This window comes from Oryctolagus cuniculus, chromosome 7 (assembly GCF_051225735.1).
Source record: "Oryctolagus cuniculus isolate XC-2025 breed Fujian yellow rabbit chromosome 7, ASM5122573v1, whole genome shotgun sequence".
NCBI lineage: Eukaryota > Metazoa > Chordata > Mammalia > Lagomorpha > Leporidae > Oryctolagus > Oryctolagus cuniculus.
The window spans coordinates 15,853,682-15,995,956 of record NC_142873.1 but is presented as its reverse complement, the minus strand read 5'-3'; the positions used below and the strand labels follow the sequence as shown (position 1 = coordinate 15,995,956).

Genomic DNA, 142,275 nt, shown 5'->3' with positions numbered 1-142,275 from the left:
ATTTATTATTTTTTAAAAGGCAGAGTTACAGAGATAGAGGGAGACATACACACTCATGGGGTGGTAGAGAAAGAGAGAGAGAGAGAGAGAGAGAGAGAGAGAGAGAGAGAGAGAGAGAGAGAGAAACTGAGAGAAAGGAGAGAGAGATCATCCATCCATTGATTCAGCAATCAATGACTACATCAGCTGGAGCTGAGTCTATCAGAAGCCAGGAGCCAGGAGCTTCTTCTGGGTCTCCCGAGTGGGTGCACGGGTCCAAGAACTTTGACCACCTGTCACTGCTTTCTCAGTGCATTAGCAGGGAGATGGATAGAAAGTGGCACATCTGGAATCGGAACTGGCCTATGGGATACCAGCACTGCAGGCGGTGGCTTTACCCACTACACAAAAGTGCTGACCCAACACATTTAAGAAGCAACAGCAGAGGCATGATCCATGAAAGAAATAAATAATATTCTGTGCTTCACTGAAACCAACTTTCTGCTGTATTTCAAATATCAAGAGGCTGCAGACTACAACACCAGCATCCTATATGGGTCCCAGTTCAAGTCTCAGCTGCTCCACTTCTACTCCATTTCCCTGCTAACGCACCTGGGAAAGCAGCGGAAGGTGGCTCCAGTCCTTGGGCTCCTGCACCCATGTGGGAGACCAGGATGAAACTCCCAGTTCCTGGCTTTGGTCTCTCTCCACATTGGCCATTGTGGCCACTTGGAAAGCAAACCAGCGGATAGAAGATCTCTCTGTCTCTCCTCTGTTGTAACTGACCTTCAAAAAATTAAATCTTCAAAAAGCATTATTATATACTGCTCACAGTATATCTGAAGTACACACATTGCTCAATGAAAAGAAATGGTACATAGCAAGCTCCCATGTCTATTTCACTGTACATATACACCTATGTGAGAAAACACATATTTAATGCATATTTGTACTCTTATGCATTGAGAGACAGAGAGGGAGAGAAGTAACAATGGAAAATTTTAACAACTGTTTCTTAAAAGGTTTATGTTTTTAATATTGCATTACTAAATAGGATTATATTATATTTATAAAACATTAACATTTTCACTGTGAATTATTTAAAAATTGGTTTCAGGAAAAAAGAATTGTGTTTTTATAGCAATAATGATCATTCACTGGTGCATGATCTATCTTCTATGTCTCATGAAAAATGGACTTCCTTTCTTGTTGTCTCTCTCAATCTCTCTCCATCTCTCTACCAGTATCCAACACCCAAATTCACCGACAATACATGTCTCATAATTTCAAGATGAGCATGATTCCTACTAAATAAATACACTTACTTAATTTTAATTAGAGTTCCTAATTTAACATTAGCAACAACAAAAATTAATACTTTCCCAACTGATGAATTCTTTTAGGCATAGTTATTTAAGGAACTATAAAAGCAGTCATTATTTTCTATGGTATTTTGTAATCTCATTGGGAAAATGGGTTTTATTAGAAAAATATATCTATCAAGGCAACATCTTGAAGAGTAAAGTATAATGTGGCTGAATGAGAAAGGTTAGAAACAGATTTGAACTCTGAAGGAAATGCAAGTTTCAATTAAAATAGAGAGGATATGCGGCTGGCGCTGTGGCTCACTAGGCTAATCCTCCTCCTGCGGCACTGGCACACCAGGTTCTAGTCCTGGTCGGGGTGCCAAATTCTGTCCAGGTTGCTCCTCTTCCAGGCCAGCTCTCTGCTGTGGCCCGGGAGTGCAGAGGAGGATGGCCCAAGTGCTTGGACCCTGCACTCTCACGGGAGACCAGGAGAAGCACCTGGCTCCTGGCTTCGGATCAGCGCACCAGCTGTAGCGGCCACTGGGGGGTGAACCAACGGAAAAGGAAGACCTTTCTCTCTGTCTCTCTCTCTCTCACTGTCTACTCTGCCTGTCAAAATAAATAAATAAATAAATAAATAAATAACAGTTTTTACTTTCTGCTGTGGAGTTTTCAGAAATTAAGTAAGATTTGAAAAATAGTGGTGGTGGTGTGGTTAAGATTGTCCCTTTATTTCAAAGTAATTCCCATGCCAACATTTATAATCTGGAAAGTTTTATCGTGTAAAAGTAAAATTGAGAATTATTTAGGATTTGTGAGATATTCAGTTTACCTGATGCTGATTTTTGTTCAAGAATAAAATAAACCCTCAATGAATTCACATTGAATTTGTAATTCATAAGAAACTTTACTTGTCAAAATATAATTTATATAAAAATTGATGAGTAATCATCACAGTTTTCATTAATTTTGATTTGGTTACAGGATAGATCATCCTGATCATCTGCTCATTTTAGAGCTAATCATATCTTTTTATCTGTGATGCTGATTTTTGTAGATCATGATGTATTTGAAATTCCAGACAGCCCAACTCAAACTAGTATAAATAGACAAAATTATCTTTCTAGTTCTCCTCTTTCTTCACTAACCTCAGCCTTTCTATTTGACATTATTTCCCCCATTTAAGTATCACAGTTCTTTTCTTTTGAATAAAGTATAAGGTATAAGAATTTGAGTCTATTATATGATATGTTGGACCCCCAGAATTTTGCCTTTTCAAAGAACCTAAAACCTGAAACTAAAAACAACAAATTTAAAACAAAGAACCTTAAATGTTTGCCCCAATTCCAGATGTATAAAGGCCTTTTTATAGGTACAAGCAGCTTATTGTTTGCTCATGACACTTAAGCTAATTTTATGGAATACAAACACAAGATATGTCATTAGAACAAAGTCAAACATAATTTCTAATGAAAAATTATTATTTTAATGAAAAAATTATTTTGTGAGGGAAATCTCTTGTGTCTGTATAATAATGTGTATGTTCATGTCAACTATACTATTATGTAGTAAAACGTTACTATTAACTGTTCTCTAGCGTGTTCAATTACCTTTCTTTGGTAATAAACTTAATTTCAGTCTATAGCTAAAAGCAGATGCTAGTAGCAGCCATTAACTTTTACCTTCTCCTGAGTTACACAGGAGATACAAGTAGTTAACTTGCTTATTGTTCATCTTTGACCTGGGGGGCTATAATTTCAAAGAATATTTGGGTAAATTCCTTTAGAGAACACATCAAAAACACTAACCATGTGACTTCAACAAAAATGAGGTCAAAAGACAATGACAGCAGTTTTCATGGTGCAGTTCAAACAGAAATGACGAAATCTGTTGCACAATATCCCCCTGGAGGATCCAGATTAATCCGGATGTTTGTTGAGTGATGAATCTGGATTAATCTTATGAGACCAGTTCCCATCTCAATGTCTGACATAAGTTAGGGTTTCAGAATGTATTTGAATAAAATTCATCAAAGAAACAGGAAGAAATATGGCTTACCTAGGCAACACAGCTAGTGATAGAACTGTATTCAGAAACTTTGACACCCACTACCATGGAGAAATCAAGAGGCCTGGTTTGTAATTAATTCTTCAGCAAAACATAGGGCAGAGGCAACCCTGGTGTTATATGCAGAACCCTAGATCATGTGGCAGCCTCGCAAACCCATAGGGTTCATTTAGAGAGTGATCTGACAGGAGCAGGCATTGTGGCACAGCAGGTTAAGCTGCCACATGGGACCCCCGCATCCCATACCAGAGGCTGGAGGGCCAGAGACTGAGTTGTGCACCTGAGCCTTCCTGCTGGTGATCGTGGAAAACAGTAGGTGATGTCCCTGGTACCCAGATCCCTGCCACCCATGTGGGAGTCCTGGATGGAGTTCCTGGCTCCTGGCTTTGGCATTTCCCAGCCCTAGCTGTTGCAGACACTGGGGAGTGAACCTGAGGCTAGAAGGTCTCTCCTCTCTCTCACACTCTCTCTCTCCCTCCCTCCCTCCCACCCTCATCCCTCCAAATAAATAAGTAAATAAAACATTTTTAAAACACAGGACAGTGATCTTTCAGAGAAAAAAAGAAATCAGTATATATACTGCACCCAAATAAACATTTTGTAATTCCATTGCCCACAAATGTCTAGAAGTAATGTGTGTGTATGGAGAGGGAAAGAAAGAGGGAGAGAGGGAGAAATGAAGACAGGGAGAAAGGAAGAGAGTGGGAATTGTCTATCCTGGATTTTTAATTTCCTCCTGTAGGTTTTTCTGGGGTGGTTTTCAGTTAGTACCAAGCGTGCCATTGCAGATATGGCTACCGACTCCTTTTCCACACCTGTCACAAAGGAGAATCAAAGCAGTTTGAACTAACTTAGGACAGACAGTGGCAAGCATTGATGTTCTTGCTCTACAACTGTGTAAACTTTCCCTCTCTCTGCTATAATATAGTCTGAAGAACCCTGTATCATGTAAAAGATCAAAGAGCAATGGTTTTCATTGTGGTCCATGAGTCCCTAGGAATCCTCCAGGCCCTTTCTGTGGGACTGCAAGGTCAAATTAATCTTTTTTTTTTATTTTTTATTTTATTTTTTTTTGACAGGCAGAGTGGACAGTGAGAGAGAGAGACACAGAGAAAGGTCTTCCTTTGCCATTGGTTCACCCTCCAATGGCCACCGCGGCTGGCACGCTACGGCTGGCGCACTGCACTGATCCGATGGCAGGAGCCATGTACTTATCCTGGTCTCCCATGGGGTGCAGGGCCCAAGGACTTGGGCCATCCTCCACTGCACTCCCTGGCCACAGCAGAGAGCTGGCCTGGAAGAGGAACAACCGGGACAGAATCCAGCACCCCGACTGGGACTAGAACCTGGTGTGCCAGCGCTGCAAGGTGGAGGATTAGCCTAGTGAGCCACGGTGCCGGCTGGTCAAAGCAATCTTCACAGTGATATTGAGATATGGTTTGCTTGCCTCATTGTGCTGACACTCATTGGTGATGATGAATAAACCTGTGAGTGCCTAGCACAGATCATTGCAGTGATAGGAAATTGTGACAGCAATCATTGCCATTCTTCACTTCTGTGCAAACACAGGGAAAAAAGAGAGAAAACTGCCAGTTTCACTTATTCATGTCCTTAATGTGCCACTGCCTGGTCTTCTGGTTATGATATCAGAATCCCTTATTGGGTGCCTGGGTTTAAGTACCAGTCTGCTCCCAATTCCAGCTTTGTGTTAATGCACACCTTGGGAGGCAGCAGTTAATAGCTCAAGTACTTGGATCCCTGCCACCCCTGTGGGAGACCTGGATTAAGTTTCAGGATCCTGACTTTGCCCTGGCACAGCCCAGACTGTTGCAGGTATTTGGAGAGTGAATTAACAGAGAAGAGATATCTGTCTATCTCTAACTCTGTATCCCTTTCTCTATCTCTCTGCCATTCAAATCAAATCAAATAAATAAACAAAAATTTAAAAGAATGTCTTTAATAAAACAATAAAGTTATTGATTATATTAAATCTTAACATTTGCATGTACATTTTTTAATATTCCGTGTAACAAATTAGAAAGTATGCATAGAGTACTCATGGAGAGAAGGTGCCTATTTTAAGGAAAAGTGCTTGTGAAATAGCAGAGGCAGAAATTAAAATCATTTTAGGAGTCAGTGTAGTGGGACAGCAGGTTTAGCCACTGCCTGTGACCCCTCCATCCTATATGAGCACTGATTTGAGTCCCAGCTGCCCCACTTCTGATCCAGCTCCCTGCTAATACACCTGTGAAATCAGCAGAAGACGGCTGAAGTATTTTGGCCCTGCCACCCATGTTAGAAACCTGGATGGAGGGGGCTGCTGCTGTGGCACAGCAGGTTAAGCCACTGCCTGCAGTGCTGGCATCCCATATGTGTGCTGGTTCAAGACCTGGCTGCTCCACTTGCAATCCCGCTCTCTGTTACGCCTGGGAAAGCAGTAGATGAAGGCCCAATCCTTGGGCCCCTGCACCCGTGTGGGAGACCTGGAGGAAACCCCTGCCTCCTGGCTTTGGATTGGTGCAGCTCCGGCTGTTGTGACCAATTGGGGAGTGAACCAGCAGATGGAGGACCCCTCCCTCTGCCTCTCCTCTTTCTATGTAACTCTGACTTACAAATAAATAAATAAATCTCTAAAGAAAAAGAAACCTGGATAGAGTTCCAGGCTCCAGGCTTTGGCCGGGCCCCAGAACATTGTGGCCATCTGGGAAGTGAACCAGCAGGTGAAGATTCTCTCTCTCTCTCTCTTCTCACACTCACTCTCACCTGTGTGCATGTCCATCCTTTCTGTAAATCCACCATTCAACTGAAAATAAAATAAACCTTAAAAAAGGAAATGAGGGGCTGGCATTGTGGATAGCAGGTTAAGCCACCACCTGTGATGCCGGCATCCTATGGGTGCCAGTTTGGGTCCTGGCTGCTCCATTTTCAATCCAGCTCTCTGCTGATGCACCTGGGAAAGCAATGGAGAATTATCCAAGTACTTGGGCTCCTGCCACCCACATGGGAGACCAGAATAAAATTCCTGGCTCATGGCTTCTGCCTGGCCATTTGGAGAGTGGACTAGCAGATGGAAGATCTCTATGTCTTTCCTTCTTTCTCTGTAACTCTGCCTTTCAAATCTATAAATAAATAAATCTTTTTAAAAGTAGGAAAATAAAATCATTTTTATTTGAAAGGGTTATCAACAGATAACTATCAGCATTTGGTCTTAGGTATTTGGCAAACATTTTCTAAACAATCCATTTCTAAAAAAATGAATGAAGTGAGCCTTCACTTCAAGGAAAACAATTGACAAAATTGGAGCTCTTGGGGCTGGCATTGTGGCACAGCAGGTTAAGCCACCACTCGGGATACCCACATCCAATATTGGAGTGCTGGTTTGGATCCCATATACTCTGCTTCTGAACTAGCTCCCTGCAAATGCACATGGGAAACAGCAGCTGGTAGTTAAAGTGCTTCCATCCTTGTCACCTGTATGGGAGGCCCAGAAAGAGCTCCTGGCTCCTGGCTTCCACCAAGGCAGTCATTTGGGGAGTGAGCCAGTAGGTAGAAAATCAGCATTTGGAAGAACTCCTATCCACCATTGTGAAGTAGACATCTCCCCAGCATTTACCTTTCCAACAAGATGGATGTGATATTCAAAACTGTGATGTTTTATGTTGCAGTATGTGAGATTCCTCAACAGCTGGGTGATCTGGATAGTTCAGGGATCTAATGTTATTCAAATGGCCAGGCCATATTGCCACAAAATCGTAAGTGGGAAAAGGCCCAAGACCAATGAATTAAAGCCTAGCAGGCACAAAAAGTTCATGGTATGATTTCAGATTTCACATTATAACAAAGCTTTAAGAAACTGCCACTAACTGAATTTTAACACAGCATCACAGAAAAATATCCCTAACTATCTGAAAAGATTATTAAAATACTCCTTAACTTTCTAGCTAGCTCGGTGTGAGGATGGATTTTCCTCACAAACTTAAACCAAAATAACATATCACAACAGATGGAATGTAGAAACAGATATGGGATTCTAGTTGTGTTGAAGAGATGTGAAAAAACTGTTAAATAATGCCACTTGCATTTTTTTTTTGTTTTGGAAAATATAGTTGTTTTTCATAAATTAGTATTATTTATATAAACTTGCAGTGGGTTTATTGTTTTATTTTGAATTAATACTACACAAATATGTTTAGGTGTTCTCCATTTAAATTTATATCCTAGTAACTATAAATAGGTGTAACTCATGCAAAGAAAGCTCTGTGGGGGTGCTCAATAAATTTTAAAGAATATAGAGCCGGCGCCGTGGCTCAATAGGCTAATCCTCCACCTTGCGGCGCCGGCACACCGGGTTCTAGTCCCGGTTGGGGCGCCGGATTCTGTCCCGGTTGCCCCTCTTCCAGGCCAGCTCTCTGCTATGGCCAGGGAGTGCAGTGGAGGATGGCCCAGGTGCTTGGGCCCTGCACCCCATGGGAGACCAGGAAAAGCACCTGGCTCCTGGCTCCTGCCAGGATCAGCGCGGTGCGCCGGCTGCAGCGGCGGCCATTGGAGGGTGAACCAGCGGCAAAAGGAAGACCTTTCTCTCTCTGTCTCTCTCTCACTGTCCACTCTGCCTGTCCAAAAAAAAAAAAAAAAAAAAAAAAAAAAAAAAAAAAAAAAATTTTAAAGAATATAAAAGGATCCAGAGACCAAAATGTTTGAGAATTCCTGTTCTACTCATTCATCATAACTGCACATTAGTCCACTGTGTTGATGTTGAATTTTAGTAGAACTGGACAAGTGAGAAGAAAAGTTGCAACTGTATTGGAATCCTTGGATAAAAATACAAAGGTACTTCAAAAAATCATGGAAGATGTAATTTCTTAAAAATCTTGTATTGAGTGAATATAATTTTCATAAGCACAACTTTGGGAATATAGTGGTTCCCCCACACACCCACCCTCCCACCCCCACTCCCATCCCACCTCCTACTCCCTCTCCCATCTCATTCTTCTTTAAGAATCATTTTTATTTAACTTTATGTACAGCAGACCAGCTCTATACTAAGTAAAGATTTCAACAGTTTGCACACATACCCACACACACACAATGTAAAAAGTACTGTTTCGGAACAAGTTTTGCAGTTAATTATCATAGTAAAATTCATTAAGGACAGAGGTCCTACATGTGGAGTAAGTGCACAGTGACTCCTGTTGTTAATTTAACAATTAACACTCTTATTTATGACCTCAGTGATCACCCGAGGCTCTTGCCATGAGCTGTCAAGGCTACAGAAGCCTTTTGTGACCACAAACTCTGTCAGTATTTAGACAGGGCCATAAGCAAAGTGGAAGTTCTCTCCTCCCTTCAGAGAAGAGTGCAGCCTTCTTTGATGGCCCCTTGAAAGATGTAATTGAAAGAAGTGTGCATAGGACTGACATTGTGGCATTATGGGTTAAGCCTCCCCCTGTGACACCGCCATCCCATATGGGCATCAGTTTGATTCCTAGCTGCCCTACTTCTGATCCAGCTCCCTGATAACATGCCTGGGAAAGCAGTGAAAAATGGCCTAAGTATTTGGGCCCCTGAACTCACATGAGAGACTTGGATGAGGCTCCTAGTTTCAGCCTGGCCCATCCCTGGCCATTGCAGCCATTTGGGAAGTGAACCAGTAGATTTACACTCTCTCTCTCTCTCTCTCTCTCTCTCTCTCTCTCTCTCTCATTTCTCTCTGTAACTCTGCCTTTAAAATAAATGAATCTTTTTAAAATGTTAGTGCACATTTTTCATGCATGTGCTCTTACGGGTGAAAAAAAAAACAACAAAACCTCTGAGGATTCAGATGTCCATTATATCATTGAAGATATTAGGGGCCAGTAGACTGTGACATGACAAGACATTCCTTCCAATATAAAGGAAAATATATTGCATCGGAGACTTCCTGCCACTAATAAAGAAGCCCAGTGCTCTCTGGGCACTTTGGATGCTAGAGACAGCACATACCATACCTGGGAATATTGCTCTGATCCCCATAGTAGGTGACATGAAAGATGGCAGCTTTGTTAGATAAGAGCCAGAACAGACTCCACCAGCAGGTCTGGTTGTGGTGACAGCAACCCTGCCAACCTTATGGTACTAGAAGAGGCTCCATGTGGATTTTGTGATAAACATCAATAAAAGAGTCACAGTGTAGACCTCTAAGGGTTCTGGAACAAAGACACACTATTGGCAGTAGAAAACAATGTACCATTTGAAAAGCAGTTTGGTGTACACCAGGACTCCAGCAGAGGAACAGCATCTAAGCAAGAGACATTAAGAGACAATGGAACAAATATAGCCATCAGATTACTGCAGATCTACCATCAAGATTGGTGGGCCCAGCAGGGAAGTGACATAAAACAGAAGTGTACATAGCAGAGCCAAAGTGTACAAGAAAGTTCCACCAGCAGGTAGGCTAGACATCCCTGTCATTAACCACTGCCACCTGAGCACCTGTCCCCCAGCTCAGAGCTATGGCTGCATGACAAGCCCGTGCAGCACGAGGGAAGCTGGGAGTGGTCCACATACAGGACAGTCTGGTGTGCTGGTCAGGTCAAAAAGAAGGTTGATGGTCCCACTCTAGAATAACCTTGGGAGACTGGTGGGGGGGATTCTCCCAGTGGGAATAGTTTTAGGTGGTGCCTGTGATCATGCATTTAGTGTGGAAAGAGAAATGGCCTGAGGAAAGAATATATACATACAGAGACTCATGAATAGTGCTAACAGCCTGGAAGGTGGAAGATTTGGAAGAAGGAGATCTGTGAAAGAGGCAGATGGAAGAACAAAAGGGAAGAAGCACAAAGTGTGAGCATCTTTTTCTCACTCTTAACACACTCCAGAGACTATTCACCACAGAACAGAGCCCTAAAGGTAGAAGGGCTGAGCCCACTGATGACAGTCAGCCCTGTTGCTGGCCACCTGAGTGTAGCACAGAGGAGCTATGGTGGAAGGGGTGAAAGCTATGCATAGGTGAACCAGCATGTGCTCCCTCTCAGTGACACTGGTCTAGTGATGGATCTAGTTCCTGCTGCTGCCTAATAAATCAACTTCCTAGGAAGAGAGACCAGTGCTGAGCCCACTAGTCGGCAGCATCCTTTGAAGAGATCTGCAAGTACAGCTTTTCTTCTTCTGCCTACAGGGTCTCAGCCAGCATCACCACTAAAGGTCTTGCATAAGTTTCCATCCTTAGATAGAGGATTCTATAAAACAGCCTCCTGAATCAGCAGCCCCTCTTTGTAGCAATGAGCACGCAGTTTAGAGTCCTATCACAAACCACTTCGTGTGAGTTGAGTTGTCCCTCCCCGTTCCAAGACAAAAGATGTTTTAAAGTCTTAACACCACTATCTGTGATTGTGACCTTATGCGGAAATAAGGTTCTTGCAGATGTAATCATGTGAAGATGAGATCAATGGCTGGAGCAGGGCCGATCTTAAGCCAGGAGCCAGGAACTTCCTCCAGGTCTCCCATGTGGGTGCAGAGGCCCAAGTACCTTGGGCATCCTCCACTGCTTTCCCAGGGCATAACAGAGAGTTGGATTGTAAGAGGAGCAGCCAGGACTAGAATCGGCACCCATATGGGATGCCAGTGGCACAGGCCAGTGTGTTAACCCACCGCACCACAGTGCCAGTCCCTATTAATGATTTTTTAAATCATCAAATCTCAGCATTGTTTGTTGAAAATAGAACTCTAACCACTGACAAGAACGGGGTCCTAGGGATTTTTTCACCTTCCATCAGTAACCCTGTCCATCCAGGGACCCTTGTGGATATTGAAGGACTGAACTGACGCCTGTGCTGTGGCCTCCCTCAGAGGCATGATAAAGTCCTAACAGTTTTCTGTTCTCCAAGCACTTGTAATGAAGGCAGGAGGACAGGCGATGACAGCCACAAGAGTGGTGTCACAGGGAGGAAACTCAGGAAGCCCAACTGCCCTGTCTGCACCCTCACGGGCTCTCCACTTTTTTCTGGCAGTAAAAGCCACCCTCACTGTCTCCACGTCCCTGGTGTGCTCTGCCCTGGAAATGTAACCTGTGCTTTCCTGGAGCCACCCTTAAACAGAGCATGGCACGACAGCACAGAAGCTGATAGCATGGGCTTTGCAGACGGCCTGACCTGACTCCAATTCCAACTCAGTCACTAATCCGTGACCATGAGCAAGATGTGTAGCCCTCTCGGCAGTTTTATTTTCAACTTATTGTTTTGTATTTTTGAGATAATATATTTTCAATTTACATTATAATCAAAGACTTAGTGCTCCACTAAAGAAAGAGTCAACTAATAAAAAGTACAGGCTGGACAATAGGCTAGCCCCATAAAGAATAATCAAGTGGAAATATTTTCAACTTCATTCATTTACAGTAAATTTTAAAACAGTCCTTTGGCAGTTTTGTTGCCTACGATTTATGTCTCTTTTGCTAAGTGATTGGCTTTCACTTCTGCCTTTTATTAAACAAACACTTAATGAATTTAACCTTGCTTCACCCACATTCATGTCCTGCAGAGGTAGAGAGAGAGAGAGGTCTTCCATCCACTGGTTCACCTCCCAGATGACTGCAACAGCCGGAGCTGGGCCCATCTAAAGCCAGGAGCCAGGAGCTTCTTCCGGGTCTCCCATGTGGGTGCAGGGGTCCAAGGACTTGGGCCATCTTCTACTGCTTTCCCAGGCCATAACAGAGAGCTGGATGGGAACTGGAGCAGTCAGGACTCGAACTGATGGCCATAATGGATGCTGGCACTGCACGCAGCAGCTTTACCTGTGGTAAAGACAATGTAAAATTTCACATTTTAATACTGATGTTGTACACTGTTTTACTTAACATTTTGGGGAGTAACTGCCTCTGACTTCAATTCAAGAGGATACTTTTTTGTTGCTAGTATAACCTGTTTTTGTAATGGCATTAGCAAATAAAGGGATGCTTATTATTGAAACAAAAAAGTGTGTTATCCTTGCTGATTGTTAGCTATGAATATGACAATTATTAATTGATTTACCCACAGTCTCCTGTGGAGGCTCTGGGATATGGGGTAACCAAAGCAGATAAGAATCCCTACTTTTTGGTAGGGGCTTGGGAAAATCTCTTTTTCTTTCTGGGAGTCATATTCCTCATCAGTATGATAAGGCAATGGGCCTGTCTGGGGGCCTTTCCTGCTCAGTTTTCTCTGAGTCCCTGGGTGACAGAGATGTGTGTTCAGTGTGCACTGGGGACTGCAGCTAAGACTTGTACAGGTGGAGAAATAAAGGGAAAACTTAGTATGGCTTGTAAGTTCATCTTTTCCAGAATTATCATGATGATATCCAGTCTTGATGATAAGTTAAATTGCACTGTACACATCACTACTCTTTTATTGTTTTTAAAAAATTATTTATTTGAATGTCAGTGTGAGAGAGAGAGAAAGAGAATTTTCCACCCACTGGTTCACTCCCCAGATGGCCCCAGTGGCCAGCACTGGGCCAGGTCAAGGCCAGGAGCTACATCTAGGTCTCCCATGTGGGTGGCAGGGGTCCAAGTATTTGGGCACAGGCAGAATTGAGCTTTCTACTCTACCTTCACTCTGCAAACACTCATCCTCTATCCCTTTCTTCAGCCAGCAGCTCCTTTCTCTGAATCTTCATGTTTTGTGTTCTGTACAGTGAGAAAAGGAAAAATGCTTCCTTGGGTACTGAGAGAAGGAAGAAGGATACACACAGAAAATGCACCCATAGGTATTCTGAGCAATAACCCTGGACCCATACAGGGTCCCTTCATACATCAGAGGGAGGGAGGGAAGGTGGGAGGGAGGGAGGGAGAGGGACAGAGAGAGAGAGGAGAGAGACACAACAGTCTTCCACTTGCTGATTCACTTCCTAAATGGTCCCAACAGCTAGGGCTAAGCGGATCCAAAGCTAGGAGCCAGGAGGTTCCTTCAAGTCTCCCACATGGGTGCAGGTGCCCAAGGACTTGGGCCATCTTCCACTGCTTTTCCAGGCCAAAACAGAGAGCTGGATTGGAAGTGGAGCAGCTGGGACTTGAATTGTTGCCCACACTGGGATGCCGGCACTGCAGGAAGTGGCTTTACATGCTAGGCTACAGCGTCAGCCCCCACATAAACTTTTATTCTGTTCATAGAAATGTTATAATTTTTATACATTGTTTCACATCCTGTTTTCCTATACTTAAAAGGTTTGTATGGACACAATAGATGATCTTAGAATGCCTCTCCTTGGTGTGTAACTTGGGAGAAAGATCAAGCACCCAAAGAAGAGAGAAAGAAACCTCTTTAAATTGCCATGGATGCCTGGGCACCTGAAGTGGGTGGAGATGTTGATGTCACTGCCCCCTTGGGTGTGTGCTTCCCAGGGGCAGCTGTGCAGAGTGGAGGGGAGAGGTGGGTAGAGGGTGGGGTGTATCTTGGGGAAAATGAGAGGCCTTGATGTCATCAGTGGGGAGTGTCTGATGTTGATCAGGCAGCACAGGGCTACTGGTTAGGCAGCCACTTAATGACCAATAATCCCAGAGCTGTAGAAGTAGGCCAGAGATGCTGTTAGAACTTGACTTGGCAGAGCTGTGTGGAGTGAGCTCAGGGCTATGAACAAGACAGGTGATAAGGGGGAAGGGGAGTGTGTGTGTCCTCTGGGAGAGTCAGAATCCTCCAATTTCCTGCCTGTGGAGGAGAGACCTTACCTGTGAGGGGACATAGTGTGCAGTCTGAGCCAGCAAAATTTGTAGTAGTAGAGGAGCTGAGTTTCCCCTTGTCTGGCATTTCTTATTTAATTGATAGCCCCCCGAACCTTTTATTTAAGGTATACAAACTTAATGAATTTCATATATACAAATTTAGGAACATAGTGATTCTTCCCATCCTACCCTCCCTCCCACCCACACTCCTACCCTTCTTCCTCCTCTAATTGTGATTTCAATTGTCAGGGCCTGCAGTTCCTTGAGAGTTCTGTAACCACACCTATCACTGGTCACCTCTCCTCACACTCACCCAGCCTTCCCCACTATGCAGAAGGGGGCAAAACACCTGCAAGTCTTCACCCAGCTGGGCCACGTCTCCCTCCTGCTTCCATTCTGACCCTCTGTCATGGGCACAGCAATCACACCAACTTGCAGACAATACCCAGTGCTGGGTCTGCAGCTTAGCCAATAACACACTTGATTGTTCCTGCAATATGGAGAGAAAGACCTTCAGAGTGGAACCTTCTCTTCCAGGGGACTCTGAGTACCCAGTGAGGGTCCTGGATGAAGCCTAAGGCCAAGGGCATGGCGTCCCTGGCTCTCCAGGGAACACAGGTCAGCTTAGCACGGGTTGTTATTCATGAAAATCTCCCAAAAAGTTCAGAGAAGGTTGAGATGTCCATGTGGCCTGCTGCAGTCATTGTTCCTCCTTCCCTTAGGACAGCAGCAGTGAACAAGGCTGAAGGTTCATAGGGGGCGGCTCCCAAAGGACAGGCTATCACCATGGATCTCATAGGGACATCTACTCAGCTCCTGGGGCAGGGCTGGTGGGGCTTCTGCACCTCCCCCCCCCCCACACACACATATAGGGTCAAGCAGAAAATGTCCTTAGAACAAGCAAGGTGCTTTTTAAAGTCTTCCTAGTTACAGCTTTCGCACAGGCTGTGGTTGTTTTCTGCATTCCGTGAAAGCCCCTTTCAGAATCCAGATAGGCATTCTCCAACTTTGAATTTTTTTTAAGATTTACTTATTTATTTGAACATCTGAGTTTCAGAAAGAGAGAGAGAAAAAAAATCTTGAACTCACTGGTTCATTCCCCAATTGGCTGCAACAGCCAAGGCTGGGCCAGGCCAAAACCAGGAGCCAGGAGCTTTGTCCAGGCCTCCCACATGGGTGGCAGGACCAAGCACTTGAGCCATCATCTGCTGCTCTTCCCAGGCCATTACCAGGGCTATATCAGAAGTGGAGCAGCTGGGACAGGAACCAGTGCCCGAACAGAATGCTGGTGTCACAGGCAGCAGCTGTATCCCCTATACCATGATGGCCCCCAACTTTGAATTCTTGAAGTAGGGGTGCTCCAGCAACAAGAATTAGCTCTCCTGCCCGAAAGAACTAAAAATAACAGCAACCACAGCAACAGACAAAATAGAGTATTTTCAAGATCCTTGACAGCTAGCAAAAAAGAAGTGACAGGAACGCAGCGGGTGAGCCCTGTCATTGCTGCAACTCACTGTCCTCAGAGTTTCCAAGATAAACAGAGGGAGAGGAAGGTGAAGATGGGCCCAGTGGGCCCTTTGGTAGGAGGACACTGAGCTGAGAGGCCAACAAAGACAAAGTATCATTGAGTCTGTAGGGGGAGCCCGGGGGGGGGGGGGGTCACAGAAGGCGCCTTCTGAGCACACAGCACAGTGTGACCAGGCCTGCACACAGGAAACCACCTAGTGTAGGGAAGTTGTTTCAAAAGCAGAAACCAGTGCCTGTCCCTCACTCAGGGCCAGAATAGTGACTGTTTCCAAAAGACAGACTTTTTCAAAAAACAAGCAAGCACGCAAACACACAAAACCCCTCCGTGCTCCATTCAGCCAGCACCGTGCGCTCCTCGCCAGGGCCCCAGAGCGCCCAGAGCCCCACCCCAGGGCCTCACCGCGGCCCTCAGCCTCCGGAGCCGCCGCGCTCCCAAGGCCACGCCCACCGCCGCGTGGCCCTGCGCTTTCCCGCCCTCCGCAAGCCCCGCCCACCCACCCGTTGCCCTCAGCCCCTCACACAGCCCAGGCCCCTGCGCCCCGAGGGCGCCATCGATGACCCCCAGCCCGGCCTGCAGGCCGCCGAGGGCTCTGGGGGCTGCCGCCCCCCTGGGGAACCCGGATGCGGACCCCGCTTCAGAAAACAGAGCTGTGGACAATGGAGGACCCGCGCCAGGGCTCCGGAACGGGGACAGCGGTGCGGGGTCACTTGAGGGCCGACTTCCGGAACCGGAGTCAGAGGAGAAGACAGGGAACCGCGGACGCGGGGCGGACCCCGCGCCGAGGGACAGGGTTCCAGGAGGACGGGCACCAGCCCCAGGCTCAGGACACCGCTCCTCGGGAGGAGGATGCGGGAGCCGCGCCCACAGCTCCTGGGAGGGCGGGAAGGGCCGGGCCCCTGGAGGAGGCCGCGGGGCTGCGGAGCCCGGGCGGCAGGGGGCGCTCTCCGGGACCACAGCCTCCTGTGTTTCTAACTCCAGGCCTTTCATTCTTCCTGTTGTGTTTATTCATGGGAGAGAGAGAATTACAGAGAGGGGAGAGGCAGAGAGAAAGGTCTTCCATGTTCTCCAGATGGCCACTACAAGGGGTCTCCCAGGCAGGAGCAGGCCCCAAGCCCTCGGGCCATCTTGCATGGCTTCCCCAGCCCATTAGGAGAGAGCCAGAACGGAAGAGGAGCAGCCGGGACAGGAACCAGTGCCCATGGGGGAAGCCGGCCCTGCAGGCGGAGGCTTAGCCCACGAGGACACAGCACAGGCCCGTCCCACGGCGTTTCCGGTGCTGTGCCGAGAAACTGACTTGAAACTTAGCAGACTCCAGGAGCTAGAATCCTGCTGTCTTTTCTCTTAGAGAGAGGAGGCCTTGCCTCCTGCATGGGGGCTTGTAGTGTATAACTTTGTTGCAGGCAGAAGTCTCTGAGGGTTAAAGTGCAGTTAAGGAAGTGAGGTTAAGGTGGCTGCAGGTCATCCCGCACTGTCTTGGGCTCAGAGGCTCTGGAGCTGGTGCAGTCACACTAAGGAGAGGAGCCCAGGAGCTGCAGCGTGGGGGGGACAGGGCGTGCACAGAAGGGCAGGGTCCAGCAGCCAGGTGGCACAGCAGGTTAGAGCCCCAGCCTGTAGCCCCAACCTCCATGGGGGCTGCTCCACTGGCTCTGCAGCTCTCTGCTGTGTCCCTGGGAAGCAGCCAAAGATGGCCCTAGTCCTTGGGCCTCTGCCCTGGTGTGGGAGACTTGGCAGAAGCTCCTGGCTCCTGACTTTGGATCAGCTCAGCTCTGGCCATTGTTGTCATTTGGGGAGTGAACCAAAGACCTCTCTCTCTCTCTCTCTCAGGCTCGACCTCTCTCTGTAACTCTGTCTTTCAAATAAAATATAATAATTATTAAAAGAAGAAGAACCAGGGCAGTGTCTTTTCCCGTGGGCCACACTAGTTCACTCATCTCTTCCCTGAAAGGTTGCTGGGCCCAAGCCAGCTCCTCCCCGGGGTTTGAGTCATTCAGTTTGTTCTGCACCTGTTCTCTCCATCCTTATCCTCTCTACTTGTTTTGTGTGTGTGTGTGTGTGTGTGTGTGTGTGTGTGATTTATTTATTTATTTGAGGGTTATCACTACAGAGAGAGGGATAGACAGAAAAAAGGGCTTCCATCTGCTGGTTCACCACCGAAATGGCCTCAATGCCTTCCTCTGGGCTGATCTGAAGCCAGGATTTATCCGGGCCTCCCACATGGGTGCAGGGGCCCAAGCCCTTGGGCCATCTTCCACTGCTCTCCTAAGCGATAAGCAGAGAGCTGAATTGCAAGAGCAGCAGCTGGGACATGAACCGGCTCCCACACGGGATCCTGGCCCGACTGACAGAGGCTTCCCCTACAAAGCCATAGCCGGGCCCCATCTCCTTCTACTTTAAATCAGATGTGGAGAAATCCTGCCTGAACCCCGTGCTCACATTAATGAGATTGCAGGGATGTGTGGGAAGGATCCCTCTTCCAATAGGGTGAAAACAACACCTGTGTCTTTTCTGCTTTTTCCACATAAATTCTTAGGTGCTTCTTCTGGTCATATGAATAATGTGCTTCCTATTTTTGTGGGGATTGCCTTGAATTTGTAAATTGCATTGGATAGAGTAGACATTTTCATCATGTTAATTCTTGTAATCCGTGTACATGAATGTCTTTCTAGTGTTTGTGTCTGCTTCAGGTTCTTTCACTGGTGTTTCATAATAGTCATGGTAGAGAAGACACTAAGAAATGGACAAGTAGGAGTACTTTCTACATGGCTTGGCAAACATTTTAATGAGATGTAGGGGCAAAGCATTGAGGCCTGTCTGTGTCTAGCACACAGTAACTGCTCAGTCACATTAGTTCTTACCAGTCCATCACCCTCTGCTCTTTCAGACTCTTCTTCCTTGTCTTAGACACATGGATAACTGTTCATGGTGTGATGGACCATTCTACTCACATAAGTTAATGTTCCTCAAATGATTTAAATGTTTAGTATTATTAATAATGTCTCAAGGAGCACCATCTACATATATTTGGTATGTCCCTTATTAATTTTGAAGATACTTCTCCAGGTTGTATCCTGTAAAGGGAATTGCAAGATCAAAGTTCTGGTACATTCCTGATGGTGCTGTTCTGGCCCCATTGCCTGGCAAGAAGATTTTCCCATTCACATTCACAGCCACTGATGAGAATGTTCTTTTCTATACCCCCTTGCAGAAACTAGACAGCCCCTGTTACCTTCTGTTAACTTTTACCAGCACTTAACTCTTTATTGTGAGATTTTATCAACTCAGATTACACTCAATAGGCCTGGAAAGGCTGCGATCAATGGGATGGTCTGTGTTCTCTTGTATTGGATGACTGCTCTGTTCTGAGATAATCAGACAACAGCAGTGTGAGCACACAAGTCTTGCATGGTGGACGACACTGAGTGTTGGGTTCCTGCAGTGTTCTGGATTTTGTGTGTGAGGCCCTCATTTCTCTGTCGCTCTTTCCTTTCTTTCTGCCTGCTTCCTTATTCTTTCTTTCCACTGACTTGGGATTGGTCTGCTCCTGTTTTACTAGGATTTTTGAGATACTTTGTTAGGTTATTGGAAGTCCTTCTAATTATTTGATGTAGGAACTTAATCCCATAACCTTTCCTCTGCATACTACTTTTAGAATTTCCTGTAGATTCAGTGTGTTGTGCTTCCATTTTAATTAGTTTCATGGAATTTTGAAATTTCCCTCTTGGTTTCTTATCCAGCCTTTATGTATTTGCATACCTTTGGGGGTTCTTGTGTTGTTGATTTCTAGTATTATAGCATCCATGTTCCATGTGCAGATGAAAAGAATGTGTATTCTGCAGCTGTGGAGTGAAATATCTGTACTCATCTGTTATGGCCATTTGGTCTGTAGTAGTTTCTCTCTGATGCTTGTTAATTTTTTTCCAGGTGATCTCTTCCTGTCGAAGAAAGGTGAGTGTTGAAGTCCCCCACTATTACTACATTAGAATTCATGTGTCCTTTAGATGTAATAATTTTGTTTTATAAATTAGTGTGCTGCAGCAATGGGTTCGTATGCACTTACCATTGTCACATCTTCTTGTTGGATCAAACCCTTGATAATCATATAGCAACCATCATCTCTGTTTCAGTTTTTATCATCAAACCTATTTTATCTGATCCAACCATAGGTACTCTTGCTCACATCTGATATCCATTAGCATGAAGCATCTTTTCCCATCCTTTCCCTTTCAGTCTCTGTCTTTACTAGTGTGTTTCTTGTAGGCAACTTGTGGTTGGGTCTTGGTTTTCATCCAGTCATCCTGTCTGTATCTCGTAACTGGGTAATGTTGTCTGTTGACATTCACAGTTATTATGGATAAGGGATGGGTAAGAACTTGATTTTTAGAAATTTCATCATTTTGTTGTGAGTACCCTATGTTCTTTTTCCAGTGGGTTTTCTGTCATGTGTCTTGATAGTGGCAGTGACTCCTTATTCCAAGTCACTTGCAGAGGCTCTGGGGACAGGAACTGCACAAGGCAGACAGTGCTCCTGTCTCAGGAAGACCCTTTTCTGGCATAGGCACCTGATGGTCTAGAGGTGGTCACAGAAACTCATTCTGTGTCTGACTGCAATCACTACTTGATCCTTTCAGTGTTCTTTGGTCCTGCTGTGTCACCCAGGAATCAAACTGAATATCAATGACAGATCTTAGCACCAGAGTGACTCATGGGGGAAGCACATTCTCCAAATGGCCAAATGATGTCCCTGTATAACAAAGGAGGAAAATTCCTCAGTTCTTTGGATGTCACAACATCAGGTGCACTTACCCAACTGGTAAAATATTTCTACCTGTGCAGAAATTTGTTGGATTGATAACATCAGATTTTTCCAATTGGTTTTTATTGTCCATGTTCTTGTGGTCTTAGCCCAAAACCTGTGTTGACTCTGCCCATTTCTTAGAGCATTTGCTGCTTGTTTTCTTCTGTTAGTTTCATAGATTCAGATCTTACATTTAGATCATGATCCATTTTGAGTTGATTTTTGTAAATTAAAATCTATTTTCCCAGTCCCATTAAAATAGATGTGCATATCTCCAGGGAATGTTTTCCACACCTTTGTCAAAAGTAAGTGTAGGGATGTAGGTGTGTGAATTTCTAGGGGTTCTCTTTTGTTCCATTGTCCTATGTGTCTATTGCTATGTTGGTACCATACTGTTTTGGTCTCAATAGCCTTGTGGCATATCTTTAATTTTGAACTGTGGTGCCTCCATCTTTGGCTTCATTGTGTTAAGAATATTTTGAGTATTCAGAGCCTTTTGTGTTTTCATAAGAATTTTAAGATTTTTTTCTTATTCTGTGAGGATGTCATCAGTATTTTGATGGAGACTACATTGAATCTCTAAATTGTTTTGGGTAGTTTTGATATTTTAATAATATTAATTCTTCCAAATATAGAATATATGAGGGAATTCCATTATTTTGTGTCTGCTTCATTTTCTTTCATTAGATTCAATGTGTTTGAATTTCATTGAAGAGGACTTTCACATGCTGGTTGAACTTATCACAAGGTATTTAATTTTTTGTATCTGTATAGAATTAGATAGCACTTACCAATTCTCATCATGATGGTTGAGTATATAATAAGGCCATTGATTTTGGAATTCCACACTGTGTAGCTAATAAAGAATTACTAATCCAGAACACATAAGGAATGGAAACACTTCCCCTGTCAGGTGGAGGCCTCACAGCAGGAATGTGGGATTTCCCTGGGTCATGAAGGGGGATGTGAGTGAGTTGGAGGTGTTTGTTACGTGTGGATGCTGTGTGTGATCCATTCCATCTGTGCTACTCTGACATTAAACACACTGCTTATCTGCCCCATCTGCAGGGGACATAGGGTGACAATGACAGTGACTCTAATTCAGCAAGGGCAAAAATGGAGCCTACAAGGAAGTCATGAATCCAAAAGTTTTCAAGTTAAGATGGGCAAATCCAACAGGACTTCCTGGGATAGGTTTCAAGGCTGAGGACTAATCCTCTGTGATGTGTGGCCTTGCCTCTGGGTCTCAGCCTGTGATACTTCCTTCTTCATTTGAACCAGTACTTGTCTTTTCTTCTCACACTCCTCTGATGTGTGTCTTCTTCCAAGTGTTAGCAGCCTTCTCTTGGTTGTTTTGCACATACACCTTACCTGAGTCAGTCTGCCAATGCCCCGTGCTTGGCTCTGACCACATTCTACCAGGGGCTGTTCTCACGATCTCAGGCACATCAGGAAAATCTTTATTGACCTGATTTCTGTTGGTCATTGTGGTTTTTAATTTTTTATCTTTGAAACTAGCAGCATTGCCTCGCAGAAAAGCTGGGTCCACAGAGGTCCAGAATGAATCTCTACTCTCCCTGACTCCAGGAGACAAAAAGAAGAACATAGATCTCCATACAGAAATGACCTCCATGAGGTCTGACAATCTCCACCATTGCAGCAGAGGAGAAAACCTGAGGGAGAATTCCAGAGGTAAGGGACCACACAGGACAGGCAGGGCTGTGTTAAATACTCATTCACCTTATGTATTCTCTGCTCCCATTCTATCACCCATTGATTGAAAACAGACAGAGAATACATAATGGGACAATAGAAATGTGGGAAAAGCTGTGTCCAAGGAATGACCCTCATACTTTGTTTGTTTGTTTTTAGGAGCAGTAATAGCAGTGCTTTATCTGAAGTCTACAAAACCCAGCAATGCATTCTTGGAAGACAAGAGCCATGCTCGGCACAGGGAAGCTGGAGGTCAAAGCTCATGGGGTGGCTCTCCTTCCATCAGCTGTGGTGCTGAGACAACCTCTTAGTCTCTATGGACCCCAGGTTCCTCATCAGTGAGGTAAAGTGTGTATTGTTCCTCTCTGAGGTCCTGCTGCTTAGGTTCCTCTGAGTCCCTGGGGAACCACAGGTGCCCTGGGAACTGAGGCTGAGAGCTGACCTAGTCCCTCCTGTGTCTCCTCCCAGATCCAGAACTGAGTCCACATCCTGAGAACCCAGAACTGAAGGTGCAGATGAAGGAAGATGAGCAGCTCTCTGGGACGTGAGAATGACCCAGAGAATGACAAGGTAATGTTAGGGTGAAACCAAGTGTGGGTGAGATGAAGGACACATTGTGTCAGAAACCTCAGGGGATACTCAGAAAGGACTACTCCACTGTCCAGCCCCTGAAGGAGCCACCTTGCATGAGTACTGAGGTCAGGAGAGAAACTGACTCCACAGTGAACCTGTGCACCTGGCCAGGGAGATCCCTGGATGGAATCAGAGCAGGTTTATGCTGAACACAAGCTTTCCATGCAAGCTAGAGATCCTGGTAACTTCAGTGTCACCACCAAAAAAAAAAAAAAAAAAAAAAAAAAAGAGGGAAAGAGAGAAAGAAGCACACCCTTCCTGCCCTCTTCAGCTAGGTACATTTTTCCACCCATGCTCAGTTCTGCCATGCAACACACTGCACAATCCAATAAAATGGCAGTGGTGCAGTCACACGGCCCCAAAGTAAGGATCCCCATGATCCCCACATGGGGCCAAGACCTATGTACATTGTTCACAAGGCTTTTTCTTTCTCTGTGCTATAGTGTGAAAGCACTCACAGAACTCAGTAGCCAAAATAATTAATCATTCATCTGAGAAATTGGCAAAGGACCTGAGTAGACATTACTCCATGAAAGGAATATGCATTGCTACCAGGTTTATGACAAGTTGCCCATTATCAGTACTCATCAGGGAAACACCATTCCAAACCACAGAGGGATATCCCCTCAGAACCATATGGTCAGCTGCTTTCACAAAGACAAGAGAGAATAAATGTGGGCAAGGGTGTACCAAAAAGGAAACACTTTTACATTTGTGTGAGAATGTTGAGTGGTATGGCCATTATAGAAAACATTATTGAAGTATTTTTGAAATGTTAAACTAGAACTGTCAAATGACCCATTCATCCTCCTTATTGGTATATGTGCAAAAAAAGAAGAAACAAAAAACCGTATCAGATATATACCTGCAATCCCTAGTCGATGCCTTATTCACAGAGGCCAAGATGCAAACTGCCTAAATGTCCATCAACAGAAGGTTGGTTAAGCAATCTTGCTGTCCATATATATGGCTTGAAAAGTATATTTTAATAAAAGGATACTACAGAATTTCCATGACACTTTGGAATCACTTGAAGCTTTTGAATCATTCTTAACATGTCTGTGTATAGATATTTATATACATATAATGTGTAACAATACATTATACATGATAGATGTATGATGATGCTTAAATATATATTTATATGATGGAATGCTGTTCAACTCAAAGATAAAGGAACTCCTGTCATTTGTGAGAAACTGAATGAAATTGGAGGACATTATGGTGAGTGAAATAAATGAGATATAGAAATAATAACACTGCATGAAGTCTGTTATGTGTGGAGTCTGAAAGAAAAAATGGAAAATTGTTGAATATGTCAAAACAGAGAATATAAGAGAAGTCTTCAAGGTGGTGCAGTCTGGTGGGAAGAATAGAGAAATGTTGACCCAAGAGTACAAAGTGGTAGTTATAGAGAAGAACTAAATCTAGGGTTCTGAAGTTAAGCATGAGAATCTGAGTTATTAGTGGAGCATGCTATTCTCCATTAGAATGAGAAAGTCTGAGAATTTTCTAACAGTAGATTTTGTGGGTTCTTACCATGTGCAGGCACATAAAGGTTAACTGTGAGATGATGAATATTTTATTTACTAGTCTAGAGGAATCATTACACTATGGATATGTACATTACAATATCATTTTTGAATATTTTAATAATTATTTTAAAAGATGTATTATTCTATTTGAAAAGCAGAGTTACAGACAGAGAGGAACACACACACACTGAGAGGGAGAGACCTTGCATCTTCTGTTTCACTCCCCAAGTGCCTACAACAACCAGGGCTGAGCCAGGCCAAAGCCAGGAGCCCAAAATGCCATCTGGGTATCTCACAGGAGCTCAAGGGGCAAGGACATAAGCCATGTTCCACTGCTTTCCCTGGCACCTCAACAGGGAGCTGGATCAGCTGAAAGTGGAGCCGCTGGGAGTCCACCAGCACTCATAGAGGAGATCAGTGTCTCAAGTGGTGGCTTACCCCACTATGCCACAGTGGAGACTCCTACATCTATTTAGACATCAGAATTTAAAATTTCAAAAAAAAAAAAAAAACAGTTTTGATCATCCACTCAAATGGAAACCTTAAAATGTGCATCTTTTGGGACTGGCATTTCATTCAGCAGTTAAGTGGCTTTTGCAATGCTCACATATAGGCCCTACATATAGGATGCCTGTGGGTGAAACTGAAAGTGGAAAGAAGTGGTTACTAAAGGAGGATGCACATTCCCTGAAGGGCGGAGAGAGCTTCCTCTTTGCTTATGGCCTTGTCGAGCTAGGTGGATCCAGAAGGCTTCTGTAGCTGAGGCAGCTCATGTCAAGCACCCTGGGTGAGCACTGAGGTCAGACATAAGAGTGTGATTTGTTAAAGACACAGTGAGAGCCACTGTGCACTGCCCTCTGTCCTCAAAGCTATATCAAGGGACTTCATAGTAGAACTGTTCTCCAGAATCACTTCCTTTTAGTGCATTAAATGGAGGATATTCTTATGTCTCATAGGTTATAGTTCTGTCTAAGAGCTCACAGCAGATGTATCATCCGTGGGTTCTTCTTTGAAGACAATTAAGTTTCTAAAAGGAAAGAAGGGAGAAGAGGAAGGGAATAGCAGAAGGGGGCAAAAAGTGAAATCCCCTTTGAGAAGCAGTAACCTTGGACAGCCCTTTGCTAGGCTGCTGAGTAACAGTTCTCTTAGTTTTCTTGTTCCATTCTGTCTTTTTTTCTTTCTCAGACTAAACAGGAGAGTTGGAGGAGGAAGAGGGGGAGAATAGGTGGGAGGGCAGGTAGGTGGGAAGAAGGACTATGTTCTTAACATTGCATTTATGCCATAGATACAACATTAAATAAGAAGTTAATTTAAAAAACCACTTCAAATATGTAACACCCATATTCCTCAAAATAAGTTTGCCATCATTATAAAATTAGTTGCAGTAATTATATATAAATATATTATTAAAAGCATTAGGTTCTTCCCATACATTTGCAGAACAAGTTGGAGTTCTGCACACCAAGTGTCACCCTGGCCAAGCCTGACTGTTGCATGCTTTTGGGGAGTGAAATAGTAATGTAACACAGAGTTTTGGTTGTGTTTCTCTGTGTGTATGTCTCTACATCTTCATCTTTACATCTCAAATAAGTATAATTAAACAAAGAACATTTTCATCCATATGTTCAAATATGTTCAAATTAATATGTTCAAATTTTCTGTTCAAAGTCATTGATAAGAAGATGAATATACAGGCCAACATAGGGAGAAACTTTTTTGAAATTGCATACCTAATATAACAATTCTATCCAAAAAACTAAAAGAGCTCTCAAAATTCCTTTCTAAGATAATAAAATGACCCATTTATCAGGGAAGCTTAAAATTCAGCATTTCAAACAGGTAGAAAAGCCTTGAGATCTCTTTAAACAGCAGGTGGGGTGACTTCCTAACAGCCCTGAGAAAGGAAGGCTTGTTGGGACACATTTTCTGCCTTGGTATTTTCATACACATACATGACTATATGAGCGATACATGCTTAGGTGATTTGGGGACACGGTCTGTAGTATCAGTGCAGGATCTATAACTATGAGACTGGCAGATGGGTAGGTTGTCCCCAGCAGTGGGGGTCTTGTGCCTCAACCTAGCTTAGGTCCCTGGAAGGCAGAGTTCCAAAGATTCCGTGACACGCTCCACCTTCTAATTCTGCGATGGCAACGGCTGACCATTAGCTGCCACACAACAGCCAGTCCTAGCAGAGACTGAGCTACAGGCAGTGCCTTGAATCTAGGCTTTGGCAGTTTTATCCTTGTTTGTCCAGTGAAGAACTTCCCAGTGTTGTCGGGCAGTGGATCAGGTGTTTCACATCAGTAAGTGAAGCTGGACAGTTATTGTCACCCCTCAAGCCTACCTGAAACTCTTGGATGTCATTTGTTTGACCCTCACCTGTGTTTGGGTTTCCTCTCCCCAGTCCCTGTTGTCCTGCTGTGACACACCATCAGCATGGCAGGATCCCACAGCCCTGCCTCAGATCCCGAGGCAGAACTGAACGACCTCGAATGCCAGCAATTGCGATCCCAGCTGGCAAAGAGCCAACAGGATTGCTGGGAGCTCCAGGAGAAGTTTCTCATAGCTGAGGCTACAAACTTTGCCCTGGCCAGGGAGCTGAAAAAATACAGTAAGTTCTCTCGGGTCATTTCACCACAGTGATGATTGTCCTGTATCTTCTCCTGAGGAACTAAATGGCCTCACTACTTGATTGTTGTCTTCTTTTTGCTGAACTTAATTTCCTCCTGACCACACTCCCAAGCTGACACACAGGGTTTCGCAAGTTTTCCAAGGTAGCAGTGAGGTGTAGGGTGACAGGAGTGCTGAATCTGTCATGGATTCCTGATGAGGCATAGAGCTGCCTGTTGTCCTCAGGGTCAGGCTCCACCATATTGAGTGCATGTTTATGATCATCCTGTCTGTGTCAGCTCCTGCAGCCTTATACCATCACTGTGGGCCTCATTTCTGGGGCTAACGCATTTCACTCAATTCAAGCTTCCGTTGAGTTCCCATTGGCAAAGCACTGTCCTAGGTCAGGAGTGGACATGTGTTCAGAGTGAGCAGGATGTGCTTCCAGAGAGACAGAGAGTCTCCTGTGCACTAGAACTCTGGTATCCATGGGAACACCCTCACAACACAGCCTCCCCACTGGGAGAAAGTCCTGCTCCTGGAGCACAAGTTCTTCTTCCAGAAGAGGAAGACGCTGCCTGAGACCTGGGAGTGGGAGCACAGGGTGTAGGGGGGGAATCAGGGTCACTCACCTGGGTGCTCCCCATTGCCCACCTTCTCTGTAACTTCAATTTCTCTCCCATTCATAGGTGCTATCATAATTCCTGCCTCTGTAGATGTCACAACCAAATGCGCTCCTTCTTTCCTATACAACTCCAAGGATGGTTCCTTGCTCAGGATCAACAGAATCCATGAGGCCCTTATTGCACTGTTTCTAATTTAGCGGGAACTATACTTTTTATTGGGCCATATTGCCTCAGGGCCTTACTTTGTTATACATTGTACTCTACACAGTTCCATGAAAGATGGTCCCTTAAGTCTGAAATAACAAACACTTGAAATCTTTCCCAATGCAAGGAAACAGTCCTACACCCTTATCAAGCTCCCAAATATACAGAAGGTGACGACTTCATGCCCCAAGTTCCTGTTTGACCTGAGAGGCTGCAAGGCTTGCTGAGTCCAGTGGCTCATGATTCAGTCTGAGCTCAGGGACTGGGAACTCTGATTCTGTAAACACCAGTGGAATCACCTTGTCAAGTCACCTTCTGTATCTTTGAAGTCCTTTTTTCTCATTTTACTGGGAAATAGCAGGGTCAGTGCTGTGGTTCAGCAGGTAAAGCCACTGCCTGCAGTGCTGGCATCCCATATGGGTACTAGTTCAATTCTGGCTGGTCCACTACCAATCCAGCTCTCTGCTATGGCCTAAAAAGCAGTAGAAGATAACCAACGTGCTTAGGCCCCTGCATCCATATGGGAGACCTAGAAACAGCTCTTGGCGCCTGGCTTCAGATTGGCACAGCTCCAACCTTGCAGCCATTTGGGGAGTGAATCAGCTGATGGAGTCTCTCTCTCTCTCTCTCTCTCTCTCTCTGCCTATGTCTCTCTGTAACTCTGCCTTTCAAATAAATAAATAAATCTTTTAAAAATAGGAAATTTCAGATGCTATGTAGTGAGGTGATGAAATACAGATGTGAAACTCCCAATCTGGAGCCTGGCCCTGGAGTTCTTTTGGTCTTCAGCAGGCACTGACTACAAAAGCACCTCCCTGAGTTCTGCGTGTCTGTCTTTCCCCAGATTGTGAGAAGTTTAAAAACATCATTGAGTCCATACTGACCAAGAAGCTCCACTTGGAGGAGCCGCTGGCAGAGAAGCCCACGGTCCCAGAGCTGCTCAGGTAAGGGTGTCTGTGTGGGGCAGGCAGGTGGGGAGGTGTGTGGGTATCTCCGGTGGGGCAGCTCAGAAGGGAGAACTGAGGCATCTCAGGCATGGAAAGCCATGAAGGCACTGTGGCAAACAATGTTCTCCATGTAGGATCACTGTGGGACCCCAAAGAAGTGGCCATCAACGGAGGATGCACTTTTCTCTAAGGGAGGAGAGAACTTCCACTTTGCTGATGGCCTTGTCTAAATACAGACAGAGTTTTCAAAATGCTTCCATAGCCTAGTCAGCTCATGTCATGAGCCTTGTGTGGTCCCTGACAACATACAGAGGAGTGCTAATTGTTCAATTAACAGCAGGAGTCACTGTGCACTGACTCCCCATGCAGGACCTCTGTTCTCAATGAGTTGTATTAAGAGAGAGTTACAGTGAAACATTTCTCAAACAGTTTTTATTCTTGGGTGGGTGTGAGTGCACATTGTTGAAATTGTTACTTAATATAGAGTTGGTCTTCTGTGTACAAAGTTCATTGAAAATGCATCTTAAAGGAGAATGAGATTGAGAAGTAGAGAGGGAAGAGGAGCTGGGCTGGGAGTGTGGGTGGTACCCTGTGTATGGGGAGAAGAATAACTATATTCCTAGAGTTGTCTTATGAAATGTATATTACTTACAATAAATGAATGAATAAATTTTTAGAAAGAAATGGTAAAAATTAATTTTACAATGAAAGTAAAAGTGAATAGGTACTTTGAAAAAATTCTCCCTTCAGGAGAATTTAAAATGAAAATACATTTTTCCCTCCACAATTACTGTTTATTTCCCTAATAAAATGGTATGAATAGATAATAAAAAAAAGACATCATGGAGTCCATGTTGACCAAGAAGCTACACATGGAGGCCCCTGCCAAAGCAGTCCAGGTCTGCTGAGCTGCTCAGGTAAGGCTCTCTGTGTAGGGCAGGCAGGTGGGGATGTGTTTCACTAGTGGGCAGCCCAAATCAAAAACTGAGCCAGCCTGTGCCAGACAAGGGCAGAGAGTTACAGCAAAGCCCTGTGTCTCAGATGTTATGAAACAAGGAGGGAGCAGAGGAATCTGAATTCAGAGCTGCAAGTGCGGAGAGTCTGTAAGTAAGGTGTCCAGGTGGATGGGCTCCCATGGGGCCCTCCTGTTTACTCTCTCTTCTGCAACAGGAAGTCCCCATGGCTGCGTTTCTGGGAATCCAGTCACCAGTTAGCTTTGGTCCTCTGTAGGTGGTGCTATGCCTGTTCTCTCTTCCTCCCATGTTCTCATGGTTCCCTTAGTGTGGAGGTGCTTTTCTGTGGGCACTCACCTCAAGATGGAGCTGCATTGGGTCTTCTCAGGGGAGGTGGAGGGGATGCTGGACTCCTCTGTTTGGTCATCTTGCAATCAATCCTCATTTACCCTTAGTCACCATCACCTCCTGATATAGAAGACTGATGCTTAGCTTGGCCCTGCCAGACCTTCATTCTTGTTTCTTGCCATGTAACCCCTGTGTGCACCATGAATCCCAGTCACTACACTGTACACTGTGTGTCTTCCTACATGGAAATGCCTGTGGCTGGAAGGAGGAACTGAATTAGCACCTTTATGAAGGCAAGAAAGGAAGAATCCTTGCACTGTTGATAGAACATGACCTGAATGGAATCTCAGGAATTGTGACAAGATCTTTCTCTAAAAGTGGGAGCAAGGCCTTGTGTTGCCCTTTGCTTTTCTTGGCACAGGTATTTCTCCAAACCTGAGTGGTGATGCTGGTGGAGGGCTCTATAAGGCATTGTTATGAAAATCTGTGGAAACACAGAGAACCTAACACTCATCACTTCCCATCTAGAACTTTCTCCATGCTTGCACCTTAGGCATTGCCGTGGCATCCTTGAAGATCAGGACCAAGAACTTTCCCAGTTACGCCCAAAGGTCCAAAGGGGGAGAAATCTAGCCCACATCCTGCAGCAGTACCTGAAGGACGTGCTCACTGTGCATGACCCTGAGACCTGTACGGGGCAGGGCTTCCGACGACTGCTCACTGAGGCTGTCCGGCTGTCAGCGTGCCTTGAGGACCTCCTTGGAGCAGGTAAGCTGGGCACAGGCTGTCATGTGAGAAGCCTCAGGGGTTCAGATGCATTCATCCCTCTGCCATGGGCATTTGCCTCAGCTCTTCTTGGTACTGAACATGTGTACCAGGACAAGGTCAGCACTGCTTGGGAAAAACAGATAGGGGCAGAGAAGTCTTTCAAGTTTGCAGTATCCCAAAGGTCTCCTCCCTTCCTGATTGTGGTTGGCCATTGAGGGAAGAGGCAGGGTCCACCCTCATATCAAGACCAGAAAGACCTTGTGAAGTGAGGCCACTGTTAGGCTGAACACAGTCACTGAGCTAAGTTGAATGGAAGCCTCCAGCTCTGTGATCAGTGTGGTTTTCAAATGGTAGACAGGTGATTGCTTTCTCCATCCAGGATTTCTCTTGCCTCATTCACTAGATGGACCAAAAACTCTGGGGCAGAGCAGATGTAACCATCAAAGGTGGAAGCTGTTGCTTGTAGGTTTCCCAATAGGACAAAGGCCCTCCTCTCCCTGGGAGTGCCAGACCAGGCACTAGAGTTAGTAGAACTTCCGTGAGGAAAGCTGTTGAGAAGGGAACTCGTAACACAGAGAGAATTTCCTCTAATGAAACAGCAGAGAAAACGTGGAGGGCCTGTGAGGGAGGGATGGAAGTTGGGTTCTTTGCTTCTTCATGACAGATGGAGGTTCTCTGTGAGACCCATGGGAACATAGAACCCATGCCTTGGACTCCCACTAGTGGCAGGATGAGGGATAACAGGCAGAAGTCCCAGGGAAGCTTGAGAAGCTTCCAGTGATATGGGAGCAAAGGATGTTGGCCTAGTTTCAGGCAGAATCTGCCATGATTCTGATCTCCAAGTGCAGAGACACAAAGCCTGATGGACCACAAGAGAATGGCAAGGCGTTTCTTTAAACACAGAACATTTGAAGTTTTTGTCCACTATTGGCCCATATGTAGATATTCATATGCACACAGAGGCCACCTTCATTGTAATGGGGGCGGTGATATTATCTGATTGGACATTTCTGAATTTGTTTACAGAAAACATTGAAGAGGAGGAAACACCAGCACAAGGACCTGTTGCTGACAGGTAATAGTGAATGATTAGGAGCTGGCAACAAATGGGTGAAGGATGCACAGGGTCTCCTAAAGAACAGAAAAGGGGCCAACACAGTCATGGAGTTGAGATGCATGCAGAAACACAACTGCAGATTGTGTTGAGTCCTTCCTTGACAACTAGGAAATCCCCCTGTTAAAGTAGGTGTCTGTTGTCCTAGTCCTAGTTGCTGATAGGATCCATGATGAACTCACAGCCTTAGGTGTTGCCTGCACACAAAGGGAACCTCTGTTCTCTGCTTTCTGGAAAAGGGAGGAAGATGCGCATCTGCTTTCTACAGAGTTAGCTGAAGTTCTCATCAGAGAAAACTAACAAAGAGGCAATGGGAAAAGGGGGCAGTTAGGAAGAATCCAGCCAGGTTCAACTGCAGAAAAGCACCTCTACAAAACCATGTTTGCTGTCCTGTGACTTGGTTAAGAGAAGGCCCAGAAGGTAGCACATCTCTAGAATCTGCCAAGCCCCTAGAACCTTGATCACATGGCTGCAGGACACTGCAACAACCCAACCTGAGCACAGGGTGTCAGCCCTTGCAGCTGTCAATGTGTGCTTGTGCTGTGACTGTGCCATGCAGCAACAGTGGAGGCTGCTTCCTCATTAGCTGCTGTGTATTGAGTGTGATGAGCAGAGGCTGATCTCTTCCCAGGCCCTCTCCCCCTAGGCAGCCACACGGTGTCCAGAGTGGAGGGAACAACCTCTATGCTGTCTATGACCGATCCCTTATGCACCCCATCCAAACCAGCCACCTCCTTGGTGTCTCTTCCTTCTTGGTTTCATCTCTGTCATCCTTATCCCACCTGGCTTCTCAGGGAGCTCTTGGAAGTGGATGAAATGGAAACCCCACAAAATTCACAGCAGGAAACATCTATCACTGGTGCTGTTGACCACCTGCTAAGTGACTCCTGCCTGCCAGAGGGCACTGTGCAAATGTCTCCTGATGCTGAGGACACCCACAGTGTGCTAGGTCTAGATGGGGAACAAGCTTGTTCACACAAGAAAGAAGAACCTGTCACCGTTCTCCCAGGTACCCTCTCCATTCTTTGTACACAATAACTCTTACGTTGATTAGGGTCACTTTTGAGCACAGGCCCTGCAGACACAAGTTGGTTTCAATCAGGGTCCAGGTTGTGGCACTGAACATAGACATCAGGAGAGTCAAGGAGCTTCCCTCCCCTCAGATGCAGTTTGTCTCACTGCACCCTAGCCTATGGGAACATACAGAGGCCCTGTGTAGGAAGTGCCTTTCAGACACTCTAACTTAGAAATCATGCCTGCTGTCACCTGCAGTGATATCATTCTGTTCTACTACTGCATCCCTGGAGTTCTAGCCCCATGCAGGCTTTTGGTAACACTTCCCATGTGTGGGCCAAGTTGTGATCCTAGTTTCCCTACTTCTATCCCTAGTCTCTACCTCCTTTAAGACAGCTTATCTTAGCTATGCAATCATCTCAAAACCAGGATATAAAGTCTTTTATACTGTACTTCTAGTACAGTTCAAAAAACATAGCTGAATCCAGGAACGTCCCTACAAAATCAATGTTCAATGTTTCTCTATAACTGCATAGATTTATTTGTGCGAGGTATTATGGAGTTCATTCAGCCTTCTATAGAAACTCCTCTACCCTTATTCACCATGATCAGTCTGATAGGATGAGTCAGTACTATAGCAACACTCCTAGATTTTAGATACATAAATCCTAAAGGGCCTGGGGAGAGAGCTCTTGAATTGCTTGTATTGTTCCCATAGACAAGAGGGAGATTATTCATGAGCAATTCTTGGAATAGCCAAGATTCTGTGTGGCATCAAACAGGTTTCAATTCCAGGGCATGCAGACTCCATGCATAGCTCTCTCCCAGTGTTCTACCTCCTCTCCACAGTCAGCAACCTGGATCCTTTAATGAGAGCAGCCTGACAACTGCAGTTTGCCTCCTAGGAAGTTCTTGGGCTGTGAGCTTAGAATCCCTGAGGACTATTGCAGGCTGTTTCTAAGGGTTCTGGACAGAGGTTATTGAGATGGTGATCCAACTGTGAACAGGGAGATTTGACCCCTTGCCCAGGATGGCTCACCCAGCCCATCTCCTGATGTCAACTTAGTCCTCCTAGAGGATTTCTCTCACAGTCTCCTGTTCTCACACAAGAACAATCTGTCCCCTTGGTAGTAGTGGCTATTGGATACCCATATCTGACCTAAAACCTGCTTAACATGGTGAATCTCTCTGAATTTGTTTGCAGAAAATCAATATCACGAAGTGGAGGTACAAGAGCAAGTTGTCACATACACTTCCAGGTAACTCGGAGGCAGAGCAGACAGTGTAGTATGGACTACTAGGGAATCAAAATGCTGGAGAAACTGGTGACTAGAGCCAGTTGGAACATTCAGCCAATGATGAAATGCCTCTTTTCATAATGTTCCCTTTTGTATTGTTTCCCTCTATATTCCCCCTTTGAACATCCTTCACATATTTTTACCTGTAGTCTGATAACAAAGTCACTTCTGTACCTGTGATGTGTGTCTTCAGTGTCTCTGCCCTCCCATCTCATCAGGGAGCTCCCAGAGGAGCAAGAGAAGGAAGACCCAGACGACTCGCTGGATGAGTGCTACCTCACTCCCTCGATTTTTCCGGTCATTTCTGAGCTTGACCATTCCACGTGGAGCAGCTGGTGCTCCCTGGAGCATCAGGACATGCTCTCTGCTCCAGATGCAGGCGGTGAGTCCCCCACTGTGAGGTGATACAACCCCCTCTGCTTGCCAAGGAGCCCGCACTATCCTTGCACTCCTCACTCCCACCTGACTGAGAGGGCTCCTGGACATAGGATGGTCTGAGACATTCTCAGCATCTGTTCTTTTTCAACCAGTCTGTTGCACAGGTGTGGTTGGCCCATCCAGCCTTGCTGTCCTCCCATTCCTTGTGTGGCTTTGTCACTCAGGTTCCAGTGCTCAGTCATTGCCAGAAGAATGTCACAGATGCACACCAACCTAAGCAGCACATCTCATGCTTGTCTCTGCCGTCTGTTCCTAATGAATCAGACCCCTCTGCCCCCTGCAGTGTTGATCACATGAGTCATTCCCCGTCCCTGTCATGTGACATTGCTTCCTGTCAGAGCCAGCAGCATGCTCATCTCCATTGCAGTCAAGATACTCCCCCTGTTTCATTGAACCCAACCACGTTGTCTGTCCCTTCAACGTTGGCATCATTTCACCTACCACACATACAGAATGTTCTGCCATTCCTTTAGTAGTGTGTCCCCAGGCTGCAGGTCTGAGACCTGTGCTTAGAGATTCCATGAGTAGCCAAGTTTTCTCTTGTGCTGCACACATTCACTCTGATACCCAGAACTGAAAATTCACCTGTTCCACCTTTTATCTTATCCTCAATGTACAAAATATGGTAAACCACAAACTACCAAGATAGCTTGTTTGAGAACCATGGGCACTGCACTTCCTCTCATGGAAAGGAATCACACTAGGAACCAAGCATCTCCAGAGAATATTATTTTAGATTTGATTTTACCTTATGAAAGGCAGAATTAGAGAAACAGGGAGAGAGAGAGAGAAACAGGGAGAGAGAGAGGCAACTCTTGCATACTCTGGTCTGCTCCCCACATGGCCACAATGGCATCGACTGGACCAGGCCCAGGGAGGAACTAGGAGTTTCCTCCAGGTCTCCTATGTGGGTGCAGGGCCCAAGTACTGGACCATCTTCTACTGCATTCCCAGGTGCATTAGAGGGATTTGGATCAGAAGTAGAACAGCCAGGACTTGATCCGGCATTGACATGGGATCCTGGGGTTAAAGGCAGCAGCTTTACCTGCTTGCCACAGCACCCACACTTGGGAAAATTTGTTTCATTTCTGTAGGTAATCAGGTCAGTGATTATTGGTGTGATGACTGGAGGAATAGGGAGGTTTACCTCATGTGTCAAGAAAAATGAACAAGCTAGTTCCCTCAGAAATGACCTCCACCCTCTAGACAATTCCTATCTGAGGAGTCAGCATTGAAACTGAGGATACTGGTGTGCTGTACTAGTGCTGGACAGCGCATTGTAAAGGCTTTGAGGGGATCATCCTAGATGACTGTGCCTATTTGAATTCATTTGCAGAAAAGAAACATGACAATGATGAAGTGCAAGAGGAAGCACAAGCCCTGTCACACACCAGGTGAGTCTTAGGAACCCTGGGCAGCGAGCTTAGTGCTGACACAGGCAGACTCCAGGTCCAGAGAAGAAGAGCAGTGCCACTGTGCATCTCCCATCCATTGAGCCAACCCTGCAGTACCCCGTCAGCACTGCTGTCTGCCATCATTAGGGTACTAGTCTGGGTTTCCACTTCTCCCTACCTTTTCCACGTAGTGACCTGCAGCAGGCTGACTCCATGAAGGAGCCTCTCCAGGGATTCCTTGCCATCATTGCCCCTCTGTCACGTGCAGTGAAGGGCAGGGTGCTGCTCACAGGTCTCCTCTTCTCATGAGCTTCTCTGCCCCCCATTAATCACGTAAAACAACCTGACAGAAACTAGAGCCTCAGCACTGAGAATAAGACTGACAGCTAAATCCGTGGTAGTCTCCAGTATCCCAAAGGGGAATTCATTGACTCTGCATGTAGTTTACATAAATCTGTTGAAGCCAGTTTTCATTTCCCAAATACTCATGGGTACTAGTGGACCAACTGAGAGTCATTTCTCCAGGCTGAGATCCTAATGACCTCATCACAGAGGAAATCCTCTGTTTCTCTCTGCTTCTGTCTCCATGCCCTGTCAATATCTCCGCTACTCACCTATCACCTCAAACCTAATACTCTTTCTCCAAGAAGATGAGAGTTCTGTTTGCCTGTTTACTTTAAAATGACTTCAAGCAGTACAAATAAGCATAAAGAAGTCTACAAGCACACATAGATTTAATATTTGGCTGTAGTTGATTCGTGTGTAAATATTATATATCTACACATACTTACTATTCTCAGTGAAGGAAGTGGTGTTTCTGTTTTACCTGGCTTTCTGTTTGCCACGTGCTTCCTATGAGCACTTCATTTTTCCTCACATGAAAGCTGCCCTGTGATAACGTTCAGTTCGTCTACTCCAGGTGGTCAGCAAGGAGCCTCCTCAAATGGAAGACATTGCATCCTGTCTGCACCGTTAGTAGCCATTCTTCCCCAGATAGGGACAAAGTTGTGGGTGGCCCCTTGCTCAGCCCAGCCACTTCTGGAAGCCTCCTCTTTGGAACAGCTTGGAAAGGGGCTTTCTGTTCCCTTTCTGTTTCTCACCCACCTTTCCCTCCCTCCAGTCTCATCAGGGAGATTCCAGAGATTGAAGATCAAGATGTCTCACAAGACTCTCATGGTATGTGTTTGACTCCTGCACTTCTTCCGGAAGCTTCTGACTGCTCCCATACTAGCAGCACCTGGTCCTCACTGGAGAAACAGCCTGTCTGCTCTGCTCTTGTTGTAGACAGTGAGTGCTCCATTGTGAACGGGAACACTCCACTGCTCTCCCAGGTGGCCTCTGTAGTCTTGGGTTGCTGCACCTGTGTTGGGTGAGACAGACCACTGTGCACTCAGTCCCTGGGGACTTAGTCTGGATGTGGCTCTTGGATGGAGTTTGTTCATAGTCATCCAACAGGGGAATCCCTTGGCTGTCACCAGGCCCACTTTCAAGGTGCAGCTTTTGATGTCAAGACAGGGAAGGAGTGGATGGGAAAGCATGATGGCAAACACCAAGCCACCACCATCTCTCTTGGAGAGGCTTCTTTAACAAGTTGCTGTGATGCTCTTAATTTTAACAACAGTTGCAATTGTAAACAGCATCCTCCAAACTTCTCAGGCTTAAAGTTTTGGCAGTCTGTACAATGTTTCCTTAGTTATCTGACACTAGGTATCCTTGGTCAGCAGACTCTGTTTTCTCTGAAGCAGCTTGGTGCTAACCACAGCAGTCCAGTCCCGCACCTGTGTCCATGGTGTGGTTTTCATCTTCTGCTTTACAGCACTGATTTGTGCTCATATGAGGTTTGTAGTTTTAATCCGGTGTCTGCACTCAGCATTTTTTTTCTCCTGTAAAGCCTCCATAATCTTGCACCAGGACAGGAATCTATTCAGTATCTGAGTGAGGCTGAGGGGTCCCTCACGTCATCACAGGCAGAGTGCCTCTTGTTGAGTAGGAGCCTTGAAGTATTGCTTCATGGGGGGGTGCAGAGAAAAAGTCCAATTTCCTTGAATCTGAGCTTTGATGAGGTTCTACACTTTCTCTCAGCAGGAATCTTTAGGGTTTGAGGCACCTTCACTCATCGAATCATTCTGTAGGAAAATCAAGAAATCCTGATGCCCTTCCCTGTTTCTCAAAGTTCTGCAGTAGAATTGGCAATGACAGTTGTCCCCCCAATGCTATAGATCAGCAGGCACCCTTTCTTGGTGAGACCATGCATTTTTCCTCTGTACAGAGGTACAGAAATGTGCAGAGTCATCCCAGGTCACAGTGATTCACACCCAGCTGTGAAGGCCACTCTCATGGGCATCTGTGCTGTGCTAGACCCTGTGCTGTCCTGATCCATGCAACCCTCACTGGACCTCTCCTGGTGGAGATTCTGTCCCCACCTTGGGGAGAGGATCCTGAGGCTCAACACGATCACTCTCCCAGGTCACCCCACCTTGTGTGCATTGCAATCAGAGACCACTCCTTGGCCTGCCCTTGTCTGTAGGCTCAGTCCACTTGTTTTCAGCAGACATGCCAGCGATGTGGCTGGTATGGGTACTCACACTTAAAACTTTTCTTCTGTAACAAATTGTGTTGAGAGAATTTCAAATATCAGTAGAAAAGTTCTGGTCTGCAAACAAGAACTTCTAAAGGCCCTGCAAACATCTCCCACTAGGAAGACGTTGGTGTGCTTCGTCCCTGAGCATGGTCAGCACCTCATTGAGGTTCTCAGATAGAACTCCAGCTCAGGAGTGTCCCATGGCCTGAAAGTTCCTGGTCTCTCCCCTCGGACATTTTGCACTCAGGGTCCCAGTGAGGCATGCCCATCTGCATTTCTGTCGAAAGTGGTTGCTGTTTCACAGAACAGAGTGCCCTGGATGAACGTTTCTAGGCTCCAGTTGTGCCTGGGATGTCTGACTGCAAGCATACAGGAGCTGCTTATGCTCAGAAAGCCAGAGCAGATTGGTGGGCAGTTTATGTACAGAATGATCCCTTTTGAGAGCAGGTAAACCTTCATCTCTGCCCCTGCTGACTGCTCTGTCCTTGTACTCCTATCCCCACTGAGGATGAGTGAAGTCATTGCTATGTGCCAGACCTACAGACTTGTGGTTGTAGACTCAAAATCCTGAATTGAGCTGTAAGCAGGAGTTAGAATTCATATTGTTTATTTGTTATGGAACAGAGTTGTGACCATTTCACAGCAAGCTCAGCAGCATGTGCCCCGGTGGTGTTTGCTCCCTCCTGGTTGGAACCTTGGAGGATGACTGTCGCCACTTGCTTACTTTTTCTTCAATCCCAAACCTCAGCTCTGCCCTTTGACATCCATGCTTGTCCAGGCCACAGCATCCATATAGGCATCTCTGTCATTCATGTTCTCAATGGCGTTTCCATTGGAAGATGAATGGACTAGGGAAGAGTTCATCCAGAAATAGACGCTCTTGAATTGCTTGTATTGTTCCCATAGACAAGAGGGAGATTACTCATGAGCAACTCTTAGAATAGCCAAGATTCTGTGTGGCATCAAACAGGTTTCAATTCCAGGGCATGCAGACTCCATGCATAGCTCTCTCCCAGTGTTCTACCTCCTCTCCACAGTCAGCAACCTGGATCCTTTAATGAGAGAAGCCTGACAACTGCAGTTTGCCTCCTAGGAAGTTCTTGGGCTGTGAGCTTAGAATCCCTGAGGACCATTGCAGGCTGTTTCTAAGGGTTCTGGACAGAGGTTATTGAGATGGTGATCCAACTGTGAACAGGGAGATTTGACCCCTTGCCCAGGATGGCTCACCCAGCCCATCTCCTGTAGTCAACTTAGTCCTCCTGGAGGATTTCTGTCACAGTCTCCTGTTCTCACACGAGAACAATCTGTCCCCTTGGTAGTAGTGGCCATCGGGATACCCATATCTAAACCAAAACCTGCTTAACCTGGTCAATCTCTCTGAATTTGTTTGCAGAAAATCAATATCATGGAGTGGAGGTACAAGAGCAAGTTGTCACATACACTTCCAGGTAACTCGGAGGCGGTAGCATGGACTACTAGGGAATTAGAAGCCAGTCTTCCCCAGATAGGGACAAGGTTGTGGGTGGCCCCTTGCTCAGCCCAGCCACTTCTGGAAGCCTCCTCTTTGGAACAGCTTGGAAAGGGGCTTTCTGTTCCCTCTATGTTTCTCACCCACCTTTCCCTCCCTCCAGTCTCATCAGGGAGATTCCAGAGATTGAAGATCAAGATGTCTCACAAGACTCTCACGGTATGTGTTTGACTCCTGCACTTCTTCTGGAAGCTTCTGACTGCTCCCATTCCAGGAGCACCTGGTCCTCACTGGAGAAACAGCCTGTCTGCTCTGCTCTCGTTGTAGACAGTGAGTGCTCCATTGTGAACGGGAACACTCCACTGCTCTCCCAGGTGGCCTCTGTAGTCTTGGGTTGCTGCACCTGTGTTGGGTGAGACAGACCACTGTGCACTCAGTCCCTGGGGACTTAGTCTGGATGTGGCTCTTGGATGGAGTTTGTTCATAGTCATCCAACAGGGGAATCCCTTGGCTGTCACCAGGCCCACTTTCAAGGTGCAGCTTTTGATGTCAAGACAGGGAAGGAGTGGATGGGAAAGCATGATGGCAAACACCAAGCCACCACCATCTCTCTTGGAGAGGCTTCTTTAACAAGTTGCTGTGATGCTCTTAATTTTAACAACAGTTGCAATTGTAAACAGCATCCTCCAAACTTCTCAGGCTTAAAGTTTTGGCAGTCTGTACAATGTTTCCTTAGTTATCTGACACTAGGTATCCTTGGTCAGCAGACTCTGTTTTCTCTGAAGCAGCTTGGTGCTAACCACAGCAGTCCAGTCCCGCACCTGTGTCCATGGTGTGGTTTTCATCTTCTGCTTTACAGCACTGATTTGTGCTCATATGAGGTTTGTAGTTTTAATCCAGTGTCTACACTCGGCATTTTTTTCTCCTGTAAAGCCTCCATAATCTTGCACCAGGACAGGAATCTATTCAGTGTCTGAGTGAGGCTGAGGGGTCCCTCACGTCATCACAGGCAGTGTGCCTCTTGTTGAGTAGGAGCCCTGGAGTATGGCTTCATGGGGGGGACAGAGAAAAAGTCCAATTTCCTTGAATCTGAGCTTTGATGAGGTTCTACACTTTCTCTCAGCAGGAATCTTTAGGGTTTGAGGCACCTTCACTCATCGAATCATTCTGTAGGAAAAGCAAGAAATCCAGATGCCCTTCCCTGTTTCTCAGTGTTCTGCAGTAGAATTGGCAGTGACAGTTCTCCCCCCACCCCACCCCCCTCCAGTGCTATAGATCAGCAGGCACCTTTTCTTGGTGAGACCATGCACTTTTCCTCTGTACAGAGGTACAGAGATGTGCGTCGTCCCTGAGCAGGGTCAGCAGCTCATTGTGGCACTCCAGATATAGCTCTAGCTCAGGAGTGCCCCATGGCCTGAAAGTTCCTGTTCTCTCCCCTCGGGCTTTTTGCACTCAGGGTCCCAGTGAGGCCTTGAACTAGTCTTTGCCACAGACCAGTGGTTGTGTGGCTTTGTCTCAGAAACACCCTGTGCCAGGGCTAGGCAGTCATGAGGAAGCAGGCAAGTGCACAACACTGTCTCAGGAGGGAGATGTGTGTGCTAGGCCAAAGCAATGCCTTACCTCCCACTGGGATTTCTTCCTGACTTTTGTGTTTCACCTTAGCTTGTCTCTCCATTCTTCAGGTGCCTGTAACTAGGTTCCCACTTCAACTGACCAGAAAAGTGATGGCCACATCATGTATATTATTATCTATATGACAGGCACTGAAGGCATATATCCTATGAATCGATGTGCTTGGTGTATGTTCAGGAAAGCATGTGCATGTATGAAATGCATGTGTTCTTGTGCTAGTGTTGTTCATTCCAGCTGTGAGTGGTCCCCTGTCCTTGTCTCTCATCACAATGCCCTCCAGGTTAGATGATCCTGCTCCATCCCCCCAAACCTTCAACAGATACACAGTGTGGTTTCTGTGCCTTAAAAGCTTAAGAGCTGTGTGTTTTATTAGTCCAACTTTCTTGAATACTGTGATCATTTGAGCCATGTTTATTACTTTTGCCTAGTGATAAATTATCAGTGAATATGTATAAAATCAACCTGAATGAAAACATTTTAGTGTTTGTGCAGGACTTGACTATCCAGGGCCCCTTTCCTTACTTGTGGTCCCTCTGCTACAGGCCTGACTGCCAGAGAGAGAGCATGAATACCAATCCTGACGGCTGTGGTTCTATTTCAGAACTGAATTTTGTTGCTGCCCCTGAGAGGAAGACCCGTTCCCAGCTGGAGGGAGGTATTCACAAAGATCCCATCACCAGCAAGTGTGAGAGTCATAGCATCAGCACCAGTGATGTCCCAAGTACCCCAAAAGAAAATGTTATCAAAGGAAAATGGAAGCCCAGGAAATGCAAACTGGCCTGCAGGTTCCCTGGCCTGGAGATGAAGGGCAAACCACAGCCCACAGAGAGGAAAATCACGTGCCAATTTCCTGGCCAGGAGATGAAGGGAAAACCACAGACCAACATGTGGGCACTGACCTTCAGATTCCTGGGCCTTCACGCCTAGACAGAGGTAATCCTGTGTGTGTGTCTTAGATGTATGTATTCCTTCTTACACTGCACACAGATTATAGCTCATTTCTATTTGTTCAGATAGGGTAGAACTGTAACCTCTCTGTTTGGATCAATAATTTGAAATAGAAGATACAGTAAGAAATCCTTGTCATGTAGAAACCTGACCCACAAAATAGGATACCTCCCCTCATAATCAAGTTAAAATGTTTACAGTTGAACTTCTCTCCCTAAAACATGCTGCTTACCATCCACTCACTTGATTGCAAGTCCTCTATTGGGTTGAGAAATACACATTGAACAATCACATTTTATCTCATTTTATTCCTAGGCCAATTTCCAATGCAGATTCTTAGGTCTCATTCTCCCATGTTTGTCCTCCCCTCTGACCAGTATACAAACAGGATATCCTCAAAAAGAAAATTTCTTAGGGGAACTGAAAAAAAAAATGGGGAAACTCTAGGATGACTGAAGAGTGCCTGTTTTAAAGTTAATGTTTCCTTCAGAGTTGAGTGAGTGAGCTATTAGGCACACAGCAGAATGGTCCTAGGTGTAACTAGATGTGGAATCATCTTCAGAGAAACTTGGTGTCTGTTCTATTGACATGAGTTGTGCTGTGGTTACACTCCCAGCTCTCTTTGCTTCCTGCAGAACACTAATCCATTTCTAATGCCCCAGAGAGCAGGAGGAAGTGGGGTGACATCACCGACTCCTGGTTAGGAGAGGCCAAGGGCCCTGGTTCCCCAGCACTGCAGAGCTGGGCTGGAGTTCAGGGCAGGACTCTGCTCATTTGGCTGCCGCTTCCCTCTCAGCAGCCCAGGGCTCCCCTTCAGCCAGTCTCCCCACTGGAATTGAGTTGCCCGGCTTCTGCCCCACTGAGGCCCAGATACAGGCTCAGGTCTCACCTGCACCTGACCCAGCTCTCCTTTGATTTTTCTTCTCTCCCTCTTTCAGATCCCAAGACAGTTGGAAGGACAGAACAATATTGCTGATTGTAACATCCCCACCTCTTCCAAATATCTAACACAGGAGCTCCGCTTCAACAGCAACCAGAACACCAAGAATGCAATTTCAACACCATGAACTGCCCTCGGCTATTTTTATCCACTAGGCTGCTTCCCTGAGAGCTGGCACAGTCTTCCACCTCCAATCCGAGTGAACACCTAAGGAGACCCAGGCCTGACTCCACAGCTGCTCTAGAGAGAACACCACCTGGCTCCTCTCCAACTGCCTCCTGTTGAGATCTGAGGTCAGGAGGAGCTGGAAGCAAACAGCATAGGACCCTGGGCACACACTGCCTTTGGATGGGGCGAGCTTGGTGTGGGCAGTGTCAGAGACACAGCGCCCTGCACACAAGGCTGCATGTGAGCAGAGGAGAGGATCCGATTCTGCAGGACGTGGACCCTGACCCAGACAGCTGGCCCTCTCCTTCACACAGCCAATGTTCCGCATAGAGGACAGCAGGAGGAGGAGACTTTGGGGCTCAAAAGGACAGGAAGGGTCTCTTTCCTCCTTTTGAACCCCAACCATCTCCCCCTTCTGCTGTCTTCCATGATGGGAATGCTGACTGTGTGAAGGCGCAGGCCAGGTGTCTGGCTCGGGGTCTGCATCCTGAGGACCTCTGATGCTTTCCTCAATTTTACACTCAGCCTCACTCTTTGGCCAAGCACCCGATGCAGGGATGCTGTGTGCTCCCTCCCACATCCCTGCAGGAGGCAGAGAACATCTTGTGTGCCCATCAGGTCCCCTGACCCTGGCATCGGTCAGTGGGTGAAAGCTGTCTGTTGATCTGTACATCCTAAAGATGCGCTCCTTCCTCTGTGTTCCTGACAACTGTGGAGAGGGTGACCCCTCAGAGCCTGAGCAAAAAGGGAGTGAGCAGCGGCCCTGGCGGAGGTCCGGTCATCAACACAAGAGGCGGCCTTCCATGGGCATGATAACAGCAAGTTCATGGTGATGAATGCAGCAGTGTGGCCGGGAGGGCCCAGGTGGGCGAGGTGGACTGAGCCTGCATCAAGGAACCAGACACCTCTCTGAACACTCCTCTCTCCACATCCAGAGTCAGGCAGCACAGATACAGGCAGGACCTCGTCACGAGGACGCTCATCTCTTACAGCTACTGGTCCTGCCAACTCCACTCAGTGTTGCAGGAGAACTGGGGGCTCCTGATGCAGGATGTGGGCCAAGGCATCCAGAGCCCCAGCAAACAGCAAGGCCGTGTTCCTGCCAGCCTGAGGCAGCTGCAGGACGAGGAGGGGCCATATGCCTGCCCCCAGCCTGACATGGAAAGCCGAGTCCTCACAGATTCTGGATGCCCGCTGCTTAGTACGTGCTCCTGGTGAAAGAATAATCCGAGCCAATGGCACCGCTGCCCTGTGGTGGACCTGTTTCTCACAGCTACCATTCTTACTTCCACTGTCTGTCATACCTGTGATGACACAATTGTTTTCCTTTCATGAAAATTGGGATCCTAGGGAGGGAATTATGTTTCCACCTGAGTGTGCCTCCTCTCAGTGTAACAGCTGCCTTAGACACCCTGTCAGCACATCTTGGGCTCCTAAAATCTACAACTTCTCATTAAGATATCGCTGTCCAGGCCCAGAAGTGTTTCCAGTGTCCAGGAGTGTAACTGGAATCTCAAAAATTTTGATTCAGGTCCCAATATGTATTCCCTGTTTTAGTTAAGTGTTTATAAAAAGAAAAATTCCAAAAAAATTTTAAAAATTTGAAAAGAAAAAAAAATTTTAAGTAAAAATAGAAAAGAAAAATGGTACTGCTTGTTTTTTTAAAAGGAAAGATTTAAAAAAATTTAAAAATTGTTAAAAATTTTAAAAAGAAAAAATTAGAAAAAATGTCATTTAAGTGTTTTTGAAAGGAAAATACTGAAAAAATTAAATTAAAAATTTTAAAAACTTTAAAACAATAAAAAACAAAAAATAGGAAGATAGTAATAGGAAAATTAAAATGCCACTTCATTTTAGTAACTTTTTAAATAGGAAAAAGTTAGAAATATATATAATTTAAAATTTTTTCAAAAATTTAAACTCAGCAAAAAAAGTAAAATTCCATTTAAGTTCAGTGTTTTTGTAAATACAAAAATGTTAAAAAAATTTTAAATTTAAAAATGATTATACTTTACAAATGACAAAAGAGAAAAGCAATTATTCAGACAAGTGTAAAATGTCATTCCTATTCACTGTTTCATTTAATGGAGAAAATGCCAAATAATTCAAATTTAACAACTTTGCAAAAATTTGAAACTTAAAACAAAAATAGCAATACTAAGGAAACAACGTACAATGCCAATTCAATTATCTTTCTAAATAAGAAAATGCTACAAAGAAATGAAAAAATTTCAAAACAAAAAGAAATTACCAAGAAGAAAAAAATAAATGCCACTTCAGTAAAATGCCACAATGCAACAAAAAAAATGTAAAAATTTTTTTGGATTTGTTTGACAACTCGAATTGGTTCTCAACAACTGACCACTGATGATGACAAGTTATTCAGTACCTCCAGAACAAACCGCCTGGTAATTTATGCCAAGAGACAAATCAGCAGTCATCTAGGTTTTACCTTGGATACCACTTTCACCAGCCCTAACTTAGGTGAAAATCTCTGCAGAAATTTTACAAACTCTTTGCTGATTTTGATACCTGCTTTTACTTTTGTTCTGTAAAAATCATACACTTTGGATAATAAAATTTCAGAGTTGAAATAAAATCTTTGGAGAGTGCTGCTTGGAAGATGTATAAATCTCCTGTTTGAAAATGGCCTTCCTTTAACAATTTTACCATGCGTTAACCATTCATGCCTGTGTCAGTTATTATATTCAAGTCTAATACTAGATTTCTAATAGAATTCTTCCTGAAGACTGGATCCTGGCATTCTGTAGTTCAAAAGCATTCTCACCCCAACGTGGAATGTTATTGCAAATATCCTGTTAGCCCATACCATTGAATTTTTTTCTCTGTCACTTGGATTTTTTAATTTCAGTGTTATAATACATTACATCTCATATTGGGTGTGCCGATGTTTTACCCTTGTATCTCTCTCTCTCTCTCTTTATTTATATATGAAGTAGACTGCTTTTCTCAAGCTATAGCAGAGAGCCAGATCAGAAGAGGAACAGTCGGGTCTTGAACCAGAGTCCACATGGGAAGCAGGCACTGTAGGTGGAGGCAAAGCCCACTATACCACAGTGCCAGAACCAGGTTTTCCAATATTTAAAGAGACTGATTTATTTATCTGCAAGGCAAACATAAGAGAGAGGGAGAGCTACATAGAATGAAACACACACACAGAGATGTTCCATCTGATTCACGTCTCAAATGCCTGCGGCAGCCACGGCTAAACTGGGCTGAAATAAGGAATCCAACAACTTGAGCCATCTGCTTCCTCCCATTACTACAGGAAATATGGCTTAGAAGCAGCTGGGTCTTGAACCAGGCACTCTGACATGGAAGCCGCTGTCACACTGATGGCTTTACCCAGGGTCCCACGATGTCAGCACCTGCCTTCTTTAAAAAAATGTTTATTGAAAAACAGCATTACAGTGAAGAGGCAGAGGATGAACAGTGGGAGAAAAGGGAGAGGGAGGTGGTGGTGCTGGGGTGGAGAGAGAGAGAGAAATACCTTCCATCTACTGGTTCACTCCCCAAATGCCTGCAAATTCAGGAAAAACCTCTTGGCTGCCTTGAATGTTTCCATTCCTGCACTTGGGACTCCAGGCCAGAATCCAAGTGTCTCTCCTGGAAGGCCAGCCATCTGCCAGCAGGTCTTGGAACTTCCTAGCCTACATGACCACATGACACAGTGCCTTATCCCATGATGCCTTTGGGATCCAGGGGACCACAAGTGCAGATTCCATTCGCAGTGATTTTGAAAAATGAAAAAGAATGCATCTGTACTGGCCATATACCATCTTTTTCCCCTTGAATTCTTCTACACACAATATACCATTTATGTCGTAGTGTCTTTAGGTATTATAAGATATCTAGGGACAACTGAAAACATATGGGAGAATATTTGGTCCAATGCAAATGCTACCCATTTATGTACAGGACTTTAGCAATGGTGACTTTAGTGCCTGCAAGTGATCCCAGACCCCATCTGACACAGAGCTTCATGGACAACTGTCCATATTCCGTAAGTCCTTGCAGGGTCTCACCAGACACAGATTAGCATCCTGAGACTTGAGGTGCAGGTCTAATGAATCCTGCAAGGACAGAAGCAGCTTTGCCCCGGGGATCAGGTCCCCACTGGAGGCGTTTTCAGATGCACACTGAGCTATGGATGGGAATGGGGATTTTGGTGAGGTCTGCAGTGGAAATGAGGAATAGATGTGATTGAAGACGAGGAACAAGGTGAACCTTGTTTGTAAGAGGCAGGGAACTTGGTTTCTGGCATTTTTCTAAAAGGTATAACTTGCCAGGAATGAAACTGGACATTAAATGGAGGTGAATTCTAAGCAAAGTGCTGATTCAGGGGCTTGCCTTCTGGCAGTGTTTCAAAAGAATTTATTTGAAAGGGAGAGATACAGACATACTGGGAGAGAGATTGTCAGCTGCTGGGTCAATCCCCAATAGCTAGGGCAGGGTCAGGCCAAAGCCAGGAGCCAGGAGCTTCTTCCAGATGTGTGTGGGGTCCAAGCAAGTGGTCCAACTTCCGCTTAATTTCCAGGCACCTTAGCATGGAGTTGGATAAGAAGTGGAGCAGCTTGGACTTGAACTGGTGCCCATATGGGATGCTGACACTGCAGGTGGGGACTTAGGCTTCTATGTCACAGAACTGGCCAATGGCCATCTGACTCTTTATAGTAACGTCCAAAAAGAGAATTTAATTTCTGGGAATTCTGAACAAAACGAAACTAGAATTTGAAGATTTGGAGAGTCTATCCATATTACAACAAATGAAATGTATTCTGGAAGAGAACACCAGGGTGTGGCTAGGCTGTGCCTTGAAAAAGATGCTTGTATGACATGGACAGAATCTGTAGGTTTCACCAAGGGTGAGCGGAATGGTTTTGAAATGAAAGTGGGCTGACGGCCTTCCTGGATGGAGAGGACGGAGTAATGCAGGGCATCAGTTGACAACATGCAGTTTTTGTCAAGAAGAATGAAGGTGACCCTGAAGGGGATTCCAAGATAATCAGGGCTCCTGCATCTGTTACCCAGGCTGACAGGCAAGACAGAAGCCATGGGACACTGCACGGACCAGGAGTAGAGGCTCCGGAAATGTTTGGGATAATGCTGCCACCCTCCTGGGCCCAGATGGCAGAGTTTGAAACAAAGAGAATTATCATGGAGAGGCAGAGACAGAGAGAAGGCCTTCCAATCACTGGTTCACTTCCCAATTGGGAACCATGGCCAGAGCTGGGCCAATCTGAGGCCATAAACCAGTAGTTTTTTCTGTGTCTCCCACATGAGTGCAAGAGCCCAAGGACTTGGACCATCTTCTACTGCCTTCCCAGGCCATAGCAGAGAGCTGGATCAGAGGAGGAGCAACCAGGACTTGAACAGGTGTCCATATAGGATGCCGGCATTCCAGGTGAATGCTTGGGCTAGTAAACCACTGCTCCATCACAGAAACTAGTTGTTTGAGAGGGAGAGACACAGAGAGTACTGCCACCCTCTGTTTCAGTCCTCGAATGTGTGCAACTGCCTGGCTGGACTGGGGCCAAAGTCAGGAGCAGGGAATTCGATCCAGGTCTCCCTGTGTGGGTGGCAGGAACCCAAGTACTTGATATCCTGGGGACGGGTTGTTCACAGACATGTGTGGGCACCTTTGGGTTGTATTTCTACTTGTCTACAGGAGGCCTCCTGCAGAGTTGGCCACCTCAGGCTGTTTTGTCCAACCAAGGACATGCTGTTGCCAAACCCCTTCCCATGTGTGATGAATGTTCTACGTTCTGAACACTGAGGGCCCCACATCTGCTTTCTCAGTTTCCCTGGCTCCACCATGTAGGAAGATCTCCATGGACTGGCCATTCTGAAACAGTGACACCAGCTCTTGATGTGAAAGGAGAGACCCAAGGAGCAGGCACTGGGAAAATCCATGCTGGCTCCTGTAACATAATTACAGCCCATCTCAAGATCCTCACAGTGTCCAGGGACAGCAGAATCCTGTCCACGGGCAGTGTCTAGTTCCTAGGGCCAGTGGTGTCACCTGTGCAGCCCAGGGTCTGTCACTCAGGGTGGGCTCAAGTGTCCTCCAATTGGGGGCTGCAGTGCCTGCTGGTCTGTCAGAGTGCACTCGTGCCTTCTTCCTGTCTCCAGTTCCTGGTGCACTGAGTCCCTGAAGATCCTCTGGACAATGACTGTCACCTTCACACAGTGGATTTCAGACAAGCTCAGCCAGACTCCAATTCTGTTCCCTGCCCAGCAAGAAAGAGAAGGAAGAGGCCAGCGGATCTCTCTGAGGCAGCTGTGTGCTGAGGGCTCTTCCCGGGCCTCCAGGATTCTCCTGATGAGCATGCCCCTCCTCCCCCTCTGCACTCCAGGACAGCCACAGAGACACAGGGACTCCATGCCTGCTGTCAGCTGGGTTTCCCCTCCCCCATCCTTCTACAGGCCCCAGGTCTAACCCAGTCCTGGAGGCCACAGGAAAACAACAGGAAAAGCACACTATGTTGCATTTTCAAAGCACCCAGCCCTAGCAACCTCCATGAAATTCAGGGAAGCTGAGCTTCCCCGTGGGCACTTGGGGTCACTCCTCCAACTTCTGAGAGGGCTCCCGGACAGCAGCAGTTGAGATGAGCGGGCAGAGGTGGCTCCCAAAGGGCGGGTTTGCACCCTGGACCTCACAGGGACGTCTGCACTCTGCACATCGGGTCCCCAGGAATTGCCCTGACAACAGGCAGCAGGCTTTTTGTTTTTTAGAGAATTTTTATTCTTTTTTTAAAAATTTTATTTATTATTATTATTTTTTGACAGGCAGAGTGGACAGTGAGAGAGAGAGAAAGGTCTTCCCTCGGTTGGTTCACCCCCCAAATGGCCGCTGAGGCCGATGCACCGCGCTGATCCGAAGCGAGGATCCAGGTGCTTCTCCTGGTCTCCCATGCTGGTGCAGGGCCCAAGCACTGACCTGGCCTAGAACCCGGGGTGTCGGCGCTGCAAGCAGAGGATTAACCTATCGAGCTGCTGCGCTGGCCACAGCAGTCTTTTAAATACAGCCTCCAGCAGGTTCCTCATTCATGGCTCCACCCTGCCTCTGCACTGTGCTCTGTACCTGCGTCTTTAACAACATTGATGACGGAGCCGGAACACAGGGCGGTGCAGTGGGTTAAGTTCCCACGTGTGATCCCAACTCCCCAATCAACGCATGTAACAGGGAAATAACGGGACCCATGCTGTGGTTTATGGCACTGGTGATTGGGGTCAGGGACTAATGACTTCTTTATCAATACATTTCCGTGAGGAAAGTGCGTGGACGCACATGCGCACACACACACGCTGGAGTTCAGGGCACCACAGCCTGACAGTAACAGCAGCTCAGCGAGGGGCCAGGGCAGAGGGGACACAAAGAGCTCCCCCAGGGCAGCGCTGGTTTCTCCTCCTGACTCTGCTGCTCCCTCAGGATCCGGGCCAGAGAGACCCCGGGAAGAGTGGTCCACGGGCAAGGGAGGAAGGGTCGGGATTCCCAGAGGGAAAAACAGAAGCCGGAGCTCGAGGTGGCAGAGCGATCATTAAATCCACAGAGGGGAAACCCCACACGCCACAGCGCCACGCACCCGCTCCTCCATCAGCTCCCACACAGCTGGGAAGGGCGGGGACACGGACACGCGGGACAACCCCGCACCAGACCTTGGGCTCCCACAGGCCACGCCCACCGCCGCGCGGCCCAGCGCTTTCCCGCCCTCCGCAAGCCCTGCCCACCCGCCCGTTGCCCTCAGCCCCTCACACAGCCCAGGCCCCTCGTCCCGAGGGCGCCATCACGACCCCCAGCGCGGCCTGCAGGCCGCCGAGGGCCCTGGGGGCTGCCGCCCCCCTGGGGAACCCGGATGCGGACCCCGCTTCAGAAAACAGAGCTGTGGACAATGGAGGACCCAGCGCCAGGGCTCCGGAACGGGGACAGCGGTGCGGGGTCACTTGAGGGCCGCCTTCCGGAACCGGAGTCAGAGGAGAAGACAGGGAACCGCGGACGCGGGGCGGACCCCGCGCCGAGGGACAGGGTTCCAGGAGGACGGGCGCCGGCCCCAGGCTCAGGACGCCGCTCCTCGGGAGGAGGATGCGGGAGCCGCGCCCACAGCTCCCTGGAGGGCGGGAAGGGCCGGGCCCCTGGAGGAGGCCGCGGGGCTGCGGAGCCCGGGCGGCAGGGGGCGCTCTCCGGGACCACAGCCTCCTGGTGTTTGTAACTCCAGGCCTTTCATTCTTACTGTTGTGTTTATTCATTGGAGAGAGAGAATTACAGAGAGGGGAGAGAGAGAGAAAGGTCTTCCATGCTCTGGTTCGCTTTCCAGATGGCCACTACAAGGGGTCTCCCAGGCAGGAGCAGGCCCCAAGCCCTCGGGCCATCTTGCATGGCTTCCCCAGCCCATTAGGAGAGAGCCAGAACGGAAGAGGGGCAGCCGGGACAGGAACCAGCGCCCATGGGGGAAGCCGGCTCTGCAGGTGGAGGCTTAGCTCACCGGGACACAGCACAGGCCGGGCCCACGGCGTTTCCGGTGCTGTGCTGAGAAACTGACTTGAAACTTAGCAGACTCCAGGAGCTAGAATCCTGCTGTCTTTTCTCTTAGAGAGGGGAGGCCTTGCCTCCTGCGTGCGGGCTTGTAGTTTATAACTTTGTTGCAGGCAGAAGTCTCTGAGGGTTAAAGTGCAGTTAAGGAAGTGAGGTTAAGGTGGCTGCAGGTCATCCCGCACTGTCTTGGGCTCAGAGGCTCTGGAGCTGGTGCAGTCACACTAAGGAGAGGAGCCCAGGAGCTGCAGCGTGGGGGCGACAGGCCATGCACAGAAGGGCAGGGTCAGGGTGAAGTTGGCACAGCGGGTTAGAGGGGGACCTGTTCACACTTTGGGATTAAGGAGTGAGAACCAGATTTGGGCCGTGCATGCACAGTCAAAAGTTTAAACACTTTTTCCTTTTACAATAGATATACTATACCTATACATAATAGAATATTTGTATATATGGAATCTATATTTGTTTAATTTGAGCCATTCAATTGACACCAATGTACAGGTAGGTGTACAACCAGGAATTTGAACGTGTAGGTCTTTTTTCCCAACACGTTGTGGAGTCCCCTTCTCCAAGTGGGAGGCACAGACTGTCCATGTTGCAGCTTTCTCACTTCCTGGCAAGGGCAGCCCAACCCCCAGTTTGTAAGAGAGCGGGGGGGGGGGGGGCTGTCGAGAGTTATCTTTACATTCATGGACAAAAACCGCTGTCAAAAGTAACGTTATTAAAATAGATTTATTATCCCTGAAAAAAAAGTATGACAGCCTTACTGTTGAATATCTGAAAAACAGCAAAATATCAAATCATCAAAATCATATCATTACAATTGATACCACAAATACTGAAACAAATACTCTATCACACAGCAATCCTTAAAAACATACAAATTAAATGAAAAAATCTGGAGCCAGGGCCATGGCACAGTAAATTAATCCTCCACCTGTGATGCCGGCATGCCATATGTGCGCCGGTTTGAGTCCCGGCTGCTTTTCTTCCAATCCAGCTCTCTGCTGCGGCCTGGGAAAGCAGAAGATGGTCCAAGTCCTTGGGCCCCTGCACCCACTTGGGAGACTGGGAAGAAGTTCCTCGCTCCTGGCTTCAGATCAGTGCAGCTCCTGCATTGTGGCCATTTGGGGAATGAACCAACAGAAGGAAGACCTTTCTTTCTCTCTCTCCCTCTCACTATCTGTTACTCTACCTCTCAAATAAATAAATAAATAAAATCTTAATCTTTAAAAAAAGGAAATATAAAATTTTTTAAAAATTAGTGAAAAATCTCTTTGTATACCTCATTGTCACCCCCAATGGAATCAGCATTACTTTTCTGATTTTATTAATACATATCTAAATATACATTTCAGGGGATTCATTTATAGAAATCAAGCCACAATATTTGGCTTAGTTATTTGACAATAAGGAAACAAAGCTATTGCTATTGTCTCTGTGTGTGTGTATGTCCAAACTCATGTTGAAAATTAGTCCTCCAGAGCAGACCCAGGGACAGGAGGGAGTCGGACTGGGAGGAGGCCTCGCGGGGGGCCACCGCAGCCGCCTGGTGCAGCCACGTGACCATGGAGTTGGTGCCTTCCTGGATGGCGGGCTACTCCATGCTGTCCAGGTCGGTGGCCCGGTATGAGCTGGCCGCCTCCTGGCTGCAGTCCCGGGGTGCCGCTGCAGGCCACTCATTCTGCCTGGCAGCCCGGGCCTTGCAGCAGTGAGGACCAGAGGCCGGAGACCGGTGCCTGGGCATGGCTGAGCCGATGCAGTCCTCAGAACGCCGGCTGGGGGAGCTGTCGTGTCCACCTCCCCGGCGCTGGGCCTGGGGGACCATGGGCTCCCAGCCTCCCAGGTGGCTGGCCGGCCACTCATAGGGCTCGGGCTCGCTGAGCGAGCTGGCTGAGAAGCTCAGGGAGTAGCAAGGTGGGGTCTCGTTGGAGATCACCCGGGGCTGGGCCTGGGGGTGCAGCTGGGCCTGAGCGGCCGCCTTGGCTGGAGCCCTGGCCTCCTTCCCGCCCCGCTTCAGAGCCCGCGGGATGGCGGATGGTCACCGCGGGGGCGGCCCCATCAGAGTCCTAGAAGCAGTACCTGGCCTCCTCGGTGGGCGTCCTGAGGCACAGGGACTGCCCCCCTTCACCCCAAGTCCAGTCCAAATGGGCACTTGGGAGCCGGGCCAGGGGCAGCTCCAGCCCGCCCCGGCTCCTGCCTGTGCCTCGGGCCTGCTCCGGGCTCCAGCTGGTGCCCCCGGCCTTGAGCTGGTGCCCCGAGACCTGGCTAGAGGGGGCCGTGAGGCCGGGGGGCTCCTGCCTGTCCAGCCAGCCTCGGGGCTGCTCCCTGGGGGGCCCTTTCAGGGTCTCATCGCTGAGGGACACGACGCTGGAGAAGCTGACCAGCGTGCCCTCCACCAAGTCAGTGCACGAGTCATCTTCTGGGGCACCAGCTTGTAGACAGGGACGGGCAGCGCCCGGCGGCCAGGCACCAGCACCGAGGCCACTTTGCGGAGTCACGCGGGCACTGCGGCCCATAGGCACTCCCGCAGCAGCTCCAGCTCCTGGTCCGCGGCCATGTGGTTGCAGGAGCCTGTGGGCGCCGGCCCCTCCTGGCATCCAGCGACTTCTCCCCAGCAGCGCCCGGCGCCACCTCCACCCCTGCCAGTGCCGTGGTTGGGGCAGGTGGGCGGCAGCAGCTGCATCGCCATGTCCTGCTGCTAGGAGTGCTCGTGCAGGGCAAGCATGCTGAGGCTGGAGGCGCAGAATTTCTCGTCTGGCTTCTCCACGGTGAAGCCGTCTGGGTGGCATGGTCTGCCCGGGGCTGTCGGGCAGCTCGCTGGGGCTCACTGTGCTGCTGCCCAGCCCACTGCAGGGGTCACTGGGGATGGAGCTGGCAATGGACAGGCTCTGGAAGCTGCCCAGGGAGCTCACAGAGATGCAGCGGCTCAGGACCAGCAGTATCTCCTGCACACAATTCTCGGAAGAACTGGATGGCGTGGCATCCTCCATGCCCAGGCCTTGGCCGAGGCCACGCTGGGGCGCCGGGATGGCAATGGGCAGGGAGGAGGGCCCTCCAGGTCCCACCCAGCTCTGCCTCTTTGGGGCTGGCCTCCTCCAGGCCTTCGAGGGAGGAGTCGCTGTCCAGGTCTCCAGCCTCGCAGGGTCCCGGGCGTCTGGCGGAGGACAGCGAGGACAGCAAGCTGCAGCGGGACAGTGAGAGGGGCCCCTCCTGTGCTACCAGCCTCTGGGGGCGGCCGGCCAGCCCCCAGCTTCTCGGGCACCTGGCTCAGGCCCTCTGCTGGCAGCCAGGCCTGCTTCCAGGCCGCGGGGGTGTGTGCCTTGGGGCCATGGGGGGGCCCCCACGCCTGCCCTACCCTTGGCCTCCAGCAGCAGCGCGTGCTGATAGGTGGGTGACAGCTTGATGGTGTGCACAGGGGTGTCGGTGCTGGCAGCATCCCGGGTGGGCCCCTCGGCCTGGCTGCCCCCTGGGTCGAGGTCGAGCCAAGCTGGCTGCAGCTGCCCGCCCAGGAGCTCCTCGCGGTGCTCGGCCAGCGGGCAGGGTCGCATGTGCTCCCGCGGGCAGTAGCTGGTGCTGCCACTGTTAAAGCTGTCCTTGGACATGCTGGCGTGGGCCGCCTGGAGCCGGAGCAGGGCATGCACCCAGCCCCCTACCTCCGGCCGGCTGCTCTCGGGGCCGCGGCAGAAGGAGCAGGACTGCGCCCGGCCCTCCCTCGGTGCATCCTGCTCGGGGTCCCCGGAGCTGAGGCTGAAGCTGTCGGTCGACGAGGTGTGCAAGGCCCAGATGTCCTCCACCAGATGGTCGATCCACGCCAGTGCCAGCGCCAGCTTGGCCTTGGCCTTGGCCGCCACGGCCACCTCGCCACCCACCTCCTTCTCAGGCTCCAGGCCGCAGCGGACTGGCTGGGCGCGGGCCAGCACCTGGCCCTGCAGGAAGGGGCTGCCCAGGAAGAACAGCACGGCCGGGCTGGCGGGCTTGGCGGTGGCAGCGGACAGGGATGGTGCCTCGTCGTCGTTGAAGCAGCCCGAGTCGGAGGCATAGTCAGTCCAGGTGCCGCAGGGGTGGCAGCGGCCTCTTGGCGGTGGCCTCGGCGGCCTTGGGCAGGGCCTGCATCTCTAGGAGGCCAGGCGCCTGCACCAGGGGCCAGGCGTCGATCTCCGCCTCCAGCGCCCCTGCTTGCCCACGTAGAGGCTGGGCACGCAGGTGCCAGGGGACACGGCCTTGGCGGCGCCTGGTGCTTGGCAGGCCGGTGGGCCAGCAGGTTGCACAGGGAGGCGGCGCTGCCCATGGCGATCATCTTGTGCTTGGAGTGCACCAGGTTGCTCAGCATGCCCACGGCGCCCAGGTCCCACAGCAGCTCCTGGTCCTGCGCGCTGCGGGCCCACAGGTTCCAGAGCATGCCGCACGCATTGCTCACAATGGTCAGGCTGTGCAAGGTCAGGTGCTGCAGCAGCGTCTGCAGGCCTTTGTGGTCCCGGAGCACCTGCCTGGATGGGTAGAGGGTGGGAGCAGGGTTGGGTGTGGCTGAAACAGATGGCCCCGCCCCACCCTCTGGGATAGGGAGGCCAGTGCAGAGGGCCCAGCCCCATGCTCCTGGGATTGGGCGGCCAGAGCAGAAGGCCATGCCATGCCCTTTGGGGATTGGGCGGCAGTTGTGGGCATTTGAGGGCGTGCACCAGCAGGTGGGGGGGGTGTTGTGTCTATGTTTCTCAAATAAATTTTAAATAAAAAAAAAAAAGGCCAGTGCCATGTCTCACTAGGCCAATCCTTTGCCTGAGGCGCGAGCACTCCGAGTTCTAGCCCCGGTTGGGGCGCCAGTTCTGTCCTAGTGGCTCCTCTTCCAGTCCAGCTCTCTGCTGTTGCCTGGGAGGCCAGTGGAGGATGGCCCCAGTGCTTGGGCCCTGCATCCGCATGGGAGACCAGGAGGAAGCACCTGGCTCCTGGCTTTGGATTGACGAAGTGCGCTGGCAACAGCGGCCATTTGGGGGGTGAGCCAACGGAAGGAAGACCTTTCTCTCTGTCTCTCTCTCTCTCACTGTCTAACTCTGCCTGTCTAAAAAAGAAAAAGAAAAAAAGAAAATTAGTCCTCAATGTTAAATGGTATTTGAGGTGAGGGTCTTTGGGAGGTCATTAGGATTAGATGAGGTATGGGAGTGGGGTTCCTGGGTTTGCATTAGTGCCTTTATAAGAAAAGAAGGAGAGACCCAAGCTCATACACTTTCTCTGTCTCAACATGAGCTGCCCTGCACAACTTCAGGACTCTGCAGAGAGTTCCTTTCCAACCAGAAAGCTCCCATCAGATGCAGCCCCCAACTTTGGGCTTCCTAGTCTCCAAGAAATGGATTTCTTTTCTTAATAAATTATCCAGTCTGTGGTATTGGGCTACAGTAACAGAAAACAGAGGAAGACAGCCACCAGTTTCCTTAAAGCCTCAAAAGAACACCAGGGAGGGCAGTTTTCCCCGTTGTCCAAAGATGACTTAGAACAATAATTCTCACTGAATTCTTCTCCCCTCTGCAGACTCACCTTCCTCATGATGCTGGACACACTGGTGACCTGGGATGCTAGAGATGGTCACCCCGGAGAGGCTGCTCATACTGGGCATGGTGACATGGGCCATACTGGGACACTGGTCTCACTGCTCATGCCGGGGATGGTGACACTGGGGATCCAGAATCATTCCGGGGACACTGGTCACGAGGGGCTACTGCTCACACTGATGATGATACTGATAACACTTGGGATTTGCTTTGAGTCAGAAATATTTTGTAGTTTAGTCATCCAATTCTGTGTTTTTCAGAAATGCATGTATTTTACCCTAATGTGAATACAGACCATTTTACTGGGCCGTCTTTTGGTGCCGCATTCAACATCAAGTTCCTTGGCAGAAGACAGAATGTGGTTAATTTACAGGGCTACCTCTGGATGATAGAGACTCCAACTGTCAAGAGCATTTTGATTGTTAGTTTTGAGTCTCTAATGTCTTCAGATGTCGATGTATTTGCTCATTCTGTGCCTCTCTGACTTATGGACCACTTAGCTCTTTGCTCTCTACTAATTGATGATTGCAATGAAGCACTTGATCATGTTCATTACTACAAGTACTCAACAAGCTCATTGGCAGACTCACAAAAAAACGAGAGTGATTTTTTTTTCAAAAAAGTGAATATTCAAATCAAACTAGATTTTTCCTAATAATTTCTGAAGTGCATTTAAAACACATACCTCAAAATTTCAGATTCATATATGAACATTTTCTAAAATATTTGTTTATTTTCATTTTATTTGAGAGAGATAGATGAATATACAGAGAGAAGCAGAGTGCTGCTGGTTCACTCCCCAAATGCTCATGACAGCCAGGGCTGGGTCAGGCTGAAGCCAGGAGTTTAGAACTCAATCCAAGTTCCCCACATGGGTGGCAGGGGCCTGAGTACTACAGCCATCACCTGATGCCTCCCAGCATGCACCTTATCAGGAAGCTGGATTGGAAGCAAAGGATCCAGGACTCGAATCAGGCGTTCCTATATTGGATGCCTGTGTCCCAAGTGGCATCCCAGCTGTTGTGCCATTTAACCTCACCTTTCCCCAATAAATGAGTTCTTTGGGGACAGGTAGTTGCATTAGAGCTCATTCTTTCCAATTGTCTACATACTGAATAATTATTTACTGATCAATCCCAAACCTAGTGTGTTCTTACATTTTCTCTAGCCATTCTGCTTCACTCTCCTATTACTATCTCAGATAACCAATAGATTTCCATCAATAGTAGCTACTTGAATGAAGGGACAAAGACTTGCATCTGCAGGGCTGGCACTGTGGCACAGCAGGTTAATCCTCAATGCTGGCATCCCGTATTGGAGCCCTGGTTCAAGTTCTCACTGCTACACTTCTGCTCTACTTCCCTGCCACTGGGCCCAGGTAAGCAGCAGCACTGACCAAAGTATTTGGGCCCCTGCTACCCATGTGGGAGACCTGGATGAGTTCCTGACTCTTAGCTTTGGCTTCAGCCTGGCCCAGCCCTGGCCACTGCAGCCATCTGGGGAGTGAACCATTGGGTGGAAGAGCTTTGTATCTCTATCTCTCCCTCTCTCTAATTCTGCCTTACAAGCAAATAAAATAAGTCTTAAAAAAACAGCTTGTACTTGGGAAGTGTGGTTTCAGGAGATTTTTCAGGCTAAAGCAATGTGATGTTAAAATGCATGATGGGTCACAAGAATCTGATGGAGTAATCAGGATATTCAAACTAGAAATAGTCTGACACATTGGTTCCACTATGCAAGGGTGAGAATAAAAATGTGCCTGCAAACTTAGACAAGTCTGATTGTTCTGTAGCTGTGGCAATAAAGATCCATGTTCATTGTTTAAACCTCTCTAAATGATCAAGGACAATGCAGTTCTATGAATACACATTTGCAAAACTAAATTGTTGGTGTCAGCTCTCACTTGTGAAAGTCAGTCCATCAGGGCAGACTCACCACCGAACTGTACCTCTGAGCACCAATAGCCAGCAGCACTCTCACCCGTGGAGCCACACTTCACGGTGATGCAAGCTCACTCCCCCTCTGAACATCCTTTAGTCCCTGAGCGCCACGCTGCCCCAAGCAGTCATGGACGATCAGCATTCTGCTATGCTCTGAAGGACTGTATCTGCAAGCAGAGTATCCTCTTGTAATGCTAAGGCTTAACCACAGCTGTGTCTTTCTATCTCAGATCCTCAACAGTGGTCATTCTTGGGATTCTACTGAGACCATTCGCTGACTCACCATAGACTGCTTGGAACACAGGTGCATTGACTGGGCCCTAAACTCCTGTTGCCCAATGGATCTGCAGTCAGTAATTTGACTGGTAATTTGACTTCTGACTAGTTCCACTGGGCTCTTGATGCTCAGTGTATTTTACTATCTCAGAGTTTGTGACTGTCTTGGTTCTTATTATGTCACCAAAGCAGAACACTTGAGACTAGATAATCATAAAGGGAAGAAGTTGGGGCCGGTGCTGTGGCAGAGCAGGTAAGGCAGCCGCCTGCAGTGCCAGCTTCTCATATGGGCACCAGTTCTAGTCTCAGCTGCTCCACTTCTGATTCAGCTCTCTACTATGGCCTAGGAAAGCAGCAGAAGATGGCCCAAGTCCTTGGGCCCCTGCACCCACGTGGAAGACATGGAAAAAGCTCCTGGCTCCTGGCTTCGGTTCAGCACAGCTCTGACCATTGTGGCCATCTAGGGAGTGAACCAGCGATTGAAGACCTCTCTCTCTCTCTCTCTCTCTGCCTCTGCCTCTAACTCTTTCAAGTAAAGAAATAAAGTTTTAAAAAATAAAGGAAAGAAGTTTATTAAGCTCATGGTTCTAGGGACTAGAAGTCTAAGATGCAGTTGTTTATGTATACAAAGTCTTAACGTGATAGGTTTTTGTCTGATGATTGTAAAGGGAGTCATTCTAGAAGGCATGGGTTAGATGGGCATCCAAGCCACGCCAAGCCAAGTCTGAGGGCTAATGAATTGAGGATCACTAGACCAGTGACAAATGTGTGTCAAAGCAATTGGTGGAACTTTGTTTTAGAACCATGAAGAACTTTTGTGTGGGAAATCCTGACTGGTCACTTTGTGAAAGCAGGCCACTTAGTTCAGCCTGTTTTCCAGCTCAACTGATTGTTGCATTGGTTGGGGACCCTAAGGCACTGTGCACAAACACAAACTGTTGACTAACCAGAGTGACCTGTTGGTTTATCTGTGTGAAAGTCTCTTCTCCTTTAAGAAATAGCTAACTCTTTGCACTTTTCATGACAACTACCAGCAGATTGTTTTACTTACTGAGAAATTTCTGACAAATGAAAATCAAAGTTAACTTATTTTAGAGAATCTCTCAAAAAATAGGAAACAAACCCCAAGAGAGCTGGTTAAGCCACCACCTCTGATGCCAGAATCCACATGAGCCTGTTGTGAGTCTTGTGCCTGAAAAGGTAGCAGAGAGTGGCCAAAGTCCTTTGGCCCTGCCACCTACATGGGAGACCTGGATGGCATTCCAGGCTCCAGGCTTCAGCTTGGCTGAGCCCTGGCCATTGCAGCCATTTTGGGAGTGAACCAGCAGATGGAAGTTCTCTCCCTCTCTAACTCTGCCTTTCAAATAAATAAATAAATCTTGATATCTCAAAGACTTTACAAGCTTCTGAACCCTACCCTCCTTGCATTTCTCTGTCTTGTGTTATTTCTATTCAGCTTTATCTGACTATGTGAACTAATCTTCCTTTGGGGTTTCTCAGCAAAAATGCAAGCATCTTGCAAAATTGCCAAGCAAAAAATCAGGGGGATGGGGCAGACGTGTCTGCCAGCTCCTCAGTGCTCATGGTGTGTGGGCAGAGACAGCCACTGTAAGGTGAGGCTGTGTAACTGCAGAGACAATGGTCAGACACAGGACCTACCTCCCGGTGATGTGGATAAAGTGTCTGAGGAAGATCTGTGCAGGAGGCGACACTTGAGTAGCGACCAGACAGAAGATGAACAGGAAGAGCAGTCAGGTGTAGACTGGCTTGTGCAAAGGCTGTGAGGCAGCCCACATGTAGCTGACCTGCCCCCACAACTCGGGCCCATCTTGGCTGCCCCTGAATGGGGGCACAGCTAGTGTAAGGCTGGGATGGGCGTTATTTGAGCAGAGCTTTGAGTAAGGAAAGAGAGCTCCCAGCATTCCCTGTGAGGAAGAGGACATTTTATGGAGAGTGGGCAGATACTGGTCCCTGTGTTAACCCAGAGCTCAGACCTCATTTGCGTTTGAAGCTGTCTTGGGTCATTTGTTTGAAAGACAGAGTGACACACACACACACAGAGAGAGAGAGAGGTCTTCCATCCACTGGTTCACTCCCCAAGCGGCCCCATCATACAGGGCTGAGCCAGGCCGAAGCCAGGAGCTTCTTCCGGGTCTCCCATGTGGGTGCAGGGCCCCAGCACTCAGGCCGTCTTCTGTGGGGAGCAACTGGGAGCAACTCAGACCAGACTAAGTTACTGGAATTAAGACTTATTCTATGCATCTGCTCTCCCACAATATGGCACTGGGAGAGGAGGAAACAGCTTCTACACAGCTGCCTCCAGTTCAACCAATAAACTGCAGGAGCGTGTGGGTAGCAGAGTTGGGATTGGTGGAAGAGGACTATAAAGGAGGAGAGAGACAACATGCACCAGGAACATCTAAGAGGAACACCTGTGCAGCCCCCTAGAGAGCCGGCCGGCAGTGTGCCACTCCCCCGCGGAAGTGGGGAAAGTGGCAGGGGGAACCGCCCTTCCACGGAGGTGGAAGGGATGGTACCCAACCCGGGAAGAACCAGCAGCAAACCTGGGAAGGGCCAAGCAGACAAAAGAACAACGCAGGGTCCTGTGTCATTCCTCCACGAAGAGGGGGAGCAACATAATGGTGCCGTGACTCGGATATGAAGCCTAGGCAGGGTTTAGTGTCGTTCCTCCACGAAGAGGGGGAGCGACATAATGGTGCCGTGACTCGGATAGGAAACCTAGGAGGGAAGAAACGAGAAGAAGTGGGAAAATACCAGAGAGAGAGACTAGCAAAGAGCCTAGGGAAAAGCCGGACAGAAAAGGTGCCGGAAGAAGCTATCGAAAGCCTAGGCATAGACTTGGATACGGACTGTGGGAAAGAAGTTAGGATTGGACGTTAGGATTGAAAGTGAAAGTGAAACCAAGAAGAAACTTAGACTCGGATGCGGACTATGGCGGGAAAGCTGGGAGAAATCTCTAAGGTCGAAAGCGAAAGTGAAACCTAGAAGAAACTTAGACTCGGACACGGACTGTGGGGAGAGGCCAGGAGAAATGAGAGGGGAATATTGTTGGAAGAAAAGTTAGGAAACATACCGGGTAGAGAAAAATATGTTAGGGAGGATGAAGCCGCGGGGGCAGACCGAGGCGGAGACGTAACCTATGTTGGAATTCTTCAAGTTAGCCCGGGGAACAAAAGGCGAAAAGCTAAAACCAGAGGCAGAGACGCATCAGCTAGGTTGGAATCCGTCAGATTAGCCCGGGGAGCAAAAGACGGGAAGCCAAACCGTAAGGCGGAAACGTAGGCTAGGTTGAATTCGCCAGGTTAGCCTGGGGAACTTAGACTGAATACCGGTGGCGGAAACGTGAGCTAGGCTGTGTGACTCGCGGAAGCCGCTGCATGCAGAGAGAGCGCGCGGGGCACGAACGGGGAGAGCGCACGGGGCGCTAATAGATAGGGAACGTGGGGCTAGCGCGAGGCCGCGAGGCCGTGGTGCAGACGCGAAGGGCGTGGAGACTGCGGAGAGTGCGTGAAGCCGGTAAGCTGCGCAGAGCCGGGAAGCCGCCGCAGGGCAAGGTGCCGAGAAGCAGCCTCGGGGCGGGCGCTGGGATGCCGCAGGGATAAGAGAAACAGAAGTTTAGAAGTAAAATGAGAGAAATAGGAATGCTGGCAGATAGAAGTAAAATAGGAGAAATAGGAATGCACGGAGATAGAGAAATAGAGAAAAATAAGGCCTCCCCACAACATGCACGGCAATGAGAGCTTGGATTCGGTCTGCCTGATTAGTAAGATGATAAGCACCTGTGGGCGGCTGCAGGTCACCGAAGACAGGCACGTTATCAACACCAATAAGTCTCCCCACAATACGGCAATGAGAAGGCTCGGATTCGGTTTGCCTGATTGGTAGGGCTTGTAAGCACCTGCAGGCAGTTCTAGCAGAGCAGAGCATGCGCTGCAGGGCACTGAACACAGGCACGCATCAGCGCCTAAAAACCTCCTCACAACATGGCGAAGAGAGGACCCGGATTCGGTTTGCCTGATTGGTAGGGCTTGTAAGCACCTGTGGGCAACTCTAGCAAGCAGAGCAGAGTGTGTGCCGCAGGGCACTGAAGACAGGCGTGTATCAACGCCAAAAATAAAAAGAAAGGGGGATCTGTGGGGAGCAACTGGGAGCAACTCGGACTAGACTAAGTTACTGAAATTAAGACTTATTCTATGCATCTGCTCTCCCACAATATGGCGCTGGGAGAGGAGGAAACAGCTTCTACACAGCTGCCTCCAGTTCAACCAATAAACTGCAGGAGCTGATCCTGCTCCTGATTGGAGGAGAGCAGCGTACTCGGCGTGTGGGTAGCAGAGTTGGGATTGGTGGAAGAGGACTATAAAGGAGGAGAGAGACAACATGCACCAGGAACATCTAAGAGGAACACCTGTGCAGCCCCCGAGAGAGCCTGCCGGCGGTGTGCCACTCCCCCGCGGAAGTGGGGAAAGTGGCAGGGGGAACCGCCCTTCCACGGAGGTGGAAGGGACGGTAGCCAACCCGGGAAGAACCAGCAGCAAACCCGGGAAGGGCCAAGCAGACGAAAGAACAATGCAGGGTCCTGTGTCGTTCCTCCACGAAGAGGGGGAGCAACAGTCTTCCGCTGCTTTCCCAGCCATCTGCATGGGAAATGGAGCAGCCGGGACTCGAATTGGTGCCCATGGTGCAAGTGCAACCCATGCCAGCTCCGGGACAGGGAAGGCATGTTTTAGTCTTTTCTTCCTTCTTCTTCTCCTTCTCCCCCTCTCCCTCCTCCTCTTCCTCTCCTTCCCTCTCCCCCTGATTCAAGATTTTATTTATTTGAGAGGTACACTTACAATGAGAGGGAGAGAGAGAGATCTTCCATCTGCTGTATGGCCTCTGCATTACAAAATAAAGCCCTAGATATCCTCAAAAAGAAAAAAAAGAATCCATGTATGGTCTCAGGAGATGACCTATATTATCACTTCTAAATTGTAGCGTCAATTAATTATTTTGTGATAAAAAATAAAACAGCAGAGAGGTGGTCAGCAGGAAGGTGAGTAGTACAAGGGGCTCTTGTGAAGTCTTGTTCTATGTATCACCAGCTCTCTCCAGAAAAGACAACCTGGGCAAAGCACCCAAATATCCATTGCCTTCACCAAGTCCAGCCTACATATTGCATGGGGTGATTGTACCCATCATTAAGAGATTCCAGATAACTCACTTTTTAAAAAGTTTTATTCATTTTGAAAGTCGGAGTTACAGAGAAAGAAGGAGAAACAGAGATCTTCAATTCATGTGTTCACTCCTCAGATGGCTGCAACCAGGAAGGCTGGGCCAGGGGAAAGCTGGGGGCTCATCCAGGTCTCCCACCTGAGGGACAGGGGCCAAACACTTGGGCATCTTCTGCTGCTCTTCCCATTATCAGGGAGCTGGACTGAAAGAGAGGCAGCCATAAACAAACTGGCACTTAACATGGAATGCCAGCATTGCAGGTGGCAGGCTTACCCACTATGCCACAATGTGGCCCCAGTACTCACTGTTTACATCTCATGATTAACAAGCACCTGATTCCACTGTGTTTGCAGGAAAGCGAGGGCGGGAATGAAGTAGTCACCAGGGTTTCACTGTGGATAGGATTGTTGGAAATGCTGGAAGCAAGAGAAAACCACACATCACACACTCAAGGTCAAGCAGAGGAGGGAGGGTAATAATCCAAAGAATGGATTCTAAAATAGACTAAAAAATAATAAAAGGACTAGAAATGGAGAGTATACTCATTATAGAGCCATGACAAGAATTCTGGTATAAGTAAATCTGGGAGAGAAATGAGCAAGTATAATCATGGACTTGGAAAAATGTTCTACTTGTGGCGGATGGTGTCTGAAGCTGGCTTTCAAGTATGCTTTGTATCTGAATGTGTGAAAATTACGCAGGAATCTGGTCATGAAGCACCAAGAGGGCCTAACTTAAGGTGTTTCTGTTGTGTTCTGAAAGACGTGAGGGACACCTGTAGGGTTTTACTTTCTTAACTGGCACTGTTACATTATAGAAGGTGCTTAAACAGAAACTAAATGAACAAAACTAAGATTTTTTTTTTTTTGCGTTTCTTCCTTTATTTAAAAAAAATCATCCGGGGGCACGTGAGCAGCCTCCCGTGGCAGGGGTCGTGGGGCGAGGTGGGGGCGGGGGCTCGGCTATGTACAGGTGGGCACCGCTCTTGGTCTGGCCGCAGCCTCGGCCCGCACCCGGCCCTGGGGTCAAAGGTGCCACCCTGGGCATGGGCTATGTGGCCATGGCCACGGCCATGACCATGGCCACGGCAGCCATGGCCAGCCTCCGCCTGGGGGCTCTGGGTGACCAAGGGTGCCCTCCTGGAGGGGCCCCATGCTAGGTATAGAAGACCTCGGGGCTCAGGGGGCCGAGGCCCACCTGCCCACCCTGGGCGGGGTCCCCGCAGCCAGCACCACTAGATGTAGATAACCTTGGGGCCCAGGGAGCTTGGGGGCACTGTGCTAGGTGCAGACGACCTCGGGGCCCAGGGGGCTCTGGGGACCGAGGCTGCCTCCCCACTTCGCGGGCCCTGCTAGGTGTAGAAGATGAACTCGGGGATCTGGCCATCCTCCACCGAGGTGCCGCAAAACTAAGTTTTATATCTGCAAATGCACAGGAGTTTTTTTCAGTCTGGAGGCTGGGGTTCAAGGCCAAGGCTCCAGCGGACTCTGAGGAGGGCGCAGCCATGTCCTCTCCCCCGTGAGTCCCACCACTTATCACCTCACAGTCCCACCCCCTGGGGGGTGAGGGCTTCAACCTGACACTGGGTGTCAGCCCAGTGCCTCCCCTGCCAGATGAGCCAAGGGTACTTGCCCCCTGGGGTGGGAGGGGCCAGGCAGGTCGGGTGTCTGCACCCCAGCAGCCAAGCTCTGATGGCCTCCCATCAGGGAGGGCAGGGCACCGGGTGGGGAGGACAAGGGCAGAGGCACGGCTGCCCAGCCCCTCGGCACCTGCCCTCACCTCACTGCCTGGGCACTGACCAGAACCTGGCCCCATCCCTGGCTCCTCGCACCGTTAGGCCATTTTTGTGGAGCCCACGAGCACATGGTGGACACAGAAGGATGACCGTGGACACTGGAGGAGAAACTTGGTGAAAACGGTGCCCCAGGAAACTTCGCCAAGGCCTCCTGGGAGCTTCTGAGTGGGGAGGCAGAGAGGAGAGAGGCGGTGGAGCTCCCCCACCACTGTGGACTCCCAGTCCCCTCATCCTCACAGTGGGAGGCACTGTCCCTGTAGTCCCTGTCCTTGCGGTCAGAGCCCAGCAGGTACTGGGGTGCTGGGAGGGCCCATAGGGGATGGGGGTGGAGCTGCTGACCCTGGGGGCCACTTCTGCTGCTTGGGGTGGGACAGGTGCCTACCAGGAGGTGAGCGGCGGGGGCGCTGTGGCTCACGCCCAAGGGAAGAGCAGGCAGAGACTGGGGCAGGTGGCCCAGGAGGGGGTTTGGGGTCTGGTCTGCCAGCACCTCTCATGCATGCTGCAGCATGGGCAGAGACAGGGCATGGCTGGGCTCCCCCGCCTGCCTGGGAGGGGTCTCCATGCTCCTTGGCAGGAAGCAAGAGCCTGCCTGGATGGTTAGTCCCCAGCTGTCTCCAGATCCAGGGAAGTACCAAGCAGGGTCCCCTCAGGATTTGCAGGCTCACTGGGACCCCCATGGCCTGAGACAGGGAGCAGTACCGTGAGTGACTTCCAGGAAAGCACTCAGCAGCAGCCCTCAGACTCAGGCCAGGGCAAAGGTGGGAGGCAGCTTCGGACCCAAAGAGGGGCTTCCAGGCACAGCGTGAGGGCGTGGCCTGGTCCTGTGCAGCCAGGGGGAGACCTGGGCTGCTGCTTCAGCCTCCCAGCTCTAGGTGCGCACCAGAGTCCCCAGCCTCAGGACGACCCTCCCAGGAAGCTGTCCCTTTACTCCCAGGGTCAAAAAGACGGAGGCTGCTCATTCCACTGGGACCCACCCTGGCGCCGGGCACCTCCTGATCTGGGGCGCTGCACGGGCGATACCCCGAGGCTGAAGATGATGGGCTCCCGTGGCTGGGTCAGTGCAGTCGGCAGCCCGAGTCCACCCCTCTCTGGGCTCTGGCCTTCAGCTGCTTCAGGCCGCGGTGGCCGGGGTCCACCAGGAGATCTCTCTGGGCTGCTGTCCAGGCTTCTACGTGGCGTTGCTGCTCCAGGCAGCGCTGCCCTTGGTGCAAGAACGGGCGGACGGTGGGGGTCCGGCACGACTGCCCCCACAGGCTGCTCTGGGCAGGGGCAGGTCCCAGCGTGAGGGCCTGGCTGAAGGGCGCAGCGGCCCCCACCTCGTCCCCCAGGCTCAGCAGCAGGCGGCCCTGGGAGCAGAGGTCCTCCGCCCACCGCGGGAGGTCCCCATCGCCTGCACCCTCCTAGAGCAGTTGGTCCAGGTCCCTGAGGGCTAGGTTGCATTCCCGCAGCTGGGCCAGGCAGGTGGCACGCAGGCGCAGGTGGCAGGTGCCCCCACCACCGGCCAGCACGGCCAGGGAGCAGAAGCCCAGCGCCTGCGGAGGCCCCCTGTGTCCAGGAGGGCATTGGCTTCCTGGGCAGCGGCCTGCACAGAGGAAGGAGGGAAGGAGGGAGGGAGGGAGGGAGGGAGCCTGGGTAGGCCCAGCCCGCTCCCAGCGCCGCCCACCTCTGGGGCCCCCTCCCCGTGCTCCCTGCCATCCCAGCTGGCTCTGCAGCCCCTCCCACTGGCCCTGCACAGGCTGTCCCCGCCCCCTGGACAGCGGCCCACCGGCCTCCGCGACCCAAAACCAGGAAGGCAGCGAACCAACCGAGTGACAAGCAGGCTGCTGACCAGGCCTCGGCGCTTCCCCCAGTCCCGCCCCCCCCCCCCCCGCACCCTCCGGACGGCAGGACCGGCGGGTTGTGCGCAGCTCCGGGGCCATGCCGCCGGCGCCTTCCTTTCCCGGGCCGAGCTGAAGCCCCCTCGGTCACCCTCCTGGGCTCATGGAACTCCCGGGAGAGCCTGTACAGACACCCCGCCCAAGACTGCGGCCCGGCCCGGAGGGCGTGCTCAGGCCCCACACAGCTGGGCTGGGTGGGCAGCGGGAGGAGCGCGCAGACCGAGTGGGGGGACCGGCCGCCAGCCACCGGAAGTGTGGAACGGCTACTTCCGGTTCTGCTCGCGTCTCTCAGCAGCCTCTTGGACTCCAAAGGCAAGTCCGCAGCTTCTCAAGGATGCTGCCTTAGCCCCGCCTCCGACCCAGAGGCCCTGCCCAGTTCCTCCTAGAGCCTAGGGATTCCCGCCCAGGTGCTTATGAGAATTCTGAGAACCCGCCCCCAAGCCCAGAGGCCCCCCCCCAGCATGCCCCCTAAGTCGAGAGGCCCCGCCCAGCTCCCCCGGGAGCTCAGACCCCGCCCAGCCCCATCTGAGGCCCCAGAGGCCCCGCCCAGCCCCGCCTGTAGCACCAGAGACCCCACCCAGCCCCCAGCGAGCTCAGAGGCCCCGCCCGGCCCCACCTTGGAGCCGAGACCACCGCGCATGCCCTCGGTCCCGGGCTCCGGTACCCATCCCACCATGGGGCGCTGTCGGTTGAGGCCGCGGGATCCCCTGGCACGCGCAGGCCTGGGAGAAGCTGTGGCGACGCCCTGCGCGAGGCGGACTTGATGCAGGACGGGCTCCAGGGGTCTCCCCTCCACCCCCCGGAGGCTTATGCCCCCTGCGAGCGAGCCCAGAGGCCCGTGGCCCTCGCGGCTGGCGGCCTGAGACCCGGGCCCTGCCAGTGATGCTGCTCTCGCCCACCTCACATGAGATGCGCACCCCGCGGGCACACCTGGGCGAGGCTTTACGGCTCGGAGGCCTCTAGCAGCCGTAGCAGGATGCCCAGGTCCATGGCGTCCGGCTAGGCCAGGACCTGCAGATCCAGGGCCGCGGCCCGCACGTCTCCCTGCTTCAGCCTGGGCAGGCCCCGCTGGGCCTGGCCGACGCGGACGCCAGAGCAGAGCGCAGGGCCCCTGCAGATGGGCACCGGCTGCCTGGAAGCTGCCTGTGGGGGTGGGAGGCGGTGTGTGGGCGTGGGCGAGGGGCTGCAGGCAGAGGCACTAAGATTCACCTGCTGCACAGCCCCTGCCTCTCCCCCATGGTCACAGCAAGGGGTCGTCCCCCACCAGCCCCAGCAGAACCGGAAATGGGGACCCAGCTCTCAGGACATTGCTGGCACAGCACCAGGGAGATGTGGGGCAAGGCCACCCAGGCGGAGCCAGGCCTCCGTGGGGCGTAGAGTGGGGTCAGTGGTCATGGCTGGGGCCTCTGAAGTCACTGCCGTCCAGGGTCGCTTTCCCTGCTGATCAGGTCAGAGGGTGGGGCAGGCCAGGCATTCCCAGTGCCATGAGGGCGTTGGCCAGCAGCAGGTGCCCACTGGGCTGCGCGCCGTCAATCTGGACCACTGCCTCCCCAGCGGCCAGGAGGCCCTGGGTGTCGTCCTCCCGGAGGGGCCGGCTCAGCAAGGCCCAGCAGTGAGCGTGCAGGCCCTGCACAAGGAGGTCCTGGGCATCGCGCCTCAGAGAGCGGAGCTCAGGGACCACAGTGGCCAGGTCCAGCTTCAGGGCAGACACGATGTCAGCCACGGCTTCCTGGAAGGGAGGTGGGCGGGGTGGGGCTCCGTCTGGAGGGGCTGCCCTGCCTGCCCCACCCTGCCCTGCCTGCCCTCCCCCCCCCACCACGACAATGAACCCCATTACCCCCCACCCCTTTTCTGCTGGGCACCAGAGGGGATCTCTCGCTGGCCTCTGTCCTGAAGTGAGCTGCCCAGAGCTCCTGAATAAGGCTGGACACAGCCCCCAGAGCACACCCTCCCATCACCTGTGCCCGCCCCTCCCAGTGAGGGCAGCCTGCCAGCCTGGGACTCGTCCTCGTGCCTGGGCCACTGGGGACTGTGCCCTGAGGGTTCGGGAGTCAGGATCCTGCCCTGCACAGCCCAGGAGGCAGCCAGGGGTGAGGGTGCCTGGGCCACGACCCATGTCTCCACTGCCCGAGCTGACGTGAGGAGTGGTTCTCCTTGTGCAGCTGACCTTGCCTCCCACTCCTGGGGTGACTTCCAGCCCGGCTGGATCTGCTCTGTGGGTGTTTGGCTGAGTGTGCACCCACGTTTACAAGGGGTCTTGCATGAGGGCTTCAGCAGTCCGTGAAAACACATGTTATGCGGAGTCTAGGTGAGCTTTGCTTTCTTTGGCCTTTGTGCTGTTTCCCACTGGCTTTCTGAAGGGGGCACCTGCCTTGCTCTGGGGTCAGGGTCTCTCCCTCCTCTGTGGGTCTGTCTAAACATAGGTGCTTCACCGGAAAATCTGCCAGGCACAGAGCCTTTCGTGGTCGGGAGTCTGACGCCCCAGACGGGGCCCTGGTCTGCTGCTGGTCAGCTTGGGGGGGCCGACCAGCCGTGTCCCTTCCCCACCAGTTTCACCAGGAAGGACTCACTCAGTCCCCCCCCCCCTGCAGGGGTCTCTGTCAGACCAGGGGGTACCAGCAAGGCCCACCAGGAACCACTGGCAGGCAGGCCCCTGGCCCATACCCCCCATCCCCTGTGGGAAGGGTCTCACCCCCCAGGGCTGTGCCCCTGTGCCCGGAGCTCAGCCAGGAGGGGAGGCCAGGTACCCACCACTCGGTCACTGTCCCTAGGTGGACTTGGGTGTGGGGATAGAGTTGGGAAAGGGGCCTGACTGCCCGCAGGCTGAGGGGGCTGGGATGGACGCCTGGTTGGTGCCCAGCTGCTGCAGACGTGTCTTGGGCGTTGCAAGTTCACCTGCGTGGCCAGGGCCTGTGTGCAAGGTGCCCCCACCCAAGATGCTCCCGGGGCGCACACACCTGAGACCAGCCCTGTCCTCGGACCTCCCATCCTTGACCTGCAGCTCGGCAAAGACCCCACCCCCACCCCCTCATGCACCTGCCACGGGATGGGCCTCTCGGGCAGGGGGCCGGCCCCTACCTGCAAAGATGGCCAGAGATAGGTGATGGCATCCCTGGTGCGGGCCCTGCTGTCGGCTGCGCCTGGCCGTGCCCGCAGGATGGCCAGGGCCCAAGTGTGGCAGTGGCCCCGGAGCAGCTACAGGTCCTCGGGGCAGAAGACATCCAAGGTGGGCTGGAGGCAGGCAGTGTCCCTGGCCTGGATGAGTCTCTTCACCAGCTGCAGGGGGAGCCGGTCATTGGCGCCCCTCAGGCACAGCTGCTCGGTCCTCCCCGTGCTCCTGAGACTCTGGGGGTGCTCCCAACTCGCCCCTGGATTGGAGCCCAAAAAGTGCAGGGTGTGGCCCTGCTATGCCCTCATGAGGCTGGGGTGGGGGTCTCAGGGTCACCAGGCTCCCACACACAGGTGAACGCCTTGCGGGCCAGAGTGTAGGGAGGGGCTTCCAGATCCTCAAGTTCAGAGCCAAGAACAGAGCAGGAAGGCTCAGGGAGGACAGAACCCCACCTCATGAGGCGGTCCCTAAGGAGACCCCCTGCTGCCACCTGCTGGCCGCTCATGCGCGCTCCAGTGCCTTGGCCAGCAGCTCTTGTTCCAGAACGCGGTTGCCCCCAGGGCTAGGGGGATGCTGGGGAAGGCAGGGGTGACAGAGGTGTGGACAGGACCCTTGGCCGGTCCTCCCCAGCCTGAAGTCTCCCTGCTCCGCACATAACCTGCTTCCAAGAGCGAGGCCCCTGGAGCATGCACACAGGTGTGGGTGGGTCTCACTGGGGAGCAAAGCGGTCACAGGGCCAGGCAGGCAAGGCCCCGAGGGCCAGGATTCTCCCTTGACCGCCAGGGGACACCTGCCCAGGCTGTGTCCTGGACAGCCTGCGAGGCAGAGCTCAGAAGACGGGGTCGGAAGTCGGAGCCCCTGCCCAGGCTCCTCACCTGGTGGCGTTGAAGGAGAAGCTCCTGCGCAGCTGCACCAGCGCCAGCCGCACCAGCACCGTGGCCGTAGTCGGTCCCTGCATCAGGGCCACCTGCAGGGCCCGTGAGCATCATCCAGGTGGCCCAGGTGGTACAGGGCATCGGCAGCCAGCAGGTGTGCAGCCTTGTCCTCCATGTCCAGCTCCATTAGCAGCGAGGCCAGCTGGTACACACCACGGGCATCCCTGCAGGAAGGAGCCATGCACCTCTCACCCATGCAGGTGGGGGGTGCGCAGGCGTCCCTGTGCACCTGGCCTGGGCTGCCCTTCCAGTCAGGCTGTAAAGACACTGGGCTCCCAGAGGGACCCTCACGGGCTGCGCCCACCCCAGGGCCCTGGCTGCCCTTCCTGGTGGCTGACCCTGGGCCCTAGCCTCTGGCTCCAGCCTCCTGCCACCCCGTGGGTGGGCATTCTTCAGACAGCAGGCCTGGGGGTGGGCAGAGGGTCAGCAGGAGGGCTGACCCTGAGCAGACTCTGCTTCAGTTCTCTGTTCTGCAGAAGCAGGCACGAGCCTTTTGGCCCTGTGGGCTCAGGGGTGCCAGTCGGGGGCAGACTGGATGACGGTGACACTTCCCAGAGAGAACGGAGGGAGTCCCTGGTCCTGAGGGTTTCTCCTCCCCAGAGGATCCAGCAGGGGACTGCAGGACCTGTGTGTGTGCTGTCACCGCTGCCCCCTGCCCGCTGAAGCACCTCCCCCACACCTCCCCCCAACTGAGGAGAACGAATGGCAGCAGCTGGAGGTTCACCTGTTGGGTCCTTAAGTCTATCAAATGGGGGGAGGGGCTTCCGAAGTCAGGGGCCATGCAGGGGAGCTGCTCCCTGACCCAGCACCCCCAGGGCCATCTCCATGGTGAGGGGAGGGGGGATGCCACCTAGAGGCCTTGGAACTAAGAGCAAAACATCTGGGGCTGTGGGGTGGGAGCAGGTGCACGCCTGATACACACCTGGCACAGCCAAGCTCAGCGCTGTGACCGGTATGGCAGGTGCACAGAGAAAGGACCAGAAGGAAATGGAACAGGGGCTGAATGGTGCTGTTGTCTCTGTGTCTGGCGGAGGGGTGTGTCCAACCCAGAGCCCAAGGTGACCCCTGGGCCCGGGAGCTCGCCCAGAACAGGAAAAAACACAGCTGCAGCCTTGCAGGACCAGACAGGAACAGCAGCTCTGGCGCGCGCGCGGTGGTACTCACCCCTCCGGGCCGCGCCGCCTGGCCCAGCAGCCTCGCTTCCGCAGCCCAGCAGGGGCGGGCGCTGCAGCATCAGGCGGCCCTCCTCCAGCAGCACGATCAGCAGCAGCCTGCGCTGGTTCCAGGGCACGAAGGCCTTGGCGGCCAACAGCGCTTCCTCTGGCCAAAGCCCGCACGCGGTGACATAGTCCAATGTGCCCAGCAAGGTGCTGCTGGCCAGCACCTGCAGCAGCCCGCGGCCACACAGCGCGCACGCAGCCGCCAAGGTGCGGCGCCCCCTGCTCCACCACCTCCTGGAAGTCTTCCCGGGCGCCCCGCGAGTCCCTGCCATGCAGCACGCAAAAGCCTCGCAGCGCCAGCAGTGGTGCGCGCTCCCCGGCGCGGACCTTGGTGGCATCCCCAGGGCCAGCGGGCCGCAGCAGGCCCTCGCACAGAGCCCGGACGCCCGCCACGTACCCGGCCAGCAGCAGGCATTCGGCCAGGTGGGTTCCCAGCGCAGGCTGGGCCCCGGTTAGTGCCACGCGGAGCAGGATTCAGAGCGCCCAAGTCACCTGTGCCAGCAGCTCGCGATCCGCATCTTCGCGGAGCTCGGGGCGGCTCCGCACGGCCTCCTGGAAGAGGGCGAAGCCCAGGTCCGCGGCCTCCTGGGCCTGGGCCCGGACGCGCTCCTGGTCCCGGACGGACAGCACGGCCTGGAACTGCCAGCGTGCGGCGGAGGGGCTTTCGCCGCAGGCGTCGTGCAGATCCCGCAGCATATCCTCCGCGAGGCTGTCCAGGAAGAAGGCGGCGAGCGTGACCAGCAGGGTGGCCAGGCGCTCACCTAGGGAATAGACCGGCGTTGGGGACCCCCTGAGAGGTGGCGCCCGAGGCCTCTCGCCCTGCCCAGGGACTTTGGACCCCTTGCGGTTACTTTCACTCTGGCGCCCAGCAGTCCAGGACTTGGGGCCGCGAGGACACGGGGGTCTTGAAGCCCCTCAGGGACAGAGCAGGGTGGGAAGCAGACCCCATAACCAGCTTGGGATGGGCGGCGCTGCCCCCAGCACCGCTGTGTCCGCCTCACCCCAGAGCCCAAGTGGAGCTGGAGCTGGAGCTTCCTCGCCCCCTGGCGGTCATTGAGGGAATTGGAGCACTGGGGTCTCTGCTAGGCGGACCGGCCCTGGCTCTGCGCCTGGAGGGGCCTTGGGTTTCCTGCCTGCTGGGGGCCACCTGGAGACCCCAGGCGTCCGTGCCTCTCTGGACTGGATCTCCCTGTCAGGCCAGGGGGGAGGAAGAGGCAGCAGTGCCGCTGCCGGGCCGTGGGACCTTTCCTGGGTCCCCTCACCTGTGGCCTCTTCGGCCGAGGCCCAGAAATGCCAGTGGTCGGCACACATGGGCCTGTGAGGACCCAGTGGGTCAGGCCGGGCCTGGTGCGCCACGAACATCCCCGACATGTGCGTGCACGGAGCTGTGTGAGGGGGAAGGCAGCGCAGCAGGCCCAGGGCCAGGAGGAGCCCAAGGTTCTGTCTCCCCCAGCCGTACTCCATGGGGGGCCCTGAGTGCTCAGGAGAGCTCCCGGCCCAGCCCGGTTGTCCGACCCTGTGCCCAGCGTTCCTCCCAGGTCCTGCAGGCTCTCAGCGCTTCCTTCACCCCAGCAGCAGCGGCAGCAGCGGCAATCCTCTACGCCCAGACCCCTTGGCGTGCAGGAGGCCCAGGAGGCACACACGCGTGCACCCAGCTGCCGCTGTCCCTGCGTCACGGTGGCCAGAGCCCAGTGTGAAATCAACCCTGAGACCACCACCGCCACCAAGAGGCCCCGGCCTCATGCCAGCAGCCGCGAGCCCCTCTTGTTGGTCGCTGCTGCACAGAGCAAGACCGGCCCGGAGCTTTACAAGTGTTCACGGATCCTGGGGAGTGGCATCCAAGGAGACCCCGGTGGTCTGGGGTGTAGAGTTTCTTACCCCTGTCCTTCTGAGAGTCTGGTCACACACCTGGGGCTTCCTGCTGTGGCTCAGGAGTCACAGGTCACACACCTGGGGCGTCCTGGTATGGCCCGGGTCACAGGTCACAGGTCACATACCTGGGGTGTCCTGGTGTGGCCCGGGGGCTGCACCTCAATTCTCACTCCGTCCTCACGTCCACTGACTCTTCTGCTGCTTCTGATGTGTTTCAGATCTAGAATTTCCGTGGCTCTCTGTGCAATGTCTGCTGAGAGCGCATCAGCTCGGTCATGGTGACTGAGGTCCTGAATATACTGGAATGTATTAGAATGTACTAGAATGTAGTGGAATGTAGTGGAATGTGCTGGAATGTGCTGGAATGTGCTGGAATGCGCCCTCTGAGTCATTTGCTGGCACAGCTTCAGCATCTGGATGACTTCAGCGTCCATCGCCTCGTTTCCTCCTGGCTGGGGCTCAGCGTTCAGTGCCCATTTCCGTGCAGCCTGGTAATTTCTGTTTTCTGTTCCTGCTTTGTAGACTCCGTGTTCAGCTGTGTTCCTCCAAGCAGCTGCCTGGGTTCCAGTGAGGAGCTGAGTTGGGCCCACGTCCAACACACGCCCCTTCCTCCCTGCTCCAAGCTGCTCTTCTCAGCGCTGCATCTCCAGGCCCTGAGCCGCCCGGAGTGTGCCATTGTGTGGTCAGCCGTGTGTGCCATTGCACGGTCAGCCATATGAGCTGTTGCGTGGTCAGCCGTGACGCCCAGATTCTGGGTCTCGAACCCTCAGCCGCCTCCTCTTCAGCATCTTCCTTCTGACTTCATTGCCCTGACCTCTGTCCTGTGACATCTTGAGCCACTGAAGTGACAGCTTTCCATTGTGCCACGCCCATAGATCAACAGGTCCCTGGGGCAGAGCACTGCTGGGACACCAGCTTCACCTCCCATGCCCTGGCTGCCAAGGGCAAACTTTGTTCCTGCCTGCATGCGCCCACCGTCCAGCGCCCGTGCCCACCATCCAGCACCCATGCTCCCCGTCCAGCACCCACGCTCCCCGTCCAGCACCTGTGCCCACCCTCCAGTGCCCGTGCCCACCATCTAGTTCTCACGGTCACTGCCGTCCAGGGCGCTGCCATCGCTCTGTCTGTGGGGAGCAGCCCGGACTGGACTAAGTTACTGGAATTAAGACTTATTCTATGCATCTGCTCTCCCACAATATGGCGCTGGGAGAGAAGTAAACAGCTTCCGCACAGCTGCCTCCAGTTCAGCTAATAAACTGTAGGACTTGCTCCTGATTGGAGAGCAGCGTACTCGGCGTGTGGGCAGCCGAGTTAGGATTGGCGGAGGAGGACTATAAAGGAGGAGAGAGACGGCATGCACCAGGAACATCTATGAGGAACATCTAAGGGGAACACCTGTGCAGCCCCCAGAGAGCCGGCCGGCGGTGTGCCGCTCCCCTGCGGAAGTGGGGAATGTGGCCAGGGGGAACTGCCCTTCCACGGAGGTGGAAGGGATAGTAGCCAACCCAGGAAGAACCAGCAGCAAACCCGGGGAGGGCCGAGCAGACGAAAGAACAGCGCAGGGTCCTGTGTCATTCCTCCAGGAAGAGGGGGAGCGACATAATGGTGCCGTGACTCGGATAGGAAACCTAGGACGGATAGGAAACCTAGGACAGATAGGAAACTTAGGAGGGAAGAAACGGGAAGAACTGGGAAAATACCGGAGAGAGAGACTAGCAAACAGCCTAGGGAAAAGCCGGACGAAAAGGGTGCCGGAAGAAGCTATTGAAAGCCTAGGCATAGACTCGGATACGGACTACGGGGGGAAGCTGGGAGAAATCTCTAAGGTCGAAAGCGAAAGTGAAAGCTAGAACAAACAGACTCGGACGCGGACTGTGGGGAGAGGCCAGGAGAAATGAGGGAGGAGTATTGTTGGAGGAAAGCTTGGGGAAACATACCGGGTAGAGAAAAATGTTAGGGAAATTGAAGCCGCGGGGGGCAGGCCAAGGCGGAAACGAAAGCCACTTTGGGATTCTCAAGTTAGCCCGGGAATGGGGGGCGAAAAGTTGAAACCAGAAGCTGAAACGTAAGCCAGATTGGGATCCGTCTGATTAGCCCGGGGAGCAAAGGATGGGAAGCCAAACCGTGGGGCGGAGACGTAAGCTGGGTTGAATTCGCCAGGCTAGCCTGGGGAACTTAGATTGAATGCTAGTGGCGGACACGTAAGCTACGCTGTGTGACTCGCGGAGGCTGCCGTGCGCAGAGAGAGCGTGCGGGGCACAAGTAGATAGGGAACGGGGCTGGCGCGAGGCCGTGGTGCAGACGCGAAGGGCGTGGAGACCGCGGAGCGCGCGAAGCCAAGCCGCGCAAAGCCGGGAAGCCGCGCAGATGAGAGAGGTGCGGGCTGAAGCGGCTCAGAGCCGGGAAGCAGCCTCGGGGCGGGTGCCGAGAAGCAGCCTCGGGGCGGGCACCGGAAAGCCACAGGGATAAGAGAAACAGAAGCTTAGAAGTAAAATGAGAGAAATGGGAATGTTGGCAGACAGAAGTAAAATGGGAGAAATAGGAATGCCCGGAGATAGAGAAAGAGAAATAGAAAGGCCTCCCTACAACACTGCAATGTGAGAGCTTGGATTCGGTCTGCCTGATTAAGTGAGGCGATGAGCACCTGCGGCGGCTAGCAGCTTATGCGCCGCAGGTCACCGAAGACAGGCACGAATTAACATCAGTAAGGCCTCCCCACAATACAACAATTAGGAGGCTTGGATTCGGTCTGCCTGATTAAGGCGGTAAGCACCAGCAAGCAGCTCGACCAGAGTATGAGCTGCAGGTCACCGAAGATAGGCACGAACCAACACTAATAAGTCTCCCCCACAATACGGCAATGAGAAAGCTTGGATTCGGTCTGCCTGATTAAGGCAGTAAGCACCAGCAGGCGGCTCGACCAAAGTATGAGCCGCAGGTCACCGAACACAGGCACGCATCAGCACCTAAAAACCTCCTCACAACATGGCGAAGAGAGGACCCGGATTCGGTTTGCCTGATTGATAGGACTTGTAAGAACCTGTGGCAACTCTAGCAAGTAGAGCAGAGTGTGTGCCGCGGGACACCGAAGACAGGCGCGTATCAACGCCAAAAATAAAAAGAAAGGGGGATCTGTGGGGAGCAGCCCGGACTGGACTAAGTTACTGGAATTAAGACTTATTCTATGCATCTGCTCTCCCACAATATGGCGCTGGGAGAGAAGTAAACAGCTTCCGCACAGCTGCCTCCAGTTCAGCTAATAAACTGTAGGACTTGCTCCTGATTGGAGAGCAGCGTACTCGGCGTGTGGGCAGCCGAGTTAGGATTGGCGGAGGAGGACTATAAAGGAGGAGAGAGACGGCATGCATCAGGAACATTTATGAGGAACATCTAAGGGGAACACCTGTGCAGCCCCCAGAGAGCCGGCCGGCGGTGTGCCGCTCCCCTGCAGAAGTGGGGAATGTGGCCAGGGGGAACTGCCCTTCCACGGAGGTGGAAGGGATAGTAGCCAACCCAGGAAGAACCAGCAGCAAACCCGGGGAGGGCCGAGCAGACGAAAGAACAGCGCAGGGTCCTGTGTCATTCCTCCAGGAAGAGGGGGAGCGACACTGTCCAGGCCCCACACGCGTCATCTGTGGGACGCGTGGCTGGGCCGAGCGGTTCCCCGATTCACGGACGTCAGTCCTTCTCTTGTTAGATTAAAAACGCTGATAATCCGAGGCTCTGTAAATGCTGCCCCATTATTGTTTTAATTTTCATTTTCCTGATTACCAGTGGGTCTCATTTATTAAAATTATTTCTTTTCCAATCTGGCGAGGAGAGAGAAAGTGGATTCTCATTACTTTAATGTGCGTGCGCCTTGTGGCTCAGAGCTGGCTGCTTTCCCGGGTGCTGCTCACCATCTGTGTGCTTTCTCTGGAAGTGCTCTCACCAGCGCTCACCCTGGACGTCTCCTTACTGGGGCGCAGGGTTCTGCAGACGCCTGCCGGGCTCCTCTTTGCCTGGCGTGTATTTGGCAAATATTGTTCTGTGTTTTTAGATCCTTTGCCCTTTGTTTTTACACTTATAGAAAAAAAGAAGTTTAAGACTTTAATTCATAAAATATCCAGTTTGCCTTTGTTCTTTGCACTTTTGTAAAGCTCTTCTGGACCCAGAGGTCACGATGGGGTTCTGGAATTTTCTTTCAGGAACTGCGAGGTAAGGCGGGCGTTCGGCACAGAGGTGAAGCTGGTGCTGGGGCCACCCAGTGTGCACTGAGGGCCTGGCTTGAATCCTACCCACTCTGCTTCCCTCCCAGCTTCCTGCACAGGGGCCCTGGGGGGCAGCAGGTGATGGCTGGGTTCCTGGTGCCCACGTGGCAGACCCCGAGGGAGTTCCTGGCTCCTGACTCCAGCCTGGCCCAGCCTGGGCATCGTGTGTTGGGAGGGAACCAGCAGGTGGAAGATCTCTCCCTGTTGGTTTCTGCCTCTTTGCCTTTCGAGTAAAATGTGGCAAAAGTGAGATGCGGTGCCATGGAACTGTTCTAGAATCCACCTGGAAGGTCGTCGGTGGGGAGTGTGGCTGGGGGTCGGCAGGCCAATGTCAGTGTGGTACTGTGGGCCCGTTTCTGCATCTCTGGCCTGCTTTCTTGCTTTTCTGTCCAAGCCAGAGGTCGTAGCCCCATGTCTGTTAGCCACTGGTAGAAGGCTCCCCCCACTTCCGTCCTTACTGCCCTTTGCCCTGTATTATAATGCAGATCTAAGGAGGGCATTGAGCATTCATCCTTTAGGCAGTCCTTTAGGCTGGGCCAGGCTGAAGCCGCTGTTAACAATGTAGCGAGTTGCATTCTTTTTTTTTTTTTTTTAAGATTTATTTATTTATTTATTTATTTTGACAGGCAGAGTGGACAGTGAGAGAGAGACAGAAAGGTTTTCCTTTGTTGTTGGTTCACCCTCCAATGGCCGGCACAGCTGGCGTGCTGCGGCCAGTGCACCAAGCCAGGAGCCAGGTGCTTCTCCTGGTCTCCCATGGGGTGCAGGGCCCAAGCACTTGGGCCATCCTCCACTGCACTCCCTGGCCACAGCAGAGAGCTGGCCTGGAAGAGGGACAACCAGGACAGAATCCAGTGCCCCGACCGGGACTAGAATCCAGTGTGCCAGCGCCGCAAGGTGGAGGATTAGCCTAGTGAGCCGCGGCGCCGGCCTGGCTCAATTATTTTCCCTCAGCATTTTAAAGATGTTGTCCTACCATCTACCATCCATAGCTGTGGTTGACAAATGAGCTGTCACACGTATCACTTGCCCCTATTTGTAGTGAGTCATTGTCCTGAGCTGCTTTCCAGGTTTTCTCTTTAGCTTTGGTTCCATCAGTCTGACATCCTCACATTTACACTACCTGGGGAAGCTGAGCGTTCTGTATCTGTCAACTTACATCTTCCATCAAGTTGGAGACATTTTCAGACTTTATCATTTCTGTATCTTTTACCCCATTCCCTCTTTTTCTATGATTCTTGGACTTGGCTTCCATGTGTGTTGTCCCACATACTACAAGGAAACTGTTCACCTTTCTGCACTTCATTTTGATCTACATTTCCAAATTTTTAATTGCTTCTGATGGATATTCAATTTACTGACTCCTTAGCCAGAGACATCTTGAATTTAAGCCTATCCCATGAAGATTTTGATTTGCAGATATTGCATTTTTTTAATTTGACAGGTAGAGTTATAGACAGTGAGAGAGAGAGAGAAAGGTCTTCCTTCCATTGGTTCACCCCCCAAATGGCCACTACGGCTCGCGCTGCACCAGTGTGAAGCCAGGAGCCAGGTGCCTCCTCCTGGTCTTCCATGCAGGTGCAGAGGCCCAAGTGCTTGGGCCATCCTCCACTGCCCTCCCAGGCCACAGCAGAGAGCTGGACCGGAAGAGGAGCAACTGGGACTAGAACCCGGTGCCCATATGGGATGCCAGACTTCAGGAAGAGGATTAACCAAGTGAGCCACAGTGCCAGCTCCATGAAGTTTTTTCTTAATTTTTATTTATTTGACAGGTAGAGTTACAGACAGTGAGAGGGAGAGATAGAAAGGTCTTCCATCCACTGGTTCAATCCCCAAATGGCTGCCACAGCTGGTGCTGCGCCGATGCATCTTCAGGAGCCAGGTGCTTCCTCCTGGTCACCCATGCGGGTGCAGGGACCCAAGCACATGGGATGCTGGAGTTGCAGGCGGAGGACTAACCAAGTGAGCCACGGCGCTGGCCAATACTGTGCTTTTTAAATTTAAAGTTTCTATTTGAATATTTTTATAATTTCTATTCCCCTGCTAAAGTCTGTCTATAAGCATAGTTTCTTTTCTTTTTTTTTTTTTTTTTTTTTTTTTTTTTTACAGGCAGATGGGACAGGGAGACAGAGAGAAAGGTCTTCCTTTGCTGTTGGTTCACCCTCCAGTGGCCGCTGTGGCCGGCACACCGCGCTGGAGCCAGGAACTTATCCTGGTCTCCACTGCACTCCCTGGCCACAGCAGAGAGCTGGCCTGGAAGAGGGGCAACCGGGACAGAATCCGGTGCACCGACCCGGGGTCCCTGTGTTCTCAATCATGCCCATCCTACAGATGAGGAACACTGAGGCCTGGGCGGGGAGGCGGTTTGCAGAAGCTCACACAGCCTGTAGACCTGAAATCCAACCCCCACCCCTGCAGTCCCACGGTGCAGCTCTCAGAGCAGGTGACTGGTTTTCCTGTCTCGGGGGGACCCCTCGGGGCCCACCTCAACTGCCTGTCAGGCGAGAAACCCCCCTAAACGGAGCCCACCCGGCCTCCCCCAGCCCCACTCGCACGAGATCCCCGGCACGCAGGGACCATGGAGCGATGCTCACCTGTGGTCCTGGAGACGGTGAGTGCGAGCACAGGTCAGCAGACCCTGCAGAGAGAGGCTGGACTCTGGGGAGGATACGGGGCGGCCCCAGGACCAGAGAATCCCACGCCCCGCCCCTCGGTTCCAAGCCCCGCCCCTCGGGCGCAAGCCCCACCCGTGGCCGCTGTCTTCTTCCCTGACTCGCAGGCCGGCCGCTCCTCAGCTCCTGTCACAGCACCCCATCCTTCCTCGTGCTCAGGCCCCCTCCTCCCTGCTAAGGTGAGCCTGGAAGCCCCCTACCCCCAGCCCCTTTTTCTTTTTTTTTTTTTGACTGGCAGAGTGGACAGTGAGAGAGAGAGAGACAGAGAGAAAGGTCTTCCTTTGCCGTTGGTTCACCCTCCAGTGGCCGCCGCGGCCGCAGCACCGTGCTGATCTGATGGCAGGAGCCAGGTGCTTCTCCTGGTCTCCCATGGGGTGCAGGGCCCAAGCACTTGGGCCATCCTCCACTGCACTCCCGGGCCACAGCAGAGAGCTGGCCTGGAAGAGGGGCAACCGGGACAGAATCCGGCACCCCGACCCCCGACCGGGATAGAACCCGGCGCCGCAAGGCGGAGGATTAGCCTAGTGAGCCGCGGCGCCAGCCCTCAGCCCCTTTCTACTCCCAGGGTCACACCCGGCCTGGCTGCATGGTCAGGGAGGCGGGCCTCATCGCGGGGCGTTCCCGTCGGCATGCCCCGCCCCCTCGGCCCTCCCACTGCGCCGGGCTTCCTTCTTTATGCTGGGCCCAGACCCTGTCCCATCCTGGCGCGCAGGCCCCGCCCCCGCGGGCCAGGCCCCTCCCCCTCGCCTCTCGGAGCCCCGCCCCTTGTCCGCCTCAGGGTCAGGCCCCGCCCACTTCTCACTCCTCGCTGGGAAACCTCGCCCGCACCTAGGGCTGTACCCTTCTCCTACTCTGCGGCTTTCTCCCCTGAGCGCAGCGTCTCCGCACCGCCCCCAGCGTTCAGCGGGAGCCCCCCCAGCCCTCTCCCAACCCGGGCTCCGCTTACCCAGGGCCCCAGCTCCGGTGCAGCGGGCTGTCTGGCGACGCGGCGGCTCGCATGGCCCGGCCAGCGGGGACGCACGGCTCGGAGGCCGGCCCAGACCCAAGTGCGCACGCGAGCTGTCCCGCGGAGGATCGCGGCCCGGACAAGCGTCGCAGGGGCTGGGGCCGCAGGCGGGGCAGGACGCGCGGTGCCCGGGGCTGCTGGGGGGCACGGGGAGGGGGGCTGCGGAATTCCCAGGCGCCGCCGTTCTGCGCGCCCATTGGCCCGCTCGCCGCGGTGACATCATCAAGGCAGGGGAACGGGAAAACCCCCGCGCGACACGTGACCCAGGGGCGGGCCGGTCGGGAAGGGGAGGCGGGGCGCTGCAGAGGGGCCGTGGGGGCTTCGCCCGCCGCCCATTGCCCTGCAGAGACGACTGAGGCCGCAAGCCGGGTCTCTGCGTGAGATGGGAGCCTGGAGCTTCTACGGCCCGGGGCTTCACAGCCGCTGTCCGTGGTGGTACAAGCGTAGGCTGGGCACGGGCTCTGGGACTTGCGCCCGCCCCTGGTGGTCTCCAGTGCCTGGACCACAGCTGTGCATGGCCATGGGCGGGCCCCGTGAGCACAGGGACATCAGTGACATCTGGGAACCGTGCGCCCAGCCTCTGAGCAAAGGGGCTCCTGGGGGGCCCGCACATAGGGCAAGCGCCCGCATCCCGCGTGGGGCATTTGGGTGTTCCAGCTCTTCACTGCGTTGTCCTGGCAGACAGAGTGGCCCAGCCTAGGCTGACCGAGCCCCGTATGAGCCGTCGCCTGCCCTGGACCCTGGGCACAGCACTCCCCAGGCCGGCCTGGCAGTGGACTGAGCGTGGCTCCCAGCCCTTCAGGCCCTGGAGAGAGGTACAGAGTGGCCACTGTCTGCAAAGGGCCAGACGGTGACCACGCCAGGCTCAGGCCCTGGCCGGCCGGATGCTCTCACTCCGCTGCCCAGGAACAGCCAAAGCCGGGGCACAATGACCAGTGTGGCTGTGCTCCAATAGGACCTTTTCTTTTTGTTTTTATGGGGACACTGGGACACTCCCATTGCACATCGGAGGGCCTGGGATCCAGCCCTGGCTCTGCTTTAGATTCCAGGCTCCTGCTAAGGTGTGCCCTGGGAGGAGCAGCAATGGCTCAAGTACGGGGGAGACCAGCACTAGGTTTTAGGCTCCTGGCTGGGGCCCCGCCCTGGCAGTTGCAGGCATCTGGGAGTGAACCAGCAGGTAGCTCGCTGGTTCTGTTGTCTGCCTTTTAAATGGATATACATTGTGAAATGTCTTTTTTACACGAGACAGTATATGCTTTTTTTATTTTTTAAATATTTATTTATTTGAAAGGCAGAGTTACAGAGAGGCAGAGGCAAAGAGAGAGAGAGAGGGGTCTTCCATCCGCTGGTTCACTCCCCAGATGGCTGCAATGTCCAGAGCTGTGCCGATCCAAAGCCAGGAGCCAGGAGCTTCTTCTGGTCTCCCACGTGGGTGCAGGCGCCCAAGGACATGGACCATCTTGTACTGCTTTCCCAGGCCATAGCAGAAAGCCGGATGGGAAGTAGAGCAGCTGGGACTCAAACTGGCACCCACATGGGATGCCGGAGCTGCAGATGGAGGCTTAGCCCGCTACACCACAGTGCCAGCACCAGACAGTGTTGGCTTTGGGTTGTTTTTAACCCCACACAGAGTAATATCAAGTGTGCTGGAGAAAGCGTACCATTACTGTGCTTAGTCTACAGCCTGGCTCGTGGTAAGAAGCCACCACGGGGGCTCCCATGACGACAGACCCAGGCGCCCCCATGGGTCCCCTCTGACCCACGCGCACGTCTGGTCCCCTGAGAGGACAGGTCAACATCCTTGGCACTCAGGGTTTCTGCTGGGCTGTGCACATGGACCCACAGCCCAGGAGCACTGAGCGCACCTGGTGTCTGCACTGCAGGGACTGCACTTCCGCAGGTCTGGGGAGGCGCCGTCCACTCACCTGCTGGAGCCCCTGCTCTGTGCTCGGCCGTGCACCTGGCCCCCCGAGGCAGCTCGGCCACATCTTCATGGGTCTGTCCTGTGCAGGCTGACCCCCACGCAGCGCTGATCCTCAGTGGGGGAGCTCACAGGAGCACCTGACTCAGCTTGAAGGTCAGGGAAGGCTTCCCCGAAGAGGCGGCACTGGAACTGCGACCTGGAGGGTGCGCAGGTATGGAGTGGTGAGCCTAGGGTGAGTTCAAGGTGCAGGGGAGCACTTGGGGAGGTGAAAAATTATGCCAAGGCTGGGTGGGTGTGGTTAAGAAGCCCCACCCCCCTCCCCTAAGGTCACTCAAGGGTTAGAAGCCAGAGCTCTCATGACGACCCCGGGGCCATGGTGGGGTCAGAGCAGGGGCTGGCCGGGCCATGCCTGAGCTTTACAAAGTCCCCTCCAGCAGTTGGACACACGGCCAGCACTGGCAGGAGACAGGGAGAGGCCTGGCAGAGGTGCGGGGCGGCCCAGGTGCCTTGCCAAACTCCTGGGTGCTGAAGGAAGGGGCCGCCTGTGAGGCCCACACCCCACACCAGAGCGCACTAGAGTCCCAGACGCGCCACTTCCAGTGCGATTTCCTGCGGATGCACACCCGGGGAAGGCACAGATGGCTCGAGCACTTGGGCCCGTGCTGCCCCCATGGAGACCTGGATGGAGCTCCTGGCTCCTGGCTTTGGCCTGGCCCAGCCCTGGCCATCGCAGCCATCTGGGGCATGAGCCATAGGTGGAAGGAGATCCCTCTGTCACTCTGCCTTTCAGGCAGATGAGATTAAAACTAAACAAACAAAAAGGTTGGAAAGCTTGGGCCCAGGGCTGTGGGGGAGGAGCCGGGGCAATGTGGCTGGTGAGGTGGGGTGGCCCAATAGCCCATGACATCCAAGCTCCGAGGGAACTCAGCGGCCAGGGGCCATGGAGCACTGGCAAGGAAGCCAGCAGGAGGGAGGCGGCCGCACTGGCCCTCTCCACTGGCCTGTAGGCTCCCTGCCTGGCTCCACGGGGAGCCTGCAGGAGCCTGGGGGGCCTCAGCACAAAAGCCTCCTTCCTTGGCTGCAGGGCCCCGCCCTCGGAGTGCAGGCCAGGGTGCTCACCCTTGAAGGGGGGCCCTGGCCAGGCACTTGTGCCCCAGGGGGCCGGGTCCCAGTCCAGGGTGCCCACAGCTCACACGTGCAGCAGACCTGGCTGCCCACCATGCTCCCAGTCCTGCTGGAATTCGGGGCTAGACCTTGTGGTGGGCGTGTGCTGCTCTGAACTGGGCCCCGGCTGTGCCTGAGCAAGAAGCTCAAGGTAAGCAGTTCGGGGGCTTCTGGAACTGGGGACTGGGACGAAAGGGCCCTCGAGGGCTGGAGGCAGCGGAAGTACTGAAGGGCCTGGCTTGGCACAGGGGCCCGCCCCCTGCAGGGCTCCCACCCAGCGTGCAGCCCAGGATGGGAGGGGCTGAAATTAAGTTAAACAGCATATGAATTTATTAATTCCAGACTGTTAAAGGGCAGCGGTGTGGGGTTAGGGAAGCTCGGGGACGAGGGACAAGATGATGGACAGCCGAGGGCCCCTGGAGGGGCCCCAGCACCGCCCCCGCCCAGCCCACCCTGGCACTGCCCTGTTGGCTTCCCCATGATTGTGGCAGGGCAAGATGGCTGGGAACACAGAGGACAGAAGGCCCCCACCACCGGCATGCCCTGTGCCCGACCCCCTCTGTCCAGGGAGGTGGCGGGGTGGGGGGCGGAGGCCAGGGAGGCGGGTGCTGTCACCAGGAGCCTGGGAAGGCAGAGACCATGGCACCTAATACTTCTTGTCCTCAGCTGCCTTCGCAGGGGCTTCCTGGGGCTCCTCGCTGGTGGGGGCGGGGGCGGCTGTGTCATCCTGCCCGCTTATGCCCAGCTCCTTCACCCTGGTGGGATCGACGTGCTAGATCCACTGCTGGTAGAGGTAGATGAAGAAGACCAGGTCTGCGGGGAGACAGGGGAGGTGGCGTGAGTGCAGGCAGAAAGCCAGGAGCCCCCGCCATCCACTGGTCCTCACCGTCCCTCAGGCAGCCGATCCAGCACATGACGGGCGGGCATCTTGATGATGAAGGCAAACAGGTCCTCAGTGAAGGTGTTGAGGGCCTTGTGGGTGAGCATGCGCCAGGGCAGGTGGGCCACAGACCTGAGCTTGTAGTTGATGAAGAGCTGGGGCGTCATGGTGATGAAGCCTGTGGAGAAAAGACACCTGTGAGCAGGGGGCGGGGCCTTCTCACCCAGCCCCTCCCACGCCCTCCACCACACTCACACCCGTCTCTTTGCCACTGCCAACACCAGGGCCCGCTGACCTACCTCAGGGCCTGTGCACTCGCTCTGCCCATCAACAGACCTGGGCCTGGCTCCCTCCCTGGCATCTTGGGCTCAGCCTCTCCTCTGGGAGGCTCCAGGCTTCCCCTGCTGTGCAGCCCTCACTCTGCCCCACCCCCCCGCCATGGCACTCCCCTGTCTGCTTGCTGCTGCTCTGGTTTCCCACAAGACAAAATGTTTCCAAAGACAAGGATAGAAACGGAATGTCGCATCCTCCTGCTCGGGGCCGGCCCTGCCTCCCACACTAGATGTGAGTAGACCTTGAGCCCACTCAGGGCTGGCCCTGTCTTCCACACTGGACGGTGAGGGACTGTGAGCCCGCTCAGGGCTGGCCCTGTCTTCCACACTGGACTGTGAGTGGATAGTGAGCCCCCTCAGGGCCGGCCATGTCTCCCACACTGGACGAGCCCACCTGCCCCACCCGGCCCTCACCAAAGGTCACAGCCAGGTCTGTGCTGTGCCGCGCCGATACCGCCTCCTCCGGCTCCTCGACCCCACATGGGGCTGGCAGGCACCCTCAGGCACCAGCGAGGCCTGGGTTCTGCTCCCCGACCTGGGGTCCCTCCAGCGCCCCACCTGAATGCCGCCTGGGGGAGCCCCCAGCCACACCCTGGAAGCCCTGGTCTCCCACGGGCACTGCTCCGGCGGTCAGCAGGGCCAGCTCTGCACTCAGTGTGCGAGGGCTCACCAGGCCGCAGGGGCACCTGTCCACCCACTCCCTGGGCCCCGTGGAGGCAGCGGCTTGGAGACAGACTCTGGTGAGGGTGGGTGGACCCGAGGGGCCACAGGCCCTTTCAGTGGCTACGCCTCTTTGTGCCCCACTTCTCATCTGGACAGAGCACCACCCCCAGCTCTGGGGGCAGAGTTTAGTGAGCTGGTCCTGCCCAGGACAGCTAGAGACACCGGTCTCTGGCACTGCAGTGCCTGGATGGGCACACCATCAGCAGCTTGATGCTGACTCTACTGATCCGGGGCCCCTGGGGCCTGGAGGATCACAGTTGGGGCAGACGGGCAGCCACTTGGCAGCTGGGTGGCTGGACAAGTGACCTCCCCTCCTGAGCCTCTGCCCCGGCCTCCACCTGGTAGGGGTGCGCAGGCCAGCGCCTGGCCACCAGCACAGTGGCCATACAACCAGGCGCTGCTGGCACAGGGGCCTCCTGGTGAGGCAGTGGGTCCGGCCCGCTAGGGGGAGCAGCACAGGGGCTTCCCTGCTCCTGGCCTCGCAGTTCCCCTGCCTGCTTCCTGGAGGTGCACCCCGGCCTCAGCCGCCGAAGCAGGCCCAGCCCCTCCCTCTGCTGCTCTCCTGGTCAGTGGGAGATTCTGGGCTGGGAGTTTAGGCGCCCTTCCCCTTCCAGGCTCACAAGGCCCCTTGGAGAGTGAAGCCCAGAACCCAGGCAGGGGGAGGATGGGGGAGGGAGGGCGAGGGGGCAGACCCTATCCCCCAGGACCACCCCCCACCACGGTCTCCCACAGGCCCAGGGCCTCGCCCTACAGTTCTTGAATGCCAGGAACTCAAAGACACTGTGGACGATGGAGATGATGATGGTGAGCGCCAGCAGGTAGGGGTTGGTTTCCAGGAGGGCCACCTGTGGAGGGGGGGCTACTCATGAGTGCAGTCCCACCCCCAGCTGGAAGACTTCTCTCATGCCCCAAGACCCCTGTAGGACCTGCTGACCACCCCGCAGGGCTGGGAGCTAGAGACACACAGATGGGGAGATGGCAAGGGGCAGGAGGCCGCAACTGGGTGAGACAGGCTGGTGGGGAGGGGGGCAGCTGCCATGAGGAACGGGGACCCACAGCAACCACAGCTGTGGGCAGCATGGACATCACAGGCACCGGGAGTAGGGATTTCTGAGAGGGCAGAGTCAGGGGCACAGGGCTGGGCCAGGCCAGCTATAGAGGTCTTGGCTGCACAAGCAGAAAAGCTCTGACCAGGCCATCAGAACCCAGGGACAGGACACAGGCAGTGGGGGAGCCCGGAGGTTGGGAGCCTGGGCAGGGTGCGCAGGGTGGTGGGTCCCATGCTCGCCGCCCAGCTCCGTCCACAGCGCCCACCTTCACCGAGTCCTGCTGCTCCTCTCAGGGCTCCTAGAGCTCGTCACCCAGGAAGTTCCAGGGCGACCTGGTGCTCTGGGCAGCATAGAGCAGACAGAATGACGCCCGCTCCTGCATCACACACAAAAAGCCAGGGACCTTGGCCAGTGCACAGGGAACGTTTGGGACAATCTCAATACATAAAAGGTGGCCCAAGAAAGAAAGAAACAGAGCTAGGCAGAGTGCACAACATCCACACTAGAGGGCTGGTGTTCTGGCACAGCAGTTAAGCTGCTGCCGCCAGGGTGGGCTCCCCGACACGAAGGGCCGGTCTGAGCCCCAACTGCTCTGCTTTCTACCGGCTCCCTGCTAATGCACCTGGGAAAGCAGCGGACATGACCTGAGCTCACAGGCTCCTGCCACCCGTGGGGGAGACCTGGGTAGGGTTCCTGGATCTGGCTTGGCCCAGACCTGGCTATTGTAGCTCTTTAGGGAGTGAACGAGCAGATGAAAGATTATCTGTCTGTTTCTCCCTTTCTCTATACCTCTGCTTTTCACATAAAGAAATCTTAAAAAGCAACAACAATTCACTTTAGCAGAATAGGGGCCTTCTGAGGTACCAATGTCCAGATCTGTGAAATGGGTACAGGGAGAGATTTCAATGGCCACCAATCAGGACAGGAGACAGTGGACTGAAGGAAAAAGTCACTAAAAGTGGAAATATAACAATTATTATCATTATTTTTGAAGATTTATTTGAAAGACTTACAGAGAAGAAGAGAGGAGGTCTTCCATCTGCTCATTCACTCCCCAGAGGGCTGCAATAGCCAGGACCAGGCCAAAGTCAGGAGTCAGGAGCTTCATCCAGCTCTCCCACGTGGGTGGCAGGGGCCCCAACACTGGGACCATCTTCTGCTGCTTTTTCCCAGGCACATTAGCAGGGAGCTGGATTGAAAATGGAGCAGCCGGGACATGGACTCGTGCCCATATGGTGGCTTTACTTGCTATGTCACAATGCCAGCCCCAAACAACAATTACTAACCACCCAGAAAGTATGGAGTTGGGCAAAAAAGAATACTTCATAAGGGCTTGCATTGTGGTGTAGCCGGTTTGGCTGCCATGGGTAATGCCAATATCCCTTATCAGAGCACCAGTTCCAGTCCCTGCTGCTCCACTTCCAATCCAGCTCCATGTTAATGTGCCTGGGAAAGCAGCGGAAGATGTCCCCAAATTCTGGGCCCTGGCACCCATGTGGGAGACCCAAATGGAGTTCCAGGATCCTAGTTTTGGTCTAGCCCAGCCCCAGCCACTGTGGCCACTTGGTGAGTGAACCAGAGGATGGAAGATTCTCTTTCTCTCTCTCACTCTGACTTTCAAATAAATGAAACAGATCTCTAAACAATTAGAAACAACAACTTGTGTTTACTGTGTAGCTTAGATGTGAATGGTAGGCACACACTCCAAAACATTCAAATGCTGAGTGCTATTCTAATAAAAATTGCATTCCTGTATGGAGAACTATCCTTCCACAGCAGAAAGTCAGTAAGAACGTTTGAAACTGAAAAACTAAGAAATCGCAGCTCCGACTTGTGGAGGGGAGTGTGGATAGGACGCAGTGGGAGAAACAGCTAAATGAAGCTGAGAGCAGCCGCCAAGGGGAGCAAGAAGGGGTGGGGTGGATGGGAGACAGGGTTCCGCTGTCTGACAGAGCAGCTTCACGTGAAACCACATACGCACGAGAGACCATAAGAATACATGACGGGGCCAGTGCTGTGGCACAGAGGGTAAAGCCACCACCCGTGATACTGGTATCCCATGTGGGTGCTGGTTCAAGTCCCTGCGGAGCTGCTCGGCCTCTCACCACGGGGCCTGGTGTCCCCTCACGGCCCCACCTTCCATCTCCACCCCGACCCCGGCCTGAAGCTTGGAAGCAGATGAGGCCCCGGCACCCAGGAGCAGCTCTCACGGCCAGGGTGACAGCCCTGGGCCCTGGGGCAGGACCTGGGGCTGGACCTGGGGCCTGGGGGCTTGGCTTGAGGCTTCGAGAGAGGACGTGTGCACCCCTGCTTCAGTCCCCAGAGCCCGAGCAGGAACCCCTCCCATCCTAGGAGGCCTGCTGGACAGAGAGGAGGGCTCAGTCCCACAAGCAGCAGCCCCAGCACAGGTGCAACACTTACTGATCCTGCACCCAGTCCCCTGCTGGGCAGTGCTGCGGATACAGAAGTGACCAAGACAGTCCCAGCCTTACCCTCACAGGACTCAGCCCCATGGGGAGAAAGACCTGACCCACACAGTAAGGACCGAGAGGGGGCAGGGCTGGGATGGGGAAGCCCAGCAGGGTCTGTGAACCCAAAGAGGGCTTCCTGGAGGAGGCAGCACTTGTACCTGGGGCTGCCAGAGGCCAGAGTCAGAGAGCCTGAGCTGTGTTACCTGAGGCAGTCGCTCTACCTCTCTGCACCTCACCTTCTTCATCTGTCAGATGGCGTTGCCGGGAGGTTTCCATGAGTCCTCCTAGCCAGCGTCGTGCACTTAGTAGGTGCTCAATGCACATTAGCTAAAATTATTTTGAAACTGGACTGCCGGACAAACTGGTGACATTCAGATAAACCTGAGGACAATCACTAATCCCTCACTGGTTTAAAGCCCAGGACTGCACACCTCGGGGCAGCTGGAAGAATCCCGGGGCAGGTCTCACCCCCACAGCCCTCCTTCTGACGGCGAGGGCAAAGCACAGAGACCCCGGGACACAGCGCAGCAGGCAGGCTGTGGGCAGGGTCGCAAGAGTACCAGGAGCAGGCCCTGTGGTGTGCACCCAGCCCCGGGCTGCCCTACCTGCGGGATTTCCAGCTCTGCGAAGTGCTCGTAGCAGCCGTCTGAATTCTCGCAGCTCGTCCAGTCGCTGTACACGAGGTCGTGCTGCTCCTAGAAGAGAGCCGAGGTGGCGTTGAAGTCTGTAAAGTGCTCGTGCTCTGAGATGTACACGTGCAGGTTCTGGGGGTGGGAGTGGGGGGCAGAGCTCAGGGCCGTTCATCAGAGCCTCAGCACATGCACGGATAAAGAGCGGAGGAAGAGCCGGGCAGCGTCGGCCCCTCGTGAACCAGCATGTGTGGGGACAGCGAGTTGTGGAGAAGAGAGTAACTTCTCCTCCCCACACCTGTGTCTGCCCTGGCTGAGCCTGGCAGCCAGAGGTGCGCAGCAGCTGAAGACCCAGCAGCCTGCCCTCCGAGCTGAGTGTGGACAGCAGCAGGAGCCCTGGAATGCTGGCCCCCTTCTGGGCTGCACGCCTCAGGGCAAAGCAGGCACCAGCTGACCATTCAGGACACGGGGAGTGGGAGCCCAGCCCCTCCTGCCCCCACAGCCCACGGAGCAGGGAAGCAGGGCAGTGGTCACCCTGCTAACAGAACCCAGAGCTGCACATCTGGTAGAAGCCCACCCTGGGGCTGGCACTGGCCGGGGAAGCTCCGGCTCTGCCCGTGCCCACCACGTCTCCCCAGCACCCTTCCCACAGCCCTGAGAGCAAGTGCTAAAGGCCTTCGCTGTCAACTTCCCGAAAGCATCAGCACCACCCCACGGACGCTGCCTGATGACCCCACGCCCCAACTGTTCAGAGTCCATGGTGACCAGGAACCCCTCCATCCCGCCCACGTGCCCCACACTCTGCCCACCTGTCACCTTCCGCCCCTGCATCCAGCGGTTACCATTAAAGTGTCTTTGGGGAACAGGTTGTGGCTGGCGACGCACGGGGCTCCTCCAGGGCCCGCCTGGTCCTGAGGGGCCGGCCCTTGGCGGAACCAGCTGCTGATGGCCCAGATGATGAAGATCCTAGGAGGGAAGCAGCGCAGCAGTGAGTCCAGGCCTTCTCCTTCCTCCCGCCCCACCACTGCGGAGGGAAGCGCACAGGTGCGGAGCTGAGAAGAGGCCGCAAATCCGCAGGGAGAGACTGGGGCGGGGCGCCTGGCACCACCCTGGTCTCCACGCAGAGCCCCCAGCCGAGTCCTGCTGGTGACAACCAGGCCATGATGGCTTCGGCCACCAAACCCTCTGACATGGGCAACTGAAGGTGTCAGTGCCCTGGGGTCCCTGGTGAGAGGCTCCCGAGAATCTGGAATCCTAGCAGTCAGTGGCACAGAACCTTGGGAGATACCACCAGTGAGCTTCCGATCGCCTGGAAACCGGACATGCAGAGAGTACTAATGGGCTAGCCTCAGGGTCAACGGCCTGGGTTATTCAGACCAACTCTCCCTCTGGAAGGAACTGGAAAAGTCTGATAATACTTATTAACATATTAAGAATACAGTGGGGTTGGCATTGTAGCACAGTGGGTTAAGCTGCCACCTGCGACACGAGCATCCCCATGACCACCAGTTAAGAGTTCTGACTGCTCTGTTCCACACTGTTCCCTGCTAATGCACCTGGGAAGGCGGCAGAAGATAGCCCAAGTGCTTGGACACCTGCTACCCATATGGGAGACCCGGATGCAATTCCAGGCTCCTGGCTTCAGCCTGGCCATTTGGGAAGTGAACCAGTGATGGAAGATCTCTGTCTTTCCTTCTCCCTCTGAAACATTCCCTTTCAAAAGAGAGGAAGGGAGGAAGGGAGGGAGGGAGGGAGGGAGGGAGGGAGGGAGGGAGAAAAGAATGCTGGGGCAGTGCCTGGCCAAGGGTTAAGTTGCCACTTGGATTCCCACAGCAGAGCGCCTGCCCCAAGTCCTGCTGTTCTACTTCCCATCCAGCCCTCTGCTCTATGCACTGTGGGAGGCAGCAGACGACAGCTCAGGTACTTGGGCCCCTGACACCCACGTGGGAGATCCAGACTGAGTTCTAGGCTCTTGGCTTTGGCCTAGCCCAGTCCTGACTGTTGTGGGCATCTGGGGAGTGAGCCAGCAGATGGGAGGGCTCTTTCCATCTGTCTTGCTGTGCGCTTCAAACAAAAATGAAAATAAGTCAGGGGCCAGCACCGTGGCCCAGTAGGTTAATCTTCCGCCTGCGGCGCTGGCATCCCATATGGGCACCAGTTCTAGTCCCAGCTGCTCCTCTTCCAATCCAGCTCTGCTGTGACCTGGGAAAGCAGTGGAAGGTGGTCCAAGTACTTGGGCCTCTGCACCCACAAGGGAGACCGCGAAGAAGCTCCTGCCTCCTGGCTTTGGATTGGCGCAGCTCTGGCCATTGTAGCTATCTGGAGGGTGAACCATGCAACAGAAGACCTTTCTCTCTGTCTCTCCCTCTCACTGTCTGTAACTCTACCTCTCAAATAAATAAATAAACTCTTTAAAAAATCAGTAAAAGTTTGAATATATATATGTATATACTTATGAAGAAGACTAAGACGACACAGGGTAGGTGCTAATATAGTGATTAAGACCCTGCTTAGGATGCCCACATTCCACATCAGAGTGCCTTAACTCAAGTCCCTGCTCTGTCCCTCACCCCAGTAGTTGGGTCCCTGCTACTCATGTGGGAGACCAGATTGAGTTCCCAGTTCCTGGCTTCAGCCTGGCCCAGCCTCAGCTACTGGAAAACACTGGATGGGAGATTTCTGCCTATATTAAGAAACAGGGGCTGGCCTGTGGCACAGCGGGTAAAGCCACTGCCTGCAGTGCTTGCATCCCATGTAGGTGCCAGTTCAAGACTCGGCTGCTCCACTTCCCATCCAGCTCTCTGCTATGGTCTGGGAAAGCAGTAGAAGATGGCCCAAGTCCTTGGGACCCTGCACCCACATGGGAGACCTGGAAGAAGCTCCTAGCTCCTGGCTTCAGATAGGCTGAGCTCTGCCCCTTGCAGCCATTTGGGGAGTGAACCAGCTGATGGGAGATAGCTCTCTGTGCCTCTGCCTCTTTATAACTCCATCTTTCCAATAAATAAATACATCTTTAAAAAAAGAAAGTTATACTATGAATATATCAATAAATCTCGTTTATGATTATTATAATACAGTAAGACTGCTCTCATAGATGTTCTTGTAGATAATTATTTTTAAAGATTTATTTATTTATTTGATAGCCAGGGTTATGGAGAGAGGCAGAGAGAGTGAGAGTGAGAGAGTGAGAGAGTGAGAGAGTGAGAGAGGGAGAGAGAGAGAGGGAGAGATATTATTCTTCCATCTGCTGATTCACTACCCAAATGGCTGCAATGGCTGGGGCTGGGCCAGGCTGAAGCCAGGAATCTCGAACCCCATCCGGGTCTCCCAGGTCGTGGCAGGGACTCCAGCACTTGGGCCAACTTCGGCTGCTTTCCCGGGTGTATCGGCAGGGAGCTGGATGGAAAGCAGAGCAGCCGGGACCTGAACTGACGCCCACACGGGACACCTGCATCACCGGCCGAGGCTTGACCTGTTGCACCGTCTCCTCTGGCAAATAATTCTGATATAATTTACATGTACGTGAGCAAAAGCAGTGATGATGCACGGGAATGCAGATCACCAGGCTGACGCTGAAGGGGAGATGGGGAGAACTGAGGAGGAAAAGGAGCACTGGGAGGCGCACCTGCCTCATGCCCACAGGAGGGCACCGGGGACCCACACTTTGGACGCCAGCACCTCCAGGGTTTCATGCCCAGGGGGAGGTGGGGCACCAGGCCACGCTGAGTCCCATACCCAGGAGCCACACAGCAGGCCTGCACTAGGAGTCATGCAGGCAGCTCCTGCCTGCACCCTGGAGAAAGGAGAACCTGGGGTCCGGTTATGCCCGCAAGCAGCCAGCAGAGGCAGAGCAAGTCTGTGCATTCCAGGTTTCAGTAACTTCCGCCGCCTAAGAACCAACATGCAGGCAGGTGCAGGCCAGGCACACAAGGAAACAAGACGCCATGGACCAGACGCCGCAGCTACCACGGTCCAGAGGCAGAACAAGACACAGACGCAGAAGTTTCAGACAGAGTCCTCCAAAGTGCTCAAGGTCTGTGTCTGGCGAGTATCAGAAGGACCCACTCTCCAGATAACATGACAGAAAGTGGGGACACAGAAACAACGGACAGCATCCAAACCATAGCAAGTAACAGAACCACCTCCTCAGCTCACGAAATCCCACCACCAGCAGCCCAAAGCCTCCAACGGCAGCTGGCGCAGAGGCATGGCCGGGGTGCTCTGCGAAGGAAGATGTGGGGTGGGAGCCCGCCTCTGCGTGGAGTGTGAGCCTGCTTCTGGGTGGAGGGAGGCATGAGTGTGGATGTGGAGGGAGGCGCGGTTGTGGATGTGGAGGAAGGCATGGGGTGTGGACGTGGAGGGAGGTGGGGGGTGTGGACGTGGAGGAATGCGTGGGGTATGGACATGGAGGGAGGTGCAGGGTGTGGACATGGAGGGAGGCACAGGGTGTGGACATGGAGGAAGGCATGGGGTGTGGACGTGGAGGGAGGCACAGGGTGTGGACGTGGAGGAATGCATATGGGGTGTGGACCTGGAGGGAGATGCAGGGTGTGGACATGGAGGAAGGCATGGGGTGTGGACGTGGAAGGAGGTGGGGGGTGTGGACGTGGAGGGAGGTGGGGGGTGTGGATGTGGAGGGAGGCTGTACTGAACACCACCGATATGTCCTCTGGCAGGAACACACAGGGGCGGCAGCTGAGCCAGGCCACCCGGCCCGCTGAGCCCCGGCTCGCTCGGCCGCCCCCAGGGTCAATACCTAAGAATAAAGCTGAGCACACGGCAGCTAGCACCTACTATGTGCTGGTCATTATGTGGCTTTCGATAAAAAGGATTTGTTTATTTGAAAAGCAGACTGATAGAGAGGGAGGAAGAGAGATCTTCCATCTGCTGGTTCACTCCCCAGCTGGCCCCAATGGCCAGGGCTGATCCAGGCCAAAGCCAGGAGCCAGGAGCTCCATCCGGGTCTTCCACATGGAGAGTATTTGGGTCATCATCTGCTGCCTTCCCAGGTGCATTAGCACGGAGCTGGATGGGAAGTGGAGCAGCTGGGACTGGAAAGGGCACCTGGACAGGGGATGCGGGCACTGCGAGTGGCAGCTTTACCTGCTTTGCCTCGTCACCGGCCCCCCTAGTGGTTGACATAGTTTTACGGGGCATCTCAGCTAAGCTCCGTCGCAATCTAAGAGGTAGGTCATAGTCAGTGTCAACATCAGGGGTCCCTGAGACCATGCTGGGATTCAGAATACCCGGAGGACTGCCAGGACTCAGCACAGTCATGTGTGCAGCTGTGGCTTGTACCCCGGGCAGGGCACGGGAAGAGCAGAGTCAGGGGCAGGCGCCCATACCCCGGGCAGATTACAGAAAGAACAGAGTCAGGGGCAGGCGTCCATACCCTGGGCAAGTCAGGGGAAGAGCAGAGTCAGGGGCGGGTGCCCATACCTTGGGCAGGGCATGGGAAGACCAGAGTCAGGGGCAGGCGCCTGTATCCCGGGCAGGGCATGGGAAGACCAGAGTCAGGGGCAGGCGCCTGTATCCCGGGCAGGGCATGGGAAGACCAGAGTCAGGGGCAGGCGCCTGTACCCCGGGCAGGGCACGGGAGGAGCAGAGTCAGGGGCAGGCGCCTGCACCCCGGGCAGGTCACTGGAAGAGCAGAGTCAGGGGCGGGCGCCTGTACCCCGGGCAGGGCACGGAAAGAGAAGAGTCAGGGGCAGGCGCCTGTATCCCGGGCAGAGCACGGGAAGAGCAGAGTCGGGGTGGGCACCTGGCACCGTGGTTGAGATGCCTCTTAGGACAGCTGCATCCATTCCGTCCCTTAGCAGAGTGCTTGGCTCGAGTCCCGGCTCCACTTCCAAATCCAGCTTCCCACCACTGTGCCTCCTGGGAATCAGCAGGCCAGGCCTCAAGCCCTTGGGCCCCTGCCGCCCACATGGGTGACCCAGACTGGGTTCCAGGCTCCTGGCTTTGGCCTGGGCAGCCCTGGCTGTTGGGGTATTTCGGATGTGAACCAGCAGATGGAAGAGCTCTGTTTTGTCTCTTTTAAATAAATTTTAAAAATTTTAAATAGAATTAAAGACAAATTTGGCTGGGTGTCCGGCCTACCAGTTGAGACACTGTTACCTGCACGCACCTCCTAGTAAAGTTCCAGCTTCCTCCTCCTGTGCACCCTAGAAGTCAGCAGATGATGGCTCCCGGCCCCACACTGGACACTCGGTGGAGATCTCTGCTCCTGCCCAGGCTGCTGCAGGCCTTTGTGGAATGGACTGGCAGAGGGGAGCTCTCTGTCTTTCTGCCTTTCAAATTCATGCAGCTTAAGCTGCCTCTGTGCCACTGCATCCCCTATGGGAATGCTGGGTTGAGTCCCAGCTGCTCCACATCTGATCCAGCTCCCTGCTGATACACCCGGGAAGGCAGTGGAAGATGGCCCAAGTCCTTGGGCCCCTACCACCCACGTGGAAGACCAGGATGAAGTTCCTGGCGCCTGGCCCAGATGTGGCTGTTGTAACCATTTGGGGGATGAACCAGCAGACAAAAGATCTCACTCTTCCCCTCTCTCTGTCACTCTGCCCTTCAGATTTGAAAGGCAGAGTGACAGAGAGGCAGAGAGAGAGAGAGGTCTTCCATCCACTGGTTCACTCCCCAAATGGCCACAATGGCTGGAGCTGAGCCAAGTCGAAGGCAGGAGCCAGGAGCTTCTTCTGGGTCTCCCACAGGGGTACAGGGGCCCAAGAACTTGGGCCAACTTCCACTGCTTTCCCAGGCCATAGCAGAGAGCTGGGTCAGAAGTGGAGCAGCTGGGACTAGAACTGGCACCCATATTGGATGCTGGCACTGCAGGTGGTGGCTCTAACCCACCATGCCACAGCGCCAGCTTTTTTTTCAGTAACTTAAAAAAAATAAAAAACCTCTGATTGGGTCCAGTGCCATGGCTCACTTGGTTAATCCTCTGCCTGTGGTGTGGCACCCCATAAGGGCACTGGGTTCTAGTCCCGGTTGGGGCACCGGGTTCTAGTCCCGGTTGCTCCTCTTCTAGTCTAGCTCTCTGCTGTGGCCCGGGAAGGCAGTGGAGGATGGCCCAAGTGCTTGGGCCCTGCACTGGCATGGGAGACCGGAAGGAAGCACCTGGCTCCTGGCTTTGGATTGGCATAGCACACCGGCCATAGTGGCCAGGTTGTGGGTGAACCAACAGAAGGAAGTCCTTTCTCTCTGTCTCTCTGTCTAACTCTGTCAAAAAAAAAAAAAAAAAAAAAAAACAACTCTGCTGCTAAAGTCCCTCACACAGATGGTGCAGGGTTGGCACAAGCCCACCCATACACTTCACACCACCTCTGAATGACCCTAAGCACCTAATGCTACGGACCTGCTGGGTGAAGTTGGTCCACGGTTTTGTTTAGGGAACACTGGTACGGAAAAAAGTACACCTGCTCAGTAAGATGTCATTTTTTTTCCCCAGAAACATTTTCAATCCGTGGATACAGAGAAAGGGCATACTGAACAGTGAGAGCAGGCTCCCCACGCCCTCTGCCCACCCAGCTTGGGGTGACTTCTGTCCGAGCCCTTGGGAGGGAGTGGAGCCGGAGAGGCCAGGGGAGCTCTCCCATGCCCTCCGGGTGCTCCCTCCCCAGCCCTCATCACGGGAAGCTATTTGTGCGGTTCTACCACCCACCCAGGCATCTGGCACCACGGCCCCCACCCCGCAGGCCAATGCACGGCCCTCCCCATGTGTCCACCAGCGCGTGACTCTGCAAGCCCCGCACCGACCTGCTGACCACAGGCTCCCTGGTCTTTAGTTGTGGGACAGAGCCGCCTCCCCCGTGCCGCTGGCCCCTGGCCCTCACCTTCCTGCACCTGGTCACACAGCAGGTAGAGCTGCTCGCCGCCTGTGCACTGCCCGCTCTCCTGTTGATCCAGCAGATCCGCAGCTCCGATGTGTTTGTGGACTCTGGCAGGGGGCGAGGGGCAGAGAATCCCACCTTGAAATCCTTCCCAGGCTCCCAGCGGGTGCCTGCCCAGGGCTGGGAGAGGCGGGATGGGGAGCAGGCAAGGCAGCCCACCTGTGCTAGGAAGGCAGCGGAAGGTGGCCCAAGTGCCTGGGCCCCTGCACCCACGCCGGAGACCTGGATGGAGTTCTGGGCTCCTGGCATTGGCCTGGCCCAGGCCTGGCTGTTGTGGCCATTGAGGAAGTGAACCAGCAGATGTGTGTGTGTATGTGTGTATGTGTGTATGTGTGTGTGTGTGTGTGTGTGTGTGTGTCTCCCTCTCTTAACTCTGCATCTCAAATAAATATAAATAGAGACCCGCAGATCTCAGGGAGAGTAGGTGCGGTCAGAGATTGGGGTCAGGATTCACAAACCTTGTACGGCCTCCCTCGGTGTAAAAGTCCGGACCTGCAGGAGGTCACGAGGGTTGGGTAGGCCTGACGCCAGGCCCTGGCTTGGCAGTGATCATGTGCCCAGGCCTGGCCAATTAGAGCACTGCCTCCCTGTACCCGTAGCTGATTGGCCAGAGATGAGCAGCTGACCCCAAGCAGGCCAATGAGAGGCAGCCCTGAGATTCTGGGCCAGAACACGGGAGGAGAGGCCAGAAAAGGCGCTGGGTGGGGCCGGTGCCGCCCACCTAGGAGAAACCCTGAGGGTCCTACCAGAAGTGACCGTGAGGGAAGAGCTGCTGAGACATTGGCGTCACCTGCAGCGGGAGCGCGGTGCCCCATCGTGGCTTCTTTGGTTCATGGGACAGAGCTCCATGCCCACCAAAGCACAACTAAAACAGAGAACTGTGGTGCCCAAAGCCCACCTGGGACAGACCCACGTGCCCCACTAAGCCCACATGGGACAGAACCCTCTGATACCCTAAGCACACCAGGGACAGAGACTGCTGCCCCACTAAGCACACCAGGGACAGAGCTCACTGCCCCGCAAAGCCCAACTGGGACACAGCCCCCTGCCCCCCAGAGCCCACCAGGGACAGAGCCCTCTGACCCCCTAAGCCCACTTGGGACAGAGACACTGCCCACAAGGCTGCCTGGGACAGAGCCCCCGGGACGGCAAGCACACCTGAGATAGAGACCCCTGTCCCCCTAAGCCCACCTGAGACAGAGCCCTCTGCCCCTGAAGACCACCTGGGACAGAGGCCCCTGCCCCGCCAACCCATCTGGGACAGACCCCTGCCTTGCCAAACCAAATTGTGACAGAGCCCCCTGCCCCCTGAAGCACACCTGGAATAGAGCCCCCTGCCCCGCCAAGCCCATCTGGGACAGAGTCCCTTGCCCTGCCAAGCCCAACTGGGACAGAGACCCATGCCCCCCGAAGCACACCTGGGACAGAGCCCCCCTGCCAACCGAAAACCACCTGGGACAGAGCCCCCCTGCCCCCAAAAACCACCTGGGACAGAGACCCATGCCCCCTTAAGCTCAACTGGGACAGAGCCTCCTGACCCACTAAGCCCACCTGGGACAGAGGCACCTGCACCTCAAAGCCCACATGGAACAAAGCACCTTGCCCCCATAAGCACACCTGGGAAAGATCCCCATGCACCACTAGCCCACTTGACAGAATCCCTGCCCCCCGAAGCCCAACTGGGACAGAGTCCCCTCCCTACTATGCCCACCTGGGACAGAGCCCTATGCCCCAAGAATCGCACATGGAACAGAGCTCCATGCACCCCTAAGCCCACGTGGGACAGAGCCTCCAGTCTTACTAAGTCCACCTGGGACAGACCCTGCCTTGCTAAGACGACCTGGGACAGAGCCCCCTGCCTCCTGAAGCCCACCTGGGACAGAGCCCCCTGCCCTGCCAAGCCCACTTGGGACAGAGTCTCATGCCCCACTAAGCCTATTGGGACAGAGCCACAAGCACCCTGAAGACACCTGGGAGAGCCCCAAGCCCACAGAAGGCCACGTGGGACAGAGCCTCCTGGCCCACAAAGCCCACCTGGGACAGAGCCCCCTGCCCCACCAAGTCACCTGGGACAGAGCCTCCTGCCACCATAAGCCCACCTAGGACTGAGCCCCCTGCCCCGCCAGTCACCTTGGACAGAGCCCCCTGCCCCTCAAGACCAACCTGGGACAAAGCCCCCTGCCCGCCTATACCCACCTGGGACAGAGCCTCCTGGCCCACTAAGCCCTCCTGGGACAGAGCCCCCTGCCCCATCAAGACAACCTGGTACACAGACCCCTGCCTGGCAAGTCACCTGGGACAGAGCCCCCTGTCCCCTGAAGTCCACCGGGGACAGGACAGAGCCCCCTGCCCCCAAAAGTCCACCTAGTACAGAGCCCCTGCCCCCGATACCCACCTGGGACAGAGCCTTCTGTCCCATAGTGCCCACCTGGGACAGAGCTCACTGCCCTGCTAAGCCCACCTGGGACAGATCCCCCAACTCCCGGAAGCCCACCTGGGACAGAGACCCCTGCCCCTCAAGACCAACCTGGGACAAAGCCCCCTGCCTGCCTATACCCACCTGGGATAGAGCCTCCTGGCCCACTAAGCCCTCCTGGGAAAGAGCCCCCTGTCCCGTCAAGACCACCTGGGACACAGATCCCTGCCTGGCAAGTCACCTGGTACAGAGCCCCCTGTCCCCCGAAGCCCACCTGGGACAGAGCCCTTTGCCAACAGAAGCCCACCTGGGACAGAGCCCCATGCCCCGCTAAGCCCACCGGGGACAGAGCTCCCTGTCCCCTGAAGCCCACCTGGAACAGAGCCCTTTGCCAACAGAAGCCCACCTGGGACAGAGCTCACTGCCCCGCTAAGCTCACCTGGGACAAATCCCCCAACCCCCTGAAGCCCTCCTGGGACAGAGCCCCTTGCCTCACGAAGCCCACTTGGGACAGAACCCCCTGCCCCACTAAGGAGACCTGGGACAGAGCCCCGTGCCCCCAGAAGCCCACCTGAGACAGAGCCCCCTACACCCCGAAGCCCACCTGGGACAGCATTTCCTGCCCCCCTAATTGCAAATGGGACAGAGCATCCTGCCCCATTAAGCCCACCGGGTACAGATCCCCCTACTCCCCGAAGCCCACCTGGGACAGAGCCTCCTGCCCCCCTATGCCCACCTGGGACAGAGGCCAAAGCCTACAGAAGGCCACCTGTGACTGAGCCTCCTGGCCCATAAAGCCAAACTGGGACACAGCCTCCTGCCCCACTAAGCCCACCAGTTAGAGAGCCCCATGTTCTCTGAAACCCACTTGGGACACAGAACCCTACCTGCCTATACCCACCTGGAACAGAGCACTCATCTCCAGTGAGCCCGCAAGGGACAGAGCCCCCTGCCCCCTGAAGCGGAACTAAGACAGAGTCCCCTGCCTCACTAAGCCCACCTGGGACAGAGCCCCCTGACACCTGAAGCCCACCTGGGACAGAATCCCCTGCCCTGCCAAGCCCACTTGGGACAGAGTCTCCTGCCCCACTAAGCCCACATGGGACAGCCCCCAGCAACCTCAAGCCTACACAGCCCCAAGCCCACAGAAGGCCACCTGTGACAGAGCTTCCTGGCCCATAAAGCCCTTCTGGGACAGAGCCCCTGCTCCCCTAAGCCCACTGAATACAGAGCCCCCTGGTCCCCAAACCCTCCTGGGACAGAGCTCCATACCCACCTATAACCACCTGGGACAGAACCCTCATCTCCAATGAGCCCGCCTGGGACAGAGCCCCCTGCCCCACTAAGCCCACCTAGGACACAGCCCCTTGCCCCTGAAGCCCACCTGGGACAGAGCCCCCTGCCCCGCCAAGCCCACTTGGGACAGAGTCTCCTGCCCCACTAAGCCCACATGGGACAGAGCCCCCTGCACCTAGAAGCCCACCTGGGACAGAGCCCCAAGCCCTCAGAAGGCCACCTGTGACAGAGCCTCCTGGCCCATAAAGCCCACCTGGGATACAGCCCCCTATCCCGCCAAGTCACCAGGGACAGAGACACCTACCCCCCGAATCACACTTGGGACAGAGGCTCCTGGCCCATAAAGCCCACCTGGGACTGAGCCCCCTGCCCCGCCAAGTCACCTGGGACAGAGCCTCCTGCCACCATAAGCTCACCTGGGACAGACTGCCTTGCCACCAGAAGCCCACCTGGGACATAGCTCCCTGCCCCGTCAAGCCCACCTGGGACAAAGCCCCCTGCCCCTCAAGACCAACCTGGGACAGAAGCCCCTGGCCGCCTATACCCACCTGGGACAGAGCCTCCTGGCCCACTAAGCCCTCCTGGGACAGAGCCCCATGCCCTGTCAAGACCACCTGGGATACAGGCCCCTGCCCGGCAAGTCACATGGGACAGAGCCCCCTGCCCCCTGAAGCCCACCTAGGACAGAACCCTTTCCCCCAGAAGCCCACCTGGGACAGAGATCCCTGCCCTGCCAAGCCCTCTTGGGACAGAGTTTCCTGCCCCACTAAGCCCACATGGACAGAGCCCCCTGCACCCAGAAGCCCACCTGGGACAGAACCCCAAGCCCAAAGAAGGCCACCTGTGACAGAGCCTCCTGGCCCATAAAGCCCACCTGGGACTGAGCCCCATGCCCTGCCAAGCCCACTTGGGACAGAGACAACTACCCCCCGAATCACACTTGGGACAGGGCCTCCTGCCCTAATAAGCACACCAGGGACAGAACCCCCTGCCCTGCCAAGCCCACCTGGGACAGAGCTCCCTGCCCCACTAAGCCCACTTGGGACAGAGCCTTCTGCTCCCCTATGTCCACCTGGGACAAAGCCACTGGCTCCACCAAGTTCACCTGGGCCAGAGTCCCTACCCCGCCAAGCACCCCCAGGACAGAGTCCCCTGACCCATGAAGCCCATCTGGGACAGAGCCCCTGCCCTGCCAAGCACCCCGGGACAGAGCCCCTGTCCTCCGAAGCCCACCTAGGACAGAGCTCCCTGCCCCACTAAGCCCACTTGGGACAGAGCCCTCTGCTCCCCTATGTCCACCTGGGAGAGAGCCACCTGCCCAGCTAAGGCCACCTGGGCCAGAGTCCCTACCCCGCCAAGCACCCCCAGGACAGAGCCCCTGCCCCCCGAAGCCCACCTAGGACAGAACCCTTTCCCCCAGAAGCCCACCTGGGACAGAGATCCCTGCCCTGCCAAGCCCTCTTGGGACAGAGTTTCCTGCCCCACTAAGCCCACATGGGACAGAGCCCCCTGCACCCAGAAGCCCACCTGGGACAGAACCCCAAGCCCAAAGAAGGCCACCTGTGACAGAGCCTCCTGGCCCATAAAGCCCACCTGGGACTGAGCCCCCTGCCCTGCCAAGCCCACTTGGGACAGAGACAACTACCCCCCGAATCACACTTGGGACAGAGCCTCCTGCCCTAATAAGCATACCAGGGACAGAACCCCTGCCCTGCGAAGCCCACCTAGGACAGAGCTCCCTGCCCCACTAAGCCCACTTGGGACAGAGCCCTCTGCTCCCCTATGTCCACCTGGGAGAGAGCCCCCTGCCCTGCTAAGGCCACCTGGGACAGAGACCCTGTCCCGCCAAGCAGCTCCAGGACAGAGCCCCCTGCCCCGGGAAGCCCATCTGGGATAGAGCCCCCTGTCCGCCTATGCCCACCTGGGACAGAGCACCGTGCCTCACTAAGCCCACCTGGGAGAGAGTCCCCTGCCCTGCTAAGGCCACCTGGGATAGAGCCCCTGCCCCACCAAGCACCTCCAGGACAGAGCCCCCTGCCCTGCGAAGCCCATCTGGGACAGAGCCCCTGCCACGCCAAGCACCCTTGGGACAGAGTCCGTGCCCTCTAAAGACCACATAGGACAGAGCCCCCTGCCCCCCTAAGCACACCTGGAACAGAGCCCCTGGCCTGCCTATACCCACCTGGGACAGAGCATCCTGGCCTACTAAGCCCTCCTGGGACAGAGCCCCCTGTCCCGTCAATACCACCTGGGACAGAGGCCTCTGCCTGGCGAGTCACCTGGGACAGAGCCCCCTGTCCCCAGAAGCCCACCAGGGAAAGAGCCCCCTGCCCCGTCAAGACCATCTGGGACACAGGCCACTGCCCGGCAAGTCACCTGGGACAGAGCTTCCTGCCCCATTAAGCCTACTGGGTACAGAACCCCCTACTCCCCGAAGTTCACCTTGGACAGAGCCCCCTGCCCCCCATGCCCACCTGGGACAGAGCCTCCTGCTAAACTAACCATTCTGGGACAGGACCCCCTGCTCCTGTAGTCGACTTTGGACAAGTCACCTGCCCCTCTAAGTCCCCCAGGAACAGAGCCCCCAGCTCCACTAAGCCCACTTAAGGCAGAGCCCCCTGCACCTCTAAGCCAACCTGGGACAGAGACCCCTGCCCCGCTAAGCCCACCTGGGAATAAGCCCTCTGCCCCCCCAAGCCAACCTGGGACAGAGCCCCCTGTCCCCTGAAGCCCACCTGGGACAGAGCAGCCTGCCCCCAAAAACCCACCTGGGAAAGAGCATCCTGCCCCCCGAAGCCCACCAGGGACACAGCCACCTGCCCCACTAAGTCCATTTGGGACAGAGACATCTGTGGCCTGAAGCCCACCTGGAACTGTGCCCCCTTCCCTCCCAAGCCAACCTGAGAAAGAGACACCTGCCCCCAAAGCCCACCTGGGAAAGAGCCCAGGGCACTACCAAGCCCACCTGGGATAGAGTCCCTTGCCCCTCTAAGCCTACCTGAGACTGAGCCACCTGCCACCCGAAGCCCAACTAGGACAGAGCCCTCTGTCCCCCGAAGCCCACCTTGGACAGAATCCCCTGCTCCACTAAGCCCATGTAATACAGAGCCCTCTGCACCTCTAAGCCCACCTAGGACAGAGACCTCTGACCCCGGAAGCCCACTTGAGACTGAGCCACCTGCCACCTGAAGCCTGCCTAGGACAGAGCAATGTCCCCCGAAACCCACCTGGTACAGAATCACCTGCTCTCTGAAGCCCACCTAGGACAGAGCCCCATGACCCCCGAAGCCAAGCTGGGATAGAGCCCCCCGCCCCACTATGCCCACTTGGGACAGAGCCACCTGCACCCCGAGGCCCACATGCAAAATAGCCACCTGCCCCCCCTAAGCCCACCAGGGACACAGCCCCATGCCCCTGAATCCCACCGGATACAGTCCCTGCCCCACTAAACCCACCTGGGACAGAGCCCCCTACCTGCCTATACCCACCTGGTACAGAGCCCTCTGCTTCAATGAGCAAGCCTGAGACAGAGTCCCATGCCCCCTGAAGCTGACCTGGGAAATAGCCCTCTGTCCCACTAAGCCCACCTGGGACAGAGCCCCCTGCCCCCTGAAGCCCATCTGGGACAGAGCCCCCTGCCCCACCAAGCCCACTTGGGACAGAGCCTCCTGCCCTACTAAGCCCACATGGGACAGAGCCCCCTGCACCCCAAAGCCCACCTGGGACAGAGCCCCAAGCCCACAGAAGGCCACCTGATATAGAGCCTCCTTGCCCATAAAGCCTACCTAGGACAGAGCCCCCTGCCCCATCAAGCCCACCTGGGACTGAGCCCCTGCCCTGCCAAGTCACCTGGGACAGAGCCTCCTACCACCATGAGCCCATCTGTGACAGAGCCCCCGGCCCAGCCAAGCCCACCTGGGACAGACCCATTGCTCCTCTAAGCCCAGCTGGGACAGAGCCCCAGGCCCCTGAAACCCACCTCGGATAGAGTCCCCTGCCCACAGATACACACCTGGGGCAGAACCTCCTGGCCCACTAAGCCCTCCTGGGACAGAGACCCCTGCTGCCTGAAGCCAACTTGGGACAGAAACACTTACCCCACTAAGCCCACCATGGACAGAGCCCACTGCCCCCCCCCCCCTTAGCTCAACTAGGACAGAGCCACTTGCCCCCTGAAGCCCACCACGGAAAGATCCCCTGCACCCCGAAAACCACCTGGGAAAGAGCACTCGGTCCCCGTAAGCCCACCTAGGACAGAGCCTCCTGCCCCCCGAAGCCCACCTGGAACAGAGCCCTCTGCCCCATCAAGACCACCTGGAACACAGGCTCCTGCCCGGCAAGTCACCTGGGACAGAGCCCCCTGCCACCTGAAGACCACCTGGGACAGAGACCCTGTCCCCTGAAGCCCACTTGGGACAGATCTCATGCCCCCTGAAGCCCACAAAGGACTGAGACCCCTGCCCTGCTATGCCCATTTGGGAAAGAGACACCTGCCCCTGAAGCCCACCTGGGGCTGAGACCCCTGTCCTGCCAAGCTCACCAGGGACAGAGCCCCCTGCCCCCATAGCCCACTTGGGACAGAGCCCCCTGTCCCCCAAAGCCAACCTGGGACAGAACAGTCTGCCCCCCAAAGCGCACCTGGGACAGAGCCTCATGCCCCACTAAGCCCACCTGGGACAGAGACCCTGACCCCCTAAGCCTACCGGGTAGAGAGCCCCCAACTCCCCAAAGCCCACTTGGGACAGAGTCCACTACCCCCCTAAGCACATCTGGGAAAGAGTACCCTGCCTCCCAAATGTAACGTGTGATCGAGCCCCCTGCCACACTAAGAGCACCTGGACAGAGCCACCTGCACCCCGAGGTACCCATGGGAAATAGCCACCTGCCCCCCTAAGCCCACCAGGGACACAGCCCCATGCCCTTGAATCCCACCGGGTACAGTCCCTGCTCCCCAAAACCCACCTGGGACAGAGCCCCCAACCCGCCTATACCCACCTGGTACAGAGCCCTCTGCTTCAATGAGCAAGCCTGAGACAGAGTCCCATGCCCCCTGAAGCCGACCTGGGAAACAGCCCTCTGTCCCACTAAGCCCACCTGGGACAGAGCCCCCTGCCCCCTGAAGCCCATCTGGGACAGAGCCCCCCTGCCCTGCCAAGCTCACTTGGGACAGAGTCTTCTGCCCCACAAAGTCCACCTGGGACAGAGAACCCTGCACCCCGAAGCCCACCTAGGACAGAGCCTCCTGCCCTGTCAAGCCCACCTGGGAATGAGCCCCCTGCCCCACCAGGTCACCTGGGACTGAGCCTCCTACCACCATAAGCCCATCTGTGACAGAGCCCACGGCTCAGCCAAGCCCACCTGGGACAGACACTTTGCTCCTCTAAGCCCAGGGGGGACAGAGTCCCCAGCCCCCAAAACCCACCTGGGACAGAGCCCCCTGCCCGCCTTAACCACATGGGACAGAGACTCCTGGTCCACTAAGCCCTCCTTGGACAGAGCCCCCTGCCCCCCGAAGCCCACCTGGAACAGAGCCCCTGACCCCCCGAACCCACCGCAGACAGAGCCTCCTGGACCACAAAGCCCTCCTTGGACAGAGCCCCCGGCCCCCCGAAGCCCACCTGGGACAGACCTCCTGCCCCCTGAAGCCCACAAAGGATGGAGCCCCCTGCCCCGCTATGCCCATTTGGGAGAGAGACACCTGTCCCCTGAAGCCCACCTGGGACAGAGCCCCATGCCCTGTCAAGACCACCTGGGACACAGGCCCCTGCCCAGCAAGTCACCTGGGACAGAGCCCCCTGCCCCCCGAAGACCACCTGGGACAGAGACCCTATCTCCTGAAGCCCACTTTGGACAGACCTCCTGCCCCCTGAAGCCCACAAAGGACTGAGCCCCCTGCCCCGCTATGCCATTTGGGAAAGAGACACCTGCCCCTGAAGCCCATCTTGGACTGAGCCCCCTGTCCTGCCAAGCTCAGCTGGGACAGAGCTCCCTGCCCCGCCAAGCCAAACTGGGACAGAGACACCTGCCCCCCAAAGCCCACCTTGAACAGATCCCCCTGGCCCCCTAACCCTACTTGGGACAGAGCCTCCTGCCCTACTAAGAACACCAGGGACAGAACCCCCTGCCCTGCCAAGCCCACCTGGGACTGAGCCACTTGGCCCCGAAGACCACTGGGGACAGAGCTAACTGCCTCACTAAGCCCACTTGGACAGAGCCCTCTGCTCTCCTGTCACCTTGGGAGACCCTGCCTCACCAAGCACCCCCATGACAGAGACCCCTGCCCCGCGAACCCATCTGGACAGAGCCCCTGCCCCGCCAAGCACCCCTGGGACAGAGCCCCCGCCCATCAAAGCCCACCTAGGACAGAGCCCCCTACCCCAATAAGCCCACTTGGGACAGAGCACCCTGCTCAAGTGAGACCACCTGGGACAGATACCCTGGCCCCCTAGGCCCACCGGGCACAGGGACCTCTGCTCCCCGAAGCCCTCCTGGTACTGAGCCCTCTGTTCCCCAAAGCACACCAGGGACAGAGCCCCTGTCCGCTGAAGCCCACTTGGGACAGAGCAGCCCGCCCCCCAAAACCCACATGGGACAGAGCAGCCTGTCCCCCAAAGCCCAACTGGTACAGACCTCCTGCCCCCTGAAGCCAACAAAGGACAGAGCCCCTGCCCCGCTATGCCCATTTGGGAGAGAGACACCTGACCCCCGAAGCCCAAGTGGGACAGAGCCCCCTGCCCCACCAAGCCGACCTGGGACAGAGTCCTTTGCCCCACTAAGCCCACCTAGGACAGAACCCCATGCCCCTGAAGCCCACTTGGGACAGAGCCCCCTGCCCTGCCAAGCCCACTTGGGCCAGAGTTCCTGACCCGCTGAGCCCATTGGGACAGAGCCCCTGCACCCCAAAGCGCACCTAGGATGGAGTGCCAAGACCACAGAAGGCCACATGTGATAGAGCCTCCTGGCCCATAAACCCCACCTGGGACTGAGCCCCTGCCCCACCAAGTCACCTGGGACAGAGCCCCTTGCCCCTCAAAGCCCACCTGGGACAGAGACCCCTGCCCCGTCAAGACCACCTGGGACACAGGCCCCTGCCCGGCAAGTCACCTGGGACAGAGCCCCCTGCCCCCCGAAGACCACCTGGGACACAGGCCCCTGCCTGGCAAGTCACCTGGGACAGAGCCCCTGCCCCGCCAAATCACCTGGGACAGAGCCCCTTGCCACCAGAAGCCCACCTGGGAAAGAGCCCCATGCCCCGTCAAGACCAGCTGGGACATAGGCCACTGCCTGGCAAGTCACCTGGGACAGAGCCCCTGCCCCTTAAGCCCAAATGGGACAGCGGCCCTGTCCCCCGAAGCCCACCTGGGACACAGCCCCCTGCCCAGCCAAGCCCACCTGGGGACAGACCCCTTGCCCCTCTATGCCCACCTGGGCAGAGCCACCTGTCCCCCGAAACCAACCTGGGACAGAGCTCCCTGCCCCCCAAAACCCACCTGGGACAGAGCCACCTGCCCCACTAAGCCCACCTTAAACAGATCCCCCTGCCTCTCTAATCCCACTTGGGACAGAGCCTCCCGCCCTACTAAGCACACCAGGGACAGAGCCCCCTGCCCTGCCAAGCCCACCTGGGACTGAGCTACTTGGCCCCGAAGCCCACTGGGAACAGAGCTCCCTGCCCCACTAAGCCCACTTGGGACAGAGCCCTCTGCTCTCCTATGTCCACCTGGGAGAGAGCCCTGTGCCCTGCTAAGGCAACCTGGGACAGAGCCCCTGCCCTGCCAAGCACTCCGAGGACAGAGCCCCCTGCCCTCCGAAGCCTAGCTATGACAGAGGCCCCGGTCCCCGAAGGCCATCTGGTATAGAGCCCCCTGCTGCCTTATGCCCACTTGGGACAGAGCACCCTGCCCAACTAAGCCCACCTGGGACAGAGCTCCCTGCCCCCCTTAGTCCACCTGGGACAGAGACCCCTGTCCCCCAAAGCCCTCTGGGTAGAGCCCCCTGCCCTCCAAAGCCCACACTGGAATGAGCCCCTGTCTCCTGAAGCCCACTAGGTACAGAACAGACTGCCCCCCAAAACCCACATGGGACAGAGCAGACTGCCCCCCAAAGCCCAACTGGTTCTGACATTCTGCCCCCTGAAGACCACAAAAGACTGAGCCCCCTGTCCCGCTAAGCCCATTTGGGAGACACCTGCCCCTCAAAGCCCAACATGGACTGAGCAACCTGCCCTGCAAAGCTGACCTGGGACTGAGCCTGGGAAAGAGCCCCAACCCCACAGAAGGCCACGTGTGACAGTGCATCCTGGCCCATAAAGCCCACCTGGGACACAGCCCCCTGCCCCGCCAAGTCACTTGGGACAGAGCCTCCTCCCACCATAAGCCAAGCTGGGACAGAGCCCATTGCCACCAGAACCCCACGTGGGACACAGCCCCTGCCCAGCCAAGCCCACCTGGGACAGACCCCTTGCTCCTCTATGCCTACCTGGGACAGAGGCCCCTGTCCCCCAAAACCAACCTGGGACAGAGCTCCCTGCCCCCCAAAACCCACCTGGGACAGAGCCACTTGCCCCACTAAGCCCTCCTGGGAGAGATCCCACAACCCTTTCAAGACCACCTGGAACACAGGCCCCTGTCTGGTAAGTCACCTGGGACAGAGCCCCCTGCACCCCGAAGACCACCTGGGACAGAGACCCCGTCCCCTGAAGCCCACTTCGGACAGACCTCCTGTCCCCTGAAGCCTACAAAGGACTGAGCCCCCTGCCCCGCTATGCCCATTTGGGAGAGAGACACTTGCCCGCTGAAGCCCACCTGGGACTGAGTCCCCTGTCCCGTCAAGCTCAGCTGGGACAGAGCTCCCTGCCCTGCCAAGCCAAACTGGGACAGAGACACCTGCCCCCCAAAGCCCACCTTGAACAGATCCCCTTGGCCCCCTAACCCCACTTGGGACAGAGCCTCCTGCCCTACTAAGGACACCAGGGACAGAGCCCCTTGCCGCCAGAGGCCCACCTGGGACAGAGCCCCCTGCCCAGCCAAGCCCACCTGGGACAGATGCCCTGTCCCCCTAATCCCACCAGGGCCAGAGCCCCCTGCTCCCCGAAACCCACCAGGGACAGTGCCCTTGCCCGCCTATTCCAACCTGGGAAAGAGCCCCCTGCTCCAATTAGCCTGCCTGGGACACAGCCCCATGACCCCAAAGCAAAACTTGGACAGAGCCACATACCCTGTCAATCACAGTGGACAGAGCCCCTGCCCCCCGAAGCCCACCTGGGACAGAGCCCGCTGCCCTGCTAAGCCCACCGGGGACAGAGCCCCTGCCTCTGAAGCCCAGATGGGACAGAGGCCCTTGCCCCCTGAAGCCCAACTAGTACAGAGACCCCTGCAACTGGAACCCACCTGGGACAGAACCCCTTGCCCCACTAAGCTGACCTGGGACAGAGCCCCCTACACCCCGAAGCACACCTGGGACTGAGTCCCCAGCCCACTAATCGCCCTGGGACAGAGCGTTGTGCCCCATTAAGCCCACCGGGCACAGAGCCATCTGCTCCCCGAAGCACACCTGGGACAGAGCCCCCTGCTAAACTAAGCCCACCTGGGAAAAAGCCCCCTGCCCCCGAAGCCCACCTGGGACAGAGTCACCTGCTCCTCCAAGCCCACCTGGGACAGAGCCCCTGCCCCCCTAAGCCCAACTGGGACAGAGCACCCTGCCCCTGAAGCCCACCTGAGGCAGAGAAACTTGCCCCCCAAAGCACACCTGGGAGAGAGCCTCCTGCCCTCCAACCCCAGTTGGGACAGAGCCTCATGCCCCACTAAGCCCACCTGGGACACAGCCCCCTGCCCCCGAAGCCTACCTGGGACAGAGACCCCTGCCACACTAAGCCCACTTCAGACAGAGCCTCTAGTCCCAATATGCCCAATGGGACAGAGGCCCCTGGCACACTAAGCCCACCTGGGACAGAGACCCCTGCCCCCTGAAGCTGAACTGGGACAGAGCCACTGTCTGCCAAGTCACCTGGGACAGAGAGAGCAACCTGCCCCACGAAGCCCAGCTGCGACAGAGCCCCATGCCCCCTGAAGCCCAACTAGTACAGAGCCCCCTACCCACTAAATCCCACCTGGGATAGAGCTCCCTGCCACACTAAGCCCAACTGGGACAGAGGCCACTGCCCCCCTAAGCCAACCTGGGACAGAGCCTCCCGCCCCCCTAAGACCACCTGGGTCAGAACACCCTACCTCCCGAATCCCACGGGGTACAGAGCACCCTGCTCCCTGAAGCCCACCTGGGACAGAGGCCACTGCCCCCTAAACACAAAGGACAGAGCCCCCTGTCCCCCTAGCCTACTTGGTATAGAACCCCTGCCCCCGAAGCCCACCTGGGACAGAACCCCCTGCCCCACTAAGCCCACCTGGGACAGAACCCCCTGTCCCCAGAAGCCCACCTGGGACAGAGCAACCTGCCCACCAAAGCGCACCTGGCACAGAGCCCCCTGCCCCCCCGAAGCCCACCTAGGAAAAAGCCCCCAGCCCTGCCAAACTCTCCTGGGACAGAGCCACCTGCTCCACTAAGCCCACTTAAGACAGAGCCCCCTGCACCTCTAAGCCAACCTGGGACAGAGCCCCTGCCATACTGAGCCCACCTGTATCTTAGCCCCCTGTCCTCCGAAGCCCAACAGGGACAAAGGCCACTGACCTGCTAAACCCATTTGGGACAGAGACATCTGTGCCCTGAAGCCCACCTGGGACTGAGCACCCTGTGCCCCGAAGCCCACATGGGACAGAGCCCGCTGCCCTGCCAAGTCAACCTGAGAAGAGATGCCAGCCCCCCAAAACCCACCTGGGACAGAGCCCCTGCCCCTCTAACCCCACTTGGGACAGAGCCTCCTGCCGTACTATGCACACCTGGGCAGAGCCCCTGCCCCTGAAGCCTACCTGGGAAAAGCCCGGGACACTGCCAAGCCCACCTGGCATAGAGCCCCTTGCCCTGCTAAGCCCACCTGAGACTGAGCCACCTGCCACCCGAAGCTCAACTAGGACAGAGCCCTCTGTCCCCCGAAGCCCACCTGGGACAGAACCCCCTGCTCCACTAAGCACACGTAAGACAGAGCCCCCTGCCCTGCTAAGCCCACCTGGGACAGAGAGCCCTGCCTCCCGAAGCCCACCTGAGACTGAGCCCCCTGCCCTGCTAAACCCACCTGGGAAAGAGCCCCTTTCCCCCGAAGCCCACTTGGGACAGAGCAGCCTTCCCACCAAAACCCACCTGGGACAGAGCAGCCTGCTCTGACTGAGCCACTTGACCCCCGAAGCCCACTGGGAACACAGCTCCATGCCCCACTAAGCCTACCTAAGACAGAGCCCCTTGGCCCCCGAAGCCCACCTGGGATAGAGCCCCCTGCCCCCCTATGCCCACATGGGAAAGAGCCTCCTGTCCCACTAAGCCCACCTAGGACACAGCCCCCTGCCCAGCCCAGCCCACCAGGGAGAGTCCCCTGTCACCATAAGCCTACCTGGGACTGAGCCCCTTGCCTCATGAAGCCCACCTGGGACAAAACACCCTGCCACCTGAATCAACCTGGGACATAGTCCCCTGCCGCCTGAAGCCAACTTGGGATAGAAACACTTACCCCACTAAGCCCACCATGGACAAAGCCCACTGCCCCCCCCCCCTTAGCCCAACTAGGACAGAGCCACTTGCCCCCTGAAGCCCACCACGGAAAGATCCCCTGCACCCCAAAAACCACCTGGGAAAGAGCACTTGGTCCCCGTAAGCCCACCTAGGACAGAGCTCCCTGCTCTGCTAAGCCCACCTGGAAAAGATCCCCCTGCTCCCCGAAGCCCACCTGGGACAGAGCTTCCTGCCCTGCCAAGCCAACCTGGGACAGAGACACATGCCCCTCGAAGCCCACCTTGGACAGAACCCCCTGCCCCAACAAGCCCACCTGGGACAGAGCCCTCTACCCCCCTAAGCCAACCTAGGCCATGCTCCCTACCCTGCTAAGCCCACATGGGAAAGAGCCGCCTGCCACCCGAACCCTCCGGGTACAGAGTCCCCTACGCCCCGAAGCCCACCTGGGACAGAGTCCCAGAAGCCCACTTCCCCCACTAAGCCACCTGGGGAAAAGCCCCAAGCCCGACTAATCACACGGGGTACAGAGCCACTGCTCCCCAAAACCCACCTGGGACAGAGCCCTGTGCCTGACTATACCCACCTGGGAAAGAGCCCCCTGTGCCCCTGAGGCAATCTGGGAAGAGCACCCTGCCCCACTAGGCCCACCTGGGTCAGAGCCCCCTGATACCCGAAACACACCTGGGACATTGCCCCCTGCCCCGTTAAGACCACCTGGGACAGAGCCCCCTGATTCCCAAAACACATCTGGGACAGAGCCCTCTGCCCTCCAAAGCTCACCTGGGACAGAGCCCCTCGCTCCCCAAAGCCCACCTGGGACAGAGCCCCCTGCCCCATCAAGCCCATCTGGGACAGAGCCCCATGCCCCACTAAGTCCACTGGGACAGAGCACGCTGCCCCCAAAGCCCACCTGGGACACAGCCCTCTGCCCCCCAAAGCCAACCTGGGACAGAGCCCCCTGCCCCGCCAAGCCCACCTGGGACACAGCCCACTGCCTCGCTAAGTCTGCTTTGGACAGAGTCTCCTGCCACCCTAAGCCCACCTGGGACAGAGCCCCCAGACCCCTGAAGCCCACCTTAGACATAGGCCCCTGCCCCTCGAAGCCTACGTGGGACAGAACCCAATGCCCCACTATGCCCACCTGGGACAGAGCCCCCTGCACCCCGAAGCCCACATGGGAAAGAGCCCCCTTCCCCCCTAAGCCCTACTGGGACAAAGCCCCAAGCCCGACTAATCACACGGGGTAGAGAACCACTACTCCCTGAAACCCACATGGGACAGAGCCCCGTGCTTGCCTATACCCACCTGGGAAAGAGCCCCGTGCACTCCTGAGGCCACCTGGGACAGAGCACCCTGCCCCCCGAAGCCGACCTGATACAGAGCCTCCTGCCCCCCAAAGCCCACCTGGGACAGAGCCCCCTGCCCCACTAAGCCCACCTGGGTCAGAGCCCCCTGCCCTGTTGAGCCCACCTGGGACAGAGCCCCCTGACACCCTAAGCACACCTGGGACACAGCCCCCTGGCCCCCGAAGCCCACCTAGTAGAGCCCCCTGCCCCGCTGAGACCACCTGGGACAGAGCCCCTTACTCCCCAAAGCACACCTGGGACAGAGCCCACAGCCCTCCGAAGCCCACCTGGGACAGAGCCCCTTGCTCCCCAAAGCCCACCTGGGACAGAGCCCACTGCCCCATCAAGCCCATCTGGGACAAATCCCCATGCCCCACTAAGCCCAATGGGACAGAAAACCCTGCATCCCGAAGACCACCTGGGACAGAGCCCACTGCCCCATTAAGCCCATCTGGGACAGAGCCCCATGCCCAACATAAACCCAATGGGACAAAAAACCCTGCACCCCGAAGCCCACCTGGGACACAGTCCTCTGTTCCCCAAAGCCCACATGGGACAAAGTCCCCTACCCCACTAAGCCCACCTAGAACAGACCTCCCTGCCACACTAAGGCCACCTGAGACAGAGCCCCCTGCCCACCGAATCTCACCAGTTACAGAGCCCCCTGCCCCCCAAAGCCCAATGGGCAGAGCCCCCTGCATCCAGAAGCCCAGCTGGGACAGAGCCCCTTCCCCCATGAAACACACCTAGAACAGAGCCCCCTGCCCCCGATGCCTACCTGGGACAGAGCCCCCTGCCCGCCTATACCCACCTGGGACAGAACCCCTGCTCCACTGAGCCCACCTGGGACAAGGCCCCCTTCCCCCGAAGCCAACCTGGGACAGAGCCCCCTGACCCCCGAAGTCCAGCTGGGACAGAGCCCCTTGCCCCCTGAAGCACACCTAGTACAGAGCCCCCTGCCACTGATGCCCACCTGGGACAGAGCCCTCTGTCCCATTAAGCCCACCTGGGGCAGAGCTCACTGCCCCAATAAGCCCACCTGGGGCAGAGCCCCCTGACCCTTGAAGCCCACCTTAGACAGAGGCCCCGGCCCCTCGAAGCCTATGTGGGACAGAGCCCCCTTCCCCTGATGCCCACCTGGGACAGAGCCCCCTGACCCCCGAAGCCCAGCTGGGACACAGCCCCTTGCTTCCTGAAGCACACCTAGTACAGAGCCCCCTGCCCCTGATGCCCACCTGGTACACAGGCCCCTGCCCCCCTAAGCCCACCTGGGAAAGAGCCCACTGCAACCCGAAGTCCACCTGGGACAGAGCCCCCTGTACCCCAAAGCCCACCTGGGACAGAGCCCCTTGCCCCCCGAAGCAAACTTGGGACAGAGCCCACTGCCCCTGAAGCCCACCTGGGGCGAACCCTCTGCACCTTGAAGCCCACCTGGGACAGAGTCCCTTGCCCTTCTAATCGCCCCTGGGACAGAGCCTCCCCCCAAAGCCTACCAAGTACAGAACCCCTTGCTCCCCGAAGCCCACCTGGGACAGAGCCCCTGCCCCCCTATGCCTACCTGGGACAGAGCTCCCTGGTCCACTAAGCCCACCTGGGACAGAGCCCCCTGCACCCCGAAGCCCACTTGGGGCAGAACCCCCTGCACCCTTAAGACCACGAGGGACAGAGACCCCTGCTCCACTAAGCCCACCTGGGACAGAGCCCCCTGCCCTGCCAAGACCACCTGGGACAGAACCCCCTGCCCCGCTAAGCCCACTTGGGACAGAGACTCATGCCCCCACTAAGGCCACCTGGGACAGAGCCCCCTGCACCCCAAAGCCTACATGGGACAGAGCCTCCTGCCCCACCAAGCCCCGAGAACAGAGCCCCCTCCCCCCTGAAGCCCACCTATGAAAGAGCCCTCAGCCCCGAAGCCCACATGAGACAGAGCCTCCTGGCCCACTAAGCACACCTGGGACAGAGCCCTCTGCCCCGTCAAGCCCACCTGGGACAGAGCCTACTGCCCCCCCGAAGCCTACCTGGGACAGAGCCCCTTGCCCCCGAAGGCCACCTAGTACAGAGCACCCTGCCCCTGATGGCCACCTGGGATAGAGCCCTCTGTCCCACTAAGACCACCTGGGACAAAGCTTTGTGCCCCGCCAGCCCACCTGGGACAGATCCCCCAGTACACTGAAGCCCACCAGGGACAGAGATCCCTGTCCCACTAAGCCTACCTGGGACAGAGCCCCTTGACACCTAAGCCCACCTAGGGCATGGCCCACTGTCCTCCGAATCGCACCAGGTACAGAGCCCCTGATCCCTGAAACCCACCTCGGACAGAGCCCCCTGCCTGCCTATACCCACCTGGGACAGAGCCCCCTGCCTGCCTATACCCACCTGGGACAAAGCCTCCTGCTCCACTGAGCACACCTGGGACAGAGACCCCTGCCTCTTGAAGCCCACCTAGGACAGAACGCCCTGCCCCACCAAACCCACCTGGGACAGAACCCCCTGCCCTGCTAAGCCCATTTGGGTCAGAATCTCCTGCCCCACTAAGCCTACCTGGGACAGAGCCCCCTGCACCCCGAAGCCTATATGGGACAAAGCCCCCAGCCCAACCAAGCCCACTAGGACAGAGCCCCCTGCCCCCACGAAGCCCACCTGGGACAGAGCCTGCAGGCCCACTAAGCCCACCTAGGACAGAGCCCCCTGCCCTGTCAAGACCACCTGGGATACAGCTCCCTGCCCGGCCAAGTCACCTGGAACAGAGCCTCATGCTCCCTTAAGCCCACCTGGGACAGAACCCCCTGCCCCGTGAAGCCCAATTGGGACAGTCTCCTGCCCAACTAAGCCTACCTGGGACAGAGCCCACTGCCCACCGAAGCCCACCTGGGACAGAGCCCCTTGCCCCCGAAGCATACCTAGTACAGAGCCCCCTACCCCTGATGTTCATGTGGGACAGAGCCCTCTGTCCTAAGCCCACCTGGGTCAGAGGCCACTGCCCAGCCAAGCCCACCTGGGACAAATCCACCAGCCCCCTGAAACCCACTTGGGACAGAGCCCCCTGACCCTTGAAGCCCACCTGGGACAGAGCCCCCTGCCTCACTAAGCCTAATTGGGACAGAGCCCCCTGCCCCCAGAAGCACAGCTGGGACGAGCCCCTTGCCTCCTGAAGCCCACCTAGAACAGAGCCCCCTGCCCCTCAAAGCCCACATGAGACAGAGACCCCTCCCCACTAAGCCGACCTGGGACAGAGCCTCATGCCCTGATAAGCCCACCTGTGGCAGAGCCCCCAGGCCCACTAAGCCGACCTGAGACAGAGAACCCTGCCTCCCTAAAGCGCACCTCAGATAGAGCCCCCAGCCACCCGAAGTTCATCGGGTACAATGCCCGCTGCTCCCCGAAACCCACCTGGGACAGAGCCCCCTGCCCCACCAAGCTCACCTGGGACAGAGCCCCCTGCCCCCTGAAGCCCACCTGGGACAAAGCCCCCTGCCACACTAAGCCCACCTGGGACAGAGGAACCTGCCCCGCTAAGCCCACCTGGGACAGAGCCCCCTGCCCCAATAAGCACACCTGGGACAGAGACCCTGCCCCCCCCCCCCATGCCCACCTGGGACAGAGCCACCGCCACGCTTAGCCCGCTTCCGACATAGTCTCCAACCCCCAGAAGCCCTCCTGGTACAGAGACCCATGCCCTGCCAAGCCCACCTGGGACAGAGCCACTTGCCCCATGAAGCCTACCTGGTACAGAGCCTGCTGCCACCCGAGCCCACCTGGGACAAGCCCCCTGCCTCACCAAGCCCACCTGGGACAGAGCTCTCTGCCCCACTAAGCCCACCTGGGACAGAGCCCCCTGCCCCACTAAGCCCACCTGGGACAGAGACCCTGATCCCCAAAGCCCACCTGGGACAGAGCCCCCTGCCTCTCCAAGCCCACCTGAGATACAGCCCCCTGCCCTGCTAATCCCAACTGGGACAGATCCCCTGCCCATCTAAGTCCACCTTGGATAGAGCCCCCTGCCCCGCTAAGCCCACCTATGACACAGCCCCCTGCCCTGCCCTGCCAAGCTCACCTAGGACAGAACAACCTGCTCCATTAAGCACACCTGGGACAGAGCCCCCTCCCTCTCTATGCCCAGCTGGGACAGAGCCTCCTGCCCCGACAAGCCCACCTTGGATAGAGCCCTCTGCCCCCCAAAGTCCACCTGGGACAATGCCCCTGCCCCACTAAGCTGACTTGGGACAGATCCCCATGCCCCAATAAGCCAACCTAGGACAGCGCCCCCTAGCCTACTAAGCCCACCTAGGACAAAGCACACTGCCCCCCTAAAGCACACCTCACATAGAGCCCCCTGACCCCCGAAGCCCATCGGGTACAGAGCCCGCTGTTCCCCGAAGCCAACCTGGGACAGATACCCCTGCTCCACTAAGCCCACCTGGGGCAGAGCCCCTTCCCACCTTAGCCCACCCGGGACAGAGCCCACTGCCACCTGAAGCCCACCTGGGACAAACCCCTGCCTCGCCAAGCCCACCTGAGATAGAGACCCCTGCCCCGCTAAGCCCAACTGGGACAGAACCCCTGCCCCTCTAAGTCCACCTGAGACAGAGCCTTCTGCCCCACTAAGCCCACCTATGACACAGCCCCTTGCCCCCCAAAGCCCACCTGGGATGGAGCCTCCTTCCCCGCCAAGCTCACCTGGGACAGAGCCCTCTGCTCCGTTAAGCACACCTGGGACAGAGCCCCCTGCCTCCTTATACCCAGCTGGGAAAGATCCTCTTGTCCTGCCAAACCCACCTTGGACAGAGCTCCCTGCCCCGTTAAGCAAACCTGGGACAGAGCCCTCTGCCCCTAGAAGCTCACCTGGGACAGACCCCCTTGCCCCCTGAAGCCCACATAGGACAGAGCCCCCTGTTCCACTAAGCCCACACAGGAATGAGCACCTTGCACCTCTAAGCCCACCTGAACAGAGCACCCTGCCCCGCTAAGCTCACTTAGGACAGAGCCCCCTTACCCCCAGTGCTTACCAGGGAAAGAACTCCTTCCACAATAAGCCCACATCATACAGAGCCCCTGCCCCTGAAACCCACCTGGGACAGAGCCCATACAACCCGAAGCCAACTTTAGACAGAGCCAAATGCCCTAGTAAGTCCACCTGGGACAGATCCCCCTGCCCCGCTAAGCCCACCTGAACAGAGTCTGCTGATGCCCAAAGCCCACCTGGGACAGAGCCCCTGCTTCGCCAAGCCCACCTGAGATAGAGACCCCTGCCACACTAAGCCCACCTGGGACAGAGACCCTTGTCGCATGAAGCGCACCTGGGACAGAGCCCTCTGTCCCCCTAAGAACACCTGGAATAAAGCTCCCTTCCTCGCTACGCCCACTGGGACAGAGACTCCTGGCACTGCTAAGCCTACCTGGGAAAGAGCTCTCTGTCCCCCTAAGCCCACCAGGGAGAGAGGTCCCTTTCCTGCTAAGCTGACTAGGAAAGAGCACCTGCCCCGCTAAGCCCACCTGGGACAGAGCCCTCTGCCACACTAAGCCCACCTGGGACAGAGCCCCCTGCCACACTAAACCCACCTGGGACAGAGTCCCCTGCCCTCCTACGCCCATTTGGGACAGAGTTCGTGCCCCAGCAAGCCAACCTGGAACACAGCCCCCTGACCCGCCAAGCCCACCTGCAACAAAGCCCTCTGTCCCCTTTGGCCCACCTGGGACAGAGGCCCCTGCCCTGCTAAGCCTACCTGGGACAGAGCCCCCTGCCCCCTAAAGCCCGCCTGGGAAAGAGGCCTCTGCACACTAAGCCCACCTGGGACAGAGTCCCCTGCCCCCCAAAGCCCACCAGGGACAGAGCCCCCTGCCCTCCTATACCCACTTGGAACAGAGCTCATGCCCCTCTAGACCACCTGGGAGAGATCTCCCTGCCCCAGCAAGCCAACCTGGGACACAGTCCCCTGACCCGCCAAGCCCATCTGGAACAGAGCCCTCTGCCCCCTTAAGCCCACCTGGGACAGAGGCCCCTGCTCCCTTAAGCCCACCTGGGACAGAGGCCCCTGCCCCGCTAAGCCTACCTGGAACAGAGCCCTCTGCCCCGTCAAGCCCACCTGGGACAGTCTCATGCCTCGCCCAGCCTAACTGGGACAAATCTCCCTATCACTTGAATCCCACCTGGGACAGAGCCCCCTGCCCCCCTATGTCCAACTAGGACAGAGCCACCTGCCCCCCTAAGCCCACCTGGGACAAACCCCCTATCCCCCAAATCCTAACTGGGACAGAGCCCCTTGCCCCACTATGTCCAACTGGGACAGAGCCCCCTACCCCACTAAGCCCCCGGGACAGAGCCCTCTGCCTCCCTATGCACACCTGGGACAGAGCCTACTGCCCTGCCAAGCCCACCTTGGACAGAGTCCCCTGCCCCAGAATCCCACCTGAAACAGAGCCCCCTGCCACCATAACCCCACTAAGGACAGAGCCTTCTGCCCCACTAAGCCCACCTGGGACAGAGCCCCCTGCCCCACTAAGTCCACCTGGGACAGAGCCCCCTGCCCCACTTAGCCCACCTTGGACAAAGTACCCTGCCCCGTTAAGCCCACCTGGGACAAGGCCCCAGTCCCCCAAGCCTACCTGGGACAGACCCCCTTGTACCCCGAAGCCCACCTAGTACAGAGCCTCCAGCCCCCCTATGCCCACTTGGAACAGAGTTCCTTCCCCACTAAGCCCACCTAGTACAGAGACCCCAGTCCCCCTATGACTACGTGGGACAGAACTCCTGCAACTCTAAGCCCTCCTGGCACAGAGCTCCCTGCCCCAATAAGCCCACCTAGTACAGAGCCCCCTGTCCCTCTATGCCCACTTGAGACAGAGTTCCTATATCACTAAGTCTACCTAGGACACAGCCCCCTGCTCCCCTATGCCCACTTGGGACAGAGCCCCTGCCCCACTAAGTCCACCTAAGACAGAGCCCCCTGCCCCCAGAAGCCCCATGGGACAGAGCCCCCTGCCCCCTTCCCCCACTTAGGACAGAGCCTCCTGCCCTCCAAAGCCCACCTGGGACAGACCCCCTGCCTCCAAAGCCCACCTGGGACAGAGGCCCCTGCCCCGCCAAGCTCACCTGGGACAGAGCCTCCTGTCCCGCCCAGCCCAACTGGTACAAACCCTCCTATCCCCCGAATCCCATTGGGACAGAGCCCCCTGCCCCCCTATGTCCACCTCAGACAGAGCCCCCTGTCCACTAAGTCCACCTGGGACAGAGCCCCCTGCTCCACTAAGCCCACATAGGACAGAGACCTCTGCACCTCTAAGCCCACCTGGGACAGAGCCCCCTGCCCCACTAGGCCTACTTGGCACAGAGCCCCCTGCCCCACTAAGCCCACATAGGACAGAGACCCCTGCCCCCTAAGCCCACCTGGGACAGAGCCCCCTGCTCCGCTAAACCTACCTGGGACAGAGCACCCTGTCCCCATAAGCCCAACTGGGACAGAGCCCTTTGCCCCCTGAAGCCCAACTGGAACAGAGCCATCTACCTTCCTAAGCCCACCTGGGACTCAGCCCCCTGCTCCGCCAAGTCCACCAGGGACAGAGCTCCCTGCCCCCGAAGCCATCCTGGGATAGAGCCCCCGCACCCTGAAGCCCACCACGGACAGAGCCCCCTTTGCTCCAAAGCCCACCTGGGACTGAGCCACTTGCCCACCGAAGTCCACCTGGGGCCGAGACCCCTGCTCCACTAAGCCCACCTGGGACAGAGCCCCCTGTCCCCCGATGCCCTCCAGCAACAGAGAATCATGCCCTGCTAGCCCACCTGGGACAGAGGCCCCTTCCCCCCGAAGCCCAAAGGGGAAGAGCCCCCTGCCCCCCAAACACAACTTGGACAGAGACTCCTGCACCACTAAGCCTACCTAGGACAGAGGAACCTGCCCCAATAAGTCCACCTAGGACAGAGCCCCCTGCCCTACTAAGCCCACATGGGACAGAGCCCTCTGACCCACCAAGCCCACCTGATATAGAGACTCCTGTGCTACTAAAACCACCTGGGACAGAGCCCCCTGCCCCACTAAGCCCACCTGGTACACAGACTGCTGCCCCACTAAGCCTACATGGAACAGAGCCCCCTGCCCCACTAAGCACACCTGGGACAGAGTCCCCTGCCCCCCTAAGTCCACCTGGGACAGAGCCCCCTGCTACACTAAGCCCACCTGAGATAGAGACCCCTGCCATGATAAGTCCACTTGGGACAGAGCCCCCTGCTCTGCTAAGCCCACCTGGGACAGAGCCCCCTGCCCCACTAAGCACACCTGGGACAGAGTCCCCTGCCCCCCTAAGTCCACCTGGGACAGAGCCCCCTGTCCCCGTAAGACCACCTGAGACAGAGCCTCCTGCCCCACTAAGGCCTTCTTGGACAGAGCCCCGTTCCCACCGTGACCCACCTGGGAGAGAGCCCCCTGCCACCCGGAGCCCACCTGGGACAGAGCCCCTGCTACACTAAGCCCACCTGAGACAGAGACCCCTGCCATGATAAGTCCACCTGGGACAGAGCCCCCTGCCCTGCTAAGCCCACCTGGGACAGAGCCCCCTGCCCCACTAAGCACACCTGGGACAGAGTCCCCTGCCCCCCTAAGTCCACCTGGGACAGAGCCCCCTGTCCCGCTAAGACCACCTGTGACAGAGCCCCCTGCCCCCTGAAACCCGCCTGGGACAGAGCCCTCTTTCCCCCTAAGCCCATCTGGGACAATGCCCCCTGTCCCCCCAAACACAACTTGGGACAGAGCCCCCTACCCCACTAAGACGACCTGGGACAGAGGCCTGCCCCGCCAATCCCACCTGGGAAACTGCCCCCTGCCCCAATAAGCCCACCTAGGACAGAGCCCCTGCCTCCTGAAACCTGGGATAGAGCCCCCTGACACACTAAACCCACCTTGTACAGAGCCCCCTGCCCCCTGACGCCCACCTGGGTCAGAGCCCTCTGCCGCTGGAAGCCAACATGGGACAGAGCTCCCTGTCCCCCTAAGCCCACCTGGGCCAGTGCCCCCTGACTCGCCAAGCCCAATTGGGATAGAGTCCACTGCCCCCCTAAGCCAACCTGGGACAGAGCCCCCTGTGCTGCCAAGCCCAGCTGAGAGAGAGACCCCTGCCCTGCTAAGCCCACCTGGGACAGAGGGCCCTGCCCTGCTAAGCCCACTTGGGACAGAGCCCGTTGTCCCCTGAAGCCCACCTGGGAATGAGCCCCCTGCCACCCAAAACCAACCTGGGACACAGCCCCTTACCCCATCAACCCACCTGGGACACAGCCCCCTGCCCCACTAGGCCACTTGGGACTGAGCCCCTTGCCTCTGAAGCACACCTAGGACATAGCTCCCTGTTCCCTGAAACCCACATGGGACAGAGCACCCTGACCCACTAAGTTCACTGAGACAGAGCACCCTGCCCCTGAAGCCCACCTCGGACACGGCCCCCTGCCCCAATAAGCCCAACAGGGACAGAGGCCCCTGCCCCGCTAAGCCCACCTGGGACAGAGCCCTCTGACCCAATAAGCCCACCTGGGACAGAGCTCCCTTCCCGGCTAAGCCCACTGGGACAGAGCCCCCTGTCCCCCGAAGCCCACATGGAAAAGAGCCCCCTTCCACCTGAAGTCAACCTGGTACAGAACCCGTTGCCCCACTAAGCGCACCTGGGACACAGCCCCCTGCATCGCTAAGCCCACCTGGGACAGAGCCCCCTGCCCCCTATGCCCACTTGGGACAGAACTCCTGCCCCACTAAGCCCACCTGGGAGAGAGCCCCCTGACCTGGCAAGACCACCTGGAACACAGCCCCCTGCCCCGTAAAGCCCACAGAGGCAGAACCCTCTGCCCCCAGAAGCCCTCCTAGGACAGAGACCCATGCCCCCTGATGCCTACCTGGGACAGAGCGCCCTGCACCCCTATGCCCACTTGGACAAAACTCCTGCCACTCTAAGCCCACCTAGGACAGAGCCCCCTGCCCCGCTAAGCCCACCTGGGACAGAGCCCCCTGCCACACTAAGCCCTCCTGGGACAGTGCCCCCTGCCTCACTAAACCCACCTGTGATAGAGGTCCCTGCCCCGCTAAGCCCACCTGGGACAGAGCCTCCTGCCCCACCAAGCCCATCTGGGACAGAGCCCCCTGCCCCCCGAAGCCCACCTGGGACAGAGCTCCCTTACACCTGAAGCCCACCTAGGAAAGAGCCCCTTGCCACGTCAAGCCTACTTGGGACACAGCCGCCTGCCCCGCCAAGTCCACCTGGGACAGAGCCCACTGCCCGCTGAAGCCCACCTGGGACAGAGCCCTCTTCCTCCCGAAATCCACCTGGGACAGAGCCCCCTGCCCCCCGAAGCCCACTTGGGACAGAGCCTCCTGCCCCACTAAGCCCACCTGGACAGAGACTTCTCTCCCTCTAAGCCAGCTTAATACAGAGCCCCTGCCCCACTAAGCCCACCTGGGATTGAGCCCCTTGCCACACTAAGCCCACCTGGTACAGAGCCTCTTGCACCCCGAAGCCCACTTGGGACAGAGCCCCCTGCCCCACTAGGCCACCTGGGACAGAGCCCCTGCCCCCTGAATCACACCTGTGATAGAGTCCCCTGCCCCCCAAACACAACTTAGGACACAGCCTCCTGCCCCACTAAGCCCACCTGGGACAGATCCCCTGCCCCACCAAGCCCACCTGAGACACAGTCCCCTGCCCCCCTAAGCCCACCTGGGACAGAGCCCCCTGCCCCCTAAGCTCACCTTGAAGAGAGCCCCCCTGCCCCCTATGCCCACCTGGGCTGCTGCTCTCTCAGCTGCACTTTGAAATCCCTGAATGCACCCCTGCTCTTGTTTGCCTGTGGCACTCCCTGGGGAGCCGGTGCCCTTGTCCACACCCGGGCCCCTCCCTGGACTCACTTTCCCAGACTCCCTGTAGCTAGGAGTCACCATGAGACAAGTTCCCACGAGTGGGACAAGGCCGAGCCTGCCGCGGGTTCTGAGAAACACGTTACTGTCTCCACAGAAGAAGCTAGGGTAGGGTTTTGTCGCAGAGGGCGGAGCCTCTGCTCGGGAAGTCCTCACAGGTTCAATTCCCTGCTGCTCCACTTCTGATCCTGCTCCTTGCCAAGGGCCTGGGAAGGAGTGGATGATGCCCCAGTGCCCGGGCCCCTGCACTCATAAGGGAGACCCGGATGGGGCCCCAGCACCCACACGGGAGACCCAGATACAGGCCCTACACCCAGACGGGAGACCGGGATGGAGCCCCTTCTACCCACATGGGAGACCTGGATGGAGACCTAGATGGGTTCCCCGCACCCACATAGGAGACCTGTATGGGGCCCCTGTCACCCACACTGGAGACCCGCCTGGCCCAGCCCTGGCTCTTGCAGCCATTTGCAGAGTGAACCGGCAGACAGATCTCTCTCTCTTTCTCCCTCCCTCTCCCTCATTCTGCTTCTTAAAGAACTAAGTAAGTATTTCTAGGAACTGGCCACTGCCTGTGTGTCCGTCCCTGCGCATGGGCCCCGGGACAGCGGCCGCCACTCACTCTTGTTGTAGATGGGCTCGGAGAGCACGGGGTCCATGTGGCGCATCTGCCCCTGCTGGTTCTGGTATGAGGCCTGGAAGCAGATCTTCACCACGTTCATGTCTACCTCCTGGTGATTCTTCAGGGACCCAACTGTGCAGAGACACAGGGAAGGGGTGGGGGTGGAAAATTCTCCTCTCTTTGTCTCTCTGCCTTTCAAATAAACAAAATAGCACATGAAAATTTAGACATCAATTACAATCTGCCAAGAGAATTGGGACATACATCTTCCAAAGGATTCCCTCTTGACCTGCAGAAACAGACGGGAGGCGCGCAAGCTTGGAAGGGCCAGGTGATTGGCCCTCGGCGCACCAGAGCCGCCGGTCCCTCTGTCCACAGCCACAAACGCACGTGAGAGGAAGCCCGTTCCCCAGCTCCTCTGCGGCGCCGCCTGCCTTAGGCCGCAGTGCCTGCAGCAATCCAGCAGCAGTGAGGATGCCAACCGGGCAGGCACAGGAGCGGGAGCCGGACGCCGGGCAGGCACAGGAGCGGGAGCCGGACGCCGTGGGCGCTGCGGTGTGCACCTACTCCACAGACGGGCCCATCGGAGTAACGGGCGACAGAGCCAGGGCTCCGATCCCTGCCCTCACCCCAAACTCACACTGCTACCCACCGTGTCGACGCTCCCGGGCTGGGAGCACAGCGTGGACCCACTGAGCCCCCAAATAAACGTGAGCGCAGAGCTGCGGGCCAGCGGCCATGGCAGAGCCCTGGGCGCCAAGTCCGGCGCGGGCTCTGGGCCGGCTTCCAGGCTACTGCGGGCTCCGGGTCGGGGCCTGGACTGAGTTCCCAGCTCCCAGCACTGGGGCAGGGAGCTTGCAGAAACAAAAAGGGGAGGGTGCTGCTCAGCGGGCGAGCGGGCAGGGGGCTGGGGCCCTGCGAGAGGCCCCGGTGAGGGTGAGGGGCAGGGTCTCCAGGCAGGGGCGACAGTGCTGGAGGCGGCCAGGGAGGAGGGGCTGCGAGGGAAGGGGTCTCCCCGAGGGCAGTGGGGAGGCAGGAGAGGGGACATGCGTGGGCTCTAAGCGGACGCGTGGCGGCCACAGAAGCCAGCAGAGCCCAGGCCTCTAGCGCGGACGGCACACGGCGCAGGCGCAGCAGCACCCGGAAGCGCCCGCCACGAGGGAGACCCGGATGCAGGAAGAGCAGGGGGCCACCGCGGGGTGTTCCCAGGGGGCGAGTTCCCTTTCCCCAGAGATTCCCCTTCTAGAAGTTGCTCAGGGAAGGCGCGGCCGCTCAACCAAGTGCTGCACAGCACTGCTCGCGAAAGCGCGGGACTCGGAACCACGCGGCAGGGGCATCCTGCGTGTACGGAACCGGCGGCCGGGTGGGGCGCACCGTCTCTAACTCTGCCTTTCAAAGGAGATGGCTCTATAATGTGACAAGGATAACGGGTCTCTTTGGGTGCCGTGACCCGCGGGCTCGGTTCCGAAGGCCTCGCTTCGGCCGCCCTTCTCCCACCACCCCGAGGCCTTTGTCTTCAGTCCCGGCGCTGCCAGGGCAGGGGCAGGGGCAGGGGCGCCGACGCCCGGCGCGCGCTCACCTCGATGGCGGGCAGCGTCTTGCTGGCCTCCTGCTGCTCTCGCCCAGGATGCTGCCGGCAGAGCGGCCCTCGCACTCGTGGCGGAAGCGCTTGGGCTTGGGCTGCTCCGCGATGACCAGGTGCGGCCGCGGGCCGGGGCCCGGGGCGGGCGCCATCCGCCGGCCCAGCGGGCAGCCCCAGGGCGGCGGCGGCGCCCAGGGTGATGGTGCCCAGCGAGGCCGCCCCGGGACACCAGGCGCGGCAGCCCCTCGCCCGCGCCTGGCGCCGCCCCCTCCAGGCCGAAGCTGTTCTCCTTGATGTGCTCTTCCATGATCTCTGCGGGAAGAGCAGAGGGGCGTGGTGACGCCCGGGGCGCCGGCGCAGGCCCCCAGACCCTCCACAGCCCACCCCGCCGGCGAGGCGCGGGGCAGTCAGCATCGCCCGGTGGCCGGGACGGGCTGGATTCCCTTCTCCTCCGCCCTCCGCGGCCTCTGTCCACCGGGATCCAGGGCAGGGGCCAAGTGGCAGGTGCCCGCCTCCCCCTTGCCGCGTGTCATCGCCACACCGCTCTGACCACCTTCCCCAGCTCAGACCGCAGCGCCCGCAGCCCTGGTGCTGAACCTGCAGGGGTTTTGTGAGGGACATGTCCAGCGCCACCTCCACTGAGCTGTTTCTCCCACGCCTCTCCCCAGTCCCACCGCGGCCCCCCGGGCTGCAGTCTGTTCCCACCCCCATGTGGCCCTCTTCAGCTCAGAAGCCTCCATGGCTCCCTTCTTCCGTGGAGTCCAAGTCGACACCCTCCCCACAGAAATCCTCCCCAGACTCCTCTGGTCTCAGAAAGACAAAGGGAGGGGCCGGCGCTGTGCTGCAGCGGGTGAAGCCGCTGCCTGTGATGCTGCGTCCCATGTGGGCGCTGGTTCAAGCCCCTGCCACTCCGCTTCCCATCCAGCTCCCTGCTAATGCACCTGGGAAAGCCTCGGAAGATGGACCAAGTGCCTGGGCCCCTGCACCCATGTGGGAGACTGGGTGGAGTTCCAGGCTCCTGGCCCGGCCCTGGCCATTGCAGCCATTCAAGGTGTGAACCAGCAGATGGAAGATCGCTCTTTCTCTCTCCTCTCTCTCCTCTCTCTCTCTCCTCTGCTCTCTCTCCTCCCTCTCTCTCCTCTGCTCTCTCTCTCCTCTCTCTCTCTTCCTCTCTCTTTGCCTCTCCTTCCTTTCTATGTAACTCCGACTTTCAAATAAATAAAACAATATTTAAAAAAAGTATATTGGGGAGTGGGCAATCTACTTCTCACATTGGAAATTCTGGATTCAATCCCTGGCTCCAGCTTCTGACTATAGATTGCTGCTCATTGCAAACCCTGAAAGACTGCAGTTGATGGTTCAGGCAATTGATTTTACCCATCCATGTGAAATACTGGATTGCACTGCTGGCTCCTCCTCTAATCCCTGGACAAGTCTAGTGCAGATATTTTGGAAGTAACCTAGCAGATGGGATTCCCTCTCTTTCAAATAAATAAATAAATTTTTAAAAATAAAGTATACAAGAGGATTGCACAGATTATATGCAAGTGCTATTCCATTTTTTAAGAATTTTGAACACTTGTAGATTTGGAATACATGTATATTTTATTTGATTGACAGAGAGGGAGGGGTGGGGAGAGACACAGAGAGAGCTCTTCCTTTCCCTGGTTCATTCCAAACATGGCCACAAAAGGAAGCTCTGCAGGAGTCAGGAACTCCAGCTGGGTCTCCCATGTTGGTAGCAGGGACCCAAGCACTTGAGTCATCTTCTGATGCCCTACCAAATGCGTTAGAAGGGAACTGGATCTGAAATGGAACAGCCAGTGACTTGAACTGAAGCACTGATATGGGATATGGGTGTTGCAAGCTATGGTTTAACGTGTTGTGCCAAAATGCCAGTTCCAGAAACTTTTATTAGATCCGTTTTAAGGATGAGGAAACTGACACACATTTGAACCCAGATGACTTTACTGAATAATTATGTTTTCTAATTGTCAGACTGTTTTTCAATACAGGACCTTGCACTCTCTCCAATCCAAGGAACTCTTTCCTTCTAACACATGAACGTTTGAGGCCTCAGTTCACATGCCCTCTTCCACTTGAGGCCTCACATTACTCTTCTCAAAGGTAACATCGATTTTTGCCCTCCATCTGGATTCCTTCGTTCCTTCCATTAGATTCTATAATACTCAATCACATTTATTTTCTTTAGTTTTCTTCTTGAAGAAGTAAAAACTGATATTGAAGTCAACTGTGTTTATTGATGAAACCTTGAAAAAGAGGCTGGTACTTAGTTAAAAGTCAATAAATAATTACTTCCAAATTAATATTTTGTTCACTTTTGAGAAAACATTTTAAGTTTTTTTTTTAGCTTTTAACAGATTCAATATAGTTCACAGAAAAAATAAGAATATAACAATTTTGCAATTATAAATATTTTATGATTTTTGCATCCTACTTTCTTCTATCCCATTATTTATCATAGTCTCCCAAATATGAGAGTACTTCCAAAAGTTCATTGAAAACGGAATTAAAAGATGTTTATTTTGATGTGAAAAACTTTTGAAATTCCTACACTGAGAGTTCATAAGTTAGTGTGAAATGCATTTTTAAGAAAACTGTATACTCTGAAACCTCGGAACAATGAATTTCCAATTTTTTGCTCCAAAATGAACTTGTTTTTTAATTCCATTTTCATGAACACTTGAATTTCACTTGTATAGTAATTTTTCAGTAAACACTGGACTAATTTAAATATTGCATTTCTCCAATACATGACAGTTTTATGAATCTCATCTCAGACACCATATTATTGTTAGGAAATAAATGAATAAAATTAAGATTAGTAGGCTGGCGCCACGGCTCAATAGGCTAATCCTCCGCCTTGTGGCGCTGGCACACTAGGTTCTAGTCCCGGTTGGGGCGCCGGATTCTGTCCCGGTTGCCCCTCTTCCAGGCAAGCTCTCTGCTGTGGCCAGGGAGTGCAGTGGAGGATGGCCCAAGTGCTTGGGCCCTGTACCCTATGGGAGACCAGGAGAAGCACCTGGCACCTGCCTTCGGATAGGCGCAGTGCGCCGGCCGCGGCGGCCATTGGAGAGTGAACCAATGGCAAGGGAAGACCTTTCTCTCTTTCTCTCTTTCTCTCTTTCTCTCTCTCTCTCACTGTCCACTCTGCCTGTCAAAACAAACAAACAAACAAACAAACAAGAAATAAAAAATTAAGATTAGCTTTTACTGAAACCTATCACAATATTTTAGCCCCAACTTGTAGATCTGGGGATATTTGCAAATCTATTTTACCTTCATATACTGTTGCCTATTCTTGAACCCAAGTAGTTAGAGAATTCTTGTTATGAATTTGACATTTTAGCTAATATTATATACTGCCTAATTTCTTTAGGGAGAGATTTGGTCTGAAGAGATCACTTTTTCTCCGATCATTATAAGAAAGAGAAAATATAAACCAAATGTTAGGACTTCTAAGCAATCATATATATTGACTAGGGATATAATATCTCTGAGAAGAAAGCTGATTACTTAAGACATTTCAAGTAACAAGGAGCAAAGCATTAAGCCCACAGGGCTGGAAGAATGTCCAAATCTGTTTCTTATCAATGTTTTGTCTTTATAGAATTCTACAATATATAAGTCCAAACATAAAATATATGCCACAAATATATTAAAGATAATTATTTGCAATAGGAGAAGTAACCGTCAGAATTAATTTTCAACAAGACTCTACATGGTATCTTAGGATTTTATCAATGCTTTTGAATTTTTTTTAAAGGCTTTCATGTTAGATAAATGTATAACAGTAAGATCTTATCTCCAAGATGTATTTTTTTTTGGACAGGCAGAGTGGACAGAGAGAGAGAGAGAGAGAGACAGAGAGAAAGGTCTTCCTTTTGCCATTGGTTCACACTCCAATGGCCGCCACCCACATGGGAGACCAGGATAAGTACTTGGCTCCTGGCTTCAGATCAGTGCGGGGCGCCGGCCGTGGCGCACCAGCCGCGGCGGCCATTGGAGTGTGAACCAATGGCAAAAGGAAGACCTTTCTCTCTGTCTCTCTCTCTCTCTCACTGTCCACTCTGCCTGTCAAAAGAGAGAGAGAGAGAGAGAGAGAGAACTCAATGTGAACCGATGACCTAGTAATGAATTTTTTTAAAGTATGTGGTATAAAAAATATATGGGGTGAAATTTAAATTACATACTATTTTGGAAAAAGTTCCATGTTGTAACACAAGGCACATTGCCTCCTTGCCTTTCATATTGAAATAGTGTCTTCTCTTTAGTAAAACAGACAATATGCATTTATAGCCACAGAAAAAATGTCACTCTTATTCTACCTTGTTGTGTTGTCTAGACACTTTCTAGTGTTAATCTCAATAATGCATACAATTTCTCATTCAGCTGCTAATTGAACCCTCAATCAGCTCTAAGAAAATTCACTAGGCTGGGACACACAGATGGACAGGAGCGAGAGATTCTTACCCTAGCTTATCATATAATAAAAGTTAGATAACCTGGTACAGATACATATAAGCTCTATGTGTGGGTATTTAAAGGTTCTCCTCCAATGACCTTAGGACAGGAACATATTAGCTGATGATCGTGACAGTGGTAGCCATGTTTATAGTATAGCAGTAAAAACAATCATAATCCCAACGATAGGTTTGGGAGTGGACTATCCTTAGGTCCCCAAGTTCTGACAACTGTTCTGTAAATCCTCAGGTAGATCTATCAGCACAGTGATGACAGGAGCTTATGTAAGACCGAGCCAAGGTTTCTTCTGGGCTTGCATCCAACAGCCAGAATTATGGAGAAACTATGCTGTTGGTAATTAAATTCTAATTCAATAATTATTTGAGTAGTAAATGGCTAAAATCAATATTGGTCTTTCCATACTTCAGTTCTCTATTTTCAGAATCTATCAATTTGAAAAAAAAAAAAAAGGCAACAACATACAACTCTAATGCCCTTAGCAGATGGATCTGTGTTATTGCAGAACAGGGACCTGGAAAGTCTCCATACACCAAGCTATAAATATTCCCCTGACATTTATTATCCTCACTTGAGTTCAGGTGACTGGTTTCTGGTATCTTGAAATTTGTTAATCAAATTTTCCAATCTTCTTTTTCAGAAGATTTTTGTCTTGACCATATATTTTTTGTTCAATAAATAATTATTTAATATGCATGTGTGAGACACAAGTGATACAGAAATGGAAAAAGTAAAATTCCTACTTCTATGTGCTTTACATTCTAGTTGAGATTAAAGACCAAAAACAAAATTCAAGAAGGACAATTTGGCAAGGGATGATAAGAACTATGAAGGCAAATGTGCAGTGCAAAGAAATATAACATGAAAAATTAAGAAGCTTTCATTAATAGACATTCAATCCTCCATATAGTCTTTAACATTTCCAGTTGCATAAAAATTCTGTTGTAAATTTAAAAAAGGATACATTAAATTATACATATTTATGGAGTTCCATATGATGATTTGCTGCATGTATTCAATGTATAATGTTAAAATCAGGATAAACCTAACTCTTCAAACATTTGCCATTTGTTGGGACTGGAATTGTGGCATAGTGGGTAAATCTGCCACCTGCAAGGCCTACACCCCATTTGTATGCCAGTTCCGGTTCAGCTGCTTTGCTTCTAATCCAGCTCTCTGTTGATGGCCTGGGAAAAGCAGCAGAAGATAGCCCTGGTGTTTGGGTCACCCACGCCACCCACATGGAGTCCTGAATGGAGTTCCTGGCTCTTGGGGTCAGCCCGGCACAGCCCTGGCTGTTGCAGCCAACTGGAAAGCGAACCAATGGATTAAAGATCTCCATCTCTCAGTCTCTCCTTCTCTCTCCATAACTCTGACTTACAAATACAGAAATCAATCCTTCAAAAACCCAAAAATCCTAAACCCAAAACAAAAGCATTTATCATTTCTTTAGGCTGAACTCACTAGAATTTGTTTCTTTTTTTTTCTCAAAAGATATACAGTACATTATAATCACTTTGTTGTGCAATAAAACACCAGAAATTTTTACTGCTACCTAATCATAACTTATCTGTTATTAACCTTTTCTCATCCTTCTCAACACACATTATGCTCAGCCTATGGTGAGTACCATTTTATTCTCAACTTTTTTTTTTAATTTGTATTAGAGACAAAGTTACAGACAGGGAGAGGGAGAGAGAGAGAGAGGTTTTCCATCTGCTGGTTTACTCCCCAAATTGCCACAACAGCCAGAGCTGGGCCAATCCAAAGCCAGGATCCAGGAGCTTCTTCTGGGTTTCCCACAATGATGCAAGGGCTCAAGAACTTGGGCCAACCTCCACTGCTTTCCCAGGCTATAGCAGGGAGTTGGATTGGAAGAGGAGCAGCCAGGACATGTACCAGAACCCATATAGGATGCTTGCAGGGCAGGTGGAGGCTTAGCCTATTACACCACAACACCAGCCCCAGTGCTCTCAAGTTTTATGAGTTTAACATTTACGATACTTATTTCGCTTAACATAGTGATCTCCAGTTCCATTCATATCAGCATAAATGACTAAATTTCATCATTTTTATGGCTGATTCATATTTGATTATATGATTATATCACATGTGCTGGTAGATACTTAGGCTGTTTTTATTCCTTAGCAATTATGAAGAAAGCTGCAATAAACATGGGGTGCAGATGTCTCTTCACCACACTAATTTTCATTCCTTTCAGATATATACCAGGTACTGTGATTGCTGGCTCAGATGGTAGTTCTATTTTTAATTTGTTCTGTCACCTCCATGCTATTTTTCACAGAGACCACACTAATTGATATCCTTATAAGTGTTCTTTTTTCTGTACATCATCCCCAGCATTTGTTATCTCTTGTCATTTTGGAGACAGCCATCAGAACTGGAGTGAAGTGATATCTCATTGTGGTCTTTATTAGCATTTCTCTGAAGATTAGTGATGCTGAGAATTTTCTTATGTACATTGGCTGTTTGTATGTTTTGTTTGAAAATGGCTATTTAGATCTATTTTTATATTGGATTTTTTTGCCATTGAATTATGTTCTTTATTTAAATCTCATTGACTTATGAATTGATTTTGGGAGATTTGATATGTGATTATTAATGTCTTATCTGTTACAAACATTGTAGGATCAATTTTACTTCTGAAAAAGATGGAGCAATAGAGACTACATATAAATTTATACCTAAAACAACTTTAAAGATGAAAAATTGTGAAAGAATGTTTTCAAGACATTTGTCATCAAGCAGCAAAGAAAAATGGTCCCCGAGAGACAGTAAATAAAGTAGCTTAAGAATACACCCACAATTGTGACTTTGTGACGATTCTCGGGCTTCCAGATGACAGAGCTAAACTGAGGTGACAGGAGGGAACTTTTCTGGAAGATAATGGCAACTCATGTCTACAGGGCAGTGCATTGGAGAATCGAGCCACACAAAGGAAAAACTCCAGAGATTGGCAGAAGCACTTGGGTACTAATAGTACTGATCAGTACCCATGACCATGAAAAATCTTTGAATATAGAATTGGATTGAAGGGTACCTCACTTAGAATGGGCTACTAGTAGTGTCAGCTTCCACTAGCAAGAAGGAAAGAGCTTTAAGTCCACAGAGCACAAGGCCACCCCCAGAAAGGTCTTGCCTCCGTGATATTGTGTAGTTACACCCAGACAAAAATCAAATCATCTTCCTGTCTGAAAGGCTCGACATACGAGCTCTAAAAGTGTTAAACTGTTTTTTATATAACTTAACTGTACTCCGGAAGAAAGTTCCTGTTTTAGATTTTATAGGAATAAAAAAAAAATCAGTATTCAACAAGGTAAATTTCATCACATATGGAATTCACTAAAAAAAAAATTCTAAGCATGCAAAGAAGAAAACTATGAGATTTAATGAGGAGAAAATCAGTCAACACTGCCACAGATGCTATAACTAGCCGAGGGTATATTAAAGCAGTTATTATAACTTTATTCCATATGTTATCTACTTGGAAGAAACGTTGACTAAGTTAAATAGAGATGTGGAAGGTATCAGAGACAGCATTCGTCTGTCTCCCACATTGAATTCTTAGAGGTAAAACTGCACTGCCTGTAATGAAAAATACACTGGGATGAATCATAAGAATAATAACAGAATAGATATCATAGAAAGTAAGATTAAAAACTTGAAGAGTTAGCAGCAGAAAGAGTCCTAAATGAAACATAAAATGGCAATAAACACAATCTCAGTGACTTACAAGGTGATCTCGTGCATCCTAATGTATCTAATTGAGTTTCTGATGAAAGGTGGGGAACAGATCAAATCCACTGCTTAAATATTTAAATTCAGTTAAAATTACAAACACACAGATCCGAGAATCACTGTGGTTCTTTTCTTCTTGCGATTTTTTCTTGTTCTTTATTTTTATATATTTTATTTGGTAAACAGACTTTATGCATTTCATATACACAAATTTAGAAACAGTGATTCTTCCCCCTTACCCTTCCTCCCGCCCATAGTCCAACCCTTCTTCCTCCTCCATCTCCTATTTCTACTCACAATTTTTACAAAGGTCTATTTTCAGCTTACTTTATACTCATAAGAGTAACCCTACAGTAAGTAAAAATTAGGCAAATAGTGTGAGGGGAAAAAAAAAAAAACACTGTGACTCAACAGCAGAGACAAGGGCTATGCTTAGTTAATTTTATGATTATAAAATAAATGGAAAGTGTGTCATTGTAAAAATTAAAAAGAAAGAATGAGAAAGGAAGGAGGAGAAAGGGCAGGAGCATGAGTGGGAGGGAATGTAAGGTGAGTAGTATCACTATGCTCCTAAATCTGTATATGTGAAATACATGAAATTTGTCCACCTTAAAAAACTTAAATTTTTTTTTAAAAAAGATTCAAGACTCTCCCCCTAAGATAAAAAAATAAGGCAAAAATGTCTACTATAGCATTTATTTTTAACCTTATTCAAGAGGTTCTGTCCTTTGTAACTAGGGAAAATAAGTGAAAGCTTATTTATATTTGAAATGGAGAAATAAAATAGCCTTTACTAGCAGACCCTATAATTGTCTTGAAAATAGGATGTAGTCTTTACAAAGCAACTGGAACAAATAAGCAAATTTAGAAAGTTTGCAGGACACAAGATCACTATACAAAAACAATTTAAAAAATCAGAAATTGAACTAAAAATAAGCACAACCATTTGCAGTAACATTAGAAAAAAGCATTTAGGTATAAATCTTATTAAAGAAATACCAAAACTGTACTCTGATAACTATAGATATTTCTGAGGAAAAATAATAAAAACTTAAATCAGTGGAGAGATATACTGAATTCATGGGTAGGAATTTTCAATGTTATTGAAATGTCAATTCCCCCTACATTGATCTATAGATTCAAAGCATTCCTAAAAATTCCAGAAAGCTTTATAAAAATGAAAGTTAATGGTATGGATTCTAAAATTTATGTGCAAATGCAGAGGACCTGAAACAGTTAAACTCTGAAAGAACAAAGTTAAAAGACTAACAGTATCTGAATTCAAAAGTTTTATAAAAGCACAGCAAAATGACAGACAACTAGATCAGTGAAACAAATAGGGAATCTAGAAACAGACCTCATACATGCAGACAAATGATTTTCAACAAAGATGTAAAAGTAACTCAATGGAAAATGCTTGAACAATTTAATATTCATGATCAATAATAACAAGATTTTTAAAATCAATATCCCACATCTATAAAAGTCAACTAGTGCCTTGGAGTTAGGTAAAGATTTCTTAGACACAACCAAAAGCATGATATATAAATTAGAAAGTTGAAAAACTGAATTTTATTAAAATTAAAATAATGATTATAAATGACAAGCTGGATTTTATTAAAATTAGTTATTTAAAATGTTTTATTAAAATAATTATTTAAATTATACTGTCAAGAAAATTAGAAATAAGTAAACAAAAACAAGCCATAGACTGGGAAAAATATTTGAAAAACATATAACTGATGAAGCCTTTATATCCAGAATATAGAAAGAACTGACTTCACAGGAAAACAAGTCAGTTAAAAAGGTGAGCAAATTATTTGAACAAACAATTCACCAAAAAACATGCAGATGACAAATAAGCCTGTGAAGATTCTCAATATCATCTGTCATTAGGTAAATGGAAACTGAAACACTGTAAGACTTTATTATTCATCTAAAATTAAAAGCCTGGCCACTCCAGTAACAATGAGTATGTGCAGCAACTCAACTAACATTCTCATACATAGTTAGTGGGAAAATAAAATGGTAAAACTACTATAGAAACCTGCTTGGCAGCTTCAAAAAAGTTAAATATTTACCTATTATAGAACCCAGCTATGACCTCCTAGAACTCGAGAAATGAAAAGATGTCCATACAAAAATTTTACATGCATTTCCATAAGGGTTATATCATGTACAAAACTGGAAACAAAACCCAAAATATCCATCAAAAGATGAATGGATAAGCAAATTATCATATTCGTGAAGTGGATACTACTTGGAAATTAAGTGGCATTGAATATATTGTTCTGTGACCTAAGTTTGCTTAGTAGTTCTGGCAGCTTTTTATAAACTGCATCCGATTTTCTCACAGACAGTTATGGAGCTTGAAAGTAAGGAGAGTTAATTAAATTCTGTACTTGTAATCTGGATGGTTTTATTACTTTTTTTCTGCCTGATATTCAAAATAATTATGCTAATTTCACTAGACAAATATAGCCATATACTGTAGACTTTGTTTTTTATAAAATTCTAGAGTGCAAATGCATCCAAAGTAAAAGAACACAAATCAGTCATTTTCTGGAGAATAAGGGATGGCAGAAACAGGAGGCATTGGGAAGTAAGGATTAACAATGAATATGAGACTGCTGGCTACAGAGATTCAATTTATATAAGGACATACATAGGCTGAAAGTGAAAGGATTAGAAAGAAGATATCTCATGCAAATGGGAACCAAAAGGGAACAGAGGTGACCATATTTATATTTGAAAAAAAATTAATTTAAAAATGGTCACAAGAGACAAAGAAATAAACAATGTAAGCAGAAAAGGGCCATTTCATTAGGGATTGTAAATACATATTCAGAGAGAAGAGCAAAGGACACAAATAAAAGGAATAAAAGGAAAACATTTGCTGACTGAAGGAAGAAATAAAGTAACGGAGTAATAGTATAACTTTGTCCTTTATTTTCAAAAATGAATAGATCAACTGGAGAGAAGGTCAATAAAAAATAGAATGAAAGATATCAAGTATTGATGAGGATTGAGACAAAAGTCCTTGTAGACTGTTGGTGAAAATGTAAATTAGCACAGCTATTATGGAAAACTGGATGAAGCTTTCTCAAAATACTAAAATTAGAGTTACACTGTGATCCACAATCTAACTTCCAGATATTAACCCAAAAGATACGAAATCATTATGTCAAAGAGTATCTGTGCTCCCATGTTCATCACAGTATTAT

General features: G+C 53.6%; 2 protein-coding genes and 1 pseudogene across 17 annotated transcripts; all 3 read right to left on the bottom strand.

Annotated features, from left to right (window-relative positions):
* Positions 1 to 52,994: 52,994 nt before the first annotated feature.
* Positions 52,995 to 57,839, bottom strand: LOC138850342 (adenomatous polyposis coli protein 2 pseudogene; annotated as a pseudogene).
* An 8,259-nt stretch (positions 57,840 to 66,098) lies between these two features.
* On the bottom strand, positions 66,099 to 75,532 carry LOC138850336 (uncharacterized). Its single transcript, XM_089299363.1, is given in 10 exon segments — positions 66,099 to 67,700; positions 67,995 to 68,563; positions 68,566 to 68,602; positions 69,475 to 69,756; positions 69,909 to 70,040; positions 70,381 to 70,626; positions 72,882 to 72,973; positions 74,106 to 74,350; positions 74,352 to 75,075; positions 75,424 to 75,532. Coding segments are annotated over 9 exon segments (2,355 nt in total). The 3' UTR covers positions 66,099 to 67,700; positions 67,995 to 68,075.
* A 9,685-nt stretch (positions 75,533 to 85,217) lies between these two features.
* LOC138850478 (uncharacterized) lies at positions 85,218 to 131,208 on the bottom strand. Of its 16 annotated transcripts, none has more exons than XR_016236972.1 (9): positions 130,787 to 131,208; positions 129,208 to 129,339; positions 100,969 to 101,072; positions 93,943 to 94,099; positions 93,110 to 93,199; positions 87,936 to 88,107; positions 87,696 to 87,862; positions 85,887 to 86,081; positions 85,218 to 85,426 (listed from the first exon to the last, which is right to left on the bottom strand). XR_016236972.1 is itself a non-coding variant. In XM_089336881.1 (8 exons), exons 3-8 carry the CDS (start codon positions 129,305 to 129,307, stop codon positions 87,772 to 87,774), a joined length of 714 nt encoding a protein of 237 aa, XP_089193007.1. In that variant the 5' UTR covers positions 129,308 to 129,339; positions 129,472 to 129,770; positions 129,860 to 130,357; the 3' UTR covers positions 87,357 to 87,771. The 16 variants fall into 16 exon arrangements, 4 of the variants coding, with proteins under 4 accessions (XP_089193007.1, XP_089193004.1, XP_089193005.1 ...); XR_016236974.1 differs by having other exon boundaries at positions 93,976 to 94,099; positions 130,787 to 131,203; XR_016236975.1 differs by lacking the exon at positions 130,787 to 131,208 and adding exons at positions 129,472 to 129,770; positions 129,860 to 130,357 and having other exon boundaries at positions 85,218 to 86,081.
* Positions 131,209 to 142,275: the final 11,067 nt, after the last annotated feature.

Coding starts and splice junctions, on each gene's coding strand:
- LOC138850478 (XM_089336878.1), bottom strand. CDS start 131,096: ATGGAAGAGCACATCAAGGAGAACAGCTTCGGCCTGGAGGGGGCGGCG. Junction 129,340..130,786: donor AGACGCTGCCCGCCATCGAG/GTGAGCGCGCGC, acceptor GTCTCTGCACAG/TTGGGTCCCTGAAGAATCAC. Junction 101,073..129,207: donor CGAGCCCATCTACAACAAGA/GTGAGTGGCGGC, acceptor GCCCCCTGCCAG/AGTCCACAAACACATCGGAG.